This window comes from Lytechinus pictus, chromosome 3, assembly GCF_037042905.1.
Source record: "Lytechinus pictus isolate F3 Inbred chromosome 3, Lp3.0, whole genome shotgun sequence".
Lineage (NCBI taxonomy): Eukaryota > Metazoa > Echinodermata > Echinoidea > Temnopleuroida > Toxopneustidae > Lytechinus > Lytechinus pictus.
The window spans coordinates 42,337,432-42,481,610 of NC_087247.1; the positions used below are offsets into that span (position 1 = coordinate 42,337,432).

At 35.8% G+C, this 144,179-nt stretch overlaps 5 protein-coding genes across 7 annotated transcripts; 3 read left to right on the forward strand and 2 right to left on the reverse strand.

The window, feature by feature from the left end:
* The first annotated feature begins 21,943 nt into the window (after positions 1-21,943).
* Positions 21,944-31,960, forward strand: LOC135153608 (natural resistance-associated macrophage protein 1-like). Its single transcript, XM_064097099.1, has 4 exons — positions 21,944-22,048; positions 25,688-25,925; positions 28,036-28,158; positions 30,394-31,960. The coding sequence occupies exons 2-4, from the start codon at positions 25,710-25,712 to the stop codon at positions 30,520-30,522; spliced, it is 468 nt and encodes a 155-aa protein (XP_063953169.1). The 5' UTR covers positions 21,944-22,048; positions 25,688-25,709; the 3' UTR covers positions 30,523-31,960.
* Positions 31,961-40,977: 9,017 nt separating this feature from the next.
* Positions 40,978-56,797, forward strand: LOC129257203 (natural resistance-associated macrophage protein 2-like). The gene is made up of 13 exons (XM_054895480.2): positions 40,978-41,159; positions 42,142-42,212; positions 42,491-42,558; positions 43,209-43,364; positions 44,156-44,225; positions 44,596-44,693; positions 45,080-45,169; positions 46,715-46,744; positions 47,201-47,421; positions 47,926-47,995; positions 48,643-48,723; positions 49,995-50,027; positions 51,742-56,797. The coding sequence occupies exons 1-13, from the start codon at positions 40,993-40,995 to the stop codon at positions 51,874-51,876; spliced, it is 1,290 nt and encodes a 429-aa protein (XP_054751455.2). The 5' UTR covers positions 40,978-40,992; the 3' UTR covers positions 51,877-56,797.
* A 6,053-nt stretch (positions 56,798-62,850) lies between these two features.
* Positions 62,851-74,220, forward strand: LOC129257202 (zinc finger protein 830-like). The gene is made up of 10 exons (XM_054895479.2): positions 62,851-63,001; positions 64,725-64,824; positions 66,444-66,615; positions 67,275-67,338; positions 67,782-67,909; positions 69,106-69,181; positions 70,069-70,129; positions 70,658-70,735; positions 71,633-71,709; positions 72,265-74,220. The coding sequence occupies exons 1-10, from the start codon at positions 62,895-62,897 to the stop codon at positions 72,440-72,442; spliced, it is 1,041 nt and encodes a 346-aa protein (XP_054751454.2). The 5' UTR covers positions 62,851-62,894; the 3' UTR covers positions 72,443-74,220.
* On the reverse strand, positions 72,745-93,971 carry LOC129257200 (molybdenum cofactor sulfurase-like). 3 transcript variants are annotated; one of them, XM_054895478.2, is made up of 13 exons: positions 93,864-93,971; positions 88,243-88,399; positions 86,363-87,112; positions 85,987-86,063; positions 83,420-83,619; positions 82,537-82,653; positions 81,232-81,831; positions 80,438-80,600; positions 79,811-79,898; positions 78,094-78,218; positions 77,319-77,557; positions 76,503-76,607; positions 72,745-75,204 (listed from the first exon to the last, which is right to left on the reverse strand). In XM_054895478.2, the coding sequence occupies exons 1-13, from the start codon at positions 93,904-93,906 to the stop codon at positions 75,088-75,090; spliced, it is 2,781 nt and encodes a 926-aa protein (XP_054751453.2). In that variant the 5' UTR covers positions 93,907-93,971; the 3' UTR covers positions 72,745-75,087. The 3 variants fall into 3 exon arrangements, with proteins under 3 accessions (XP_054751453.2, XP_063953171.1, XP_063953170.1); XM_064097101.1 differs by having other exon boundaries at positions 86,363-87,056; positions 93,864-93,964; XM_064097100.1 differs by having other exon boundaries at positions 75,183-75,262.
* A 20,015-nt stretch (positions 93,972-113,986) lies between these two features.
* LOC129255598 (endoplasmic reticulum junction formation protein lunapark-B-like) lies at positions 113,987-123,297 on the reverse strand. The gene is made up of 8 exons (XM_054893941.2): positions 123,073-123,297; positions 122,896-122,954; positions 121,520-121,560; positions 121,107-121,242; positions 120,052-120,183; positions 119,383-119,547; positions 116,753-116,857; positions 113,987-116,043 (listed from the first exon to the last, which is right to left on the reverse strand). The coding sequence occupies exons 1-8, from the start codon at positions 123,201-123,203 to the stop codon at positions 115,781-115,783; spliced, it is 1,032 nt and encodes a 343-aa protein (XP_054749916.2). The 5' UTR covers positions 123,204-123,297; the 3' UTR covers positions 113,987-115,780.
* Positions 123,298-144,179: the final 20,882 nt, after the last annotated feature.

Here is a 144,179-nt window from a genome sequence, read left to right on the forward strand (position 1 = left end):
AAAGAAATCGCGCGTCATTTTACGTCCTCTTAGGGGCTTCGTACACGTCAGCATTCTGGGAGCTGTTTTAAATATCAAGAAAACTTCCAAGTTCTAATCTATCCACATCCAATCCTTATGTGTTAAAATATTACCAGAAATCTATCGAAAGAAATCACCGAGATGATTTTATTGTGATGATTATACGCCTGAATAATTGTGCCCGTTAGGACACCCTAAAGTTCATACTTATGTTTTTTCTTCCAACTCTAAAGAAAACACTCCCAGGTTATCAACCGATTTCATAGAATCCGAATGTCCATGTGATTGAGTGCTTGTTTTGTACATCTCAACAGGTTGCGAGCAATCAAGGGGGAATTAACTCCAAGACATTATAGGCATTAGCACTACTAGTCGGTCATCAAACTCATGCAGATAGTTTATTTAATTGCTGCGTAGGTTTGCATTTCCAGAAAGTGGGGACTGACCGTTTGGTTTGAAATGTTTGTTTACTAACATTTGTTTCCATCACTTTCTATGAGAAAAATCTATTTATTCTTGTTCACCTCTGCGTAGGGTATTGGGTGTCAACAACCTGAAAAGTCATTCTTATACCAGCTCGTACCCTTGTGGCAGAAGAATGAGATTCACGAATCCTATATTTCTTTTCGAACAATTAACAAAAAAAAAACGATTTTATTCGATGGACTATTTGTTACTCCGTTTAAGCAGGGGTGGAAGCTACCTGATTGAAGGTTCTGTTTTAATAGTGGTTATATACCTCCTGAGTAGATTGTACAAATAAAATGACAGGTGAATGCCCGTAGGGATAATGGTGAATACCAGGAGAAAGATTGATAGCGATCACAGATAGCATACGTATATAGATCATATTTTAGGAAAAGCATCATGAATAACCAATGGTAACGAAAATACACACGATTTGCTTTTAATAATTGATGGAAGGCTTCGAAGGTAAAGATTTCCACCGCGCACGAACATCAAATAACGTTTTCTATCCCGATCGGTAATGTTGCTTATAGTAAATTCTTCAATCGGCAAAGTTAGGGGTAAAATACAAATCTGGCAGAGAGAAAGAGAGAGAGAGCGCGCGCAAGGGAAGAGTGTATGTGTGAGGGGGTGGGTATGTGTATGTAGACAGGGGGGGGGGGGCAAGAAGAAAGAAACGGGACAAGATAGTGTCGATGTAGGCTTATTCCTACTATAGCATCGGAGCTCGTAAAGGTGGACATTATGTTCGAATCTACAGTAGATTTTCATAGGGGGGGAATAGAAAAGATGAAAAATTCTGGCATTTTGTAAACTTACAGCGAAATCAACCAAAAGTATTTTATGAAACCGCTTTTCAAAATGCTATACTTGAAATCCTCGAGTATGATTTTGTGACGGATAGATGATCTGTAATACGTATATACATACAGTGTATGTCGTTCCTGACTTGATTATAGCGGTAAAATCCCCTTGATTGCTGTCAACAACGATCTTTAACAATTATTGATTTGACTTTATAGAGATATGTTTGTTCATAATGGTTAACGGGCAAAGATGTGAGTTTATGCCGACTTCATGCTAGCTTAAAATAGTTACCTTTTGAGGACTTCTATTATAGTAATTGCCTCCCAGTAAACTTTGCGACATTGAAGGATGGGAAAGTCAATTTTCAGCGTTATTTTCTATCATACACTTTACTTTAGTTTTCTTCCCTAGTCAATCACTCCTTTTTTATATGTTAATTTACAAATAATGAATAAAGAGGTTTTCAAACGGATAACAAGATTACTAACGATTCTCTTCCTTGCGTATGAGAAAGCCAAAACATCCGTTTCTTTGGGTAAAATAAGAAGGATTACAAACACCACTAATGACAGGATGTATCATAAAGTTCGTTAGACATGGAATTAGTCTTGATTGAAAGTATTACGCATCTATCTTTGAGGTAAGCTTCCGGCAGCTTAACGTGCATCTTAAAAAGACAATCTGATTTAATTCTGATTTAATTCAGACCAAAAAGGAAAAGAAATATATCAAATATACCAGGCTTTATGATAATAGCCTGCATCACACAAAATAATGCATACTTGATATAAATTTGTGGTAAAAGCATTTTTTTTTAAATAAGAAATTATTCCGAGCAATCAAGGGAATCTGTTGCTTAAAAATAATTCGAAAAAAGGAGGTTGTAAAGCGACCGAGCTTACGGCAGCCTTTTTTGTATTTTAACCTTGAAAAGAGAAAAATCTGGTGCATTCATTACGAGTATTTTTTAAACAACAAAACAGAAGGCTTTAGACATTTTGGGGGCTGCTTTACTCAAAATGTATTCAACATTTCCATGGTAATGTTACAATGAAAGTAACGTTTTCATTTTGTTGCATTTATGGGCATATTAAAACTTGTGTGTCACTGCTTCTTGACATATTTTTTGTTACAGGAAACGATCAGATACGCCTTGCCGCTCACCTCACCCAAAGAAGGAAATAACACTTAAACCAGATTGTGAAATAAACCAAAAAATACCTTTCAATTGCTATCCAACAGCAAATGTTATCAAACAATGGCGTTTCTACCATTGTCTTCTTCCTACATGCCTTGAAGTGAAAATATGCTTAAAACAATCCCAATGAACAAGTGAGATAAGTGAAATGATTCCTTCGAACAGAATCGGAATTCCTTTGATGCTATGTCTGACAAGGTGATATCTCGTATTTTATACCAGTATAAATGGGTTTAGTTGGAGAGGAGCTTGGTTATTGCATTTGGATTCAAAGAAAATAATGAAATCTGAAGAATTACTATTTTACATAAAATGTCCCCTTTCACTTATCATAAGGACCATATTTATATTCATGATACCAGGAGAAGGTCACCCAAGGTCTCTCTATATCACAAATAGAGACGTTTATGATTGACGAATCCTAAACATGATTTGACCAGTAACCCTTTTCTACAATTATGAATAACGACCGTTATGAATAACAAACAGTTTTCCTATTATGATCAGTGCATGGTCCTACAATGAGTAGCGAATGGACCCCATATCTAGTCATAATGTATACTCTAGTCAGAAATGACTTTGATCTAGTCAAATATATTAAAAAGGTTAATGTAGATAATAAAAGCCATGTTGATGATTTATTAAGGTGCATGTTGATGATGAAAATCCCTTCTCTTAAACGCAAAAAAGGCGTGATTGCCCATTATGACCTTGTCTTAAAAATCCGGATCTTTCAAAAGCAATCGTTTTTAATCACAAGGTTTCGCCAGGAAATATATCTCACAGAAATAAAATCTAATATCCATCCTCAAAATGTTAAAGAGATGGATTAAAAAGCAAAAAAACATCCGGTAAAAATACCCCCTCTGTGAAAAGGAAATTTGTTCAGTCTTGGGGCAACAGAGTCAAAGACGAAATAACCATAATATACAAATACGCTCCTCTAAAAGCCCGTACCAAGGTTTTGTAACGGTTCTTTAATATAAACTGTGCATGCATTATCATCCTTAAAATATTTGAAACAAATTTGTAGTGATCGTTATGATTTTCTTTGATATTTAGATATAGATATAAATATTATATCTTCCAAATGTCGTGTCATCATTGGGCTACAATTGAGTTTGTACCTCGTTTTTTAGTGTGAATTCAAGAAATATATATAGACATGATTCATCATACATGATTGATTATATGCTCTTATATTTTATCTAGCAATTAATTCAAACTTCGGAACCAAATCAGGAATTAAAAAATCAATTCTCCAAAACTTAATACTGTATCAACAAAGTTATCAAAATTCTGCTTCTGCATTTCACCCAACAAAAGACATACCTGCATTTGTGTCACCTGCTTTTGGCATTTGCCTCGTTTTTTATTGCATTATGAATTCAACATTTTATGAATTCAACATTATCTGAATAATAATGCCCCTGTGCATGGACATGCGGTATTCAAATTGGCCTTAATAGATTTATTTACACCGATAAAGCTGTTATGAAATTTACCGGTAGTCATAATTCAGTGAGGGTTTATTTTACATTTTAGCGGTATATTGATATAATGAGATTACACCCCTCTTTACAATTTTCTTACCCCATCTTTTTCCCACTTTCTACCCATATTCTTTACTTGCTCTCTCTTCCTCTTATATTTACTCCGATTTATTCCGGATATACATGATAATTTTAGCAAAACCGCTCACATTCATTACACCCAATACACAATCTTACTACAATTGCTAGCTGCTCCTAAGACGCTTTGGAATTTTAGCCACAAGGTGCCACATTTCTGCAGACTGTTCAAAACAAATTTCAATATAAACTAACCATGTAAAATCCATGTAGATCAGTATGTTACAGTCTTCTTAATTTGCAGAGGCAGTCTGGATTAGGTCTTCATCTGTCTATGTGTCGCCTGCACTTGTATGAATTCTTACAAATACCAGCCCCATTTACTGGTTGTAGCCCTTGAAACTCAGCAAACAAGGATAAAGCCCCCCAAGTCATCGGGAATCACGCATGGTTTTTTTTCTTACTCTTGATATACTGTGGTAGGGGAACGTGCTATAATAATGTGAATTTGTAGATGAATACGTTCGAGATGGTAAAGATGCAAAATAATAATAGTAATTATGATAACAATCGATGCTTGATAATAACATAGTAATAATCATTATCATCATTTCATCATTGCACTGTATTTTACTTAATTAGGTCTAATATATTTTGACATAATTTATGTTACGTATGACGATATGTTTAATTGGTAGAAATTATATAACTAAACGAATTACATTTTTTAATGCTACAGATACACATTTTTTTTTAGTTCATTGTGTCATCGAAGATTCTACCTCGTTAATTTCTCTTATAATTATGTGAGTCTATTTTTATGATCCTTTTGTAAAACAAGGATAGCAGCTGAATAGGAGTTTCACAAATTAAATCAAATTATCATTACCATTATAATGATGAAATGAATGAATCAATATATTAATTGACAAAATATTTAGTAAATTGTATAGTCGATCAACAATACAAACGATGGCTGTATTTAAGACAGGAAAAGAGACAGACAGACAGATTGGCATAAAAAGGAAATAAAATTAAAGTTGCAATGCTGGATAAAGTGGCAATTCTCTTTGCGTTGTTACTAAATGGAACATGAAATAAATGTTGCGAAGACACTTGTAATATTAGTTACTGTTGTTTAAATTTGTTGATCCCACCACCTTCAAAAGAAAGCTTCTTTTGGAACACGGCACTAATCCACTGCTAACCGTCCCGTCTGAGGTTATACACAGAATCCTTTACACGGCGCCACACACCGAATTAACCATACTATGTTTATACGAGCAGATATCATACAAGCAATCATTATTAGCTTTGATTCAGTGAGAGCTCAGTAACAAATTACCATTGAAAATATATGAATATGAAACACTAAGAGGGTTTGTGGAAAAAGATGTTATTTTTACTCCAAAATAATTGTATATAATAATTGCACACATCTATATAGGTAATGCACTTTTATATTTAATATTTTGAGAAATATATACACATGTATGAATATATATATATATATATACATATATACATATATATATATATATATACATATACATATATATATATATATATATATATATATATATATATATACATATATATATATATATATATATACATATACATATATATATATATATATATATATATATATATACATGTATATGTATATATATATATATATATATATATATATATATATATGTATGTATGTATTATATATATATATCTATATTATACATATGTATATGTATATGATATTTATCAATGTTGTCTGAAGAAATTCAACACTCTTATGTTCCACCTTAGATTAAGATTATTAATCATTAGGATTGATTTTAGTTTAATAACGTTTGTAAATTTGTATACATTTTTAGCTTTGCTATAAATGTTTTCATTCTTGCCATTTCTCCTTTTTCTCTCGTCCTCCTTTTTTGTGTATGTGAAGCCCATCTAAACACACTTGGATGGGTGAGTGTGTCTCTGCTAATTCATCCCGGCCTGGTAGACTTGCTTAAGAGTAAGATAATCTGTTGTTACAAATTGCTAACTTGACGCCACGTGTTTGTTCATATTAGCATCTTCAGACCATTACTTCATAGACAATAGTCAGATATTCTTGATAGGTATTAAGTATTTGAAAGGAGACACGTTATCAGATTTCCTTTTCTTTAGAATGTCTGCGGTTAATTGACAAATATACATCACAAGTAATCGTATCCTTTATATAGTCGGTTACATGACAATCATACCATCAAATTTACGTGGTTTCAGTGGCTTTCTGTGTGTAATCTGTTGCAAATAAAGTTAAATTACTTTTGTTCTACTATACCACTTTCCATAATAATTGATATAAAGCAATAACCCCTTGGAAGATAGAGTGTAAAATTATCTGAAGTATTTATAGGCCAATCTCTCCATCGGTTTAATTATCAATGGTAGCTCCATGGTAAGAGTCAACTTGATATGTTGATTAATAGCATCACATCGTTTAATAAATTGAACAAATAATAAGGAATTATGATATATAAGCCTACAGTAGTCTATTGTAGGCCAGTGTTGTAGTCAAGGCATAAACCTCCAAGGCCAAGGCCAAGGTCAAGGCTTTAATTCCCAAGGCCAATGCTTCAATACCCAAGGCTGAGGCCAAGGCATGGAAACCCAAGGCCAAGGCCAAGGCCTGAAAACCTCAAGGCCAAGGCCAAGGCCAAGGCATTTCAAACTTTAATAGGTGAGAGCGAGCGAACTGAGCGAGCAAAAATTTTGACTATTGTACATGAAAAACAAAAATAATTTCATGGTAGATTTAGACATTATTTTAAAATAATAATATAGTTACCTTTGTACATATAATTATTATTATTATGTTATTATTAAATTATTATTATAATTTATTATTTTTTATGTGATTTACATTGCAATAATTATTATTACCACGGTCATCTGATCCTGGCGTGCCCGTTCTCAACGTATGTCATTCTCCACTCCCTGGGACAGGGGCGGCAGAACGTATTTTATTTGGGGGGGGGTCTAAACTAAAAAGGGTACTTATATGTCAAAATTGGCATTTGGTGCAAACAGATGTTTTCAAAATGAGATTATCAACTACGTGAAGTAGTTGTGTATTTTGTGGAAATTAAGTTGACCAAAGCCTTTTTAGTGATTTCTCATTGATAAGACAGATATTTTGATTTAGTGGTTTAAAAAAAATCAATTTTGAAGTTGAAAAACTTGATGTTTGGTCAATTACAGGGCTAATCACTTTTAAAAGGACATCATTGCGAGATGTTGCCAGCGCGAATCATAAGCAAAAACTTTTTGACATTGTGACATAAGAATTAAATATTCCGGGGTGTTTTTGTACTCATGAAAAAGATGTGCATCTAACTAAGAATTAAGCGCGAGCTGAAATTTTTAATATACTGACAGGTCTGCAAAGTAAGCTGTTAAGGACTGCATTTAGCATGTTTAGTGACTCATAAATATGATACATAACTCACTGATCAAATAATGCGAGCGCAGAGCGCGAGCTCAAAAATTTGTGATATTCCAACCTGAAAATTGGACATTCTAAACATTTTTTTGTAAACAGGAACATATTGAGTACCTTACATGTACCTAACAATAATTGATGCAAGTGCAGAACGCGAACCAAATATTTGTGATATTCTAACCTGAAAATTCTAAACATTTTTGTAACCATGAATAGGATTAATACTGTACTAAACAATAAATGATGCAAGCGCGATCCAAAATTTTGCGATTTTCGAACCTAATTTACTATTAAAAAAAATAAAAAAAAGAGGTCGGGGGTTCAAACCCCGGCCGCGTCAGACCAAAAGACGTTTAAAGATGGAAGTTGCTGCTACCCTGTTTGGCGTTCAATAATTAAAGGGATAGAGCCTTGTCGATCTGGCGCTGCACAGCGGCTGCCGGGACCACGATCAATTGGGCAAAACAAATTTTAGGAGTATTTCATTTCTGGTGTCTATTTCGAACAATAAAATATGGATTGAAGGAGTAAATGTGATATTATTTTCTTAACATATTGTCACAATCTATCACAAAAATTAGCTTTTCTTATAGTAAGAGGGTGAAAATTTTTGCTCGCTCACTTCAATTGCTTTCAACTTTTTTTTGCAGAAATTTTGCTCTATATATATGCCATGCTTGGCCCCTCAAAACTTTTGGTTCATCATGCCATTGACATAACCCATTTGGATATGATAAAATTGAAGATTGTGTTCAAGTTTACCAAATCTTTTCAGAATATCATTAATACTTAAAACATTCTTCTTGGCCAAAGGAAATAATACAATGAAAGTCCTTGTTATTATTCTTTATGAAAAATTGTTGTCAAAATTAGCTGTCAGATCTGTCAGAATTATTCCTGTCATCAAATCACTGTAATCTTTATCATAATGATTATTACCATCATTATCATCATTAGTCATGATTACAACACGTTACCAATAAATAATGCTATTTTTCATCATTACTGTTTTCTTTGTCACACACATGAATATGATGATAATTCTTGATGATGGTGATAATCACAATTTATGGCACTGCTAGTACACTTACTACTGCTGACTGGAAGTAGTGCCATTGAATATACAGAACAATTACTAATAACATAGTAACATTTACAATTACTTAATTATTTAAAAACAAATGAAAGTACAAAAAACAAAATGCCTTGAAAAAGCCTTGAAAATGCCTTGAAAATGCCTTGAAATTTCAAGGCTCAAAATCATCAAGGCCAAGGCCAAGGCCCTCTCAAGGCCAAGGCTTGAATGTTCAAGGCCAAGGCTTTGAAAAAGTAGGCCTTAAGGCGCCTTAAGGCCAAGGCCGAGCATCAAGGCACTACAACACTGTTGTAGGCTTATATTTTCTGAAATTAGACTATACTCTAGGCTTATATTCTACCCCCCCCAAAAAAAAAAAATCGCCCCTTTTCATCTAATCAAACATTATACATGTACAAATTCAAAGAAATTCAACCCAAACACCCTCTCTGGTTCTAGTGATGCGATGTGTGATTATTGTGACACATATAAAGAAACTACCTATCATGAACCACCACTCTCCTTGAAATGTCATTGAAAATAGTTATTTTCTACAATTATTTTCTTTTACTATTTTCCGTGAATACAAAATTTGATCTTTAAAGTTTATATAAGCTAGCTGCTTTATCGATCACTTTGTTAAAAAAAAATTGAAGTTCTAAGAATTATTTTCAAATTAATCAAAGTTAATTGTGATATTGGAAACCGACTCCCAGTAAAAAAAAAATTATTCACAAAAGGAAGAAAAGAAATTAAACTTGTTCAACAAACTTCTCATATCATTGATGTATTGCAGAATATAATGAAATCCATGATAAATGAGTGTTTTCCTTGAATATAATCGCTATAGGAATATAATGACAACGGTGACGTGTTATTTAAGATCTTAGCTTCAATCCATGACCTCGGTTTGCCTATTTTACAATACGGGGTCGCATCACTCGCATGTAACGACCTTCTAGTTCATGTTGTGAAAGCATACAGGCTAGCACACAGGTTGAAAGAAACTCTTATTGTAAATATGATAATCCAATTTCATTAAAGGTCAAGTCCACCACAGAAGAATGTTTATTGGAATTATAGAGAAAAATCAAACTAGCATAACACTGAAAATCGGATGTAAACTAAGAAAGTTATGACATTTTAAAGTTTCGCTTATTTTTCACAAAACAGTGATACACACAACTCAGTGACGTGCAAATGAGACAGCCGATGATGTCACTCACTCACTATTTCTTTTTTTATTGTTTGAATTATACAATATTTCGTTTTTTACAGATTTGACTTTAAGGACCAAGTTGACTGAACCATATCAAACGATGCTAATTCCACATGTTCAGGGAGGAATCAATCAATCGTTGTTTCACTTGACGATGAGGAGAAAATTAGACATTTTCACATTTTCATTATAATAAAATTCAAAAGAAATGGTGAGTGGATGATGTCATCAGTCTCCTCATTTGCATACCGACTGGGATGTGCATATAAATATTTTGTGAAATTAAGCGACACTTTAAAGTGTCAGAATGTGGTAAACAAAGAGTGAAATTTAAAAGAAAGTTTTGAAATGAACCAATGACACAATTTACCTTTAATATACATCCGATTTTGATGAAATTTTCAGTGTTATGCTTGTTGGGGTGAACTTGTCCTTTAACGCACCTATAATTATAACAATAAAGAAAATTGTAAACATGATGTACCATGTGGATCGAATTCAAATTTATTTATATGATAACTTTAAAGGTTATGGCAACATTTCGCAAAAACAAACAAACAGAAGATGCACGCCTGCGATATACCCACACAAACAACTTTAAGTCCCAAACGCACCTGTACCAACGTTACCCTCAATAAAGTCTCAAGTGTAACAAAGAAATTCATTGTTTATGAAGATGATAATATATTTATAGTCAGGTTTCTTAGGTGGTGATGCATGCGCCGAAACTGGACTGACGGTGACTCGACTTATGTGTTTCGGCCCCTTTATCGAATGCAGGACTGACGCTGCTCGGACTGAGTCCTGGAGTGAATGCGGTGTTGTAACTTCTGAAGGTTTCCATGGCGAAGAAGAAAGTGTAGTAGGTTTCACGGTACACCATGTATCTTTCTTGGGCAAGTGTTGGTCCTGAAAAGAGCCACCCAATCTCGACGTTTCGACAAGTGTGTTCTTGTCGTCCTCAGGAGAAAATGCGGTGTCACACCGTCTTCAGTCCTGCAATTGTGCTTGATTGTAGGGATTAAGTTTCTTCTTTGTATGAATTTTACGCATTTTATTTTGAATACGAATAATTCTAGCATACTAGCATACAGTTTATATACTCTCTAGATTAGTAAGAGCCAATCTGGTCCCTAATCACTCATCTCTTGGAGTGAGACGAGGGACCAATCCTTTTGGAGCGAATTGTACATCCTGGCAGAATGCATTACAGCCCCTTTTGGGGTAAAAATATCTTCAACGTCTATCAACGATGCACATTTCAGTTCGAAATGCACTCTACTACAATCAATCGTTGTTTCACTTGACGATGAGGAGAAAATTAGACATTTTCACATTTTCATTATAATAAAATTCAAAAGAAATGGTGAGTGGATGATGTCATCAGTCTCCTCATTTGCATACCGACTGGGATGTGCATATAAATATTTTGTGAAATTAAGCGACACTTTAAAGTGTCAGAATGTGGTAAACAAAGAGTGAAATTTAAAAGAAAGTTTTGAAATGAACCAATGACACAATTTACCTTTAATATACATCCGATTTTGATGAAATTTTCAGTGTTATGCTTGTTGGGGTGAACTTGTCCTTGAACGCACCTATAATTATAACAATAAAGAAAATTGTAAACATGATGTACCATGTGGATCGAATTCAAATTTATTTATATGATAACTTTAAAGGTTATGGCAACATTTCGCAAAAACAAACAAACAGAAGATGCACGCCTGCGATATACCCACACAAACAACTTTAAGTCCCAAACGCACCTGTACCAACGTTACCCTCAATAAAGTCTGAAGTGTAACAAAGAAATTCACTGATTGTTTATGAAGATGATAATATATTTATGGTCAGGTTTCTTAGGTGGTGATGCATGCGCCGAAACTGGACTGACGGTGACTCGACTTATGTGTTTCGGCCCCTTTATCGAATGCAGGACTGACGCTGCTCGGACTGAGTCCTGGAGTGAATGCGGTGTTGTAACTTCTGAAGGTTTATATACTCTCTAGATTAGTAAGAGCCAATCTGGTCCCTAATCACTCATCTCTTGGAGTGAGACGAGGGACCAATCCTTTTGGAGCGAATTGTACATCCTGGCAGAATGCATTATAGCCCCTTTTGGGGTAAAAATATCTTCAACGTCTATCAACGATGCACATTTCAGTTCGAAATGCACTCTACTAGAATGTGTAGTTCGTTCCAAAAGGAGTGTTATTGGGGATCAGGGGCCCGTTTCATAAAGAGTTTCAACTGTTGTAACTTTGTCATTATGGTAATTACCATGGTAACCTTGATTTTGATTGGCTGCTGAACCCTGTTATGGTAGGTGCCATAATGGCAAAGTTACAAAAGTTGTAACTCTTTACGAAACGGGCCCAAATTAGCTCTTACGTATATGTGGAGAGTACCGTACTAAAAAATATAATCAATTTGACATTTATCTGTTTATAAATGCCAGCCCATTCGCAAGCCGTCTTTTCATCCTACACAAGTTTATGATTTAATTCAAATAGCCGAACTAAATACTTCAAATTATCCAATCAATAATTGAATAGATCCATGATTATGTGCAATCCTTGAAAAAAGGGTGAGATAATTGGTTTTCATGATTGAAAAACATTCCACAGCGGTCAGATTTCATTCCAGACAACTCGAAATGTTTTTCCCCTCAATGCGGGGCGGTGCCAAGGTGTTTCCATGGTGGCAGTGATTTACAAACCATTTCTATCTTGCTTTCTCCACTTTTTGTAATTTGTTTTCTTTGATTTGTTTTTCTTCTTTTATATAATTATTTTGTTCCGGGATTTGTCTTTTCTCTCCTCACCTCCTCTTTCATTCAACTAAAATTCACAATAATTCTATTCAACTTAACTAAAATATTCCCAGTATAAGAAACCTAAGAAATATGTACTCCTTGAAGGAAAACTGTGATAATTAATTTCATAATTGAAGAACATTCCATTGAGAGGAGGTGGCAATGGGAATCCAACTCTGAAAAATGTTTTCCCCCATATAACTAGGTCGTGGATTTTCCATGGTCATGATCGTGGTGGCAGTGTTTTATTTAATTCTTCACTTGCATTGTCAGGTTTCTGGAATTTGCTTTCCCTCCCTACTCCTGTACCTCCTCCTACTCCTATGATATTCTTCCTTCTCTTCTTCATATCTTATTCTTCTTCTTCTTCTTCTACTTCTACTTCTTAAATGTTACTTCTACTTTCGTGTATTCCAACTTTGCATTCTTCTGCGAGTTTTATATTACACCCCTCCCCTCCGCAGTTGCCTCCTATCTGATTGAATAAAGACTATTTAACTAATAAAACAAAAATAAGAATGTGACTTTAAGTGTTTTTATTACATTCATAACAGGTAACCCTTGCAATTGGCGCATTTTCTTGCTTGTGTATTGACCTTTAAAGCCCGTCCATCCGTTGATTCACAGTGAAAGTTCGAATTTTACTTTAATTTTTAGGACATTAACACCATCTAAACGTAATGTTGTTATTTTTCTTTTTAAAAAGAAGTTGGACGCTATTATCTTTTTTTAAAACAATTTTAAGGAATTCCATAGCAAAAAGCTCCAAAGAAAATATCCTACAATTTTCAGCACTACCCATACCTGTTTTTTTTTAGTCACAGACACACCCTCACACAAATCCAGAATACGCATTTATTTTTATGGGGGGGGGGGGGTCAAGACCAAAGTAAATTTTCAATTCAAATCGAAAATGCATCTACTAGTATTATCGACAACAGTAATGTGGTAATGAACTAGAATAGATATGCTTTCATAAGGCTGTTCGTAAAGTTACGCATTATTTTACGAACAACTGGAATATGTACTTGGGAGACATTGATCAGAATTTCAATCATTTTAATTTCCATTGGTTAAGAGGTCGATAGGCATACAGACAGGCATAGAGTATAGAGACCAATAGGCCTATCACAATTCTGGCTGTTAAGAAGAATCGTTATGCAAAGTTTTATATTTGTAAAAAATCGTATGCCTTTAGGAAACCCAATACTGATTTAATTCTTAAAATCGCAAAGAAAATTTTATCGACGGATTCTGTCACTATCCGCTGCGCTGAAAGTCTTAACAACCAACCTATTTTATACGACTTATGTGACAAGTTGGGTGGCAAGGTTCTTAGTGCCTTTTTATCTTCCAGTTAAAAAAAATAAATTCGAGGTTCGGGCAGTGCACAAATTGATATTAAATGCAAGAATGAATGTAAGGCGGTAAAAATATTCCATTCCTCAGAGATGCGCTTTCAGTCCAGATGAGTGTCATGAGGGTTTGTTATCTCCATGATGAATGCTAATGTTGATAATCATCATGGAGATACCAAAACACTGATGATACAGAATCGTAGACTGCAATCGACAATATAGTTTGTTTTTATATATTTGTGAGCTGATAATGCTCAAATATGTTGATTATTGTGTATAATCATTAATAAAACACACTGTGTTCTAAGTATGCTAACACTGGGTGTATAAGGTGTTCAAGAATACTCGAGAAGAAAAAGGTGATTAGAATAAAAGGTATATAGAGAGTCTCGAACTCTATCCCATCCGACAAAATAAGTTTTTATACAACAATTAATGGAAATTCTGGTAAAACAATGTTCAATTAAGTTTTCTGAAAGAACTCTTACAAGGGCCAAATTAGTATCATCATGGCACTAATGCGATATCCCATCGATAATGACACAGAAAATTAAACAAGAAAGGCGGGAATTCGTTTTGGAATGTGGAGATAAATATTTTCGTAAGGATTCATCCCCCGGAGGCACCTCGCGTGATACCCACGATATTCGTCGAATAAGCTTTTATAGTAATGAGATGGCTCTTTTGTTGCATTTTGGCACAAACGGCGTTGAAAAATATTTGTCCAGTTGAAGGTCTTCGCAATTTAATGTTTAACTATGGTAAAGAAGAGGCGGAGAGGGTCTTTGCATCATTACCCCAGAGGAAGTTTCGACCCACAAAACCCACCCACAAAATTATGGAAGAACATCAACTGTGAATCAGTCGTGACCCATGAGGAAGGTTTTTGAATTTTGTATGAATTCATGTTTACAAAAATTTAGTAATGTGTGAAATGGAAGTAAATAAATGTTCATTTGAATTGAAAAAAATGAAAAATTCTTGATCGAGCCCCCCCCCCAAAAAAAAAAAAAAAAATCACAAAAATTGCCAAACCTGCGAACCTTATACTTAATTTAAAAACAACAAGTGGGATATGTGGATTTGCTCATGTTGTGTTCAGTCTCTGATCAGTTTCGTTAAAATATTCATAAAAATGCCCCTCCACCCTCGAAAGGTGAGCCCTACAAATGCTACCCCCCCCCCCCCCCCCCATCCTGAACCGAAGCTGGCAATTTTTAAGGGGCTTGCACGTGACCTCCCAACTAAAACAAATGTTATCAATCCAAAGTAACTCCACCAATCCTTCTCTCATGACACATAAAAAAATCAATATGGCTTCAAAGTGACAGGGGGAAAAGGCAAAAAGTGTTAATGTTCCATTCACCACTCATTATAAAGAGAGAAAAGTTGGAATTGTTGCCAAAGAAGATTAAAGTGACTAGATCACCAGTGCAGTACATAGTATAATTAGCAGGATTGGAGCTGCAGTGCTTTACGACTCTACAGGGAACTGGATTTTAGATTATACACCCCTGATAGAATAAGTGGTATTTGACCATATTCTCAAGATTTACGTGACATTAACTAATTGTCAAAACCAGTTTATTTCTTTTCATTGGTATAGCGGAATAAAAATTACAAATTATAATAACATATTTTTATATAATTATTTGCCCCTTTCAATTTGAAAAAAAAAGTAACAAATTTATGTGTCTTGAAAATAAGTGTGATGATGAAAAATTGTCAGTAAACCACATAAATGCACGCATCATTTTAATTTACCAGATAATTTCGCGGGAAAAAGTCTACACTATCTGAGTGCGTTATACGAAATAGAGGGCCTTCTACATGTTCTATGTAGACCCGTCTGCAAATCACTGGCGAAGAGATTACCACCCCCCCCCCCCACCGAATAAATATTTCATAAAGAAATAAATAGATAGAATAGCATAGGCGGATCCAGGGGGCCGAGGGGCCCGGGCCCCCCCCCCCCCCCCCCCCTATTGGCGGAGCAAAAAAAAGGGAAAGAAAGAAAAAAAGAGACGAAAAAGGGAAAAGAGAGGAGAAAAAAAGAAAGGGAAACATAAAAGGAGGAAGACGAGTGAATAAGATAAAGGGAAGACTTGGAAAGTAATAATACAAAATCTTTCATGCCGGGATATAAAATGTTTGCTCGCGCTTCGCGCTCGCGTCGCCTTTTAGGTGATTTATATATCTTGCTCAATATGGAGCTTAAATATGAAATCTTGAAGTCAATATACAAAACATATTTCAGCTCGAAAATTACTTTCATTATTTTGTTTGATTTACAAATTGATTTTTAAAAAGTGTTCTGTATTTTTTTTTGTTTTATGGTCTGAATATTAACCTTTTCTGCTTGCGCTGCGCGCTCGCAAAATTTGATTTTGTCAGGTACCTATTATTTTCCTGTATTCCATAAAGTTATCAAAATATCCCTTTTCAGGTCAGATTGTCAAAACGTATAAGCTAGCGCTGCATGCTCGCATTTTGATTGGTGGGTTATGTCTATCTCAATATTAATTCTAAAACAAACTACTTAAAATCCCCATTTGATCACAGTTTATCAAAAATTTCGGCTCGCGATTTCCGCTAGCAATGATTGTTGAAATATATCAACTCATGCATCTTATTCATAATTACAAAAATGCTTTAAATGTCCAGTTTTCAGGCCATAATATTAAGAGATTTCGCGCTCTCATGCTTAGGAAGAGAAATAGGAAGATAGTCATCATTTTCATATGATGACATGCATAATGTCCCGGTCCTATGTCAAAACTCAAAGTAATAATATTGAAACTTATCAGCTTTTTTTAACTGTGATCCATATCCGCCTCACAATTTTCCCACAAAGTGCTTAAAAAACAGAGCTTAAATTGACCCTTTTTAGAGCGGAATATCATATATTTTTAGCTCGCGCTTTGCGCTCGCTTTATTGATTTTCATGATAAGAAATGTATTTAAATTACCCTAAATCTACATGTTCTAGGTCGAAATCTGAAACACGCGTTTATTTAGATACGCAGCTTGTTCTCTATTTAAATCATTATCCAGTTTCAGATCACAATATAAAAAATTGTCTGCTCGCGCTTTGCGCTCGCATTATTAATGTAGGAAAATTTCCAATTACTCATTTTCATGATTTACAAATCATGAATAGAGTGTCCAGAATTTTTCCGCTCGCGCTTCGCGTTCGCATCAATTGTTTAGTTATATACTTATTCTTTTCACGATTACAAAAAGTGCTTAGAATTTCCATTCTTGAGGTAGAAATGTCAAAATTTCCAGCTTCGCGCTCGCATTATTTGGTAGTTGAAATATGTAACGTCATTATGGCTAACAAGCAGCCGTTAACAGATCCTTTTTTGATCAGATCAAAGCGTATATCAAAAATAAATAAAACAATATGTGCTCGCGCTTTGCGCTCACATTATTAATGTAGAAAGCCGATTTCCAATTACTCATCATTTTCATGATTTACAAAATATGAATAGAGTGTCCAATTTTTAGGTTTGAATCTCGAATTTTTCAGCTCGCGCACGCATCAATTATTTAGTTATATACTTATCCTTTTTCATTCTTCAGGTAAAAATGTCAAAATTTTCAGCTCGCGCTTCGCTTTATTTGATAGTTGAAATATGCAACGTCTTCATGGCTAACAAGTTGCCGGTAACAGATCCTTTTTTATCAGATGAAAACGTATATTAAAAATTTCTGCTCGCGCTTCGCGCTCGCAGCAATTATTTAGTTGGATACACATCTCGTTTATGATCATAAACATTGCCTAAAATGTTTGAATTTTAAAACAAAAATACATAAAATAAACAAAAAGCTCGCACTTTTTAAATAAGGCTTATGATATTATATATATATATATACATTGGCGGCGGAGCAGAGGATTATCTTTTGTGTTTGGGGGGGACGTCTATTGTTGCGCCCCCCCCCCCCCCCCCCAAACACAAAAGATAATCCTCTGCTCCCCCGCCAATGTATATATATATATATATATATATATATTCCCCCTTCAAAGAAACAAACAAAAATTAACTTCGAGCGGCCGATCGGGGAAAATGTGGGTGAAAAAAATTCCGGCCCCCCCCCCCCCCTATTGGCGAAGGCTGGATCCGCCCCTGGAATAGTAATGAAATATATAAAACAATAGATAAATAAACAAGTAAATAAATGAATAAATACATTAATACATGAGCACATAAATAAATTAACTCATTATAAATCAATATAACAATAATATTGATTAATTAATTAAAGGAGAAAAGGAAAGGTTCTCATTATACATGTTCAATTTCAAACAAAACATGTTACAAAAAATATAGTAAATGAGTACGTTGTATTTTTGGTACAAAAGCATCATAATAATCATAGCATAAAAAGTGACACCTTTTTACTTGGTGACAGTTCTATGCGCTTTGATTGAATCGAATTTTGTCTTCCACTGAGTATGCTTATGGCTATATATTAGAGTCCATTCGATATGTACCAACGTTTCAGTTAAATACCCTCAGCTCCTCGATCCCAGCTCCTCTCACCACAAATGACTTGTATTCTAGCTGCATTTAGACCTCAATACAAATATAAAGGATTATAGGACTATTCTGTCAATAGCGCAATAAGCATTGTATGTGTGGATTTTTTTTTTTTTTGATCATGAAATATCATATACCCAACCCTTTCCGCATACATTCGTAATTCCGAAGCTTCGTTATTCCGAAGGTTCGGTTATTCCGAAGGTTCGTATTTCCGAAGGTTCGTAATTCCGAAGGCTCGTAATTCCGAAGGTTCGTTAATCCGAAAATGAAATGAGGTTCGTAATTCTGAAGGTTCGTTAGTCCGAAAACGAAATGAGGTTCGTAATTCCGAAGGTTCGTTAATCCGAAAACGAAATGAGGTTCGTAATTCCGAAGGTTCGTTAGTCCGAAAACGTAATGATTAACGAAGCTTAATTCGTTTTCGGACTAACGAACCTTATTTCGTTTTCGAATTAACGAACCTTCGGAACAACGAACCTTATTTCGTTTTCGGATTAACGAACCTTCGGAACATCGAACCTTATTTCGTTTTCGGATTATCGATCCTTCGGAGTAACGAACCTTCGGAATAACGCCACAAATGTTCGGATTAACGAACCCTTTTATGTTTTCGGATTAACGAACATCGAGGTATAGGCAATTTACGTGTTTCGGAATTACGAACCTTCGGAATAAAGAACCTTCGGAATAACGAACCTTCGGAATTACGAAGTGTAACCGCTCTTTCGACAGGATGGGGGATTCTAATGACTGACAGTGAATAGCTCTTCCTGATTGTCTTCGAGCAGTACAGAAATTTGACTTCTTTCAGTAAACCAAAAGGGGGCGTCTATTGGTATGTGAATGTAATTTTTGATTGAGTATCATCATGGATCCGGAGTAGCCCCATGATATCAATGTATTGGCCCCGTTATTTGGATTTCATCACGATGATTTTCATCATTTGCATGTTGTAGGCCTACTCAAATCTGCTGAGAATTAATCATAGGCATAGTCACTAGCGTACCTACGGGGGGGGGGGGGCAGGGGGGGCACTCTGCCCCCCCTGACGAGTCACAACCCATACAAAAACGTATCTTTGCCCCCCCTGACGGGCTTGAAAAACCTTTTTTGCCCCCCCCTAACGAGCTTTAAGACCTCTAATGCCCCCCTGACGAGCTTGAAGACCTTTTTTTTTTTTTTTTGCTTGTCCAATTTTTTCTGGAACGAAATCCTTTATTTGTGATCAAAGACCTTTTTTTTTTTTTTTTGCTTGTCAATTTTTTTGGCGGACGGTTTCCCCCCCCCCCTGTGGAAAATCCTAGGTACGCCACTGGGCATAGTGACTAGTGAGCAAGTGACCAGCTTGTCAAATTTTTTCTGGAACGAAATCCTTTATTTGTGATCGAAGACCTTTTTTTTTTTTTTTTTTGCTTGTCAAATTTTTTCTGGAACGAAATCCTTTATTTGTGATCGAAGACCTTTTTTTTTTTTTTTTTTTTTTTTTTGCTTGTCAATTTTTTTGGCGGACGGTTTTCCCCCCCCTGTGGAAAATCCTAGGTACGCCACTGGGCATAGTGACTAGTGAGCAAGTGACCAGCGGGGGGGGGGGGATCAGTGTCTCTATAAATACTGGATGGAAATTACCTTACCATCATAAGTGCAATGGAACCGGTGGGGTCTATTAAAGGGATGGTCCAGGCTGAAAGTATTTATAGCTTAGAATTCATTGAGCAAAATGCCGAAAATTTAATCAAAATCGGATAACAAATAACTAAGTTCTTGAATTTTAAAATTTAGCAATATTTTGTGAAAATAGTCGTCATGAATATTCATGCATGGGCTGATGATGTCACATCCCCACTTGTTCTTTTGTATTTTATTACATGAAATTAGGTTTATTCAAATTTTTTCCTCCAAGACCTAAAAAATTGGATTGATAACTGATTTAATTAGTGCATTCGATATTTATTGCTGAAACTTATTTCATTATAAGGGAGACATATTATTCACACAAAAATAATAATATAATATATACTGATTTATATAGCGCAGAAACTATGTGCATATATTCTACTGCGCTGTAATTAGGAGCTGGTGAGATGCTTGAGAACAAATTAGAAAAGGGGGTAAAGAAATGTATGGGAATTATTTGAACAGATAGGTTTTTTGTTTAAGTTTGAACTTTCTACTGATGGACGGGATCTTATTACATACGGCAAAGCATTCCATAATTTTGGGGCTGCACAGGCAAAAGCACGATCTCCCAAAGTTATCTTTGTATTATGAGTGATGGGGATATGAAGGAGCAAATTATCATGAGAGCTGCGCAGGTTGTGAGAGTGTCTGTGAACTTTTCTTTGTAAAAGCTCAGAAATATAACTGGGGGCTTGGCCACTTATTGCCTTGTATACGATTAACAAAATCTTGAAAGATATTCGTTGGCGAACTGGAAGCCACAAGTATGAAATGGGGCTGCACAGGCAAAAGCACGATCTCCCAAAGTTATCTTTGTATTATGAGTGGGGATATGAAGGAGCAAATTATCATGAGAGCTGCGCAGGTTGTGAGAGTGTCTGTGAACTTTTCTTTGTAAAAGCTCAGAAATATAACTGGGGGCTTCAGTTGGCCACTTATTGCCTTGTATACGATTAACAAAATCTTGAAAGATATTCGTTGGCGAACTGGAAGCCATAAGTATGAAATAATGATAACATAAAAAAACGGAAAGTGGGGATGTGACATCATCAGCCCATCTAATGAATATTCATGACGACTGTTTTCACAAAAAGATATTGCTAAAGCCTAAAAACTTTCATCTTCAATAACTTTATTATTTGTGATCCGATTTTGATGAAAATTTCGGCAATTTGCTCAGTGAATTCTACTCTACATATTAAGATATAAACATTTTCAGCCCGGACCATCCCTTTAAACTATAAACGACGGTTGAATTGGCAGCTCACCCCACTGTTTCCACCCCGGCCCACCCCCCCCCCCCCTGTATTGCGCAATATTGTTCAGCCGTATCATCATGTGTGTGTCACGGCGTCACGTGAGTCGTGAATTGTTCCGAGAAGAATCAGGGGCCGATTGCACGAGAGGGTCTTTCCAAGGACCGTCTTTCGTGTCGCCCATCTTTTATGATGCGCTATAAGCGGGGTGTTTCTGAAATTTATGATAAACAAATAAAATTCGTAAGCTTGCTTTTAAATCAAATTTTATACAATTTCATGAGATATCACATCATTTTATAAACAAATATTTTGTTTATTTTAACGGACAAATAAAATATATTTGCAGATAATTTATTTGAAATGCGTTCACATGGCGTATCATAAAAGATGGGCGACACGAAAGACGGTCCTTGGAAAGACCCTTTCGTGCAATCGGCCCCAGAGCTAGAGCCGAACAAGCCGTGCGACCAAGTCGGAGAGTTGACTCCCGGAGTTGACTTTTAGTTTTAGAGGATAAGAAGCCCAAGTAATGCACTGGAAGTAAGTAATACCTTTACCAGCTTTATTATTCAATGTTAGAATGCATAATATGATATTTTGTCACCAGTTTACCTCAAATTTGTCTGAATTTTTGTATGAACATGACGGGAGCGAGGACGGACATGACGGAGGGCACGGTACCGTACCTCAACTTCTCAAGCGATGTTCGTGCAGGCTCCACTCCACTTCACTACCGCTAAGTACCGGCTAGCGGCACTTGTTCACTGCAACCACCCTGCCTGTGGGGAATCTACAGGTTGGACTATGGCATGCCAATGCTGTACAGAGCACACACTTAAAAAAATGATTAAAATATCACTTTTGTGACCAAAATTACTAATTTCCGTACAATTGCAATTTATTTTTCATTAGTGATTTGGGAATAATTTTTGAATTCACTAGAGCGCTCAAAAACTTGAATTTTGGGCATATTTTTGTGTACGCCCTCTATTGGTGGAAAATAATATGGCAAGAAAATTTTCATTTTTTATCTCTTTTTTTAATTAAGAAAAAAATAATTTAAAGAATCAAATTTACTTAAGGGCCAAGTTGTATGACGAATAGGTGTAATGAAAACTGTCAGTGTAAAAAAATCAAGCATTTGTCCCAAAGAAAAATAGAAAATAAGCCAAACATTGCCATCCTTATTTTGCCACACATGGAGATATAACTGAGAACAAGGTTATAACCTTGTTCATTGAATGAGTGGCTAGTGGTAGTGAAGTGGAGCCTGCACGAACATCTAATCGCTTGAAGTAGGAGGCCACTTGATTCAGTTTCACTATCAATTCCGTCCCATGGGCATACTCAGTGTTTATGCACACGCAGCACTTATTTCCGATGGGGATATCACACAATTCTGGGATAGGGCCTACAGTACAGATATTCAAATTGCACAGGAACTAAATTCCCAGGTAGACCCTCGCATGCTTGTGTGAGTGACCCTACCGCAGTTTTCACACATATTTGTGTGCAAGGTTAGGTAGGAGAATAATAGTTTAGACCGGGGGGGGGGGGTATTCAAATTATTTTTTGATGGGGGTGTGCCTCATGAAATCCTGAAATGGGGGAACTGACCACAAGGGTAGGGATACGGGGTCTTACTCTTAGGAATTAAATACTGGTAACTGGGCGGTGTGAAAAACATGGTCTACGGAACGGGATTGCGGTACGGTGCACGTACGCTAGCGCTGTGCATGTATTATGGGCACTAGCGGTGCGACGGTGACCTAGCTGCTGGCGAAGGGTGTTCTGAAGCCGTGCATGCATCTCTCGCTTGCAGTGCTCGGGCTGGTCAATTTTGGCAGGGCAAGGGAACTGAGATGTTCCGTAACGAGGGTCTTGCGAGCAGGGCTGGGCAGCTTCTGAACGGAACTTTTGTCATTCAAAGTATCTAGAGAACTGAAAATCAGGTCTGAGAATAGGGGTCATCAAAGCGGCACGTCCCCGTACCACCAATATGTGTGAGTGCCCCCCCCCCTCCCCCAGGAGTTTAGAAAGCTCTTAATTTGTCATATACATCAAAATAATCCTCGGAAAGAGTTCCATATCATTTATGTCATTTATATGCACCCTCCACTATTGCTATTAAAAAAAAATAGCCTTCGGTCGAAAAAAGGGCAATTGTTTTGATGGCCTGGGGTGTAGCAAAAAATGGGGTAAGGTTATTTTAGGGGGTAAAAACTGAAAGATTCATTTTTTGTTGAAAAATTAATAAATGGGCAAGGATTTGTGTAACATGGTATGATTGTCTGGCACATTCATCATTGTGGTGATAACTGATAAAGGTCTGCAAGCGTAGACTATACTATGTTATTACACGTGACCACTTGTACTGAGAAAGCTATATGGCTGTCGTCGATATGACGTAGCAGTGATTGTGTCGTTGCAGCTAGCCTAATAAATGTCTGTTGTGAATACGTTACAAAGAACTGCCTACTGGACTTTGATTTATATTCAACATAAGTTCCAACCAATCATAGGCACCCAAGCTGCAATAGAAACATGACGAATGATCAAGCTTTAAATCTACTATCCCAGGATGCCAACACTTTGTGAGCTCTCGTATTTCTAAGTAAAAAATCACTGAGATATACAAGAGCTCACAAGCTGGACCATCAAATGACTACTGGAAATTTGCATACAAGTTCTAAAGCTAAAAATAAAATAGTGTGATGCCATTTACCTAAAAAGACCATCTGCAAATTTCAATTTCACCATGTTAAAGCAGAAAAACAAGAACTTGCATATGGGCCTATGAATGTACAGTAGGTGTACTCCTTATCCATTCAACACAATGGTCGGAATATACGGGGGCGACGGGCGATTTTGCCCCCATGACAGCCCAAATCGCCCCTAAAAATACTCAAAACCCAATGCTTTGGGGCGACTATTTCAGAATCGCCCCAATAAAATACCATCGACAATGTAAAAAATACTTCACATAATTACGTTCTCCGCGGAGCAAGCGCATCTTTTATATCGCCCTTGCAAGCTTTAAGTTGAACGGTCGATGCAATATCCGAACCTTCCGTAACACCGGAAGCTTTGCGATTGTAAATAAACGCGCAATGCAATATGGGATGCGGAGTACGCATAGTTTTAGCACAGGGTTTTAGAATTGTTGACGCACTTGCCGCATGGCTTATGTACATGTACGCGTGCATGATTAGACTGCACAGCTGGTACTGAGACCACGTGCATCGTACGGTATATTATGTGTACTAGGCATGCACAGAATTGTATGCGATCAGCTGGTGATTGTTACAGCGCTGATTATTGTCGAGTCGTAGTGCGAGATGGATAAGTTTCTAATTCGAGTTCAACCTGGCTCTGCCAAACGGCCAGAGCCAGCGCCAGAAGCCTCTCCAAATCGAGTTACTGTTGAGAAGGATAAGCCAAAAAAGAAATAGAAAAAGAAACAGTTCTGTACAGAGACAATCGACAATAAAGTCTTGGGGCCTCGATTGGCTCAAATCTGAAGTGTGTGAAGCTGAAGGCGACTCTGGTGCACTAGCGTACCTACGTCCTGCGGGGGGGGGGGAGGGGGCGGGGGGGCAGTCTGCCCCCCCTGACGAGTCACAACCCATGCACTTTTTTTTTTTTTTTTGCTTGTCAATTTGTTTTCTAGTACGAAATCCTATATTTGTGGTTGAAGACCTTTTTCTTTTTTGCTTGTCACATTTTGTCAAAATCCTAGGTACGCCACTGCTCTGGTGGGATCACTGTTGTTTATTGCAAGGCCTGTAGCCTACAGTAATTACAGTTAAAAATGTTCTGAGCTTTTAGGCGTCACAGTGAGTCTCGGAATGTCAAAAGGTAATTGCTGATATGCAATAAAAAAGTAGCCCCATGAATTAGAAAATAGCCCCAAGATATTCAGTGGTAGCCCCAATGTAAAAAAAAAAAAGTAGCCCCTAAAAAAAATAATTAATTCCTACCCTGCAATGGTCGCTGATGCCCTATTGATTTGCCTCAATGCCCCCTTTCACTGGCCTTGCAAATTTGATATTTTTGTACCCTGTTTAATTTTTCCCATAATTTGCCCTTTTGAAAAATGGCCTTGCCCTAGAAATCTTAAGAATTTAAGGCTTGAGAGTGTGAGACCTGTGATAACAATTCACACATTCCTCATTCTAGGTTATTGTTGAACCAAATATAAATGACAGTACTTGACAGAGGAGCATCACCCATTGAAGGTAATCAGCTTCAAGACTACCCTGGACCAATGGATGATACTGGAGAGGAGTCATGTGATGCTATCATGAAGGATCCTCGAAATGGATCCTCTGAGAACCATAGTACACCTACAGTAAAGGAAAGTGATCCTGGATTCGAGATGACTCCTGGTGCAGTTCAAATACCTGATAGTGGAGCAGTAAGTCCCAATTTAAATTCTTGATCATTCTTTAATTTAAGTAATTCCTTTATGTAAGGTACTTTAATGAGACACAACATGTGCTGCACTCAACTCAGGTGAGGTGAATGTGTAGATGGCAGGATTTTATTCTTTGAAATGCTTGTGCAGTGTAATGGCTTGTCAGGCTGAAGCCAGGCCAGGTGGGTGTTTCATAAAGCTGTTCGTAAAGTTACGATCGACTTTACGCACGACTGGAACCTGTTCTTGGGTCATATGAGGAGGATATCAGATAGCACAAGAAAGGATCACCAGTCGTGCGTAAAGTCATTCGTATCTTACTAACGGCTTTATGAAACACCCACCTGGGTAGTAATATCCAAGTACTCTACCTTTGAAAGTGCCAAGAGATTTTAAATATATGTAGGTCATGATATGATGTATAAAAGAACCAAGTATTATTTTATTGTCTAAAACTTTTTGGTCAATTCTTGAAATCACCAACATATTTTAACTTGAATTGTCTAAATTCAAGAAATGATAGCTACTACTCATATGAACAGTTTCTTAAAATTGTTGTATCATAATAGTATGGGTAGCATAGAAATGACATAAAACTGTCATATTTATAATTTTTGAACTTCACACAGAAATTTTCTGTATGGTGTATTAATTAACTGATCTTTAATACAGATTTCTGATCTCAAGAATTTTTCCCTCTTTTTAATTAACTAGGGTCCTGTATATTGTAAGCGATATAACAATATACAGTGCGTATCAAAAAAAAGTTTACACTTTGAAAAAGCCCTGGGAATCAAAAAATATACAACATGTGGGTATTTTTTTCACATATAATCTTGGGTTTGGGTCTCATCTATCCAATGAAAGTAAAAGTTTTGACAGAATGTCACACTTGAGTGAGCACTGTTCATTTTTGTAAAGCTCGCAGAAATCTGTTTGCGCAGAAATGCTCTTTTTCACGCTGTGTTAAGGGGAAAGGGCGAAATCAAACTTACCCTGCGAAACATTTCTCATACATTACCCTTGCACTTTTAGTCAATAGAAATAAAACGGATACATTCAAGCATTTTGTAACAATTTTGCCACCCAAATTGAAATTTCAACACTTAGTAAGCACAACCTTTACCTTTTTTGTGCCAGCTGGATCTCAGGACATAACTGAATCTGAACAGAAGTTTATATCAGACATCTCCAGCATTTTTTGACTAAGTTTTTGTCATTTAAAGTAGGTTTACATTTTATTTTTCATTTAATACTTGTTTCTCCACACTTTTCCCAAGCTTGACAATGATTAACAAAATGAAAATCAAGCCTAAGCCACTTTATGTAAATCACAGCTCAGTGTAAAGCAAATATCGTCACGATGGCCTCGGTGTGTGGGGGAGTGTGGTGGGGCGCAATGCACTCTTCGAAGTGTTTTGGGCAAGGAAACAAGTTAAAAAAGGTAAAAGATGTCTTCAAATCAATTTTACTAGCTAAATTCCACGTGTTCTTCATGATTAAGGTTTACTTTTATTTGCATAAATATTTCAAAGCTCTGCGCAAATCATTTTTCACTAACTTTTCAAAAAGTAAGTGGTGCTCACTCAAGCGGGAATATTTTTCGACAGTTATATCGTCATTTGCTTAAATGGATCTGTACCAATGTTAAAGAGTGAAAAAATCTTCAGGATATTACAAATATAAAATTTTACAGGATTTTTTCTAAGTGTAAACTTTTTTTTTGATACGCACTGTATATATAATTGTAATTCTATAGCAACCTACATTTTCAAAGTTAAAATTAATTGTAAATATTTATTCATAGGACCTTATTCTGGGAGTATTTAGTTATCTTAATGAATATTTTGTTGGTGTTTCATGTTGTGCTTCAAAGAGAGACAAAGTAATATTATATTTTTGTGTAAAAAGTAAGTTGTACTAGTAACATAAAGCTTAAGCAATAGCTTAACAATTTCCTAGACTTTTCTTGCCCTAGTATACTGTTGGGCAGTGTTCTTATAATTAAAGTGTAATTATATGTCATTATGCCATCAGAGGAAGCATTTATACTAAAATGAGACAATGTCATTTGTAGAGCCATTATTTTACTTCCTGTTATGTCTTGTAGACCAGCTTTAGTTTGAGGAAATTGTGGGTTTTCACCGGTCCAGGTTTCCTGATGAGCATAGCCTACCTTGATCCAGGAAACATAGAGTCGGATCTTCAGTCAGGTGCTGTAGCTGAATACAAGGTAATTCATTCACTGATCACCTGATAAATGTCATGATGTGATCCCTGGTGCTCATGTGATCACTGTAAAATATTTAGGTACCGGTAATAAGGAAGATAATGCAAACATGAAACTCATATTAAAGCACTGTGCCTTTTTGTATGATCAGTTTATTTTGAAATTGATAAAGACATAGAATGCTCACAATACAGAGACAAATAATCATCATAATTATTGCACATGAACCATAATATTATTATGTTTGATTTGAAATTTCTTTACTGATTTTCAAAAGGGGGTGGAAATGTAAATGGGCATTCACCTTGCCTGAATGGGTTGGTGAATGTACTTGTTAAAATTTAAGTGAAAAGCATGATGTATTTTTTGGTGTCTCTAATAAATATTGCTAAAATCTTTTGTCCACTTTAAAGATTGCTACATTTATTAGAATGACCCAAATGTTTTTGGGATCATCCATATGTCTGTCCATCCCATTATCACTCTCGTATTTACTGAAGAAATATTTGAGGGATCATCTTTCAACTTGTTCCAAGTACGCATATAAGAATGACAATGAATTTGATTTAGGGGTACCAAGGTCAAAAGTTAAATGCCACAGCAGTCAATGTCATTATATTGAAATGTCGTATACTTGTGATCACTGAGGTGTGTGGATATGTATAGATACTAGAGTGGAGATAATATAACGGGGCTCACAAGGTCAAAGGTCACAGATGTTATTGTGTATATAAAAATGGCATGTTATTGCAACTGGAGAACAATTTGACAGGTCATTTTTAGTCAAGGTTTAACATTTTAGAAGTTACAATTCAGACTTGACAATATGGGAGGCATAAATCTGGACTGTACGCAGTCAAGAATTTATCTGGTTTCTAATATAATCTGAATATCGCTTTTGCTTAGATTTTTTTCACTGTTTTGATTTTCCCCAAGTTAAATGTTTCCTTGTTCGTCATTTGTACAAAATTATTTGTATGCCTCATTAACTCTGCTATTTAGCCCAACATCTAAACTCAAATGGATCTCATTTAAAAAAGCAAACAATTTGTGACAGTAAATGGATCTAAATCAACACCATTTAATTAATGCAGTAATTGTTCTGAACAAAGGTCAAGTGAATTGCTGTTTTTTTTCTCTCCTGCACTCTTTTAACTTAACTTATTTCAAGCCATGATAATTTATGATCTATTAGTTGGTTGATATTTCATTCTACTGGATGTTTTAGCATGGTATTGGTAATGACAGACTAGCTAAGAATACCCAGAAATACACAATTCCTTTCCTATGATTCAAACATTTCAAGTAAAGTTGTAGTAAAAATCCCAAATACTATTTTTATAGGACTTAAACCTTAAGTTAATTGTTGTTAAAAGTGATTTTAATTATTCAAAATGGGAGACCTTTAGTGTTGTATTTGCACTATTTCTAGGGATTGTTCAAGAAATATTCATGCATTGATAATTGGAATAAATCTTGGTTCTGTTTTGAGATTACCATGTTACAATCATTGAAAGATAAATTTCCATCATCAAGTCTTGGATAGTAAAATCACATTCACATAACTGCTTCAAAAGCTTCGTTTTCATGTGCCAATTTACAAAGTATAGACCAAAAAATAGCACAGAGAAAAGACATACATGTATGTATATCTAAAGCCTCTCACTTAAAATATGGAATTAGTGGTTAAATCCCCCAGAAGTTAATGTCAGTGTTCCAATTAATAGCTACATTACATAGTTATGAACTGGATTGGACATACACTTTGGCGATAAATCTCTTAAATGTGTTATTGTGTGAATGATAGAAAATATGAATATTTTAGCGGATTTTTTTTATTTTACTTGAAAATCTACTTTTGTTAGGATCCTGACCAAGTTGATAACTATTTTATCATGTAAAACTACTTATGTAGTTTCCTGAAATCTGTAATATAATTGTTCAAAAGGCCCTTTTTACAAAAGAAAAAGAAAACATCAAATTGGCTCCAGAGACAAAATTTTGAAATTTGAAATTCACAAAGAATCCATGGATGAAATAATTGAACAGTTTCTACAATTTTATAAGAACGAAATGTCAGATAATCTCCAGTAATCTGTCATTTTAAACATTTTTTACAATCTTCAGAGCAAACTGCAAGAATTAATCAAGAGCAAAATCAAGCAAAGGAAACAGAAAGCTAAAGCAGTATTCAGACTCTAAGATTATATTATTTTTTCTTCTCCTTTTTCGCCCTAGCTACTATGGGTATTAATGTGGTGTACAGTGATGGGTTTAGTGTTACAGCTACTTGCCGCCAGGTTGGGATCTGTCACAGGTCAGTTAATCCTTTTTCCCATTTATTTGATCAAGGTCAATTGCCTTTGATGTTAAGAGCAGTGAAGTTTATTTAAAGGACATGTACACCCAAACAAAAAGTGGATTTGAATAAAAAGAGAAAAATCCAACAAGCACAACACTGAAAATTTCATCAAAATCAGATGTAAAATAAGAAAGTTATGACATTTTTAAGTTTTGCTTAATTTCACAAAATAGTTAAATTCACATCCTGGTCGGTATGCAAATGAGGGAACTGATGACATCACTCACTCACTATTTCTTTTGTATTTTATTATATGAAATATTCTAATTTTCTCCTCATTGTCATGTGAAACAAAGTTTTATTTCGCCCTGAACATGTGGAATTACTATTGTTTAACATTTTATGTTTCAGTCAAGTTGGTCTCTATTGTCAAATCTGTAAAAATTGAAATATTGTATAATTCAAACAATAAAAAACAAAAGAAATAGTGAGTGAGGGACATCATCGATTCTCTCATTTGCATGTAACTAAATTGTGCATATAACTATTTTGTGAAAAATAAGCGAAACTTTAAAATATAACTTTCTTATTTTACATCCGATTTTGATGAAATTTTCACCATTATGCTTGTCTGATTTTTCTCTATTGATTCAAATCAACATTTTTCTGAGGTGGACTTGACCTTTATGGTGTGTGACTTTGATGATATATACATGTATGTGCTTTGTACTTTATTTTGAAAGTTGAAACAGAAATGGAATGATGATGAAAGTTGGTTTGTTTGTTTGCTTGCATTTATTTCTGCGTTCAAAAACACAATACAAAAATATTTACAATTACAATATACAAAATAATTCACAATATAAACAATGTAGTCATATTACATGATAAATACAAATAAGAGTGTGAGTATAAATTAATCTTTTATAAATGTAAACATATATATATAATGTAATAAATGAACGCAGGAGACCACCATCGTGAGCGGTAAGGCTTGAATTGATGGCGGCCTCATAAAAAGATTCGTGACTTAGATTGATATTTACTGGTCAAGTGGGTGCATTGCAGGTGCAGGTGCTGTATAGCAGTTGAGTAAAATCAGAATGTTAAATAGCGAATGTGGATATTTGAGTGAATGTTTTAATTTGGAGCGAGGGGTTGATAAGATTGAATGATAGTTTTCTTTAGAGTGGCTTTTAATGAGTATATGGTAGAACAAGTTTTAATATTGTTTGGAAGATCATTCCAAATGTCTGGACCATGATGTCGAATTGATTTAGAGGCAATTAACAGTCTGGGGTTAGAGAGATGAAAGTTTCCGGATATGCGCGTTGGGTAAGTATGGACAGAACTATTAAATTTAAACATGTTATCAAAAGACGAAGGGAGCAGATTGTTAATATATTTAAACATAATTATAGCTATTTGAATAGTATATAAGTCGGCAATTTTTAATGTCTTTTGTTTAAAAAATAAAGGATCGGTGTGAGCCAAATAATGCGATCCTGTACAAATGCGAATTGCTCTTTTTTGTAATTTAGAAATAGAAGTAAGTTTTGTGGAACCACAATTAGCCCAAACAACGTTACAATATGTTATATACGGGAGTATTAACGAATTATACAATAGAAGTAAAGTTTTATGAGGTAAAATAAATTTCAACTTGGAAATTATTCCAATATTTCTCGAGATACATATGATGATATGGTGCAGATGTTCATTCCAAGACAAAGCTTGATCTATGATGACGCCTAAAAATCTAGAGTGAGTCTTCCGCTCTAATGGTGTACCGTCAATCTGTAAGTGAATTGGAGTATCGGTAATATGAGAATGTTTAAAATGGATGAAGTGGGTCTTTTTTGAGTTCAAGGATAGTTCGTTTGCTTTAAACCACTGTGAAACTTTAATCAATTCAAGATTTAATATGTTGTTTAGGGAAGTTATATTTTTATGAGAAAAAAAGATATTTGTGTCGTCAGCAAATAATACAAATGATAAAATAGAAGATGTGTTGATAATATCATTGACATATAATAAAAATAAAAGCGGGCCTAGAATGGAGCCTTGAGGGACACCACATTGAACTGAAAGTGAACTAGAATCGTTGCCATTAAATGTGACATATTGTTTTCGATTTATTAAATAATCTTTAAACCAAAGGAGTGATTGACCTCGTATACCATAATAATTAAGTTTTGAAAGTAAAATATTATGATTAAGTGTATCGAACGCCTTACTGAGGTCACAAAATATACCAATGACATGCTCTTTGTTAGCTATGGCGTTTGTTATTTTATCGTAAATTTGAATTAAAGCCAAGTTTGTTGAATAATTTTTTCTGAAGCCATATTGATTAGAAATTAATAAATTGTGTTTGTTGATAAATTCATAAAGTCTATTATATACTATTTTCTCGAGGATTTTGGATATACTAGGGAGTAGAGATATAGGGCGATAATTGCTTATTTCATGAGGATTGTCTTTTTTAAAAATTGGATTGACTTTGGCGATTTTGAATAAGTCAGGAAATATACCTTGTGATAGAGATTTATTAAAAACATGACTAAGAGGGTTTGCAAGCGGGTGAATTATTTCTTTTAAAAGAGACATACTAATCTTATCATGCCCATGAGATTTTGAGCTATTAAGAGACCTTGTAATGTTGAGAATTTCTGTGGGGTTCGTAGGGTTCAAGAAAAATGAATGTGGATTAGGTTCGGGGAGATAATCCGTGAAATGCGCATTTTGGCTATTGATCTTGCTTGCAAGTTCGGGTCCGATATTTGTGAAAAATGAATTGAATGAGTTTGCGTGAAGGGAAGAGTCAACTTTGGTACCATTTAAAGTGATATTATCGGTAGGTGGGGGATCTGCATTTGTTCCCATTACTTCTTTGATGATTTTCCAGGTAGTATAAGTATTTGAACTGGCATCTTTTATTCTATTAGTATAATACATTTTACGTGATAAACGAATTAATTTTGTTAACTTGTTGCGATATACTTTGTATTTTTTTAAATTGGCTTCAGTAGGATTGCGTAAATGTGACTTGTAAAGGCAATTACGTGTCTGTATCGATTTTAATAAACCTTTTGTTATCCAGGGTTGTTTGGGTGTTTTTCGATTATTTTTTACCTTTCCTATGGGAATATTCTTTTCATAATAATGTTGTAATTTATTATTTAGGAGATTATACGATGTGTTTGCGTCAGTTTCATTATAGACATCCTCCCACCCCTCAAGTAATAAGTCTTGCTTCATTAATTCAATATTACGTTTAGATTCTTTTCGATATGAGCGTTGGTTAAATGATTTGGGGCACGGTAATTTCAATTCACAAGTTAAAAATATTGGTAGGTGGTCTGAAACTTCAGAGCATAAAATTCCTCCTATCATTTTGTTATTTATGTTGCTATGTACGTTGGAAAAAATATTGTCAATTTGAGTAGATGAATTTGGGTTGATTCTAGTGGATTTATTGATGAATGAATGGAAGCCGAATGAGTACATTAGTTTCATAAAATTGATTGAGTGATTATTGTCGACTGAGGGTAGGAAATTGATATTAAAATCTCCAAGAATAAAAGTATGTTTATTTTCATTTCCTATTGCATATAAATATTGCTCTAGTTCCTCATAAAACGAATCAAAATTAGAGCCTGGTGGTCTATAAATCAAACCTATGATGATATTTTTAAATCCTGTGTTTTCAATTTCAATGAACAAAGACTCTGCATGTAAGAGTTTCACATCGGAACGGATCTTAAATTTCAGTTTATCAATAATATAGAAGGCCACGCCTCCGCCTCTTTTTCCTTTGCGGTCTGCCCTTATCAACTTATAATTTGGTAAATTAAACAAATCTGGGGAATTATCATGCAACCATGTCTCGCTAATACCTATAACAGAAAATTTGAAATTATTTAATGTGTGTAAGAGATTTTCAAAATATTCGAAGTTTCTATTGAGACTTCTTAAATTTGCATGTAAAAGGGAAATATGATCGGGATTACTATCAGACATGTTATTAAATTCTTGAGGTGTATAGTATTTGCTGTCATGTGAATTTTCTATGTAATTATCAAGAATAAAAGAGAGGGACTCCATCAAAATTGATAAAATGTAAAGTACCTAAGTAAGGGGTCAACTGCAAGGGTGCTTGTGGTGTAGGTGCGTTTGCTAGTGATTGAATGGGTGTTCATGCATATCTGTGGTGCAAATGTGCAGTCAATATCAATGTAAATTACATGTACAAAAATAACAAGACCCATCTTGGTCAGCAAAAACATATCATTGGAAGAGTAGAGCAGAGCTCAACCACCCAAGTACATATAAGATTTGAAATCATTACACAAAAAAAAAATATATATATATATATATAAGCGGTCACATGAAAATGAATTAAGAGTATACCCAGAAATATGCCTTAAGATGATGTGAGGGATATTTAATACAAAAGTTAGGTACAAGTCTAGCGAACGATTGAAAAAAGAAAAAAAAAATATTGTATCAATCAATTTTAAATAGCAGATTCATGCCCAGGGTAGGCCTATCGAATAATCACTTTACTCCTGCTTTGGCGAGCATATATTCGTGATAGTCATGCATGACGGAGTTGCCACGCCTTCTCTGAACAGACACGGGGTTGAACATGTGCTAGTTAATAATACACATGGATATCGGGCTGATTTGGAAATAATTAAATGTATTAAAGCCGGGTGTAAAGCCCACATCAGTCAGTATTCAAATACCTGACCCGTTGGGCGTTTGAGTGAATTAAAAGCAAAAATAGGTGTGCGTTAATCATGCATGAAATAGCCCGCCTTCTCTGATTAGACAACGCATGTACAAGATATCTGGAGATACACTAAATTAACATATTTAACATGGCAATGTTATCGGTAAGGCATATTGAAATTAACCCATGCATATAATAGCGAACATATTAGTTGAATAGATGGACGTTTGTTCATGCATGTATATAGCCACACCTTCTCTGGCAAGGTTGCATGCGTGTTTTCGATCATAAAGCGAATCTGAGACACACGTAGGCATGGTGGGTGTATCTTCATGTTCAATAATGGATAGCCACGCCCCCTATAATCAAACAGCGTTTGTACATAAGGCATGCAAGCAAGCGACTGGTGTAAATGTCATATCATGCATGAACAACGAAATGAACTACAACTATTCGTTGATTCTCATACAATTAGATTACAAATTGTTTGACATAGTTGGTATCATGAACAATAATAGAGATAATAATAACACCTTCATCCATTTCTCAGTTCAAACAAATTGGATTACATCGATTAAAATAGTTGAGAAGGTGATCAATGAAGGTACAATTCATACCACATGAATACATCTGATCTTCATTCAGTATTAAGGTTTAATTGTAAGGAGTCTATAGGTAATCGAATGATAAAAATGCCAAAATTTTAGATAAAGAGCGTGATCAGCCAATGTCACGGACGGACAGTTAAAAAAATGACTAGTAGGCCTATACATAATGTTTGGATAACTCAGCACCTTCAGCGAAAGCATCCCCAACAAATGACAGAACAATTCGTTATATTCCATCACCCTCTCTTCTCCAGGCCCGAAATAATGATAACTTTTTCCAAATGTCCGTCCCCGACACCAACCGATCACACTCTAAAAGTGCATGGTTACCAATTCAGTGATTACATAATGCATATGATTTTTTTTCTAGAGAAGGATACAGAGGGCAATGGATATTACACGTTTCTCCTTGTATCTATTCATGGCATTAAAATATGATATTGATAAGAAACAGGAAGGCGGATTTCAGAATAATGTCATGCACCTCCTTTTGGTTTCCCCCCCCCTTCTTTTTTTTTCCGATCAATAACCGATATTTATAAAATCGTCAACATGCTGTTGGTAAACATGAACATGAAAATTTACAATCCAAACAATATGCCTAGGTTTCTTTGGTCAAGAAAAAGCAACAAATTTTTAAGTTCATCAAATGTACACGAAAACCATTAAGCAATCAAGAATGTATATATATTTTCTGACTTTACTCCTGCTTTGGCGAGCATATATTCATGAGTCATGCATGTCGGAGTTCTCATACCTTCTCTGACCAGATACGGGGCTGAACATGTGGAGTTAATAATACACATGAATATCGTGTTGATTTGGAAATAATGAAATGTATGAAAGCCGAGTATAAAGCCCACATCGATCAGTATTTAAATACCTGACCCGTTGGACGTTTTGGGTGAATTAAAAGCAAAAATAGGTGTGCGTTCATCAAGCATAAAATAGCCCGCCTTCTCTGATCAGACAACGCATGTGCCAGGTGTCTGGAGACACACAAGTTAAAATTAACATATTTAACAAGCCAATGTTATTGGTGAGGCATATTGAAATTAGCCCATGCATGTAATAGTGAACATGTTACTTGAATAGATGGAGGTTTGTTCATGCATGTCTAGCCACACCCTTTCTAGCATTGAAGGTCGCATGCGTTTTTTCGATCATAAAGCGAATCTGAGACACATGTAGGCATGGTAAGTGCATCTTGTTCAATATTGGATAACCACGCCCCTATAACCAAACAGTGTATGTACATAAGGCATGCAGGCACGTGACTGGTGTTGAGCATGGAGCTAAAAGAGAGATGCATGAACAACGGAATTAACCACAAGAATTCAATGATTGTCACACAATTGGACTACTAATCGTTTAACATAGTTGGTATCATGAACAATAATAGAGATAATAATAACACATTCATCCATTGCTTAGTCAAAACAAATTGGATAACATCGATTAAAATAGTTGAGAAGGTGATCAAGGAAGGTTCAATAACCACATGAATACATCTGAGCTTCATTCAGTATTACGTTTTAATTGTAAAGAGTCTATAGGTGATCGAACGATAAAAAATTACAAAATTTTGATAAAGTGGTTACCAATTCAGAGATTACATTAAGCAGGTAATTTTTTTAGAAAAAGATACAGAGAACAATGGATTTTACACGCTTCTCTTTGTATCTAGCCATGGCATTGAAATGATGATATTGTTAAGAAACATGAAGGGGATTCAAATGCCATGCTCCCCCTTGAGATTTCTTTTCCCTTCTCCTTTTTTATCCGATCTAACCGATTTTATAAAACATCAACATGCTGTTGGTAAATATTAAATGAAAATTTACAATCCAAACAACATGCCTGGGTTTCTTTGATAAAGAAAAGCAGCAAATTTGATTTCATTGAATGTATACACACAGCAAAAACCAATAAGCGTTCAAAAATGTGGATCATATATATATTTTTTTTTCTTAAGAAAAATACAGTGTTGAATGCTTTTTTGAGAATTAGAAGTTGAAGTTAAGTTTAACCTGACATATCAGGGGTAAAAAGAAGGGGAAAAAATCAAAAATTTTCATTTTATATAATCATAGACCTCTAAATTTTTTAGGGTAACCAGGCAATGAAGTACCAATAGGATCTCCCCCTTTTACCATCCTAATATATGTGGAGTGATGTTTGTTTCGAATCCTTTAAAATGGTTTGTGGTTTATTAAATACAAAATATATAGGTATAAGTCTAGCGAATGAATAAATATATTTCATATTGTATCAATCGGTTTTAAAATAGTAGATTCATGCCCATGCAGTGTAGGCCTATTAAACAGTCACTTTACTCCTGCTTTGGTGAGTATTTTATGTATATAGTCATGATAGCCATGCATGACGGAGTTGCCACGCCTTCTCTGATCAGACACGGGGCTAAATATGTGCGAGTTAATAATACACATGAATATCGGGCTGATTTGGAAATACATGTAATGAAATGTATTAAAGCCGGGTGTAAAGCCATGACCCGTTGGGCGTTTTAGTGAATTAAAAGCAAGAAATAGGTGTGCATTAATCATGCATGAAATAGCCCGCCTTCTCTGATCAAACAACGCATGTGCAAGGGTGTCGGGAGACACAAGTTAAAATTAACATATTTAACAAGCCAATGTTATTGGCAAGGCAGATTGAAATTAACCATGCATATAAAAGCGAACATATTAGTTGAATAGATGGAGGTTTGTTCAAGCATGTCTAGCCACACCCTTACTAGCAAGGTTGCATGCGTGTTTTCGATCATTAAGCGAATCTGAGACACACGTAGGCATGGTGGGTGTATCTTGTTCAAATATTGGATAGCCACGCCCCTATAATCAAACAGTGTACGTATATAAGGCATGCAGGCACGCGACTGGTGTTAATGTCATACCATGCATGAACAATGGAATTAACCACAAGAATTCATTGATTGTCATACAATTGGATTACAAATCGTTTAACATAGTTGGTATCATGAACAATAGAGATAATAAACACCTTCATCTATTGCTTGTCAAAGAAATTGGATTACATCGATTAAAATAGTTGAGGTGATCAATGGAGGTGCAATTACCACATGAATACATCAGTTTCATTAAGTGTTGGGGTTTAATTGTCAAGAATCTAGAGGTAATCGAAGTATAAAAAGTTTTATATAGATTGGTTACCAATTCGGTGATTACATTATGCATTTGATTTTTTTATTATTATTTTTTTAGAGAAAGATACAGAGAGCAATGGATAGTACACGCTTCTCCTTGTATCTAGTCATGGCATTAAAATATGATATTCTTAAGAAACAGGAAACAGGAAGGGGGATTTAAATGTCATGTTCCTCCTGGGGCTTTTTTTTTCCCTTTTTCTTTCCCCCTCCCCTTCGATCTATAACTGATATTTGTAAAACATCAACCCAAAAATCAACTTGAACGATGCAATATAGTTCCACATACATATGCTACTAGGGTTGAGTTAAGTGCTATGCATAAAATCTGTAGATTTCGAGAATTAAAAAAAAAAAATAATAAATACATTTCCAAAGTGTAGCAGACATTCGGTTTGTATGAAAAGTACTTCATAATATTGATATCTGCTGTACTTGACTTAGTGCTTGGTTATGATTTGAAATATCTAAAATATTGAAAATTAGTACATTAATATATACTTTGGATTATTTTATTTATGTATTTTTTTTTTCTCCCAACATTTGTTTGTTGAAGAAAATATGGCTACTTGCTATTTTAAAAAACTTCAAAAAAGCAGAATTTCATCAATGTCTCTGGCTTTGAAAGGAATACAAATTATCAAATTGAAAGAACAATTTGAAAGTAGTTTGAAGGTTTACAGACACATTAAAAAAATAGTTTTTTCCATATAAATTAGGGTATTAAACGTTCACTATCACGTTCAAAATATGGTATTTATATTCAAAAACAAGGCAGAGAAAATCAGATGACACTCAGTAATAAACAAACGAATTCTGATAAGGGAAATGCGATGTTTCATTTTTTCTAGGGAAAACTGTTAAATCTTCAGTTCTCGTTGCATTAAGAAGGTGAAGGAGTAAGATAGAAAGTTTAAGTCATATCACCTGGTATAACGTTGAATTTGTTCATTCTCTGTAGGGATTCCATGTGGTTGTACCCTTTTCCTTCCACTGGAGAACGATTTTTGCACCTTGTAACTTTATTCTCGTAGATTGGTTTTTTTCCTTTCGCAACTTGTAAGCAATTTCTGCAAGGTGGCCGCGGTGAACCTTCAGGCTGGGAGGGAGATCCGTTCTGACCGTTATGCGAGGGGGAGGTGGTGGTTGCATTTCAGCTGCTAATCCTAGTTGCTGTGATGTTTCCTTCGGGCGTCTTAGGTTCTCATAAGTAGTAAGAATGAGATCTCTGTCAGGCATTTTCTGGAACTTAGCAATTATCGGAGCGGGTCGGGGACGGGCTGGGGCACCGGCGTCTGGGGTCCTGGGTTGGTTGCGAGAGGGTAGTCGGTGGGCGTTGATGAATTGGATCCCTTTGGCATTTTCTTCGTCAATTCCAAGCAGGATGAAAACCTTAACTAGCGTGATATAGATATCCTCATTCGGGTCGCTTTCAACTCCGTAGAATAACAAATTCGGCTTTCGATTGTAAATCTCCATCAGAAGCAGTTTCTCTTTCAGATTAGCGATTTCGTCTTGTAGGGGCGCGATGGTAGTCGGTATTGAATTTTCCACATCCCATATTTTTGCAGAATTATGCTCCACTGTAGATTCCACGTCTGTCAGGCGGCGATTGAATGATTGCAGCTCGGTGTTGATATTATCAAGTTTAGATAATATTTTATCAGAAAAGTCTGCAATATCTCGTTGTAAAACAGCGTTAGAGGGATCCGGGGTGGTAGGCGAACGAACTTTGTCAGTCAAGGGTGCCGACGGGGCCGGCTGCTTACTTGCAGTTTGCCGGGTAACAGGCCTCGGACCATGGGATGCCATAATTTCTATTATGTAACGTGTAATCTCAAAGGGTGGTGGGAGCTCTGCTCAATGCGTCCGTTTAGCTCGAAGTCATGTCACGAAGTCGTGGTTGCTGCTATTGCATACATCCATGATACTAAGATAGAAACCTATATGTTCCTATATAAAATCCAATAAGATCATTTAAAGGGATTTCATCATCTTTGAAATGCTTTGTTTTATCATAGGTTATCATCTGGCTCAGGTGTGTTATAGGGAGTATCCAACTGTTCCTCGTATAGCTCTCTGGATCATGATTGAGATTGCTATCATTGGATCAGATATTCAAGAAGTGGTTGGATCTGCAGTGGCAATCAATCTGCTGTCCAATAACAAGTAAGTCCTTTCCCATTCAGATTGCAATCATTGGATGAGATATTCAAGAAGTTGTTGGATCAGCTGTAGCAATCAATCTGCTGTCCAACAATAAGAAATCATTTTCACTTGATTTGATTACAATCATTGAATCTGCCATCCAAGATATATTTGGATTAGTTATAGGAATCAATATTCTATCCAGTTAAAAGTAAGTCTTTTTCTAGTTCGGTGGATTGATATCATTACATCAAATATTCAAGAAGCGGTTGGATCAGATACGGCAATCAATCTTGTATCCAATAACAAGTCCTTTTCCCATTCAGATTATAATCATTGGATCAGATCAACGACAATCCATCTTCTACCCAATAACAAGTAAGCCCTCCCCTTCCCATTCAATTATATCGCAATTATCAGATTTTCAAGGAGTCAGATCAATTGTGGCAATCAATCTTCTGACCTGTAAAGTAATTTTCACGTTGAATTTGAGTCCAATCATTGAATTACTTGACCTCATAGTTTTATTATCCATTAGCTAGGTAACATATATAAGTAATAATTTCATCCGTAGCAGAAGCCCTTGTTTTTGTATGTGTACTGTACTATGATCAAAACATAATCATAGTCCTATACTGAAGACTGAAGTGTTATTGGGCTTTTATCTTGTCAGGATAATGAAACTAATAGTATTCTCATGAATTTCAGTATTTCATGATTAAAGAATACCGAAGTGATGACGTCACAAAAAACTCTTTAGCATTTCAGTATTTTTGATACCCTATTTTGGTAGAGCATGATGGAAAAAACCCCACTACCAAAATTTGGTGGGAATCGGTCCATGGGGGCCTTAGATATGACCTCATGAATACATAATTAGCCCCATTGAAGTCAATGTATTATTGGCCTGGTTCCTAACATTCAGAACGCTGATATGCAAAAAGTGATAATTGATGAGGTCACCATTTTCGGTACTCTATTGTGTTTCTTTATTCCTCTTCAGGATACCAATTTATGCAGGCTGCCTTATCACTGGTGTAGACACATTTACATTCCTCTTCTTAGAAAGTGCAGGTAATCTCTCTATGTTTGGCTCATTTTGCATTATTTTATGGTTTTTAATTAGAACTAAACTTTTTTTGGGGGGAGGGGGAGGGGGTGGTGAAGAATAATAATTTTCTGAAGATTTAATTTAGTACTTAGTGATTGGATGTCATTGGATTTGTTTGTTTTTTAAATGATCGTAATGTGTTATTCTCTATTCAAAGTGAATAAAAGAAAGATATTCTATTGCTGATCATATATTCACTCAAAATGAATTCATTTTTATGTTTCTTTCTATGATTTTCCAGGTCTGCGCAAATTAGAAGCATTATTTGGAGCCCTGATTACAACTATGGGAGGAGCTTTTCTTTACATGGTAAGAAAGACGTAAAGGAAAGTCCACCCTGACTAAAAGTTTATTATTATGAAATTAGCAGAAAAAATAATAAAAAATTTTGCCGAAGATTTGAGGAAAATTCATCAAAGAATACAAAATTTATTAGAATTATACATTTCCAATTTGTGACATCATATGCGAGCAACTTTCCTACATATCGTTTAGTACAATATCAATGAAATGCCATTTTCTCAGAAAATTGAAAATGGTTTTGACTGTACCATATATCGTTAAACAAATAATTTCACACCTGTTCCCAAAAATAAAACAAAAATAAGTCATCATGAACTGCTAAAAAATTGAAATTTATGCATTTCATATTGCATAACATAAGGGGCAGCTGCTCATTTATGATGTCGCAACTTCGTTACTTAAAATTCTAATAACTTTCTTAATCTTTAATTGATTTTCCTCAAACCTTCACCAATATTTTTTATTATTTCCTTCTACTATTTTCACAACAAACTTTTCTTCAGGGTGAACTTCCCGTTTCATTTTAGAATTGTTTACCTTGATAACCATGAATTATCACAAACTTTCTTTTGAATTTTGTGGTTAAATAAGGACCAGCTGTAAGGTATACATCCCTAGATTTAGACTAACCTTAACCAATGTTGTTTGTTTTACAGTACATTGTTGTAGCTCCAGATCAAGGTGAGATCTTGAAGGGTATGTGGTTTCCATGGTGTGAAGGATGTCATCTACCAGCTATTCAACAAGCTGTAGGCATTGTTGGGGCTGTCATCATGCCCCATAATATCTACCTCCATTCTGCTCTAGTACTGGTAAGTGTGACTGCTTCAGTGCCACTTGCACTCATGATAGTTAACATGTAATCTCACGAAGAATGCAGTTATGCACGTCTCCAGAACATAATGTGACAAATTTAGTAATGCATTATATATTTCTTGCAACTGGAAATGTAAGTGCGGCTCCTTGTACATGTGTAAAATAGCCCAAGGCATGGTTTTAAAATCTTGTTTAGAAAAAAACACAAATGTAAACTTATACTGTGACATAATATGGTATTAATTACAGGCTAAACATATTTTATGACCTTTTGTAATAATTGTCATAAATTTGCTAACAAGTTTTATTACCCCTGACCCTTGTAAGGACTGCACAATATTTCATTTTGGGATAGATGATGTTTTTGACCAATATCAGTCATGGTAGGTATTTTCAAACAATTACCAATATCCCACCATAATCATTCAGCTGATCTATCATGTAATTGAAAAATAAAACAGTTGAGTAATCAATCAAACTTTTGATTTCATTATATTGCAATATTAATGTAATACCAGCAGCCCAAGACCTGTGATGATTTTAGTCCAAGATGACCCCTTACGTTCTCATATTTAAAGGATTTGTTTATAACATTCATTAGATATCACACACTTTGTTCCTTGTTTTATGCAGTATTTAGGATAAGTCTAAAGTTGAATGTGAGATAGATACTCTTTTAAGAAACCTTTGATATCCCACATATACTTATTCTTCCTTTTATGTAATCCTGGAGTATTATCAGATGCAATTGTTTTCTGTATGAATGAACTTTTATCTCCATGTTTAGACTCGCAAGGTGGATCACAAAGATAAGAGCGAGGTTCGAGAAAGCAACATGTATTATTCAATAGAATCAGGTGAGATATATGTATATGATATGAAATTAGTTGCAAATATTTGTCATGGTAATCATCCACAGTTCATGTATTTGTATCTGTTTGAAATTCAAGGACGAAGGCCATTCTGGTCATTAAGTATATACATTTAGTTAGAAATTGAAGTTGAATTTAATTTTGGTTTGGTTTCAAATGTTTCAAAGAATGCTTGTACATTGATTGAGTTACCAATCTATGCCATAGAATGGTAGGATGGCTGCTATACGAACCAAACTCCTTTTAGGAGTTTTGATGGAGAATCTCATATTTGAAAATCCATGTCATGTCTCACTACTTTTAAATTTCTGGAGGATACTTACAGCATGTTTATCTCATCTTATTATGTCTACAGCTATTGCATTGTTTATATCATTTCTTATCAACCTGTTTGTTGTGGCTGTCTTTGCTGCTGCATTTTATCCTTCCCAGGATGCAACACTCCTCAATGCTGTAAGTCATTTTCAACATCAGATTATTTAGTCACCCCCTGAAAAAAATGATTGTCTATTCTGATTTTGTCTTGGTTTTTTTGAGAATAATGATTTGGAATCTAAAGTTTATAACCTTGACTGACATTTAAAGGAGGTACATATGGTTAATACTTCTAAATAATATGTCTCATAAATAGTTAAACTGTACTTATGTTAGGTGACAAGAATCGCTAGACAATATTTGTTCACGTATAAAAATTATTAGAGATCCCAGAATAATGAGACTTAAAACAAATACCCTTCAAGACTACCAGGATAAGTTGTTTCTTCTTATGTATTTATGTTTCATTTCTGTTGAAATAGTGACCCCCAAATCTTGTCTTGATCCCTTTTCTTCTCCTCTAGGGTAAATTGATTCATGATAAATACGGTAATGTGATGAAAATTATATGGGGCATTGGTCTCCTTGCTGCTGGACAGAGCTCAACAATGACGGTATGTTCTCTATATATACTACTTCTAACCTTATTGCCTTAAAGGGGAAGTTCACCCTGATGAAAACATTGCTGAAAAATAGGAGAAAAAAATAATAAAAAATACTGGTGAAGGTTTGAGGAAATCCTCTGAAGATTAAGAAAGTAATTAGAATTTCAAATTATTTATTTGTAACGTCATAAACGAGCAGCTGCCACATATGTTATGTTATGTAAAATGCATAAATTTCATTTTTTAATAGTTTGTGGTGACTTATTTTTTATTTTATTTTTAGTAGCTGGTGTGAAATCATTTTTGTATTGATATACTGAAGGTACAATAAAAATATTTACAATTTTCTGAGAAAATGACATTTCATTGATTTTTTATTGTCTCGCCCACCAGAGGTAAAGGCGAGACTTAGGGATCCAAATGTCGTCCGTCCGTCACAAACCTAATGACACAACTCCACAACCGTAAGTCGCTTTTCAACCAAACTTGGATGGTAGATGGACTTGGGGGACCTGCATGTTATGCTGCAGTCGGAGGTCACATGGTAAGGTCAAAGGTCATTTTCAGGTCAACATTAAAGTTTACTCTCTTATGACACCTAACTCCGCAACCGTAAGTCACTTTTCAACAAAACTTGGATGGTAGATGTACTTAGGCGACCTGCATGTTATGCTGCAGTCGGAGGTCACATGGTAAGGTCATTGTCAGGTCAACATTAAAGTTTACGTGCAAGGCTCTTATGACAAGTGTTATTCCATCCCAGTCATTTCACAATGAAGTTTCGATACAATTCTGTTGCGTGCCCTCGCAAATCACGATATTTCTGGTTATTTTCATAAGTGGGCGAGACACAAAATCGCTTTTTCTTTGTCATACGATATGTAGAAAGCTGCACATGATATCACCAATGAAATAATCACAATTCAAATAACTTATTTTCATTCTTTGATGGATTTTCCTCAAACCTTCGCCAATATTTTTTTCTGCTATTTTGACAGTAAACTTTTTGTCAGGGTGAATTTCCCCTTCATATAGTGGTTTTGTAGGTGTGATATGAAATTTTATGTATGTGGGTGAGTAATTAAATATTGTAAAACAAATCTTATGCATTGCTAGGTACAACAAATATTTGTGATGTTGATGGTTGATTTTTTTGAAAATGTGTTATTGTTGCTGGTTTTGCAATCTACAGAATTATGTTGATTTTTAACTTAAGACTGTATATAATGAAATGTTTTTCAGTATTAAAATATATGTATTTCTACCTTGAACGTCTTGGTTTTGATTCTCTCTTTCAGTAGAATATGAAAGATATTGGCAAAATGTGGATACTGACTCCCCAAAAATATTTAGTATTCGACAAGTCTTAATGCGTGAGAATGAAAGTGAAATATGAACATGTGATTTTGAAATAGATTGTTGTTTTTGTCATCTATTTTTTTTTAATCACTCAAGTCACTAATGAATGTCACACAGGAAATTGAGTTCTATTGTATGTATCAATAATTTACATTGTATTTCTCATATTTTCTTCCTATGTTTTTTTAATTGTAGGGCACTTATGCTGGTCAATTTGCAATGGAGGTAGGCTATCACTTTGAGTGTTGTCAATTTGTTTGGAGCAGACTTGTATTGCACATATTCTGTAAATTGGTGTTATTTTTTTTTATTTCAACATTATTAAGAAACGATTGAGGGTACTTGGGGGAAATAGAATACTTAGGCAAAGAGGTGATGGAAAATGTCAATATTTCTATATAGCAGGAACTTTGAATGTGCTGTTTTGCAATTATGTTCTTCTTTAATGATGTTGTTCTCCAAAAAGACAATTAGTTCAGAATATGTGTCTTTGTAAATTGTCTGGGGTTTTTTTCTTCACTTTTCTGTCACTGCATTTCCAAAACATATCCAAGTTAAGTTTTCTCAGCATTTACAAGTAGATTACTCATTCATATAAGCAGTTCTTATATGAAATATATCAACTGACTTTTTTTTTCACCAGTCTTAACTGAAATATGACATCTGACATTGTTCTTGCAGGGTTTCTTAGGTATCAAATGGGCCAAGTGGAAAAGAGTTTTACTGACTAGATCTATCGCCATGGTACCCACTCTCCTGGTGGCTGTTCTTGCAGGGAATACTCTGGATGAACTCAATTCTATTATCAATGTCATTCAGAGTATACAACTTCCATTTGCTCTTCTACCTATTCTCTACTTTACCAGCCAGGAGAGACTCATGGGAGAGTTTAAAAACTCAAGGTTTGTGTCCATTTTTCTCTCTTTAAACTATATGGGGAGCCATAAAAAGGGTAAAATTATGTGTTTTGCTGGACCTCCTGAAATGTATATAGAATATTTAGAAAGTGATTGTTGTACTTCACCCCACCCCAGACAAAAATGATAATAATCAATTAATCAGTTGATGAAATTACATAAGAATTCAATTAGAAACTTTAACAAGTATGCAGAATAAACAACAATAATAATAAAAAATATATTTGAATGAAAAAAAATTAATATAGATAAGTAAATGAATGAATAAGATGAGATAGTACTTATGATTCAAATGCCTACCAGTACTAGAGGTTTGCATCATGCTTAGTTGCCTGTATGATAAAGCTATAGGATTTGTGTACCTCATATTCAGAACAATTACCCTAATACTTCTTCTCATCTACTATGACACATTCAGTGCATCTACAATCCTCAAACCAACTTTTCTCTGTTCTTATCATTACATTTATTTTGTTCTTCACCCTATAGGTTCATCAAATTTATAGTATGGTGCCTTGCAGTGCTAATCATGGGTGTCAATTTCTACTTGGTTTTCGCAGTAAGTTGTTATGCATCTCATTATGTATATGAACACTTGCAAGAATATTCATTGAATACCCAGTAGTCATTGTAACCCATAATATGATAAATCCTCTTAACTGCAGTTGAAGACAATATTAAATGTGATCATTGAAAACCCTGTATAAAATTATCATGGGAATATAACAGTTGTATTGCAAGATAAGGAACCTTGTATCACATCAAAAATATCATGACATTCAGATATAGAATCATGTTTTAGTTACTTTTGATATTATAGGGTTATTTCTCAGAAACCGAAATCCCTTTCACACTGGCCACAGAGGAGAACTGTAAACATGTTACCTTGCTCAGTGAGATACCTCCTCGCTAGTCAAGATACATTTCAGGAGCTTTTTACAATCAATTGAAACATACCTGAAATTGGTTAATATTCACTACATGAACTACCTACTACCCTCTTGGAGAGATTAGAAGGAATATTAGCATTGTGTTTTTCATTCATCCTTGTTCAGAGAAAGCATGTGATTCTAATATAGGTCATGGTTGGAATGTTGTTTGGGCCTTTGTATGATTTTGAAAAAAAAAAAACATTTCCTGATCTTTAACAGATGTTTCTTCAGTAAAATCATATTACATTGTGTCTATTCTATTTATACATTACAGGAACTTGCTGACAAACCATGGTGGGCGTATTTCCTCATGAGTATATTGGGTGTGATTTATGTTATATTTGTAGGATATTTGGTAAGTCTGGACAGATAATGTTTTACTTTCTTCTTTCAATTTTTTATTTTCATCCTGTTTGGCTTCACCTACTTCCTATTCTTTTTCTTTTTTTATTTGGTATCCTGATGCTTGTTGATATATGGATACTTGTTCTTTGCTGTTTTGTATGTGAATACCAAGCTCAGTAGCCACAATAGCTCACAATGTTTTCTCTATAAATCAAATTCAAAATTTAGAATTTAACCCAGCTGAAAGTGTATCTCATATATTATTGACTTTCAAAACATGAAGTCTTGAAAATTTCAACCATACAAGAGGATTATTCATTTCTAATCATTTATTAATTGTTGAAATTTAAATCCAATTTTGCATTATATGTCCATCTTGTGCAAGAGTGAACTGCAAACTCCACCCCTGTTTTCCCCTTGATTTTTTTTTTATCCCTCCATGAAATTCTACTTTGATCAACTAAAGCTAAAAAATATATGACTCTGTTTTCAAAAGTTATGTATTTTTGTTTAAAGATGGAATTTCCTTTTACAAATTGTATGAAATAAGCAAAATTCTTTGTCTGAATAAGTTTTCATTTTGAGCATAGTAGTGAATTATTCAAAATATAGAGCTTTCTTTTTCTTACTTATTTTACTCCTTACATCTCTATGATTGAGAAGGAACGTACAAGTATGATGAGGATTGAATTAAGCAGAATTTGCTTTTTATTTAATAACAAACAAATTCTTAAGATTATTGTTAGAAATATATCGTGTATGAATGTTTATATGTAATATCACATTGATGATTCGAGAAATTAATTGTGTGTATCATTACTTAAGTATATGTACTATCTCTATTAGTAAAAAAATGATGTGTTCACTGTCCAGGCATTATCCTATAGTTACGTCAGAATTTATAAACGACTAAGATGTGAAGTACCAAAATATGAGCCCAAATTCTTTTTTACCGACAATTAGTGTGACTGTTCTGCAAGTAATTTAACTAAAATTAGGCCCTGAAATAAAAATGTACATTTTAGTACAAGTGTTATCAGTAGAGTCTTTAAGCATCTAAATATTTCAACTTAACTCATGTTAATAAAACAAACTATAGGCCTTGCATTTTCCGGTCATTTTTAAGGTTTTGCTCAACTTTAAAAAACTATGAAACCACCTCCATGTATTGGAAAAGGATTGGGAAAGATAGTATGAATGTATGAAGTTTGAAAGTAACATCCACCCATTGTAAAGTATGTTGCAGTTATTTCTTTATTCCTTTTCCTCCACATTTTACAGGCATTTGGCATTGAACTATCACACAAGATTAAGGTTTGTATTTCAGCCTTATTATTGATAATATGCATTAAACTTTACAAACATTAATATCATTGGTTTCATATAATAATTATGACAATAGTAATGGCATATTTACCCAGGGTAGCCATTTCAGTTCTGAAAACTGTTCTCCCAGCGGGCCCTTCTTTTATTATTACCCCGGCTTTAGCGCTGCTACCTTGATAGGGCGCTTGAGCATTCAAGGAATTTCTTCCTACCGGGTACCCATTTACATTACTTGGGTCGAGTGCAGCACAATGTGGATAAATTTCTTGCCAAAGGAAATTACGCCATGGCTGGGATTCGAACCCACGACTCTGTTTCAAAGTCCGGAGACTAATCCACTGGGCCACAAGGCTCCAAGGTTTATCTTCATGTGAAGATAAGGAATAATTTAATCTGAACTGTTTGTTTGATATATGATCCATGAGTAGGGAGGACAACTGTTCAATCATTATACCAGATAACAAATTATTACAAGGGAAACAGACATAACATATTTTTTGTCTCACCTGCATAGCAGAGTGAGACTATAGGCGCCGCTTTTCCGACGGCGGCGTCAACACCAAATCTTAACCTGAGGTTAAGTTTTTGAAATGACAGCATAACTTAGAAAGTATATGGACCTAGTTCATGAAACTTGGCCATAAGGTTAATCAAGTATTACTGAACATCCTGCCTGAGTTTCATGTCACATGACCAAGGTCAAAGGTCATTTAGGGTCAATGAACTTAGACCATGTTGGGGGAATCAACATCAAAATCTTAACCTAAGGTTAAGTTTTTGAAATGTCATCATAACTTAGAAAATATATGGACCTAGTTCATGAAACTTATACATAAGGTTAATCAAGTATCACTGAACATCCTGCATGAGTTTCACATCACATGACCAAGGTCAAAGGTCATTTAGGGTCAATGAACTTTGGCCGAATTGGGGGTATCTGTTGAATTACCATCATAACTTTGAAAGTTTATGGATCTGATTCATGAAACTTGGACATAATAGTAATCAAGTATTACTGAACATCCTGTGCAAGTTTCAGGTCACATGATCAAGGTCAAAGGTCATTTAGGGTCAATGAACTTTGTCCAAATTGGGGTATTTGTTGAATTACAGCCATAAATTTGAAAGTGTGTTGGTCTAGTTCATAAAACTTGGACATAATAGTAATCAAGTATCACTGAACATCCTGTGCGAGTTTCAGGTCACATGATCAAGGTCAAAGGTCATGTAAGGTCAAAGAACTTTGGCCACGTTGGGGGTATTTGTTGAATTGCCATCATATCTCTATAAGTGTATTGGTCTAGTTCATAAAACGTGGAAATAAGAGTAACCAAGTATCACTGAACATCTTGTGCGAGTTATAGTAGTTTTCAAAATCAGCACTGCTGCTATATTGAATCGCGTGATGCAGGTGAGACGGCCAGAGGCATTCCACTTGTTTATTCATCATAAGTGTTGTACTAAATCATTTTATGACAACAGTGTAAATATCTTTATGCATTGTCTAAATATGAACTTGATACTTTGATGGTTGTAATTGTCTCTATTATCATAAACTGGGTAATCACAAGTTTGGTGTTTATGTTAGTATCGGAATTCCATTCACTGTCTTATCCATGCACAGTCAATACCAACACCAACACCCTATAATTGTTAAGATCACCCATGATAAAAAGGAGTGTTTCCTGTTATTTTTATTCAGTGCTGGACACTTAAAATGGCAGGAAGGATGGAATATACCAGACTAGAAGAGGACTTTGTGACAAGAAGACCCCGCTATCCTCAGACCCCTCCCTTACCCCAGGAGAGAACAGAAGATGGGGAAGGTATTCAGTGATAATGACTACACCAGAAAGGATAGAGAAGAATTTTTAGACACACTTGCTAATTACTTGTATTTTTATACTAATTTGATAAGTTAAAATTGTTTTCATGCGGAAGTGTCACATCGTCGCTGAGGTAACAAGACCTTATATTGTAAAGTTTTTGATAAATTGCTTCTTTATTTAAATGATGAGATAATCTGTAAAGTGATATTCTTTTGTAAATCCAGCTGTCTATTTCAACAAATGAAGTCAAGGGATAGATTGATATGCTGTCCATACCTTTTTTCTCTCTCTTTATCTCTCTCTAAACAGTTGAATCATTTTAGATCCAAGGTTTTGTTGCTCCTGGGTGGTGTTTTATAAAGCTGTTCATAAGTTACACTCAATTTAGGCATGAATAGTGATCCTTTAATGTATTAAATCAGATGCTCAAGAACTTGTATTTATATCAGACAAAGTTAAAACTCAATCTTGTTAGATTACGATCCTTGTTTTTTTACAAGAGTTGATTAGAATTATATAAAGTTCACTCCCATCATGTTAAATGAGGAAAAAAATTGGGGTCTGTTTCATTTAGCAGAAGAAAGGGTCACAAGTCATGTGTAAAGATGTGCATAACTTATGAGTGGCTTTATAAATTCTACCCCCCCCCCTTGTATATTGATATGAATTTGAGATTAGCAAAGAGAATAATATAACAATGATCAATGAGACAAAATCAGTATACTGTGTCAAGATTTAAAGATTATGATTCATCATAATAAAAGAACAGTCATGTGGACAAATTTTGAACCAAAGATCTTTATGTGATTGGAGTTGATATGTTTCTGTAACAATCAGGGTTTTACTTCTATGTTTATTAGTGATATTTATTATGTCTAGAAAATATGTCAGTATTCCGTACTTACCAAGCCCTGCAACTGTTCAAAGTAATTGAGTAATATTAATTTCATCACCAAATATATGTAAACAAAATTGTGGTGAGCTAAATTTATGCAAAATCTTAACATTTTAAATGAATAATATTCAATGTAACTTCTGGGAGAATGTAGAATATATCTAGTTGCTATACCAAAAGTGTGAATGTGTTATATAATTTACAGAGGAGGCACTAGTGCTAGTAATTCATTATGTCCCTGTGGAAAATGTACAGGTACTGTACATACTAGCAATTTTCTTGAAATCCAGTTACCTCACCAAGTCAAATTGTTACATCAAAGTACATGATTCATCTCCTGAGTTGTCTATGGACATGTATTAAAAACACTTCCTCTTGTGTTGAAATTCAATCTTGTTAGATTAAGATTTCTGATTTGATTACTATTATAGAAAGGCCACTCCCATTATGTTTAGTGAGGGAAAATTGGGGTCTGTGACGTCACACTTAGCACAAGAAAGGGTGATTGGTCATGTGTAAAGATGTGCATACATTACAAATGGCTTTATAAAATGTTGTATCATGTATCTTGTGATTTTCTAATCAAATTTTCATAGAACTGATTTTCAGAAGTTGTTTTTTACATTTTCTTCACTGAATGTGTCGTGTAATCTTGTACATTGCTACACAACACAATTTTCTTTCCTTACTTGGAAAGGTGAAAAGATGTGATAAGAAATTACTGTTAGTACTTTGGCATTTTTACTTGTTACGTATGTTATGTATTATGCAATTGTCAAACCAAGGTTTACAATTCGTGCAATATTTCAAGAGTGCAGCTCAAAAACATTCTTAGATATATCTGTGTATGCTGTGTGTACAATTTGACTGCACAAATATGTTTACTCTTTTGTATTTTCAAAACTCTTCCATTTATGTAGTTGTTTTTATAGTGTATTAACTTTATAGTGTTAAAGCCTGTTACTGAATGATGTAATTATTGCTTCTTAATGTCTTTGTGTAATATTGAGTATGATATCCTTTTGTCTGTGAGGTATGATTTTTTTCAGTCCTGATTCCGGGCCCAGTCCTTTGAAAAATGGAAATTGATCCAATCCCTAAGCTATGGAAAGCCAGCAGTCCCATAATAATTTTTCTATGATCTTATGCAATTATTGTATCCCCCAAACAGAGTTCGGAGGATACTATGGATTTGGCCTCGCCGCGTCGCCGCCGCAGAGATTTCCTTTTGAGCGCTCTATCAGCTGCATTTCTTTTCCGATCATCTTCAAATTTGGCATGAAGGTTGAGTGTGGTAAGGCAAAGCCTCCTATTGATTTTGGTGTGGGAGGAGACATCGTTGCCATGGTAACGAGTATTTTGTGGAATAGCAGAGATGTCCTTGTGAGCGCTCTACCAGCTGCATTTCTTCAATCATCTTCAAATGTGGCATGAAGGTCCATTATTGTAAAGCAAAGCCGCCTATTGATTTTAGTGTGGGGGGGTCTTAGGGTTAGGTTTACAAAATATATCCAGATTACTCTATAATTGTATTCCCCAACAGGTGATACTGGACAATACTTTAGGTTCTGCAGAGTCACGCTGCTACGTCATATTATTGTCATCAAATTTGGTACCCACAGGCAAAATGTAGGCAGGGTCATTGTCGCCATGACAATTGTATCTATTTGTCAAATTTCTATGTGAGCTCTATATATCGCAATGACGGATGACGCGGTGGGTTCGGGGGATACATGTGCTCAGCCCGTGACCGGCCGAGCATCTCTAGTTGATTTGACACTGATGGACCAAAACAATAAAAATGCAGATATAAGTTGAATTTATATTTAGAAGATTAGAATGGGTATGAATTCCAGATGACATCACAAGAATCCCTTCCATGTAGGTGAGATTGATTGGATCAATCACACTGCTTTGTAAGGCAGGGTGTGCTGATCTATGGATTAAAGGTCAAGTCCACCCCAGGAAAATGCTGATTTGAATAAATAGAGAAAAATCAAACTAGCATAGTGATGAAAATTTCATCAAAATCGGATGTAAAATAAGAAAGCTATGACATTTTAAAGTTTCGCTTATTTTTCACAAAACAGTGATATGCACAACGAGGTGAGTCAGTCGATGATGTCCATCACTCACTATTTCTTTTGTTTTGTTATTGTTCGAATTATTCAATATTTCATTTTTTACAGATTTGACAATAAGGACCAACTTGACTGAACCATATAGTATTAAACAGTGCTATTTCCATTTGTTCAGGGAGGAATTAATCATTGTATCACTTGACAATGAGGATAAAATTTGAATATTTCATATAATAAAGCAAAAGAAATAGTGAGTGGATGACGTCATAGTCTCCTCATTTGCATACCAGCCAGGATGTGCAAATAACTGTTTTGTGAAATTAAGCAAAACTTTAAAATGTCATAACTTTCTTAATATTTTACATTCGATTTAGATGAAATTTTCAGTGTTATGCTTGTTGGATTTTTCTCTTTTTATTCAAATCAACTTTTTGTTAGGGTGGACTTGTCCTTTAAGTATTTGTGAATGTGAACATCGAGTTTATCTTGTGTAAACCAGGATATAAACATTACATGGTCAGATGAATATAAAAAGAAAATTTGAAGTCAACTAAATACTTGTATTTTGTATCATTCAATTTAAATTTATTACCCAAATGATGACATCTTTTTTTCTGTTATAAAGTTCAATGATGGTTCCTGACAACAAATTATTATGTTAGGCATAAGGCATGTATCCATATGTTATGAGTTGAAATATGTACTGGTAGCAACCATTCTGAGGCAATTGTTTATTTTTTTAGTATTTAAAAAAAGTTGCCATGGGGATTAATGCCTTTAAAGTTTCAATTTCTGAACTTCATATATTTTGTGGTTGTAGTAACATGGTGGTCAATAGTAAAAGACAGGTTATTATAGCCATAGGAGTTGATTCAGATTCTTTATGGGTATTAGCTCACCATCGTTATATTCCTAAATGTAAAACTACTTACGAAACAAAGTTTACAAACTTAGGCCTACTTAAGAGAAACACCATTGTACTTTTTCTGATGATGTTTTTCTTTCTTGATCATCATCCATATCAAGTAAAAATATAGAATGAAAATATTAATCACGATATTTTTTTTCTGTTAGTGCTCTTTGTACCAGGATACACACGTGTACTGATTATATAGTTAGACCATAGAGCTATGGTTAGACATGTATAATTGCATAATATTTTGCCAAGGCAAAAGCAATCAATTTCTACTCAAATCATTACTTATGTTTGAACAGACATCCATATAGAGCTGTGATAAACAGTGAATTTTATTTTTATTGTAGATCTTTAATCATTCTTAATTATCATAGAGGTTTCATGGTATGAGAGCGGGAGTGACTGCACTCTTTCAAGACATTTGGAGGGGGGGGGGGTTCTCTTCTCTTTAAAGGGTGGGTTTAGGGAGGGGATTCAAATTAATGCACCCATTTGTGTGAAAGCCCTCTCCATCCCTGCTCCGAATGCATACTGTCATCACACGCCCATTGACATTCTGGGGCATGTGTGTTTTGTCACGAAAAGGACCACCAAAGCTCTGCATTTTGGCAAGTATGTTCTTGCTGTCCTCAGGAGAGTGAACAGTATTATGGAAAAGCATGCCATTTATGCCTTCGGTGTGCTGTATTCACAGAGTATATGACCCTAATTGGATAAATGCCATGGTAGACTGCACAAATGGGAAATGTATATGTAGTGCATTGTGCACTGTGCACATGAAAGCATTTACCATGACAACCTTCAAAACTTATTTGATTCAATCTTGATTGGATTTCATTTTGATAAAAAAAAGTTATGATTTTATCTGATGAAATGGAGATAAAGTTTGCAGGAGATTTTAAAAATACCTAATTTTATCTTGCAATGTGATATGATTAATTATGCTACCAGATAATTTCTGAAGTGTTTGTTTCTTATATTTGATTTCATATAATTTGACATCAAATGAATAAAAGTACTTTCTTCAAATGCACATATTTGTATTTGTGTATGTGTTTTGAGATATGAAGGTACAGGTTCAGCAGCGATTGTTTTGTATCAAGATGCCACATGAGTGATTAAAGAAAAAATTAAAAGTTATATCAAGAGAGGGCTCTAAATGTAAACTACGTATGAATGCAGAGAATTATTGGATGAAAAAAAATCTAACAGTCACCACATTTTTGTCAAGATGGAATGTTAGATGATAACCCATCCAATTAATTCACTTTATCAAACCTTTACCAAACCGTCAGACCAGTTTTGATATTATGAATGAGTGAATTTTAACTTGAGTAAAGACTTCCATATTTGGTTTATTTGATATATATTTAAGGGTAACCATACAGGGACAGGGGTGAATGCCCCTGTGATTTTCAGGTAGAGGAATGTGGAAGGAAAAGTGTGGACATTATGATAAAGATGGCTGGGTAATGTAATTTTACCAATAAGGCCTACCTATTCGTTTGAACAAAAATCTAATAAGCCCATTATAATAGTTGTCAAAATACCATAAAGGGACCACTTTTGTTGCGTTGATTGATTAGTGCCATCTTACAGTTATAATTCACCAAATGGTCCCAGGCTTGAAAGCCCCTCCCCTCAAAAATGCATGAACTACCCTCTGCAACTTGCTTTCAATCCCAATTTAAAATTGTGAAGGAATGCTGCTTCCAGTAGGCCCCTTCCAGTAGGCCCAGTCAGTCGGCCTACTCTAGAATTAGGCTCTTATTATCTCATGATGGACCTCGTTACCAAAGATTATTAATTTTTTTTAAAGCTTTCATATGGGCAAATGAAATGAAATATAGAAACAATATTTTAGACATAGGCTTAACATTATGTCAAAAACTATCATGATTTTATGATTAAACACATGACATGTATCATGCCAATCCACCCTTTACTTAAAGGAGAATGAAACCAGCTGAATCCATATCAAAGAGAAAAATCAAAGAAACATATTGTTGAAAGTTTGAGGAAGATTGAATGAACAATACGAAAGTTATGAGCATTTGAATATTGAGATCACTAATGCCATGTAGATCCTCCTATTGGCAATGCGACCAAGATCTGTGATGTCATGCACGTAAAACTCCCTCATTACTTTAGTACTTATTTCACTTATATTCTCACTTTTATAGAGTCTATCACAAGGTGAGGTGTTCTCTTTATGAGAGGACAAGTACAGAGGTTTCACAACATTATATCATTGATGAATCGTTTGTCACATGATTAGAATGAGCAAAAAGAGATGTTTTGGGGTATATTTTCAGCGTCCAAAAGGGGAGAGTTGTTCATCTGTGACATCGTAGATCTTGGTCGCATTGCCAATTGGAGGATCTCCATAGCATTAGTGATCTTGACATTCAAATGCTCATAACTCTTCTATTGCTAGTCCTATTTTACTCAAAATTTTGTTGGTCTTATTCTTTGATTTTTCTGCTTTCACAAATGCTAACTAATTGCTCCAAGAGTTTCATTCTCCTTTAATAACTAGTATACCCAGTTGTTTATGAGGCGCCGAATGTACCAATATTATATAGAACAATTATTTGTTATATAATCATTATTTATTAAATAATAACTATTATTTATATATAATTTACATTTTATTTGTAAATAACTACTATTATATAAAATATCATTTCTAATTATTTATATATAATTCCAAGTAATACTTCATTATTTGTAAATAATAATAGTTCGACATTCCATTATTTATAAATAATGATTATTTGTTTTTCATTATTTATAAATAATGATTATTTGTTTTTCATTATTTATAAATAATGATTATTTGTTTTTCATTATTTATAAATAATGATAATTGGTTTTTCATTATTTATAAATAATGATTATTTGTTTTTCATTATTTACAAATAATGATTATTTGTTTTTCATTATTTATAAATAATGATTGTTTTTCATTATTTATAAATAATTTGTTGAGTTTTCTATTATTTATAAATAATGATTATTTGTTAAATAATGAAAACGTCTACTTCATTATTTATAAATAATTTTTTCGAGTGCACCATTATTCTCATTATTTATAAATAATCATTATTTAATGTTCGAGTTTTCCATTATTTATAAATAAAGATTATTTGTTAAATAATGAAATATCTACTTCATTATTTATAAATAATAATTTTGTTTCAATATCCCATTAATCATTATTTATAAACAATTTTTACAGTTTGCCATTATATACAAATAATCATTATTTATATACAAATAACCATTATTTATTAAATAATGCCATTATTTATTAAATAATGCCATTATTTATTAAATAATGCCATTATTTATTAAATAATGGAAAACTCGCTATAACATGCAAATGTGGGACCGCCCATGATATGAATATTCATGATGCGATTTCCTTTTTCGTGATTTTTCTTCACAAATTTTTGTCCATTTCCTCTTCATAATGACATTTCTTGAAGCAATTTTCTAGGGATATGGTCTGATTGTAATATTCTTCATTTTCTATATAACTTCGTCTTCGTAGAAATATCAAAAAGTGTAATTTTATACGATTTTTCCTACAGTTCACAATCCCCATAGGCGCGCGTGTACGGTAGGGACAACCGGTGAATCGACGGAGTGCTCTTCATCGAAATACTACGTTGGTTGGTCCCCGGAAGTGGCGGGCGGAATTTAGCCCGAATCCTCGATGGAAGTCGATCAAGTGCATATGAGCTGAGAGAGTGAAATATCAGTGTACTTGTACAGGCCCTTCTACTTTTTATAAATATTTCTTGTTGCTTTTTTTGTTAAGTTAATTTTTCCTGGTGTAGAGATAAGTTTCAGTTCTAATAATGCACTTCAAATACATTTTGGAGTGTCTGTTTGAGGCGTTTGGGGCGATTTCACCCTGGCCCCAAAATGCTCGCAACGACAATACGGGGGCATGATGACCCCTAAATTTTAAAAAACTTATTTTTCTATTGAAAATTATCACAAAATTCACCAAAAGTGTGCACGAAAGCCTTCGTATTTCACTTTTAAAACTCCAAAAGTGCCCAAATGACAAGCTTGGTCGCTTCGCTGTGTCGCTTTCAACTTGAGAACGTTTACGCGTCTGCTTCGATATCCCCCCCCCCCCTCCTCCGAAAGAAATTCTGTATACGGCCATGCTCTAAAGAGCCTGGCACATTGATTTATGTATACTTTCATTTTCATTATTTTTATCTCATTATCAACATGGCCTTACGCATAATTTTTTCCAGGGGGGCCGGGGCCGGAGCATGACGTACGCGCGTAAACTTTCTCATAAAAATCTTGAAAAAGCGAAGCGACCAAGCTTGTCATTTGAGCTTGGTCGCGTCGCTGTCTCGCTTTCAAGATTTTTTTGAGAAACTTTACGCGTGTCCTAGCTGCTCCCCCCCCCCCCCCCGGTAAAAATTCTGTGTAAGGCCATGATGATAATGTGATAAAAATAATGAAAATGAAAAGTACATATAAATCAATGTGCCATATGCTCTTTTGAGCATGGCCGTTCACAAAATTGTTTTCGGGGGGTGGGGGCAGACGCGCGTAAACGTTCTCAAGTTGAAAGCGAGACAGCGAAGCGACTAAGCTTGTCATTTGGGCTTGGTCCCGTGGCTGTCTCGCTTTCAAGATTTTTTTGAGAAAGTTTACGCGCGTCATGCTCCGGCCCCGGCCCCCCTGGAAAAAATTATGTTATACCGAGGTTGTTTTACCTGACTGCTAAGAAAGCACGAATGCCTGTGAGCAAGCAACCAGTGGACCAACGGCTTAAGGTCCTCTCCGAGGGACCTGGTAATGAGGATAAATGCCTTACCAAAGGGCACTAGCGCACCACTTGGGAATCGAACCCGGGTCACCGGAATCCGAAACCCCCGCTCTACCGACTGAGCTATCGCGCCTCCCTCATGCGTAAGGCCATGTTGATAATGAGATAAAAATAATGAAAATGAAAGTATACATAAATCAATGTGCCAGGCTCTTTAGAGAATGGCCGTATACAGAATTTCTTTCGGAGGAGGGGGGGGGGGATATATCGAAGCAGACGCGTAAACGTTCTCAAGTTGAAAGCGACACAGCGAAGCGACCAAGCTTGTCATTTGGGCACTTTTTGGAGTTTTAAAAGTGAAATACGAAGGCTTTCGTGCACACTTTTGGTGAATTTTGTGATAATTTTCAATAGAAAAATAAGTTTTTTTAAATTTAGGGGTCATCATGCCCCCGTATTGTCGTTGCGAGCATTTTGGGGCCAGGGTGAAATCGCCCCAAACGCCTCAAACAGACACTCCAAAATGTATTTGAAGTGCATTATTAGAACTGAAACTTATCTCTACACCAGGAAAAATTAACTTAACAAAAAAAGCAACAAGAAATATTTATAAAAAGTAGAAGGGCCTGTACAAGTACACTGATATTTCACTCTCTCAGCTCATATGCACTTGATCGACTTCCATCGAGGATTCGGGCTAAATTCCGCCCGCCACTTCCGGGGACCAACCAACGTAGTATTTCGATGAAGAGCACTCCGTCGATTCACCGGTTGTCCCTACCGTACACGCGCGCCTATGGGGATTGTGAACTGTAGGAAAAATCGTATAAAATTACACTTTTTGATATTTCTACGAAGACGAAGTTATATAGAAAATGAAGAATATTACAATCAGACCATATCCCTAGAAAATTGCTTCAAGAAATGTCATTATGAAGAGGAAATGGACAAAAATTTGTGAAGAAAAATCACGAAAAAGGAAATCACATCATGAATATTCATATCATGGGCGGTCCCACATTTGCATGTTATATAGCGAGTTTTCCATTATTTAATAAATAATGGCATTATTTAATAAATAATGGCATTATTTAATAAATAATGGCATTATTTAATAAATAATGGTTATTTGTATATAAATAATGATTATTTGTATATAATGGCAAACTGTAAAAATTGTTTATAAATAATGATTAATGGGATATTGAAACAAAATTATTATTTATAAATAATGAAGTAGATATTTCATTATTTAACAAATAATCTTTATTTATAAATAATGGAAAACTCGAACATTAAATAATGATTATTTATAAATAATGAGAATAATGGTGCACTCGAAAAAATTATTTATAAATAATGAAGTAGACGTTTTCATTATTTAACAAATAATCATTATTTATAAATAATAGAAAACTCAACAAATTATTTATAAATAATGAAAAACAAATAATCATTATTTATAAATAATGAAAAACAAATAATCATTATTTGTAAATAATGAAAAACAAATAATCATTATTTATAAATAATGAAAAACCAATTATCATTATTTATAAATAATGAAAAACAAATAATCATTATTTATAAATAATGAAAAACAAATAATCATTATTTATAAATAATGAAAAACAAATAATCATTATTTATAAATAATGGAATGTCGAACTATTATTATTTACAAATAATGAAGTATTACTTGGAATTATATATAAATAATTAGAAATGATATTTTATATAATAGTAGTTATTTACAAATAAAATGTAAATTATATATAAATAATAGTTATTATTTAATAAATAATGATTATATAACAAATAATTGTTCTATATAATATTGGTACATTCGGCGCCTCATAGTTGTTGTGTGTCCGGACGATCAATTTTAGAAAGTCATTTGGAACAATTTACAAGGGAAGTTTTATCAATTTTTAGTACAAAATGTCAGGAAATATTATAAAGAACCAAATAGAAGATGATTACAACTATTGATTTCGTATTTTTAGTGTAATCCAAAGACAAAAAAGAAGGCTTCAAAAATATAAAGTGTCCGGACACCCGACCCCCCATCCTACTAACGTAAAATAATATGCTTTGATCCAATTGATCCTTATACAAAAAATCCAAAGTTAGCCTTACAGGGGCCGCTGAACGGGGAGTGGGAAAATAGCATTTTACAGTACGAGAGCAGCCATGTACAGAAATGTGAAAATTGAACACCAAATTTTGTGTATTAACCCCCTGCTAGCTCTCTCCGCATATTTTTTCCTCCGTTCTAACTTTGGACTTATGCTGGCGCCCTTGACGTTACCGCACCGTTCGTAGACAAAATGGCAGCCTCCAGTGGGAAAAAGAAGGTAGATCTTCGGGAGTTAATGAGACAGCAAAAGGCTGCAAAGCAAAGCAGTGTCAAGAGAATTGAATCACCATTAGCAAAATATCCTTTAAAATAGTATTTCAGGCAAGAAATTAATAAATTCGGCCATTGTCAGAGCTAAAGCCTCGAGTTATTTTACTGTCTTGAATTATTGTAGTCCCATGTTATTAAGTTTACGTTGGTCATTTGATTGGCGTTTACTCAAAACGGTTTAGGTAGGGACACTCACACGTATTGCGAGGTTAGTATTACTATTAGTATAGGTAGGGAGTTCGGTGATTTTTTTAAAATCTTGAAGAATCCCAACAAATTTGATATCATTGGAAAGCTTGTGAAATAAGAAAAATAATGGTGCTTCATTTAACTCATTGTCTGATATATTGACGGAGATATTCCAATTTACAGGGGAAAATATGCAGATTTTGTTCTGTCAAATTTTTTTTAAAGGCTTGTTTGAGTGGGGGAGACAGTTGCTTTTTGAAATCTTGAAGGAATCCCAACAAATTTGGTACCAATGGAATGCTTGTGAAATAAGAAAAAGAATGGTGCATAAATCGACTCATGATGACAAATATTGACAGAGATATTTCTGTTTAAACGGTAGAATGTGCAGATTTTATTTACAGCAAAAAGTAGATTTTCATAACTTACACAAAATGCAATGAATGGGACTGTGCAATACTTTTTTAAAAAGTGCAATGCGCTGCTTTGCGGGGCAAGGCATTCCCTTGAATTATACATCATTTTATTCATTAAACTTCAAAGTTTCTCATGGTATAGGTTTCTATAGGGTTTTTCCTCCTCCTTTAAATTTAATGGCTTCATATTTGTTTTGTACATGGGTGCACAGACAGATACAAATTCTGAAAGTGGCATTTTCACCGAACTCCCTAGTTTAGGTTTGACTATTAATATTAGTTTAGGGTCTAGTATTAGTCTTAACTTGGTGAATTCGCTGCTATTTTTGTTTTACTCGAGAAAGGCATGCATCGTATTGCCAAATTCCTTGTTGTGTTCAGCTGCCATAAAATTTAAATCGGCCAGTGCAACTCAAGGCTAAGCAAATATTTATTTACTTAGTCTTAGCCCAGCCCGGCCCAGTCTCTTTTTATTATTATTTTACTGTCCGAATAATCTAGAGAAAGTTTCTATCTGATACCTGTCTGGTCAAAACACAAAAATTTAGATCCTCTAAATCTATTTTCTTTTGTATAAATTCACAATTGATCAGCTTTATGAAACCCCTACCCAGGTCTAGTTGATCTTGATGGATGGATAAAATGATAGAGTAGTAAATGTAAATATTGTTGGTCATGTTACTTAGTCTTAGTGCAAAGAAAGTTGCAAAATTTAGTTTTATTTCAAATTAATAATTTAAAAGTTAGGAACAGTTACTCCTGCAAGTTTTCATCACGTTTACTAGGGACCATGATATTGTGATATAATTTGGGGTATTATAAGAGATGATAGTTATGGGATGATCAAAATAATATTATCATTGTCAATGAATATGACAGAAATAGAAGAAAGATCTTGGCAATTACAATTTCGATTTATGGAATTACATCCAGGCATTCACTAAGACACAATTCAGGGGATCCAGTTGTAAAATTATTGTGAAAAATCAATGTTTTGAACAGACTACAGAGTTGCAGTTGTAATGCTATTTTGTGATTGAAATGGTCATAGCTTGCGAGTTTTTGTTTATTTTGTTCTGGATATCTGATAAAGGTCAAACTTAATGTTTTGTTAAGAACTAAATAATTCCTTAACACTGACATACGTATAACAACCTTGGTCAGTTAATCTGTGTAGTTTGTAATCAGCAGGTGAAGAATGAAATACTGTGGACAGCTCATATTCAAGGAAAGAAACATAAAGATGTAAGTAATATATATTCTACATAATTTGTATTTCTCCACCTCCTTTTTCTTCCCCATCTCCTTTCTATTTTGTATCATCACCTTCACTATTTTTTCTTGATTATAATTACAAATAATTTGTTTTTTCACCCCATGACAGGATTATTCATCATTCTCTCTTTTTTTTTTACTTGAGGCTTTTCATGATTCATTAGTCAAGAAACAATTCCTCTTTTATATGCATAAAGTTTCATGAACATAGTTGCAGTCAGTGTGCTCTTTAATATAAGTTCAAACTGATTCCTTTTTGTCTCACCTGCATAGCAGTGTGAGACTATAGGCACCACTTTTTTTATGGCGACGGCGTCAACACCAAAACTTAACCAAAGGTTAAGTTCTTGTTATGACAGCATAACTTAGAAAGTATATGGACCTAGTTCATGGAACTTAGACATAAGGCTGATCAAATATTACTGAACATTTGCCAGAGTTTTAAGTCACATGACCAAGGTCAAACGTCATTTAGGGTCAATGAACTTTAGCCAAGTTGGGGTTATCTGTTGAATTACCATCTTATCTTTTATAGTTTATGGATCTGATTCATGAAACTTGGACATAAGAGTAATCAAGTGTCACTGAATATCATGTGTGAGTTTCAGTTCACATGATCAAGGTCAAAGGTCATTTAAGGTCATTGAACTGTGGCCAAGTTGGGGGGTATTTGCTGAATTACCATCATAACTGAAAGTTTATGGATCTGATTCATGAAACTTGGACATAAGAGTAATCAAGTATCACTGAACATCCTGTGCGGGTTTCAGGTCACATGACTAAGGTCAAAGGTCAATGAACTTTGGCCATGTTGAGGGTATCTGTTGAATTACCATCATAACTTTGAAAGTTTATGGATCTGATTCATGAAACTTGGACATAAAGAGTAATCAATTATCACTGAACATCCTGTGCGAGTTTCAGGTCACATGACCAAGGTCAAAGGTCAATGAACTTTGGCCATGTTGGGGGTACGTGTTGAATTACCATCATAACTCCAAAAGTGTATGGATCTAGTCCATAAAACTTGGACATAGAGTAATCAAATATCACTGAACATCTCATGCGAGTTTCGGGGCACATGACCAAAGCCAAATGTCATTTAAAGTCAATGAACTTTGGCCACTTTGGAGGTAATTATTATATTACTGCCATGACTAAGTCATTTATCGTCAATGAACATAGTATTGTATTATTATATGAATTGTGTTTTTTGTGAATAATTATTTTATAGTAGTTTTCATAGTCAGCACTGCTGCTATATTGAATCGCGTGATGCAGGTGAGACTGCCAGAGGTTCTCCACTTGTTTAAATTGATTTACATTTATTATTAAACTGGATGATGAAGGGGGGAGGATGTATGTCCTTGGAGCAATTGTCACTCTACAAATCCACATTTTGATTTTTTATTATAAGTGGCCAGCTCAATATGGTGCACTCTACAAGTCATTGATACTACTGTTTATTGATCCACCTACATGTGCATTCATATATTATCATAGGTGATCAGAATGACGAGAAATTTCATTGATAAAAATACAGAAAAGTGTAAAAGATGTGTGAAATCCATTATATTTTCTCCTCGCAGAATGTATTATTGCTGAAGACTGGAAAGCAAGTTGGTAGTAAAGTAGTTAGTACACACCCTGTGAGAAGTAATGCACAACCAGTGCCACAGCCTTCAACAACTACTATCAAACGAAAGGCAGAACCGGATACTACTGCACAACCAGTCAAAGGCATACTAAAGAAACCAAGAAGTGAGGACTTATCTTTAGCTTTATTAAAGATTCATGTTATTAGTAGTAGTTTATAATAAAAGTGAATACAAAAATGAGTATGACACTAAATTAGAAATGTTTAAGTTGCCATAGAAAGAAATTGTAAAATCTAACAAGCAGTGGATCCATTTTTTTTCTGAAGGAGGGACTGAAAGTCACTATATTTGAGTTAAGAGGATTAATGATTCTTGTCATGAAGGGGAACCAACCCCTGATTGTATACAGTAAATGAAAATAAAGCTGGAGTGTACCGTAAATGTCCATCTAAAGTAAAATATGTATCAACAATAGGCCTCAGGTTCATCAAAAAGGCAGTGGCAGATTTGCCTGCCCGAACATAGGGTTATAACCAGCCTCACTGGTTATATTTAAATTTCATGATCAGGCATCCAGTAGATTGTAGTAGAATTGTTTATTTGAGCTTCATTAAGATGAGATAATGTTATACATACAGTAGACCCATTGATTTAATACACAGCTGATGGATATTTCTTATTCTTTGTCTATATTTTTCAAAAATGAATTTATTCAAAATGGGAATTGTGCATAAATCCTAAAACCTGACACACCAGTAATATGTACCTAGATAGTACTTTATGATATGTTATTTCATTTTTTTTTTCTGTTTTGATATCTAGTTGGTCTGCCATATGATGACTCTTCATCTGAGGAATCAGACAATGAAGAAACACCACAAGACAAGTAAGTTTCAATACCCAGGAATAGCAATGTAGTGTTTCCACTTTCCAGTTACCTGCATAATAGTAACTCATAGAAAATGCATGAAACTTGAAATATTTATCAATTTTTTTAAAGCTAATCAATGTCCCTTCTTCACTAATATTCAAACAGTTTAATATTTTTTGATACATTTATGATGTATTGTGTATTGTTTGTGTTAAATCCAGCAATTCTAAATGAATCTCTTATTCATTTTCTTTTCATTCATTGTATTTTACTTTGTAATTATAATTCATCAAAATGGGTTTGATGTTTTTCTCTTAGTTCTTCATAATAATAGTAATAGAAGTCCCCCTCTTCATGAACTTAAAAACACTTTACTACATGTGTATGTGTTTGTGAAATTAAATTTATTTAAGTTTTCTCTGTGTTATTTAAATCTGCTATGTTTTCTATCCTTGTAGACTTCCAGCAGACTTCTTTGACAATCCTAAAAGAACATCATCATCCACATCAAAGACGGTTACATCAAGTACATCTTCATCACAGGTCAAGAGGTCAAATGATGTCATACCATCGGGACTTCCAGCAGGTGTGAATCTACTCACATTACAAAAAAATATATATATTGTTTGAAATCTAGGTGTGGTATCAAAAATAAGAATTTTAACAGAATCCTATAAAATGACTACCAAGTTTTAGTGTGTATGAATGAATATCATGTGTCAAATTTATCTGAGAGAAAATGAACAATAGCTCAGTATTAAACAAAATAATAAGCAAGACATTCTGACATAAAAATAGTTCTTTTCTTCAGTGTATAACAAATGCCCATGTGTGCTTATTGATGCTAGCATTTTTCAGGGGTATTTGATTTTTAGCTCATTTTCTTATATGTACATTTGGCTGGCTTATGTCAGAACTTAATACTACAGCTTATTGCCAAAGAATGTCTCTCAGTATTATTGTTCATTGTACAACATCTACTTAGCTTGTTGTACGCGAGCAAATGGGAGGCTGAATGTCAAACATTCGTACCAATGCACAAAAGACGTACCATCCAAAATGTACCATTGCACGGCTTTAGGAGGTGACGTCACAATACGATTTAATTCATTGCGCTCAGTAAAAATTAAGGTGCAATGCGCGTATAAGCCTGCTGGCTAAATGCGCAATGCTGCCCAAGGTCATGTGCGCTTGTGGGATTTTGATTTCCGCTTTCAGTATTTTTGCTCCCTTTTCATAGATTACTATAGGGATAAACTTGTTTTTTTCATATTTTCGTCAAATTCCGAGGCGTTGTACAACACAAATAGCAAATATTCTTATTCGTGCAATGGTGCGAGATTTCGCATTCGGTGAAAGAAAGAAACGCTCTATTCAACGTCTCGTTGAATAGAGCATCTTTCTTTCACCTCATGCGAAATCTCGCACCATCGCACTCATGCCTATTCGCTATTTGTATACTGTTACTACTAAAATTTAGCTTCAGAAGCATGTTATTTGCATACTTGCATTTATAATAAGTAGTAATACATACTGAAGTGAAGTTTAAACTATTATGATGCCATGATGTGCACTAGTACCATTTTTGTTTTGCATTATGACCTTCACCATAAATACATAGCAAGTTATAGGGATAGAAATAAATGTTCTACATCAGTGTATCATGCTTACAATAGTGGATTGGTGATTACGTTTCTTGTAATACATTTGATTGTGTTTTGCTTTTTTTTTTAGCAAGATTCTGAAAGCATTAAATATGATTTTCCAAAATTTTATTTGCAGACTTTTTTGACAGCAGTGCTTCCTCAAATAATGCATCAGAAGAGCCTTCAGGAAAAGAGGAACAGGACCTGACCAAGTAAGTAAATCCTGTCATCAAAAGTGATTTTTCTATAAATATTTAAGCCATATAATGCAAATAGTGTTTACACTGACTTCAAATTGTTTTTAATGAAGTAAAGATTAGAGAAACACTTTGGTTTGATGAAAATCCATCAAAGAAATACAGAGTTATGGGTCTATTAAGTTTTAATGTTGTGACAGCACATGTGAGCAGGTCCCCTGTATGTTAATACCAGGTATATGTGATTTTAAATTCAATAAAATGCAATTTTCTTAAGAAATTAGAAAAGAATTGACCTGTGCACTCTATATATAATCAGACACATTATTTCAAGCTCATTTCTATTTGATAAAAATATATTCAGTAAGTACATGCATGGATAGTAAAATTTATTTTAAGTGGGAAAGCTATCGGTCCTACTTCAAACTCCTGAGAGACACATCCCTTAATTCCCTATCCAAGATAATTTTAGTCCTACCTCCTAGAGCTTGTATTTCTTGTATCTTTGTATTTTAATGGTATGGATGCGCCGTGGTGTAGCAGTCCTGACTCTCGCCTTGTAATCAGAGGGTCATGTGTTCGAATTCCAACATGGCCTAGCGTCCTTTGACAACATGTCAATCCACACTTTGCCACTCTCACCCAGGTGCTACTGTAATTGGGTACCGGTAGGAAACAACCGTCATTGTGGTTAGTTGAGCAAGACAGCGCCTAACAGGCTGAGAAAAAAAAACTATGAATTCAGTGACCAGGTAATACTTGTGAAGCACTTTTGACAGTCGTAGATTGATAAAGCGCTATATAAAAGCCAATTATTATTAGTAGTAGTAGTATTATGATAGCTTCAACATTGAGATCTTCAGATCCAATTCAAGGTTTTCTTATTCTCTTTTTCTGTACAGTAAGCCAATGTCAGAGGTTCTTCCAGAAGGTTTCTTTGATGATCCTGTGCAGGATGCAAAGGTATCATTTTAAATTGACTCTAATTGAATTAACTTTACATACTTTACATCAAATGATTTCCCAAATCTAAGTGAAGATTTCAAGAAATTAATAGTTGATTGCAAGTCATTTTTAGGTCTGAAAATCAACCATACATTTTGCAATTAATGTGAATTTTGAATCAATTGCTGGCCTGCTTCTTGCTACAGAAAGTACTAATTGATTTGCTTAGTTTCAATGTTCACTGAAAAATTATAATCAGTTATGAAATTTCTTGCAACACACCATTGGTTGTTGTTAACTTTAAATATGTTCAACTGTCAACTGTAGTTGGAGTCTTAAGTAATTTTGTAGCCCCTTTAAATTTGATTTTGGCAGGGTTGATTAAAAACCTTTTGATTGATCAAAATGTCATCATCATATTGAATTGAGCTGCTTTCTTTTATTTTTATTTCTATGAAGAGAAAAATATTCTCTTTCATCAACTATCTGACTTACTAGTATTAATGGGAAGTCATGTGATATACAATAATTTTCTTTTTTATCTAGGTACGGAAAGTAGAAGTGAGGAACACAATGGAAGAGGAATGGGAGAAATTTCAGAAAGAGATGGAAACACAGCAACAGGTCAGTGTTATGCTTTCTGAAGAGCACCACCATCATCATCACTGCTATCATCATCTTCATCACCATCATTATCTTAAACATCATCACCACAACCATCATTGTCATCATAAATATCATCAGTTTTATCATCGTCATGATTATATGCGCATTACCACTATCCCCATCATCCTCATAATTATTTACTTCCATCCTCCTCTCTTCATTGTCATCATTATTGTTGGCACTATGGTAACCCCCGTCATTATCATCATCACCTTCACCTCCATCACCAGGGGAAAAAATTACATGGGGGCTCAGGGCGATTTCACCCCCCGAACTGGTCAAAATAGCCTTGGAAATTAAAAATGTAGCCCTTGAAATCCCAATAATTGCCAATCCAATATTTCAGAATTAGGCAATAGGTTGCGAATAGTAAGCCCCCCAAACTCACCATAACTACCATCACCACCATTTTCATCATCATCACATCTAGGCATCACTATTATCATCATCATCAACATCAGTAGCATTACCATCATCACTTTCTTCACTCATCATCATTAACATCAAATATTGGCATGAAGGTAATGACTATCATCATAAACAGCAATACCATCATCATCTTTTACATCTTTACCAGCACAATTTCCACCACTATCATCACTTTCATCACCATCATTATCATTATTAGCAGCTTTACCATCATCAGCTTCACCACCACCTTAAATTTTTATAATGAATGATTTTTACTTTTTTCGATATAAAGACATGGAATTTGGATATTTTTTTTCAGTTTTTAATTGAATATAAATCTGAATATATATGTATGTTATATGTGACAACATTAACCATTATTCATGATAATTACATCAAGATTTTAAGTCAGATATAAAAAATCTGTTTGTTTTTCATTCCCAGGTGTCAGAAACTCTGGCAGAGGAAGATGATGAGGCAGCACAGACAGAACGAAATATTGATGAAATAGATGAACAAATGTAAGCTCTTTTTCATACTTTGTTACATGTGATGACCTAGATTTACTGATTCATTTATTTCAGTCAGTGAATTCTGCTAGGTCTGGTTTATTGGGTACACATCTCTCACCCTCTCTTTTCATTTTACAAATGGCTCTGATTGTAACAAGAATGCTTTATTGAGGTTGATATATCAGTTATAATTATATTTCTTGCAATATAATAAACTTCAGCACTTTAATTACAAGAATATTCATTGCCATTGTGACATTTGTGGAATGGGGCATCCCACTGTCATGATGAAATATTATTTCTACACCTTGTTCCATCAATGTCTATTTATTTTTTTCAAAGTTGCAGAATATACATCATCAGATTTTCAATTCTTGTTCAAATTTACTGTCTCATCATGTCAATACATTAACAATTAATAATTTCCACTCTCCACCAGGGTGTTGTTCCAAATCATTATCCAAGTAGAATTTGGGCCAGAGGAAGGATATCATGATAATTTTCTTGAAAAGCCAAAGTGGAAATGATGAAGTTTTCCTTATGTTCTGTACTCTTATTTTCCAGTCAATGTTTTGCCAAAGTGGAGACACTATGGGACAAGAAAGATGAACTGAAATCAAAGGCTGAAGACAGAATGAAAGATGGAGAGAGGAAACAAGGTGGAAATGAACTTGATGAGAGTGGAGATGAGGCAGAGTTTGAAGAATTCTTGAACTGGAGATCAAAAGGTGCTTGGAAATGACTTTGTGTCTGTCAAATATGACCAATTTATGGTACAATGTTTTGGGCATTGATGGGTCTTACTTGCACCATTACTGATGAATGAAACTCACTACTCTTCTTTCATGAACACTGTATGGATGGTCAAGCATACAAGGACAACTAGTTTCTTCTGTGAGAGCTCGGGACCAAGGAAACACTGATTTTGTACGAGTTCATGTCGGTTTTGACACAATCTGATTTCTGATTGAAGACATTTCTTTATAAAGCGAGACAGGCATTCTTAACACCATGGCTCAAAAAAATAAACATGAGCTAAACAAATTTCATTTCCATACAATGGTGGCAGTCATTCTGAAAAATCTGCTGACAATTTTATTGACTGATTGTTTTCTACAATTAATATTAAATAGAAATATAATGAAAATGCCTTGCGCAAGATAATAGAAAACATGATAAAGAATATGAAAGGTGGGTAAAATGACTAGTATATAAATATGATTCATTAATGCATAATTTCATTTTGGCAAGCTTAATGTCAAGTTTAATTCACATTTATCCATTTGGCTTATGTACGACGTCAATGCTATTTCTGCAGTAAAATAAAGTTTGTTTATCCCAACACCAATTATTACTGAGCTAATCAGTCATTCACAGTTGTCAAATGAATAAGACAAAGACAACTATATTATCAATTACTTGAAAAACAAGCATTATTCTAACATGCTGGAAATTGTGTTCATTCAAATTTATTATAAGCCACAGAATTTACCATTGTCATGAGTGAGAGATCTGTGAAAATATCCCTTGTAAAGTCACAATTTATAAAATATTTTTATAAAATTAAATATGTGTACTGTCTGATAATGTACAAATGGAATAAAGCAGTATATAATGTTAATACACCACATTTCTAACACTTTTTAAAATAAATATATTTCATTCCTGTACAACAATGACTATATATCTAGCAACATGGCATATCAATAGATATGATATTAATGATGAATCTCAAAATATAAAATTATGACATAAGTACTGACTTTATTGCACCCCAATATAAAGTTGTTTTGCATCACTCATTAAATGGATATTAAAAAAGGAACAGTACAAGACAGGTACATTTCATACATTGGGTAAGAAGTAGTAAACAATAGACCAGGGGGGCATTTCATGGAAGGACTTGTCAGACATTACAGTTACCATAGGAACAATGCCTCTCAGCCAATCAAAATCAGGGAAAGATGTCAGATGACAACTTGTCGGGTGAAAATGTTGATGAAACGCTCCCCAGGGCCCCGACTTACAATGAGTTACGATTGATCCGATTAACTACAATGATGGAAAGCCAGCAATGTCAACATCTAAAATACATGTTTGTTCAAAAAGAATTCTAGACATGATGTATATTCATAGTTTTCTTCAAAATTTGTTGTGCTTCTCTTTGTTTACAAATTAGGACATTGTGCAAATTTCCTGTAGAAAAATTATGATGTCAATGGATTTCCATATACTTGAGGTTGATTGGATCAAATACTCTTTGTAAGACAGCCCAAAAAATTGCCATACTACTGGCTCAAGCAGGGCAGGGTAGGTGAACATAAAATATTAAACAGTGACATAAAGAACCAAAAGATTTACCAAGATGAAAATATATTCATAAGCAACTAAAGTAACATATGGAAATGTTGGTTAAACATATCAAAATGCAAATTATTGTGTTGATTTGGAAGTTAGCATATACAGTTGGGCCAGTTTACATACACCCAGGAAATTCAAAGAAAAGTTTACACCAAACATCATAAAATTCACTGTATCTTATAAAATATTTGTGCTATCAAGACGAATTTGATATCAAACAAATGAGAATGTCATACCCCTTCATCACATTGCTTTGTCATCAGGACCTGAAAATATTTAGGTGTCATTTTTCCAAAAAAAAATCTTCATATTTCAGACAAATTATGAATAAAAACTTGACAAAAAAATTCATATTGGTGCTAGTTACTTCTCAACACAAACATTTCAGATTACATTTTTTTATTCAGTGGTGACATATCATGATAGATCCAGCCTTACACTACACTCTAATCTGCACGGATGTAACATAAATCTAGCCCAACTGCAGCTTAGGTCAGATAAAATTGGAGAGGACACAGCTTTGTTCTTGTACTATGCTGCTGTGATCTCCCAATTTTGCTCAACATTCTAAAGGATACATTTGCTTTTCAGACGATTTCTGATGTCATTTTCTGCCCCACCACCACTTGTGACAACACTACCAAGGTACTTGAACTCCTCTGCTGTAGAAACATCTTTCCTATTCACTTGTATTGGTAACGGATTTGTGTTATTCAATGCCATTATCTCTGTTACCCCCCCCCCCCCCCCAGAGCAGACTTAAATTCAAGTCTTTCGAGACTCTTGAATTAATTTCCAGGACCTAAATTAAATCCAGAACCATTGGACCCCCAACCACAGCCAATCCACTCACTCCAAATCCATGCAATTCAGAGTGTACTATTTACACTTTGTACTCGCAACAGGATGCATGCAGAGGGGTCTGGTTTTCCAATAGAGCATTACTTTCTGCATGAGAGCCAAGGGTTTGAACAGGTATAAACCGTATAACACTTTAATTCAACTTCATTTGCATGTTTCTTGACATCATACAGTAGTCTCTGATGAAGCAATTCTATGAAGAACCTTCACTGCATCACCTTTCTTAAGCTTGACTCCTTCCTTTAACATAGCACTATTCATCAGATGGACCCCAAAGAATATCTGGAATGATACAAGACAAAACAGCCCAGATTCACAGAGGTGGTTCTGAAACCAAAGTCTGAGATCATGGTTTATATGCAGAATTATACATGTACTTTAATATTGAGATTTGAGAATGAGTCCAATAACAGATGCACACTTTTGTCACAGGACCCTACATTCATGCTTGTTACTATGGTTTCAGCATCAACGTAGACTCATTAATTCACAATAATGGGCTCATTATTATATAGCAGAAAAAGTAGTAAGAAGTGTGACTTTAATCTGAGTCTTGTGAGAAAAGCACCTTTCAATTACTGGACTCTTAATTTATAAATAAGGTCAGTGGGTGATTTCAAGTACGGTTTTGACCTTGGTGTTGGTGTCGAAATCTGGATTGCTTCCCCTAGCTCCAAAACTTCAGAGTTTAAAAAACTGATCAAGATCACATTATTGACATCTCAACAACTAGTGAGTGACTTTTTGAGACCATCTTCATTTTATGTTTGGTGTTATAATCGTGTAAAAACTGACCTCACACCAACACCAAAATGTCAACACTGAACTTGAAATCACCCAATGAAGCATAACTGACCTATAAAATCTGCATAAAAACAATTATTTCATATCACGGCTGCAGAGAGCCATCTTTATGAATTCAAATTAACGGGTGGTTTTTCTTATATGTTAAATCTAGGCGAAGTCTGTGATAAACAAAAAATTAACTTGCACTGTTATGGAATGCTAGATTTCATCTTCTCCTTCCAATATACACGTAGGTGACAAATATAATATACCAGAGACTTTCTAGGGTGGTGTGTTGTTAAAAAAGGACCAAACCTTGTCTAGGTTATTGATGTCTAACTGATATATACCAAAGAACAGGTAGAGTAGACTGCATTTAAGCGAAATAATTGCCTAACTCAAAGCTTTATGTCGGACCAGAGTATACAAAACATGTCTTAGCTACATCTTCTGAGTCAAACAGATTTCAATGGTCCCAAAAGATTCTACTTGAGCATTGTCACCTGTACAAATATTTTTCAATTCTACTTGTAAATTAAATACCAATAGTTCAATTAGGGAGCTGTTTTACAAACCCTTACAGTCGTGTTTAAGTGCCAACACATACATAACATTTAACATGTAATCTAATTGATGAATATGACGAGATATGCATCCCTTGAGTATGATCTGACTAATGTAATGATGCATTATATACCGTAAACTACTTGGAATCTAAATACCATTTTTAGTCACAAATAACTCTGTGGAATAGCTCCCAGAGATTATTAGTTCATTAGTACATTAGTTCTTACCTTTTTACTTCTGACAGCTGATAGTGTACACAAAGGCTCAGTACCCTTTGCTGCAGTGTCTTGGTTGATACAGATCATTTGGCAACGGTTACAGCATCCTTTGACCTACATAACAAGTACAAAATTGGAAAATATCTGTAATTACTACCTATTTTATTTGATCAATAAAAAAAACAGTGATGGGTAACATTTAATAATTCAACATGAACATGATCATGTTCTTGCAAGGTTAAAACACGGTAGAAGTGCAGGCTTTGAAAAACCTTGAATTTAGTAAACATGTTTTTATCAATTCTGCTTTCTTTTCACTCAGTATATGAAGATTTTGATAATGTAATGGGTATGAAACATGCATGGCAAAGTTTCCCATTTAGCTCATTTCAACATGATGAGCCCAAGAGCTTCACTGATAATTTGCTTGAATGTTTCTTAAAGGAAACTGTTCATGATTCACATCCCCACCTCATTCAATACAATATGTGCTATTATATTGAGGACGGGAAGATTTGCTGAAATGAACCAAATACCATTCCCTGTTCTGATTTGTTTCCATCCATACACAAGACACAATCTTGATAAATCTGTGTGGTTTGTAGGCCTAATGAGCAGGTGAAGAATGAAACGGTATGATTGATTCATAATCAAGGAAAGAAGGAAAGTATTCTTTTCATCTTCCACGTTCTCATCCTCTTTCCTTTGTTTTTCTATTTTCATCTCTTCTTTCTTCTGCTTCCATTCTTCCTCCTCCTTATCCTACCCTCTCCCCTTCTTTGCCCTTTCATTCATGATACATTATCAAAGAGAAGATCTTTCTACCTCAAAATCTTGACCTCCAATGGCTATCTTGCTCCATGATTCCTCTTCAAATGCACTGCACCCCTCAACCACCAGGTTAGATCTAAATCTTGCTATCATGTCATCCAGTGAGAGCTGATGACTCTCTTGATTGGAGGACTGGTTGACTGCCGATAGGAGGGAAGCTGAAGAGGATGCGGTCACTAAGAGGTACTGTGACTGGTTGGCAAGGGATAGGGAGCAGTCTGATCCTCTCTTGGCTGTGTACACAAAATGAGACAAATCATGATATGGTGCCAAATTCAAAAATGGTTAGCATTTTTGCCAGTTTTCATCATCATAGTAGTTCCCATCAACATAAATCTGTGTAGTGTAATGGGGGCATGGCCCTTATGACAATCAAAGTCAAATTTTCTGTGAATTAACAATGCTCTATGTGATAGTGCCAAGTGTTGACAAATGAAGCTGAAGTGTATCTTTTCTGGACGACACATGAATATGATTATTCATAACTTCAACAAATTGTACACAAAATTAGAAACACACTATAATATTTCACTTTTTCTCATTCAGAAAAATATCAGAACTTTGGACAGAATCAGTACAGTCAGCAGCATCTCCCTAAATGAATATATTAATTTCAACATTCCTACACCAGGTATTTAACCTATATATTAGCTTAGGTACTAAAAAGAAAATTAGCCCATCCTTTCTGATAGTACAGATTTTACAAAAAACATGGTTGGTTTCTTTCAAAGAAAAAAAGTTGTTCCACTGAAGTTTTGGCTATACTTGCCTGTATTTTTGTTGAGTTTACTTGATCTGTGGTAATCTGGATCTTGTTGCTGCAGGCGACAACGCTGACCTATGACCTCTGTGAGCCATGCTGCAACCTCATCTCCACAATCAATTGTATTTACTCTGTAGTGGTGGAAAAAGAAATTAACCTTGACTATGAAGACAAACTGTACTGAAAAAAAATCTTTGCAGTAAAATAAATATTAAATTATATTTTCAAAAATATTTATACTTTCAAACAGGTACCATGATGCTTTGGTGTTATTTAATGAAAATGGTCATATTACCGTAAGTAACGGTCTATTAACCGCACCTTTTTCTCGGCGGGATAGAAGCAAAAGTCGGGGGTGCGGTTTATCCATGGTGACGGGTCTGAGCCCGAACATGTAAGACGTCTGCCAGTTCACAACACATCGAGTGGCCGGGCGTAGCCACCCAGGGCAATGTCGTTTAGAGGGGTATGAGCCGCGGGTAATGAGAAGCGATTATTACGATTATTACAAATATTGTCCATAACAAACGCACCCACCTTCATGACACTAATTTCGACTTTACTCTCGGTTCAAAGCAGCGAAGTTCCTTTTCAAAGAGACGCCAAGCATACTCGGTAATATTTTGTCACAGCTGAGCGAGCGCGAAAGTTGAGTGAGCTGAGCTAGCTAGCTAGCGTTGTATTGTGGTTATAGTGCGACTTAAGCTGGCGCTATTCATTTTAACCCTCGATCCCCTCCAAAGTCCCGTTTCGCGCCAGCTTATTTTTTCTTTCCGTTTGCTTTTCATAAGATACCATGTACACCACGCACGAGAGAGACGGCACAAAGCCTTAAAAACAACTGTAAAACATGCCAATTTCTTTGTTTTTTTAACCTTCCTGTAATCCCGTATCCAAAATTCATGCTAAGACATTGAATGCTAGACAAATTCTGAAAGTGATTGTGAGTTTGTGATGCAAGAAATGTAAATGTTTCTGCCTCCTACGCCGGGAAAGACACAGATCATTATTTGATAAGATGTACTGGTAGTGGTACCGTATCGTAGTTTGCAATGTACAAGAACGGCATTGCTGTGTGTGTGTACACTGTGACTGTGAGGTGAGCGAGTGTGTAAGAGGCCAATATTGTCGGGACCTTTCTTTCTTGCTAACATTTGTAGATGAATTGATCAAGAACAGCAGATTTCCGCATACCGGTAATCTCTTTGGATACTTTGAAATCTTTAACTTAGTTTTTGTTTCTTCGTACCTCAATATAATGTGAGAAGGATTTTTTTTTTTTTTTTTTTTTTTTTTTTTTTAGTCCAAAGTTGGGGGTGCGGTTAATCCACGGGTGCGGTTTATAGTCCGTTACTTACGGTATGCAAGCGAAGGTGCATTGAAGGAGTAGCATTTCAAATATAAAAAAAATTCCTAGCACACATAAATCTCAATATCTACATATTTAGTCTCTGCACATAATTCATTATTTATTTGGATGTTTAATCAACAAAAGTACTTCCTGATTTCATGAGTTTACTGATATTAGCATTTGGTTAGTTCAAAAAGTTGTACAGCAATCAACCCGTTAACAAACACCTGTTTTCAGTTATACAGTACATGTAGTATGTACTTTCTCCTTTTTTGTGCGAAAGAATTACATACAATATTAAACATTTTCTTTGGTAAACTGTTCTATAGTAAATGGGGGAAAAAACCAGAAACACCACTCATTTGCTCTTACCTATCACCACAAACTTTGCCTTGACTAAGGGATGTTTCATTGATGTAAGATCTGGGGATGTCCAGAGGCAATGTAAAATGACCCTTGTCTGCAAAACATAGAAAAGAAGAATAAAGGATAAAAAGGGGGACTTTTCACATGACTGAAATGTATGAAATTATATTTGCCTTCAAAAGTAATCATGGATATTTTTATTCTGTTTATATTAATGAAATACCTAATATTTGTATAAAAAAAAATGCAAGGAAGGAATGTCTTCGGTAACTTCTGAAGGTTTCAATGGCAAAGAAGAAAGATGGAGTGTACTGGTTTCATAAAACCATTCTTTTGTGGGCATATGTTGGTTCTGAGAAGGACCATCCTAAACCCGACAAGTGTGTTCTTGTTGTCTTAAGGAGAATTTATTAAATTCAATGGCAATAGCAATCTGCATATTCTTAAAACCGAAACCTGTTGGCAACAAGTCAAATGACAGGGACCTTGTCGCGCTTAGTGCTTTAAATAACTAGAATCAACTCAATTTCTACACTGCAAGAGACCTAAACACAATCAAATATCTTTCCTACAATCATGCTAAAGAACTTAAACAAGAATGTGATGGAAAATGTTTGAAATTTGGGGCATTACCTTTATAGGCTAAAAGCAGTTGATTATTGACAAGGTCTATAGATGGTTTTATGAGGCATAGATGAGGAATTCGTTTCTGAGACATGTAAACGCCACCTTCGTTGACAATCATCCATCGTCTATCATATTTGAGACCTGCTTCACTCAACTCCCATTCTGAAACCTGAAGAATAAATATGACAAACTGACAAACTGACAAACTGAGATTTTTTAATCATATGTTCTTGATTTTATGCATACTTTTTTGAGAGCTGCATATTTTTGGATCTAAGAAAGAGTAATCAATGGTCTCACAATAACAAGGCTGAAGAAAGCAACATTACGACTGTGTGTATGCTAGTTGTCGTCATGTAAAGGTTGAGTTCTACTTTTAAATCTAATACCTCCCAGATCATGTGCAATCTTGCTGTGATTGGCGTATATCTGGGGAAAACTGATAGGCCTGCAGTCAAAACATCCCTCCCTTTTAGCTTAGTCATCACAAGACCAATGATCATCCCGTAACATCTATTACGGACCTTAATATTTCCATTCCATATCAAAGTAATTTAAATATTGCTAAGCATCCCAATATATAAAGTTAACTGATAGACTATGAAAATCTTCTCTTGCAGAAATCTGATCAAAGGTGAACTTATGTGAAAATAATAATAAATAAGAGGAGAACATTAAAAAATCATATTTCCCCCAAAATGTACCTGCAGAATAATAATAATTAAAATAGGCAAATTATCAAAAAATAAAGTTAATGGAAAGATTTTTAAATAGACATGAGCCAGGAAATGATTGCTTACCTCCATGGCACCACATGATTTAACTGGATAAAGAAATATCTTTAAAAGTCTTGGACCATTGGTGGTGGATTGTTCATTGGTGGTTCTTTCTCCTTGAGAAGTTGTCTTTGAGCTCCTAGTTTCACTTTCAGTCTGATTCCGCACTGAAGGTAAGTTCTGTGGCCCTGATGAAACAATTTTTGAGGATGTTGGTGATGATGGTCTAGATGATGAAGATGGTGGTGGTAATGTTGGTAGTGGTTTTGATGCTGTTGATGATGATAACAATGATGGTGTTGGTGGTGGTGGTGGTGACAGTACAGATGATGATTGTAGTGGTGATGATGTTGGTGCTAATGGTGGTGCTGGTGATGATGAAGAAGGTGACATAGACTTGGCTGAAATTGTCAATTGTTCTATTCTTGTGTCTCCCAACATCAAATCTCTCTGTTCCATAGAACACAATATTGTTTGACACTCTTTTTCAACAAAGTAGTTTTTGACAAATGTAAGAAACCTGTCAGAATCTTCTTGGTTTGACATATATCCAAATGAGATTCGAACTGATCCTGTAGGCCTGCCATTAATCAGATCCATGTCATCACCGCACTCATGTCCAGCCTGAAAAAGAGAAAGAAAGATATTAGTATATATATTAAAATACCGTACTCATTTCAAAGGTGTCGTGCCAAAGAGAAAGAACTTGTATCATGTGATGATTGTATAATAACCTACACTACAACTGCACAAATACCATAGCTACCTTATTCTTCTCTCAATTTTTTTCAAATACTTGCAAAAGTATTTTTTTAGCCACAACAGAAAATGAATAATATAACACACATGACATTAGGAAAGCAAATACTTGAGTTTCAAACCTTGAAACTTGAATTTCAAAAGATGATATTAGGCAATGGAAGACCATACATTAAAAAAATATACTGATGACCACAGGTGAAATAGTTTTGGGATGTTCATAAAGCCATATGTAAAGTTATTCAAGACCTTATAAACAACTGGAAATATATGAAGCAACAATACATGAGCCTAAACTGTCCTGACAGCTTTAAGAAGTATAACTGCAAATTCACACCACTTCATTGCAAAAATAACTTAAATTTTCACTGAAATATGTGTTAACAGTGCAAATATTGATCAACATGTGCATATTTCAAATTAAGCTGATAACAGAATTGAAAAAACATTTGGCTTTCCATATGTCAACAATAGTATGTATGCGTTACCATTCACTGAATATTAAAGTAGAAAGTTAAATATTTCCGCTCTATACCACCAGAATAAAATGTTAGCAGTAATCAAACTCACATCTAGATTATCCTTGATGTCTTGATCCGTTATATTAAGGTAGTACTGACAAGCTCCAGTATTACAAAAACAACCAGTCCTTAGGTGAATATCATGTAGAGAAGCCAATCTCTCAAACTGTACATTGGAAGAAAAATAAGTATAGATATCATATTTATGGAATATTCTACAAATCTACATAACAAATTGAAATAATATAATGACAATAATTATTCGACTGGTATTTTATTTCTTCCTGTAAAAATATTGACTCTTTTTCTATTACATGTCCATCATGGATTAAGACCCAACACATGACTGAACTAAGTTACTTGTTATCAGATAGTGAGCAACATGAAAATAGAAAAACCTAGATACTGTGAATTTTTATACTCATCAAGATGAATAATGTAAAGCAAACAAGTGAAAAAAGGTTGATTTATGATGGATATCCATGGATTGTGACCCAATGTACATAAACCAGATATTGTTGCCCTTGCATGCATGGAACAAATTGAAACAAGTGATACAGAAATACACTACAATATTCTGGAACAGTTTAAGTGATCAGATTATCTCAAACAAGTATTTGTTTATCAAATGCAGATAATCTCACACTAGTTGGTTTCAAATCAGCATCCATTAAGCTCTCAACACTGTAAATAGCCTTCAACATCAGAGATCATAGTTCAAAAAAATTAATCAACTTGAATTTTAAACATTTGGATATAACTCTGAGATCATTATTTACAGTCCATTAAATTCATGAAAAAAAGAGTGATTTCTTTTTCCTTCATATCATAAAAAAAATGTACACACGTGACCATTCTGCTACCATGAAAAAGTGGTATCTAATACATTTTAAGGATACTATAAAATCAGAATTAGTAAGATTTCAAGTTACCTCTGCATATCCAGCATGCTCTCCGCTGGACCGAAGCAAGTTAAAGTTAATGATAGGACCTTGGTTATCTGTGCTTTCAAAACCACTGCAGTTATAGATCTCACAAACTGGCTGCCCATTATGGTGCTTCCAACTAGATAGTTGATCATATACAAACTTGGCCAAGAGGAATGTACGTTCAGAAATTGACTTCATGCCACCTAATTTTTAAGAAATGACACAAACCACATATGCATGGGAAATGAAAGATTATTATATCAAATAAGCAATATCTGTTCAGAAATGGATCTAATGATTATAAATAAAACTAGAGGAGGTGGATGCATCATTATACAAATCGATCAATCGCAAATCCAGATGGGGTCCTAAAATCAATCACATATCTTGCAATTGATTGTTGATCTGCTTCATGTAGGAGTGTAATAGGGGGGGGGGGCACTTGCATTGATGAGTGGATACCATGCACGACCAAAAAAACACGTAAAAGGATGTCTTTTTCAAAACAGGGCACGTTACTTACGTAATGTAATAAGGGTGTCAAAAACACTAAAATAATGAAAAAAGTGGAATGCCTCTGGCTGTCTCACCTGCATCACGCAATTCAATAAAGCAGCAGTGCTGACTTTGAAAACTACTAAAAAATAATTATTCACAAAAAACACCATTCACATAATGATACAATACTACGTTCATTGACATTTGACCTTGATCATGTGACCTAAAACTTGTCAGTGATATTTGATTACCCCTATATCCACATTTTATACACTATATCTATAAACTTTGAAGGTTATGACAGCAATCTAAGAATTACCTCTAAAATGGCCAAAGTTCAATGACCTTAAATGACCTTTGACTTTGGTCATGTGACCTGAAACTCGCATGAGATGTTCAGTGATACTTGATGACTCTTATGTCCAAGTTTTATGAACTAGACCAATATACCTTACAGAGTTATGATGGTAATTCAACAAATACCCCCAACATGGCCAAAGTCCACTGACCTTTGACCTTGGTCATGTGACCTGAAACTCGCACAAGATGTTCAGTGATACTTGGTTACCCTTATGTCCACGTTTTATGAACTAGACAAATATACTTTACAGAGTTATGATGGTAATTCAACAAATACCCCCAACATGGCCAAAGTTCATTGAACTTAAATGACCTTTGACCTTGGTCATGTGACCTGAAACTTGGACGGGATGTTCAAAGATACTTGATTACTCTTATGGCCAAGTTTCATGAATCAGATCCATAAACTGTCAAAGTTATGATGGTAATTCAACAGATACCCCATTATGGCCAAAGTTCATTGACCTTTGACGTTGGTCATGTGACCTGAAATCCACACAGGATGTTCCGTGATACTTGTTTACTCTTATGTCCAAGTTTTATGAACTAGACCAATAAACTTTCAAAGTTATGATGGTAATTCAACAGATACCCCCAATTTGGCCAAAGTTCATCGACCCTAAATGACCTTTGACCTTAATCATGTGACGTGAAACTCAAGCAGGATGTTCAGTAATACTTGAATAACCTAATATCTAAGTTTCATGAACTAGGTCCATATATTTTCTAAGTTATGATGACATTTCAAAAACTTAACCTTAGGTTAAGATTTTGATGTTGATTCCCCCAACATGGTCTAAGTTCATTGACCCTAAATGACCTTTGACCTTGGTCATGTGACCTGACCTGAAACTCAGGCAGAATGTTCAGTAATACTTGATTAACCTTATGGCCAAGTTTCAAAAACTAGGTCCATATACTTTCTAAGTTATGCTGTCATTTCAAAAACTTAACCTTAGGTTAAGATTTGGTGTTGACACCGCCGCCGCCGTCGGAAAAGCGGCGCCTTTAGTCTCACTCTGCTATGCAGGTGAGACAAATAGGGTATCTATTTTGCTCGGAAAAATACATGTTTAGGGTCAAATTTGCGAGGGAATAAAAAAGACTAAAATGTTGACCACAACAGTCAACACTACGTGTTTAAAAAAGTTAGAGTCCGATTTGCGCGAGGTGTGGGAGGTGGGGCCATGCCATAAACCCAATGATGTAGGTAAAGGTAAAACCAACAACCGAAGTCCATGACATAACAATTAAAATATCGCTGCATGTTTAGGGGTTCAATTCAGAGAATACTTGCCAAGGGTATCAAACTGCTTCCAATACTTGTTAAGGGTATGGTTTCACACGCCAATACTTGTTAAGAGTTGCACATTCAGAATATGGAAAATACTTGTTTAGAGTGCTTTTCGAGACCCCATGGTCACGCATGGTATCCACTCGTCAATGGAAGTGCCCCCCGGGCGTTATAGCTAAAATTGATCTACCAATTATAAAATTGCAACAGAAATTTGTGATTGCAAATATTTTCTTACTACACCCCTAAGAGTCTGTTGCTGCCTTTTGAGTGAAAGTGGATTCAATGCAGGTAATAACTTTTGCAATTTATTTATGCTTGACAGAAAATTAATCTGCATTTGGAGTGATCAATTCATCACGAAAGAAATTTCCAATTCCTATGAAAATCAATCAATTTACAAGGTACTGATCCTTACCTCCAAGTCTTTCCAGTGCATCAAACCCATGACGTAGGCTAACAATATCAAGAAAGGGTACAGTGCCATCTTCAAGCCTGAAAGAACAATTGCAAATTAAGTTAGTTCCATGTTAGACTATTTCTTTAAGGCACTCTGGAATTTTATTCAGAAAATGATCTGAATAATGATCTTATGGTGTATTAAATATACTTTTTAAGTTGCAAAAGTCATATATTCTGATAGTACGATGAATGCAAATAATTATACTTCAATAACATGCAGCCAATTAAATAACCATTTCTTCGGGCATTTTTGAAGAATCCAAGATTAAATGTTATTTCTACATTTTGTATACAATTACTTTTATCTTGAACTTAATTCTCAAAAGGCCCACCTTTCTGCCAATTCCATTCTTGTTTTGTTGAACCTTTCCTTGGCTAAATACGCCATCACAGTACCACCTCCAAAGTACTCCTTCACCAACACATGGGCAGAATCATTGCGTACAATGAGAGCTCCCAGGCCAGTCGGGAAGCCAAACATCTTGTAGAAGGAAATGGTCACAAAGTCTGCATCACACAAGCTCAGATCTAAAGGAGAGGTACTGACAAATGCTGCAGCATCCAAAACAACATACCAGTTACCATGGTAACCAGTCTGGTGACGGAGGATTCCATCCTGAACTTTCTTTGTCCATTGCAGTGGGTACTTGTATCCACAGAAGTTACTCTGAGCTGGATAAGCAAACAGCCCTTGAGGTCGCACATTGTATTCTGCACCATCAACTTTTTTACCATTGTTTTTATCTTGTGGGCTAATCTTGTTAACGACAGATATGGAAGAAGTGAATAGTTCTTTCATTGTATCTTTAGATAAACACAGACTATCTGCACCTTTAGCATGTGCAATCTCTCTCATTCCAACTACAGATGTATGGTTATCTTGTAAATAGCAGAAGATCCCTCTCCTCTGTCCATGATGAGGATTCTCGTCATGCTTCAGAGACGATGATCTTCCTGTCTGATGGCATCCTTTCAAGCCAGACCAGTCAAACGATTCAGCAAGCAGCTTTAAGGCTCCAGTGCATCCTGATGTAAATATAATAGTATGTTTCTCAAGAGTGGTATTGAAGTGTTTCAGTATCCTGTCAAGATAAATAAAATATATGTAATCTGCAGCTGTAAAGGTAAAAACACACAACTGAAAACAAATGGTCTATCCATTTGTCCCTTCTTTGTTAGTATAATGTATCTGTACAAATAATATGAAGCAAATTCAAAATTAATTGAGGTTTCATCTGCTGAAAATTAATTCATACGTTCTTTTATAAGATCTGTTGTACAAAGTAATAACTAATAAATTATAAAAAAATAATTAAAACTGTGGATATATTTAACCTTATGAACATTGTATTTATAGCTTGTTTTATGTTTGTGTATGTTGAGCAGCTAAATAACGCAGATAGTACTGTCTCCCTTTTCATGCGCTCACTGTGTAAATGACTATTAAATTTATACCAACTCGAGGCCTATTCCCTTCAAAGAAATCCATCCAAAGCTTATTTCACAATTCTAACAAAGTACGCAGATCTTCATTTGTTCTATATCATAAGTACACATATCGCAAATTGTGCATTATACATGTACAGCATTCATAACAATTACGGTGTATTTCAACAAATCCACAGTTTTTATTATTATTATCAATTACGAATTTACAACTATTCATGAGACAAAGATTTTTTTTATTTAATTTTAATAGACCCCCCCCCCCCCCTTAAAAATATTAATTTTTATCCAAAGGCTCAAACATCTTAATTTGGTAACAATTCTGATGTAAAATGCAAAGCTATTTCTAACAATTTTCTTCAGGCAAAAACAAAGTGTCTTACAAGCTTTGAATAATTGATACTCACGTAGATTAATCATAATTATTTTTCTTGATTTGGTACAACATATCTAATGGTTCTGTCAAATGTGTAGGCTATGGTCTTATAGTATTTACAATTTCTTCAAAATGGATTTCATGTAAATAAACTTGATTTGTTTTTTAATTTTACAAATGGAAGGGCTGCAAAAATAGGTTTAGATTTCTAGAGAGGAAAATTATCACCATCTTATTAGCGATAATCATTTTACTTCTATGAAGGAGAATTTATGTTTTAGTGAATGTGAACCAAATCTTAGAAGAGATCCCCCTTTTACTGCCTGCTTGTATTAGATTAATCCAACTCCAAATTAAAATGTTCCATTTCCTTTTTTTGTTACAACTTACCTGAACCTAGTTTGGTCAATTGTCTCAGTACAGAGACTACTGCTAGATGAGTGACTGTGTGGGTTACCATAGAGATTCTCTCTCATGTCTCTGTGAAAGCCCTCTAGTTGACTAGAACATGGCAGTGTGGCCCCTGTGTGATCGAAATACACTGCATCTATGGAGCATAAAGAGGAAAGAGTGATATGAGTAAATCAGGCAGAACTGGTAAAAACTAATAAAAACAAGTCATCTACCATTTCCCTGTGGTAAGCACCTACCTACCAGTTTTGTGGTTGAGTGCTAACCTCCCATCCCCCCCCCCCCACTTCCTCTGGTTTAGCCTCATTTAAAGTGGTACTCCAAACTAAAAATAATATGATTTACATCAGACTAAACAAAACACTGAAAATTTCATCAAAATTGGACAAGGAATAACAAAAAGTTATGAATTTTAAAGATTTGATTTCAATAAAAGAGTTATATGCCATCTTCATGAATATGCAATGAACAAGCTGATGATACCACGTCCCCACTTATTCTTTTGTATATGGAATATTTTTTCAAATTTTTCCACCAAGAATGAAAAAAAAATAGATTGAAAACTGATTTGATGCATAAGATATTCATTGCTGCAACATTTTTTATTCACAAGGGAGACATCATACACATATGTATGAAAATAACTAATTATAATATCATTAAATAACATGTAGCTCTATAACAATTAAGAAGGAAAGTGGGGACATGGCAACATCAGCCTGTTAATGGTTTGCATATCAATGGTTTCAGTTATGCTCTTTAAAATTTAATTACTTTATATCTGTTATCACATTTCAATGAAATTTTCAGCGTTTTGCTCAGTAAATTTTACTTTAATTTACAATTAGTCTAGATCCTACTGACTAAACATAATTCAGCCCACACATTACACTCAACTCGTTAGTTTTATTTTACTCTCCCCAAATCCAAGGTGGAAATATAAAGGTTGAATGAAGCCTCCAAATATCTACCTCATATATCTACTGTGGGCATAAAGTGCTCACACTGGTAGATTAATGGTAACTTAATGGCCTCCTGCAGCTCAGTAGCACCCATGGGTGCATTGCATTCTCAGTTGTACAGGAAATCACACACAAAACGCACTCACATCAATGGTGGTCAATTTAGACCTATCCTAAAGGGGTAAAAATCCCATAAAATTATATGAAGTTTGTTGACACTTAATTTACTGAATAAATAATGACCTTCAATCCAAATTTATTTGATAAAATGCAGTTATATCCCAAGATTTCCACTGCTTGATGACGTTTACTCTTCTTGCTGTTTGACTTTTCGTCTAAAGAGGGCGCAAGATTTATATTCATATCAGAGACATTACAAGGGAAAGACTACATTGTAGGCACTGAAACTATTTTACATGCAAAACCATGCAAAGTGTTACACAAAGTCTGCAAAGTGTCCAGTCTTTTCATTGTATAAACTTTGGCGTACCGTTTGTTGACAAATGAACAAAGCTTGTACTGTTGGTTTCGTTCAAGGCACGTGGAATTTTTCAATTCTTAAAAATTTGTCATCACTTAAAATGATTTTTTTTAAAGTGTTATCATCACCAAAAATCATTCTAACGTACATGTATGTTTTGGATGGTATTGCATTTATTGGTGTCCACATTACGTCAAATAACCATTGCATGTACAATGAATTTAGACACACAGTTATAAATCTACCGATGAGCAGAATTTAGGTTGCGATATTTATTAGCGCCACCATCGGCTTCCTTTTATCTCCGTGGAAGAGACATACAAAACTACTTATCAGGCTAAGGTTAGCAATTGTGCTTTTTTTAAAATAAATTTTAATTTGTAAAAAAATATATTATAACATACATTGTAGATCTAACGTTAGATCCTATCAATATTTATTGCATAGAATTTTCTAGATTAGGTACTCCAACAACAAAAAAACGAAACAACTTTTCTACTAAAAGGCATTACCCTAAAAATATATTCTTTATTAGCATTATCATCAGACATTGCTCAAAACTTACCTCAAAATTTCCTAAATAGTGAAAAATAAGGCTTAATACTCCATAATATGCATACTGGTCCCTATACTGTGTGGGCTGGTGGCTAAAAATAGGCATTTTAAAGTCTCTATGCTGACCTAGGACTGTGTGTGACCTTGTGAGGATCCGTGTAAACATGTCCCATCAAAAGATAATCAACTTGGCTGTCAGAAAATGTAAAGATGTCGCTTCATGGTTCACTCAAAATAAAAGATAACAGTTGGGGCCAACTCATGTATTGACTTTTTGGGCACATGTCTAACGTTACAGCACAGATCTTAGTGCCAGTGCCTAACTTAGCCTACCGGGAAGAGCCATGGTACAATGTAGCTGGAGAAAGTTTCGGCAAACGTTACTTTTGTAATGAAGTGATGTTTGCCGACTTCTCAGAAATACAGACCAAAATATGGTTCTGTGTGCGAAGTTAGTAAAGTCCCCAAACATCGGACGGTTCCAAATATCGGACAAACATGACTTCAACTCCCTCCCCATAACTACAGGGACCTGCACTGGCAGGGGACTTGCTAGACAGGAATAACCGTCGTTTCTGGGGATTTATTCAACAATTTCTGACATTTTACTGTAATCCCCATTTACCGACGGTAGGGTGTACGTGTGGGCTCGCATGTGTTCTCATTCCCTCCCTTTTGTCAATTCACAGTCCAAAGTTTGATGTAATTTTACACATCGAATTTACAATCTAAGGATGTATAAACAACAAACTTTTAAAACTTGATATTTTAACATTTCAATACTTTAAACGATATAGATGAAAAAGGCATGAAAAATATACTTTACCGATGTTTAATTGGGTTGAACACGATAAAAATGGTCAAAATGGCAGCCAAACTATAAAATATTTACAAACGAACGTCAACAATCACGAATGTGATATCGATATTGCTTTCGATATTATACGATCTGCTCCATATGCGAACGAAACCGAAGATAAACGATACTAGTTATACTAGTACTAGTACTAGTTATAATCGCGATATATCGATTCGAGACATTAAGTTAATACGATAATGACGTCATTCAAGATGGCAACTTGCAAGAAAAACCGTCAGGTCAGGTGAAAATGTCTTAGATGACAGATTTCTCAATCATCCAGAGGATTTTTTTCAATAACTCCGGCCCAAGGTATGCAATTACTTAAGTTATTTATATTTCCCTGATAATGGAAACCATGAAACTTTCAATTTTGCTTAAAAAACAGTTTTAAATCGCGATCTATAAAACGCTAGTTCACTATACGTTGGCTGTAGGTACGGGGCCCCATCCCCTTCAGTCTATGTATGGTGAGTGAAGCCAACGTAGTTCAGCGGAACAACCAAAATACAGAGACTGAAGCTTTTGGTCTAGGGACTTGCATGCATAATATACATGAACATACCTGCTACTGAACTGCCCACACAGTAGATCCAAGTTACTGCTAAAAAAAATATTCCCAAGGGTTAAATCCAGGGTAAAATCCATAATTTTGACCTTCAGAGATTCTTATGACCCTTCGCTAATTATGGACTCCAAAAGATCGATGACCAAAAAAAATCTCGTAAGGGGGAAGTGATTTCCGCAGAAATATCGCCGCCGAGATCGCACATGTTCGATCTATCGCAAAAAAGTTTGCAATGGCCGCCGAGGGGGTTCCCCATGGCAGGAAATTCGACACCCTTCTAAATATGGCACTATCCCAAACATCGGACATATCGGCCGATTGAATTGGAAATGCGTGCTGTTGACACACGCGCGCTCATTTTCAGAACGAAGTCGCACGCAGCTGAGCGAAGACGTCCGACGTTCAGAGCCGAAAGAGGTCCGTTTGGTAAGTAAATTATTTACCAATTTTTATATCAAAATTTTTGATAGTAATAATTAAAATCGGCATTTGCGCAGCTAAAATAAATTATTTCATCAATAATTAAGCAATTATTTTGGGGTCTATAGAGCGTGATTTAAATCGCTTAAATTTATTGCGGCGCACAACTCTACGAGTCCGATATTTGGAAACTGCATCCGATTTTTTGCAAAAAACAAGATTCTGGTAGTAAGTAAATAATTTCCGTTTAGACATGTTAGATCATAATTTTTTTAATTCTATTTTTTTTTTACAATAATAATATTCAACATTTCTTTTGTCATGTTTGTACTACAGAAATAAACATGTTTATTTGATTCAATGATTTTTTGGGGGGGTCCAATTTTGCTTAAGTGTCCGATATTTGGGCACTTTACTCTAACTAACCTCGCAGTCGCACTACTAACTTTATACTCCCATAGTGTGACTGAGCTGTGACTGTGGCTCGGCCCGGTAGTAGACAGTCAGACCGCAGGTCCCTATGCTAATGAGCAAAAAGGCCAGATTCATCCAAATCATCTCGTGGCTGAATCCTCCTCCTTGCAAAATCTCGTGATTCGTGAGATTTTCTTTCTCTAAGAATTTACCTGTTTTAACCTCAAGTTAAATGAAATATTATTGCACCATCAGATAGAGTAAAAGTTACTCTTTCATATTGGTCATTTATTTTGTATACAATATTTTGTTAAATAAGTAAATTTCTGGCCTGAAAATGTGCCTCAAAACTGAATTTTCTTCCTCTGTTTTCTTTTGCAAATTGTGCAAAACTTTTTATTTTGAGCCTCAATGATATTTATATCAACATAAAGCTGAACTTCTGTACTTTCTCACAATGCCACTCTTGATATGCAGCACCTTTTAATCGGGTCAAGATCACACTTTTCCCACCAAGGTACAAGACGAGATTTCTGAAATTTTGTACTTGCATGAAATCCAGAGTTCTGATTGGCTGGATAAGATTCACAGAACAACAGGCGCGGGGTATTTGAGGAGATTACCACATGGGAAGTGTGACCTTCCCACGAACCCAGGCACTGGAACCGTTGGAATTTGCCAGTGTGCGGTCTCTTTGACCAATCAGAGTGCAGTATTCTTGTTTTCAAGCTGCTTTATGTACTTGGCAAATGAAAAGTGTGATCTTGACCCGATTAAACCAATTCTTATTTTGAAACCTATATCATTTTAAAGCATACATATTCAGCTTTATCCTGATATAAAAATCATTTGGGCTCAAACAAAAATAAAGTGTGAAAATAGCAGCTTTTGTCAGGTGAAAATATTTATTTTGTAGCATATTTTAGATCAAAATTTTAACCTATATTACAAAATCTTTGAATAAATCCAAACACATGACCTGAAAGAATGATTCTTCTTCTTTACAATGGTACCAAATTCATGAAATTTGATGCACAATTAGAGCAGCAATGACCGAATGAAAAGAGGTGTTTTGGTCCGCATCAAGCTCATTAAATATGCAAAACATCTCAAGTCATGAATATCACTTGGATGAAAGAAGCCACTTTCTTGGGACCTGCAGTCTGACTGTAGAATCTGTTGAAAACTGCACCACACAAAAGTCAATGAATGGGACAATGACATCATACAATCGCTCTCAATAGAAGTAAAACTCCTCCTAAAAAGCGAGCAGAATTAATGACAAACCCAATAATTGAATACAACCAACATTACACGCATTGAAAAACGTCTTCTACTTACTCCTTATTTGAGGAAACTCGTCTTCTCTATGTGATGAAATCATTGTTAATTGACTGCTTTCTCCAGCAGCGGCCAATCTTACTTGTTGCGTAATCAATCGTAAAAACTTAACTTGGGTCGGCGGCTAGTCTGCAGGCACAGACCCTGATTGGAACTTTGATCAATAAGTGTGCCTCCACGCAAAGACTAGCACAGAGCGAGGGAGCCTTTAGTACACAAGGCATGAGTAGGCTGCACATTCAGACCCTTAACTCGAGTGAAGGGTTTGCCCAGCAGACTAGTCGGCGGCCGGGTCCGGTTAGTCTGCAGGCACAGACCCTCATTGGAACTTTGATCAATAAGTGTGCCTCCACGCAAAGACTAGCACATACAAGAGCCTTCGGTACACAAGGCATGAGTAGGCTGCACATTCAGACCCTTAACTTGAGCGAAGGGTTTGCCCAGCAGACTAGGGTCCAGTCGCATAGAGTTGGACACGGTAATACCAACTCTATGGAGAGGAGTGAGAGCATCGCCGGTACGGTCGCCAACAGCTGGGCCGATGACATTAATAGCGGTGGTGGAGGTCTATAACATGGAATTTGGAACGTCCTGAAACTAAAATGACAAGTCAACCCCAACAAAAAGTTGAAGTGAATAAAAAGAGAAAAATTAAAGAACCGTAACACTGAAAATTTCATTAATATGTAAAATAAGAAAGTTATGACATTTAAAAAATTTGCTTATTTCACAAAATACTAATAGTTTATATTCACATCATAAAGAGTCTATGATTCACATCCATATCGGTATTCAAATGAGGAGACTGATATTACATCATCCACTCCCTATTTCTTTTGTTTTTCATGCATTATGAAATATTCTAATTTTCCCCTCATCCTCAGGTGAAACGATGTTTTAATATTCCTTCATAAACACGTGTGTATATTTTTGATTTATTGTCAAATCTGGGCCAGAAATTTGTAAAAGTTGAAATGTATTTTCAAATAGTAAAAAACAAACGAAATAGTGAGTGAAGGACATCATTGACTGCACTCATTTGCATATCACTGAGTAGTGCACAACATTTTTTTAATGAGTGAAAATTGAAAATGTCATAACTGTCTTATTTTACATCTGATTTTGATGAAATTTTCAGTCTTATGCTTGTTTGATTTTTCTATTTTTATTCAAATCAACTTATTTTCTGTGGTGGACTTAATTGACCTTTAAGAACTGAATCATCTATAAGACAACCTTATTATCCGATTGTTCAGCCCATTGTCATCTAGGTGTTTAATCCGGGGGGGGGGGCAGTCAAATATATTGCTGTACACACGCGTGACCAAAAAAAGCGTTTAAAGGGGTGCATGTTTTTTCAGTTTTGGACAATTTTTAAGAAAAAGGGTGGTTTTGAAAGACTGGTCAATGGTCGATCGCGGGGTCAAAAGTATTTAGGGTATGTTTTTTTTCCCCCAAAGCTTTTTCCCCAAGGTCATATTTTGGCGACAACTTGTTTATAGGGGCCAAAATGTGTAAATAAAGCCTGCGAAAAACTTGTTTAGGGGGTAATTTTGCACCACAGAGAAAAACTCGTTTAGGGGGTGTTTGGAATTAAATTACTTGGTCACACGTGTGTACAGCAATATATTTGACTTGCCCCCCCCCCCCCCCGGGTGTTTAATGCCCAAGAAATATGCTTAATAAGCACACTATGTTTATCGTATGTCAAGTATGTCAGATTGAATAAATATCATCCAAATACATTTTCTGCAACTGCATGTAATTTATTGGATTATTGGAGCGATGGGACATGGTATATATATATGGTAGTAAAATATGAGCTGTGTTTGGCTAAATCGGTACCACGTGACCTCCCTTCAAAAAGTTATATTGTACATATGTACAAAATAACTTTCGATTTTTGGAGGGTAAAACCTGTGTTAAATGAATGGGGAGAATAATGGCAATGCGCATTTAGCCAGTAAGCCCTGCGCGTCTGCATTTACTAAACGCGTACAATGCATTGAATCTTAATTTTTATAGTGACGTCACCTTTTCCTGACCAGTGCAACGGTGGTATGTACGTGTGCAACGGTACGACTGTTTTACATTCAGCCTCCCATTTGCTAGCTTACAACAAGCTACGTAGGTGTTGTACAATTTACTATAATAAATAGTGAACGTTCTATCAAACAATATTACTGGACAATATGAACTCCAAATATACAATTATCCCTTGTGAAGGTCTATTTCACCTCGGCCTCGATTAAATAAACCTGCACTGGGGATAATGTTATATTTGTCGTACATATAATCCAGTATATTGTACAATAGATTGTACACTATTTATATAATATATATATATATATATATATATACACACAACAAAAAAAGTAAGTCCCCCCTAAATCAAAATGCTGTAACTTTTGAACGGAATAATTTTGAGATATAATATTTCGTAGGTGGTTTTTTTACACTCATTAAGCAACTCCTGGAAGAAAATGAGATTGATCGATTGGGTCATGCATGAGTAATCAAAGACTGAATTAAAAATGACAAGTTTTCAAAGTCACAAGAGTCGTTTTTCAGATTGTGTAAATACAAAGTTCGGCAAAGGTTGTTTTTTGGTGAATTTTATGGTGTTAACGTTGTTTTACTATGCATCATTTAGCCATTCCACACAAAATTTTGATAACGTATGTTCATGGTTGAGTGAGCACATTTTTTTGTGACGTATCCTCTCATAGGGGTTTATGGTAGTAACCTCTGTAACTTGTTAAAACATGTTAAAATTTGAAAATGTTAGTGCCCCCCCCCCCCCCATTTCTCGGCACCTCCCTTCTTTCAAATTCTGGATCCACCACTGATTTGTCCATAAATTCAACTGATCCTGAAAAATTGTTAGGAAAAGAATACATTTATGCAGTAAAAAGAATATTAATTCCTAAGTATTTGCTCAACCATGACAGTGTAAAAAGTTCGGAAAGTGTGTGGTGACAAAAATGATGGATGATAAAAACAACACCAATTAAGTTACATTTGAAACAGAATTTGCCCCCATTTTTCACTTTATAACCCCTCAAAATGGGTCTGTGACATTAAAAATGCCCCTTTTCCCCTTTTGAGGCGTGCTCACTCATCCATAAACAAACAAATCAATTTCATTTTACATAGAATTCTGCCCATAGGTTGATAAACATTACTGCCAAATGATACTGCTAAAGATAGCTTTGAAAAAATGTTCCACCATATTGAATAGGGGTTACTTATTCTCAAAAATATGCACCCATAGTGTACACAATGTCTATGAAAGAGGAAGTCAAAATTTTAACAAAAGTGAAATAAGGGTTTGTTTCATAGACGGTTTTTGTTACTTCTGCCAATAGTTTTCTCATGAAACTAAGCACATGGCTTCAGAGTGACACTATCCAAAGGGCTCGCACACTCTAATAACCATTTCGATTAGGCACATAGTGGGGCCAAGGCCTTGAACTTTCTTCTCATTTGCATAATTTTCAAATATTGTGTGCTCATTGAAGCATTAACTATCTGGATTTTCATAAAAATCCAATCAGATTAACTATGCAAGAAGGTTTGTGACAGATATCCATAGTTAGCAATTTAATTTTTTCCAATAACGTAAAGAAAGAGCAAATCACATTCCACATGTTTATTCAAGCGTGAATGTTTAATTAAACGCCTTTTAATTGGTCATGAACATAACAAAAAAGGTTGAGAAAAGATCATTTCAGTTACCAAATTGAAGCATTACTTGCCAATATTTGAATATCGTATTTTTTGTTTTCATTAGATGTTCATTGAGCCGTGAAATGATGAATATTGTTGAAGATACTCTTCCCAAAAATAATTGTCATCATATTCGATCATTTCCATCGATAGAATTGTGTAAAATTCCAATAATAGCAAATTTTGACTGTGTTTATTCAACCGTGAAATTTAGCAAAAAAATTTGTATCGTCTTTAAGACAGTACCTTTTACATGCCTTCTGAGTATTTTTCATGATGAGAATGTGGAATTCGTTCCAATAAACTGGAATCAAAGTCATGATATTTTGCTTGTGACTTTCAAAAGTGACAATTTTGCATTCTGCCGGTGCTCACTGAAGCATAACATAAAATACGTCGGTAACATTCACTAAGAGGGTAGCTTATAAAATTACCTACACGCTCATGTAAAAATATATTAAAACTCCCAGTGGTTCGAAAATGATCGATGTTTGTTTAAGGGGGGACTTTCTTTTTTTGTTGTGTATATATATATACATATGCATACATTCTACGAAAAAGCGAAGTCTATGAATGGGTTTATTCCGTCATGATACACATATAGACGTAAAGACGAAGGTTGAAAGACAAAAAAATTCGCCTTAAACACAGATGTAGAGAAATATCTATATATATATATATATATATATATATATATAAACATATATATATATATATATATATACATATATATATTTCTCTAAACCCATTCATATACTTCGCCCTTTCGTAGGATGTATGCATATATATATATATATAAACTATGTAAATACCATGTCCCATCGCTCCAATAAATTACACATATATTATATATAAATTATATTAAATGATTATATATATAAATATATATGATTAATAAATGATAAAAGGATTACAATAAAGCATCACCCAAATCCATTTTGGGGATGTGATATTTCATACATTTTATAAAGAAAAATAAAGCAACTTCATAATATTCTTAAACTATCATTTTAATGAGCAAAAGAAACCTCATAAAAAACTTTCTGTTCATGACAAGACAAAACTGCGCAAAATACATTCACCATTCAAGAAAGTTTTCAAAATTTGAATATCAATGTATGACATATAGACTTTCCATAATTTGATTAGATACATACACCTAATTAATAATTTGTACATTTCAATATCTTTATATACAAGCAACATGAACACTTTTTACACCACAAACAAAGTACAATCATGTTTCAAATCAATGCAAAACAGATATTTGTCCTTATTTCAGATTATACAACTTTATTCTCTTTTATCATAAATAACAAACAGTATATCTGAATTGTACCAAGTTTTTTTAAAAATCTAACAATTTTCCATAAATTCTGATCCAGTATATCAACCTAAGCTATGGACAAAATGCAAAGGACAATTAGAAGGCCGTTCTGGATTTGGACTTAGCTTACAAGACTAAATGGCCCGAATTCACAAAGGTGGTTTTGAAAACCCATAGTTGAGTCCATGGTTTATGCAGATTTCCTGTATAAATTACACTTATTTTACCGCATATATTAAAAAATGTTCAATGCTGATGCGCGCTTTTGTCACAGTGCGCCAAACTGACGCCTGTTGCCGTGGTTATCCACGCTATTTTATTCATGAGTCCACTGTTTTTATTAATGCGTCCACTCTTCAAACAGTGGACTCATGAAAAAAATAGCGTATCTAACCATGGTAACAGGCGTCAATTTGGCGCACTGTGACAAAAGCGCGCATCAGCATTGGACATTTTTTATACACGCGCCTGATACGCGCTAAATTAAGCGTAATTTATACAGGAAATCTGCATAAACCATGGATTCAACCGTGGGTTTTCAAAACCACCTTTGTGAATTCGGGCCAAAAAGTTGGGGTAGCAACTGGCAAAACTATGGCATATCAGGTGGCCATTTCACAAGTGAAAACACTTTTTTGGCTTAGTTTATTTGATTCATAATAATGTAAGATATTAGCATCATAGTGACCACAGTATTCATATACTTTACAGTTAATTCCAAGTAATCAAATGAAACACCCTGCAAGAGCCCAATACAAGTTTTTCAAATTCTGGCCTTTATCTAAAACATGTGGAGTGCCTCTGGCAATCTCGCCTGCATTACACAATTCGATATAGCAGCAGTGCTGACTTTAAAAATGACTATGAAGTAATTATTCACATAAAACACCATTCATACTACAGTATGTTCATTGACCCTAAATGACATTTGACATTGATCATGTGACCTAAGACTCGTTAGTGACACTTGATTACCCCTGTCCACATTTCATAAACTATATCCATAAACTTTCAAAGTTATGATGGCAATTCAACAATTACCCCCAACATGGCCAAAGTGCACTGACCTTAAAATGACATTTGACCTAGGTCATATGACCTGAAACTTGCACGGGATGTTCAGTGAAACTTGATTACTCGCATGTCCCAAGTTTAATGAGCTAGATCCATAAACTTTCAAAGTTATGATGGTAATTCAACAAATACCCCCACCTTGGCCAAAGTTCATTGATCCTATATGACCTTTGACCTTGGTCATGTGACCTGAAACTCAGGGAGGAAATTCATTAATACTTCATTACCCTTATTTCCAACTTTCGTGAACTAGGTTCATATCCTTTATAAGTTATGATGACATTTCAAAAACTTAACCTAGGGTTAAGATTTTGATGATGATTCCCTCAAAATGGTCTAAGTCTATTGACCCTAAATTACCTTTGACCTTGGTCATGTGACCTAAAACTTAGGAAGAAAGTTCAGCAATACTTGATTGACCTTATGTCCAAGTTTCATGAACTAGGTCCACATACTTTTAAGTTATGATGTCCTTTAAAAAACTTCACCTTCGGTTAATAAGATTTGATGTTGACGCCTCCACCATCGGAAAAGCGGCGCCTATAGTCTCGCTCTGCTATGCAGGCGAGACAAAAACAAAAAGAACAAATATGGACTTATGAAAACAAGCACAAGTAAATTACAAATCAACTCTTCTCATTTTTCCCTTTACCAAGGTGTAGAAGCATTGGGTGCAATGTGGTATCACATATACACTTCTCAATTCATTAATATTGGAAAATAAATATACTTGTTATCAAAATACAACTCACATGCATAATGAAAGTTGGCTGTCAGAACATCAAATGCTAATCTTCATGTTAAACATGGTAACATCACAATTAAAGTTGCAATTTCATTTTCAGCAATATTCAAGAGTACACAAATAATTGATTTGGTCAATATAAATAAACAAGTCACAAGAAAAAACATTGGTTACATATACAAATATTGCAATAACAAGACAAAATTCATTGAGGATTTTCTGCTTCTTTTATCCAATCGCAAGAACCCCTGGCAAATTCAGCAAATAATGAGAATATTGCTATTAGAAATACATCATGATTCGATCATATCTTCTTTGACGTATTCAATCCATTGTCAGCAATCACAAGTTCCATTCTTTAAACATTACTTAAAGATAGATACAGGTACATTTAACTCTGCCTAATTTCATTATTTTGGGACTAAAAATATCTGTTCAACTAATAGGTGAAATCTAAGTAAATCAAACAGTGGAACAAACTGACCTCGACTGGGATTGGAAATGAAGACCCTTTTTTATTTATTTTTTTTTGGGGGGGGGGCTTTCAAATTATTCCTGTACAAAATGCCCCCCCCCCAAAAAAAAATATATATATAAATCATGGATCCTGGACCATATGTATACATGACATGTTATTAACCAGCTTTCGATTGAATAAGTGAATTAACTCACAGGAAATACATTATGCATTTCCAGCAAGTAGGAGGAATTGTTAACATGTGTAATGCTATTCAAACAAAGAATCTCAAATTTTCAATGTTTTTACATACCGTAATATATTCAGGCAAGTGTATGTGACATATCCATATATTATAGAATAAGCGGAAAAGTGTGACTTTTTTATGCACTGAAATTAATCTTATGTACATCATGCACATTCTCATGATTAACTTATTTATTTCAGACTAGGAAAAGAAAAGAGCAAGAGAGAGGGAGAGTGAAAGAGAGATAGAGTGTCAGTGTTTAAAAAGGAAAGAGAGAAAGAGAAGAGAGAAAGATGAGAGAAGAAACTAAGGCAACTACTCTGATAATCATCACATACTCAATCAAAGATAAGCACAGTTGGTAACCCCCCCCCCCCTCCACTTCAAGATAAAAAAGGAATATGCAAGATAACTGAACATTAGAAAACATTTTGTCATAATCATGAATTTTTCCTGGTTTTTTGTAAGGGAATATGCAAGGAATTAAAAAAAATATCAAGCATAACCTGATATTTCTAATTTCTAATCAAACACATATCATGGCCAAGGCACTTCAGCATTAAAAAAAATCTGAATACGATCTTATCATTATCATAATAATGCTTGTTGGGATGCACAGAGCACACATACAGCTTGTTAACAAAAATATAAACCACCAACGAATAAGAAATGTTACAGTTGTTATGACCATTACTTCATAAAAATACTTCTCTGAGCATGCTGTTCACAACTGAATAAGTAACAGGTAACTAGATTTTTTAAAACATATAGGCATTCTAAAATAAGGTTTAATGAGGTGTTGATGAAAGCACTGCAGCACACTGAGGAAGTTCTGGCACTCTGCAATGCGAAACAACTCATACTTCTTATCTTATCTGCCCCTCTAAAAGGAACGTCGCAAAAGCCACACATGATATTCTTATAGACTCAAATGATGCATCATAACAAGATGGATTTTAAGATGTGTGCATTCAAAATTATACCTCTACCATTGCAAGATCTAAAATATATTGTGCACTTGTGAACTTTAATTCCCGATACATTCAAGAACAAAGTTTAATTCTGACTTATCAATTGAATCTATAACGTATTGTGACAATAAGCCATACCTACATTACATGGCCTTTTACATTGAAATCCAATATCTAATCAAATCATGATCATTACCAAATGCATACATAGACCAAGTTTGATTCAACTGATTCTTATTGTAAGAACAAATAATGTATAATGATCTCCTTGACCTTTGACCTCATCACCCCCGAATCTAATAAAATTTCAAATATACGCACATGACTCACATATGAAGTTGAATAGCATAACGATTTGTTTTAATAATCAGGACAAAATTCAGGAAAAACAGATGGCCCCAAAACAAAATGTCCCCAGCAACCACCTATGGCTGGTAGAAGCACAATTGGCATGCAATGGCAATTATCATTTCTTACATATTTCTAGAGTGATGTTTATCAAGTAAAACTTATCTTTAAAAAAACATGATGGATGAAACACCCTTGGTGTCACTGGGCAATGCTGTGAGATGAAAATCCATCATTTTATGTGCATTAACGATGACATTTATTTGATATTATTCTCAATACATGAAGGTGACATGACCAATAGATCGTTTTTTTTAAACAAGTGTGCACTGAATAAATCTATCTCTCAACTATGGAAAGCCAACAATAGCATAATTTGCCATACACAAGGCTAACTAGTAAACAAAAAGCACACTGAGTTGGTAAACTGATAGCACAAGTGAGCATACATAATCCTTACAAATATGCTTTGACATATATTCTCATTGAATTATAATGTTACTGGCTTTCTATAGGCTACTAAAGATTGATTTGAATAAATCAAATACTTCATATTGATGAAACCATTATGTATATTATTTCTTATCGGAGATATATAAGGACTAATTATTTAACTTTATTTTAGGCCTCCAAGTAATTATGAATTTTCCCCAATCTATCCGGCGTCTTGCTTGTGAAGGGAAAATTCTATTTCCAGCTTCCCAGTCTGACATTCGTTTCCACGTCTGTTAATTCTGGTGTCTATACAAAGGGGTTGATTCCTAGACTGTTAAACCATTTATTTCAGGTCGCTCGCCTAAAATAATTATTAAGAAAATTTATATCATCGCTATACTTTAATTAATTTGGACCTCTATTGAGGAATTCTAATATTCACTAATACTGGACAACAGAGACTTAATTATATTCATATTGAGGTTTCTAGCGTCTATAGACCTTGGCTATACCTTTCCAAGTTTTCCAACGTCTTCCCAATGTCAAGGCTTCTGCAGTCAGATTCTGTTGTTTTTGCCAGAACCTGGAGACGAAATGTCTTACATAAATGGACAAATTATTATTAGTAGTAGTATTATTACAAATTATTTACAGGGGTTAAGTAATGTTTGATGTGTGGGAAAGGAGATCCCATGGAAGAAAGAAGAGAGCATTGTTACAACAGAGACAATCTGGTGGTCAGTTGGAGAGGATTGTACTTGATATAGTGGGTCCTTACCAACTACCAAAAATGAGAATATGTACATATTAGTGGTGGCAGACTATTACACAAAGTTTGTGGAAGCATACGCAATCCACAATGAATGAGCATATACTGTGGCAAATAAGCTAGTTGAGGAATTAATCTGTCGTTATGAGGTGCCAAAGGAAACACATTCTGATCAAGGTCAGAATTTTGAGTCTAAATTATTTAAGGAAGTCTGCCAAATTCTTGGTGTAAAGAAGACTATTAAAGACCACCACTTATAATCCAAAGTGTGATAGGATGGTGGAAAGATTCAACAGGACTTTGCTAGGGATGATAAGAAAGATGATGGATCCTGACAAGCATCAGAAAGATTGGGACAAATATGTTCCCTTTGCGACAGCCGCTTACAGAAGTGCGGGACATGAAACTACTCCAGAAATGCCAAATACAATATTTGGGCGAGAAGTTACTCACCCAATGGACTTGTATTTTGATAGACATTGAACTTGAAACTGACTATGCAGCCAATCTTCAAGACAGAATGGAGGAAATGTATACTTCTGTGACGAAGGAGACACTAACTTGAAAAGACAGAAAAAGAACTGTGATGTGACTTTGTTTGGTGAAACCTTCAACACTGGGCAATATCTTTGGCTACAGAAAGATGTAAGGAAGAAGGGTTTGAGCCCTAAACTTGCAAACAAATGGGAAGGCCCATTTTGTGTGATGAGAAAGATGTCGGAGGTCACGTTTCACATCCAGAAAAGTCCTAGATGTTGTTCAAAGACTTCGACAGGCTGAAGAAGTACAAGGGAACCGAACTGTGCGACTGGAACCAGGTCGCCGACCAGACCAATGATGATGAACCCAAGACCAGGTTACAGAACGAGACAAGGGAAATGACAAAGAACCAACTGGAAGTGAGGAAGGATACGTTCGCTATCCAAGACAAAGTCACCGCCCTCCTAACTATTTTTATTGATTGCAGAAGTTCTTGCTCAATTCAAGTCACCCATGATATCATTTTTTAAAAACCACAATATGAGAAAACACTGATAATATACATTTTTTCATTCCCTGCATAGATAAACCACCACGTGAGACATCTTGTAAACTCGCAACGCAGGCCATTGTGCTTCCGGTGTCATCACTGTGAGTCCAGAAGTACAACACAGGAGATGGTCAAGTCTCACGAGACGGAAAGACATCAGCAGGACAGGGCTTCATTAATGATGCCTATTCCCCCTCACTACCGTTCTTCTTCATCTTTCAAGAAGTCTGAGCGCAAGTCCCCAGTCAGAAGGAAGCTCACCACTCCCGAGCTCGAGATGCCAGCTATCATCTCGCCTCTAGCCTCACCTTTGAAGATGGATAAAGTAGAGGAGCAGGAACCAATCTCTACGGAAGAACCAGAACCAATCTCAACTGAACAATCAAAATTTCAACTAAAGGAAGAAACCTGGGAGGAAGTATTCTTCAACCACCAATGCACTCAGACCGAGGCGGATGGTCTATTCACCAACGCCCAAGCCACTCAATCGGCCAGTGGAGCCACCACGATAAGCCACACTTGGGATAGTACAGAAGTACAACACAGGAGATGGTCAAGTTTCACGAGAAGGAAAGACATCGGCAGGACAGGGCTTCATTCATGATGCCTATTCTTTTCGTCTTTCAGGAAGTCTGAGCGCAGGTCCCCAGTGAGAAGGAAGCTCATCACTCCTGAACTCGAGATGCCAGCTATAATCTCACCTCTAGCCTCACATTTGAAGATGGATAAATTGACGAGCAAGAACCAATCTCAACTGAAGAAACGGAACGAACCTCAACTGAAGAAATTAAATCAATCTCAACTGAAGAAACGAAACCAATCTAAACTAAAGAACTGGAACCAATCTCAACTGAAGAAACTGAATCAATCTCAAATGAGGAAACGGAACCAATCTCAAATGAAGAAACTGAATCAATGTCAACTGAAGAAACAAAAAAATCTCAACTGAGGAAAAAACCTGGAAGGAAGTATTCTTCAACCACCAATGCACTCAGACCGAGGCGGATGGTCTATTCACCAACGCCCAAGCCACTCAATCGGCCAGTGGAGCCACCACGATAAGCCACACTTGGGATAGTACAGAAGTACAACACAGGAGATGGTCAAGTCTCACGAGAAGGAAAGACATCGGCAGGACAGGGCTTCATTAATGATGCCTATTCTTTTCGTCTTTCAGGAAGTCTGAATGCAGGTCCCCAGTGAGAAGGAAGCTCACCATTCCCGAGCTCGAGATGCCAGCTATCATCTCACCTCTAGCCTCACATTTGAAGATGGATAAAGTAGACGAGCAGGAACCAATCTCTACGGAAGAACCCGAACCAATCTCAACTGAAGATATGGAACCAATCTCAATTGAACAGACAAAATTTCAACTGAGGAAGAAACCTGGGAGGAAGTACAACACAGGAGATCGTCAATTTTCACGAGAGGGAAAGACATCAGCAGGACAGGGCTTCATTAACGATGCCTATTCCCCCTCACAACCATTCTTCTTCGTTTTCAGGAAGTCTGAATGCAAGTCTCCAGCCAGAAGGAAGCTCACCACTCCTCCTGAGCTTGAGATGCCAGCTATCATCTCACCTCTAGCCTCACCTCTGAAGATGGATAAAGCAGACGAGCAGGAACCAATCTTTACGGAAGAACCGGAACCAATCTCAACTGAATAATCAAAATTTCAACTGAGGAAGAAACCTGGGAGGAAGTATTCTTCAACCACCAATGCACTCAGACCGAGGCGGATGGTCTATTCACCAACGCCCAAGCCACTCAATCGGCCAGTGGAGCCACCACGATTAGCTACACTTGGGTGGTACAGAAGTACAACACAGGAGATGGTCAAGTCTAACAAGAAGACATAGGCAGGACAGGGCTTCATTAATGATGCCTATTCTTTTTTTTTTTCAGGAAGTCTGAGCGCAGGTCCCCAGTGAGAAGGAAGCTCATCACTCCCGAGCTCGAGATGCCAGCTCTCATCTCACCTCTAGCCTCACCTTTGAAGATGGATAAACTGACGAGCAAGAACCAATCTCAACTGAAGAAACGGAACGAACCTCAACTGAAGAAATTAAATCAATCTCAACTGAAGAAACGGAACCAATCTCAACTAAAGAACTGGAACCAATTTCAACTGAAGAAACTGAATCAATCTCAAATGAAGAAACTGAATCAATGTCAACTGACGAAACAAAAAAATCTCAACTGAGGAAAAAATCTGTAAGGAAGTATTCTTCAACCACCAATGCACTCAGACCGAGGCGGATGGTCTATTCACCAAAGCCCAAGCCACTCAATCGGCCAGTGGAGCCACCACGATAAGCCACACTTGGGATAGTACAGAAGTACAACACAGGAGATGGTCAAGTCTCACGAGAAGGAAAGACATCGGCAGGACAGGGCTTCATTAATGATGCCTATTCTTTTCGTCTTTCAGGAAGTCTGAGCGCAGGTCCACAGTGAGAAGGAAGCTCATCACTCCTGAACTCGAGATGCCAGCTATAATCTCACCTCTAGCCTCACATTTGAAGATGGATAAATTGACGAGCAAGAACCAATCTCAACTGAAGAAACGGAACGAACCTCAACTGAAGAAATTAAATCAATCTCAACTGAAGAAACGAAACCAATCTAAACTAAAGAACTGGAACCAATCTCAACTGAAGAAACTGAATCAATCTCAAATGAGGAAACGGAACCAATCTCAAATGAAGAAACTGAATCAATGTCAACTGAAGAAACAAAAAAATCTCAACTGAGGAAAAAACCTGGAAGGAAGTATTCTTCAACCACCAATGCACTCAGACCGAGGCGGATGGTCTATTCACCAACGCCCAAGCCACTCAATCGGCCAGTGGAGCCACCACGATAAGCCACACTTGGGATAGTACAGAAGTACAACACAGGAGATGGTCAAGTCTCACGAGAAGGAAAGACATCGGCAGGACAGGGCTTCATTAATGATGCCTATTCTTTTCGTCTTTCAGGAAGTCTGAATGCAGGTCCCCAGTGAGAAGGAAGCTCACCATTCCCGAGCTCCAGATGCCAGCTATCATCTCACCTCTAGCCTCACATTTGAAGATGGATAAAGTAGACGAGCAGGAACCAATCTCTACGGAAGAACCCGAACCAATCTCAACTGAAGATATGGAACCAATCTCAATTGAACAGACAAAATTTCAACTGAGGAAGAAACCTGGGAGGAAGTACAACACAGGAGATCGTCAATTTTCACGAGAGGGAAAGACATCAGCAGGACAGGGCTTCATTAACGATGACTATTCCCCCTCACAACCATTCTTCTTTGTTTTCAGGAAGTCTGAATGCAAGTCTCCAGCCAGAAGGAAGCTCACCACTCCTCCTGAGCTTGAGATGCCAGCTATCATCTCACCTCTAGCCTCACCTCTGAAGATGGATAAAGCAGACGAGCAGGAACCAATCTTTACGGAAGAACCGGAACCAATCTCAACTGAACAATCAAAATTTCAACTGAGGAAGAAACCTGGGAGGAAGTATTCTTCAACCACCAATGCACTCAGACCGAGGCGGATGGTCTATTCACCAACGCCCAAGCCACTCAATCGGCCAGTGGAGCCACCACGATTAGCTACACTTGGGTGGTACAGAAGTACAACACAGGAGATGGTCAAGTCTAACAAGAAGACATAGGCAGGACAGGGCTTCATTAATGATGCCTATTCTTTCTTTTTTTCAGGAAGTCTGAGCGCAGGTCCCCAGTGAGAAGGAAGCTCATCACTCCCGAGCTCGAGATGCCAGCTCTCATCTCACCTCTAGCCTCACCTTTGAAGATGGATAAACTGACGAGCAAGAACCAATCTCAACTGAAGAAACGGAACGAACCTCAACTGAAGAAATTAAATCAATCTCAACTGAAGAAACGGAACCAATCTCAACTAAAGAACTGGAACCAATTTCAACTGAAGAAACTGAATCAATCTCAAATGAAGAAACGGAACCAATCTCAAATGAAGAAACTGAATCAATGTCAACTGAAGAAACAAAAAAATCTCAACTGAGGAAAAAATCTGTAAGGAAGTATTCTTCAACCACCAATGCACTCAGACCGAGGCGGATGGTCTATTCACCAAAGCCCAAGCCACTCAATCGGCCAGTGGAGCCACCACGATAAGCCACACTTGGGATAGTACAGAAGTACAACACAGGAGATGGTCAAGTCTCACGAGAAGGAAAGACATCGGCAGGACAGGGCTTCATTCATGATGCCTATTCTTTTCGTCTTTCAGGAAGTCTGAGCGCAGGTCCCCAGTGAGAAGGAAGCTCATCACTCCTGAACTCGAGATGCCAGCTATAATCTCACCTCTAGCCTCACATTTGAAGATGGATAAATTGACGAGCAAGAACCAATCTCAACTGAAGAAACGGAACGAACCTCAACTGAAGAAATTAAATCAATCTCAACTGAAGAAACGAAACCAATCTAAACTAAAGAACTGGAACCAATCTCAACTGAAGAAACTGAATCAATCTCAAATGAGGAAACGGAACCAATCTCAAATGAAGAAACTGAATCAATGTCAACTGAAGAAACAAAAAAATCTCAACTGAGGAAAAAACCTGGAAGGAAGTATTCTTCAACCACCAATGCACTCAGACCGAGGCGGATGGTCTATTCACCAACGCCCAAGCCACTCAATCGGCCAGTGGAGCCACCACGATAAGCCACACTTGGGATAGTACAGAAGTACAACACAGGAGATGGTCAAGTCTCACGAGAAGGAAAGACATCGGCAGGACAGGGCTTCATTAATGATGCCTATTCTTTTCGTCTTTCAGGAAGTCTGAATGCAGGTCCCCAGTGAGAAGGAAGCTCACCATTCCCGAGCTCGAGATGCCAGCTATCATCTCACCTCTAGCCTCACATTTGAAGATGGATAAAGTAGACGAGCAGGAACCAATCTCTACGGAAGAACCCGAACCAATCTCAACTGAAGATATGGAACCAATCTCAATTGAACAGACAAAATTTCAACTGAGGAAGAAACCTGGGAGGAAGTACAACACAGGAGATCGTCAATTTTCACGAGAGGGAAAGACATCAGCAGGACAGGGCTTCATTAACGATGCCTATTCCCCCTCACAACCATTCTTCTTCGTTTTCAGGAAGTCTGAATGCAAGTCTCCAGCCAGAAGGAAGCTCACCACTCCTCCTGAGCTTGAGATGCCAGCTATCATCTCACCTCTAGCCTCACCTCTGAAGATGGATAAAGCAGACGAGCAGGAACCAATCTTTACGGAAGAACCGGAACCAATCTCAACTGAATAATCAAAATTTCAACTGAGGAAGAAACCTGGGAGGAAGTATTCTTCAACCACCAATGCACTCAGACCGAGGCGGATGGTCTATTCACCAACGCCCAAGCCACTCAATCGGCCAGTGGAGCCACCACGATTAGCTACACTTGGGTGGTACAGAAGTACAACACAGGAGATGGTCAAGTCTAACAAGAAGACATAGGCAGGACAGGGCTTCATTAATGATGCCTATTCTTTTTTTTTTTCAGGAAGTCTGAGCGCAGGTCCCCAGTGAGAAGGAAGCTCATCACTCCCGAGCTCGAGATGCCAGCTCTCATCTCACCTCTAGCCTCACCTTTGAAGATGGATAAACTGACGAGCAAGAACCAATCTCAACTGAAGAAACGGAACGAACCTCAACTGAAGAAATTAAATCAATCTCAACTGAAGAAACGGAACCAATCTCAACTAAAGAACTGGAACCAATTTCAACTGAAGAAACTGAATCAATCTCAAATGAAGAAACTGAATCAATGTCAACTGACGAAACAAAAAAATCTCAACTGAGGAAAAAATCTGTAAGGAAGTATTCTTCAACCACCAATGCACTCAGACCGAGGCGGATGGTCTATTCACCAAAGCCCAAGCCACTCAATCGGCCAGTGGAGCCACCACGATAAGCCACACTTGGGATAGTACAGAAGTACAACACAGGAGATGGTCAAGTCTCACGAGAAGGAAAGACATCGGCAGGACAGGGCTTCATTAATGATGCCTATTCTTTTCGTCTTTCAGGAAGTCTGAGCGCAGGTCCACAGTGAGAAGGAAGCTCATCACTCCTGAACTCGAGATGCCAGCTATAATCTCACCTCTAGCCTCACATTTGAAGATGGATAAATTGACGAGCAAGAACCAATCTCAACTGAAGAAACGGAACGAACCTCAACTGAAGAAATTAAATCAATCTCAACTGAAGAAACGAAACCAATCTAAACTAAAGAACTGGAACCAATCTCAACTGAAGAAACTGAATCAATCTCAAATGAGGAAACGGAACCAATCTCAAATGAAGAAACTGAATCAATGTCAACTGAAGAAACAAAAAAATCTCAACTGAGGAAAAAACCTGGAAGGAAGTATTCTTCAACCACCAATGCACTCAGACCGAGGCGGATGGTCTATTCACCAACGCCCAAGCCACTCAATCGGCCAGTGGAGCCACCACGATAAGCCACACTTGGGATAGTACAGAAGTACAACACAGGAGATGGTCAAGTCTCACGAGAAGGAAAGACATCGGCAGGACAGGGCTTCATTAATGATGCCTATTCTTTTCGTCTTTCAGGAAGTCTGAATGCAGGTCCCCAGTGAGAAGGAAGCTCACCATTCCCGAGCTCCAGATGCCAGCTATCATCTCACCTCTAGCCTCACATTTGAAGATGGATAAAGTAGACGAGCAGGAACCAATCTCTACGGAAGAACCCGAACCAATCTCAACTGAAGATATGGAACCAATCTCAATTGAACAGACAAAATTTCAACTGAGGAAGAAACCTGGGAGGAAGTACAACACAGGAGATCGTCAATTTTCACGAGAGGGAAAGACATCAGCAGGACAGGGCTTCATTAACGATGACTATTCCCCCTCACAACCATTCTTCTTTGTTTTCAGGAAGTCTGAATGCAAGTCTCCAGCCAGAAGGAAGCTCACCACTCCTCCTGAGCTTGAGATGCCAGCTATCATCTCACCTCTAGCCTCACCTCTGAAGATGGATAAAGCAGACGAGCAGGAACCAATCTTTACGGAAGAACCGGAACCAATCTCAACTGAACAATCAAAATTTCAACTGAGGAAGAAACCTGGGAGGAAGTATTCTTCAACCACCAATGCACTCAGACCGAGGCGGATGGTCTATTCACCAACGCCCAAGCCACTCAATCGGCCAGTGGAGCCACCACGATTAGCTACACTTGGGTGGTACAGAAGTACAACACAGGAGATGGTCAAGTCTAACAAGAAGACATAGGCAGGACAGGGCTTCATTAATGATGCCTATTCTTTCTTTTTTTCAGGAAGTCTGAGCGCAGGTCCCCAGTGAGAAGGAAGCTCATCACTCCCGAGCTCGAGATGCCAGCTCTCATCTCACCTCTAGCCTCACCTTTGAAGATGGATAAACTGACGAGCAAGAACCAATCTCAACTGAAGAAACGGAACGAACCTCAACTGAAGAAATTAAATCAATCTCAACTGAAGAAACGGAACCAATCTCAACTAAAGAACTGGAACCAATTTCAACTGAAGAAACTGAATCAATCTCAAATGAAGAAACGGAACCAATCTCAAATGAAGAAACTGAATCAATGTCAACTGAAGAAACAAAAAAATCTCAACTGAGGAAAAAATCTGTAAGGAAGTATTCTTCAACCACCAATGCACTCAGACCGAGGCGGATGGTCTATTCACCAAAGCCCAAGCCACTCAATCGGCCAGTGGAGCCACCACGATAAGCCACACTTGGGATAGTACAGAAGTACAACACAGGAGATGGTCAAGTCTCACGAGAAGGAAAGACATCGGCAGGACAGGGCTTCATTAATGATGCCTATTCTTTTCATCTTTCAGGAAGTCTGAGCGCAGGTCCACAGTGAGAAGGAAGCTCATCACTCCTGAACTCGAGATGCCAGCTATAATCTCACCTCTAGCCTCACATTTGAAGATGGATAAACTGACGAGCAAGAACCAATCTCAACTGAAGAAACGGAACGAACCTCAACTGAAGAAATTAAATCAATCTCAACTGAAGAAACGGAACCAATCTCAACTAAAGAACTGGAACCAATCTCAACTGAAGAAACTGAATCAATCTCAAATGAAGAAACGGAACCAATCTCAAATGAAGAAACTGAATCAATGTCAACTGAAGAAACAAAAAATCTCAACTGAGGAAAAAACCTGGAAGGAAGTATTCTTCGACCACCAATGCACTCAGACCGAGGCGGATGGTCTATTCACCAACGCCCAAGCCACTCAATCGGCCAGTGGAGCCACCACGATAAGCCACACTTTGGATAGTACAGAAGTACAACACAGGACATGGTCAAGTCTCACGAGAAGGAAAGACATCGGCAGGACAGGGCTTCATTAATGATGCCTATTCTTTTCGTCTTTCAGGAAGTCTGAGCGCAGGTCCCCAGTGAGAAGGAAGCTCATCACTCCTGAACTAGAGATGCCAGCTATAATCTTACCTCTAGCCTCACATTTGAAGATGGATAAAGCTGACAAGCAGGAACCACCAGGAAGTACTAAAATCTACTCAGAAAATGCATTCCCCCCTGAAACGAGTGGAGTGAATTGGTTTTCTTTGGCAGAATAACATGCTGCTTCTTGAACTAAGTATAAGTGCTGAAAAATTAAAGTAATGTTTGATTGATCGGATGATGGTGGTGATGCCTATTTTGGTACAAAAGGTTAATGAGAGAAGAGGAGAGCATTCAGAGTATTAAGAGTCAAGAAGTCAAGGCTGACAATCTTCCAAATACCAAATTTTCTTTTGTTTGAATCTTTGTGACTCCTCCTGTTAGAAAATATCGTGATGTAAACAATCAGCCCTGCGCGTAACTATTGTTTAGTAATCAGTCAAGCTGTCGCGAGTATTTATTCAATCGTGAGTATTATGTCTTTCGGTTATTATTAGAACTTACTTAAGATAATTTCATATTCCAAAATGATTACTGAATTAGGCTTGAATATGAGACCTCAATATTTGATTAAGAAATGTTAGAAGATGAGTTGTTTTGCAGTTTTATATGATCGCATTGGCATAGATATAGGTTGAATAATTCATCACTTGCTGTGTTTTATGTACGTACATAGTAATTGGAATTATTTGCATAAGAGCACAGCCGGCGTATTTGCATACGTGCGGATGAGAGTTTGGAATGCACACGGTCGATCGGAGCGCTGACAGGTTTTGATTGATTTTTGACGAATTCATATCTTTTTAAGTGTTAATATGAATTGTATGTATATATTTCATTGCACAAAAATGGAAACTTATTGACTTATTGCTTTGTAGTAATGAGCGAGAAATAGTGAATAAACTGGCTTCGATATAACACAGATCAAATTCTCTGTACAGTATACACTGCACGTAGACGTGTTTGTGCATTCCAAACTTGCTCGGCGCACCGTTTTCAGTTTTCACCTACATCCGCAATTTGTCAACAAGAGAGTAAAGGAATGTTTAGTTGCAGGGGGCTGGCAAAAAAAATGGAGTCTGACTGGAATCTTGACGTGGGGAATTTAGATGTTGGAAAACTTGGAAAGGTAAACAGATGCAGGAAACAATCATATAGCCAAGGTCTATAGATGCTGGAAACCTCGATATGAATTAAATTAAGTCCATATTGTCCTGTACAAATGAATATTAGAATTCCCAAATGTAGGTTCAAATTAATTAAAGTATAGCTATGATACAAATTTTCTTCATAATTATTTTGGTCGAGCGACCTTAAATAAAGGTTTAACAGTCTAGGAATCAACCCCTTTGTATAGACACCAGAATTAATAGACGTGGAAACGAATGTCAGACTGGGAAGCTGGAAATAGAATTTTCCCTTTACAAGCTAGACGCCAGATAGATTGGGTAAATTCTTAATACTTGGAGGCCTAAAATTAAGTTAAATAATTAGTCTTTATATTTCTCTAGTAAAAAAAATATCTTAGGGCTTTTCTGTAAATATTAGACATTGTTCAATATATCTGTAACAGTGACGAGTCCAGTGCTGCACATGTATACCTAATTTGAATAATAAAGTACATCATTATTTTTCTTTTGGCCATTGAAGCTAAAATCTGAGTCATAAACTGCTGTCTTTCTTTGCTGTGTACCCCCCATAGTAATATATTTTGACGTGACGACCCTTAAATGCAAATAATCTATAGCGAGCCGCTCTCGCCTTTTTCTTCCACTCTTTTATTATAATAATTCTCTTGGAAACTGCATGCTCCAAAATATTGAGATTTAATGGAAATAGACAAAAGCTCATGTGATCCATCACAGACTGAGCACCATCCTGACATAGAGGTTGAAATGGAAGAAATAAGCAAGAGTGGCGGCTGCTATAACATTTAAAATGTGCAATTTTGGGGGTAAGGTTACCCCCTGTTGCCCTCCTTTGTTGTTTTCTCAATATGAATTATGGCCAAATAATACTTTCACATGTGCGTTTATATTACACCATCGACCTGTCCATAAAAAATGAAAGTGGAATACATAACAAGGAAATCCAGAAAACAAAATGCTGTGATTGTATCTAAGGTCTCCATAATACCTTGCTGATTCCCAACATAAAAAAAAATGACCAAATCCTACATTCTGTGATGGGAAGATTCATTGTGCTAGAGGATACAGGGAAAAAATACTTGTACATTGAGTACATGTACAGGCATTCTGAAAATTACATTAGCAAATACTAGCAATATGAAGAGAAATATCAAGAAGGAAAGACACACTGTTATCTAAGTTGTTCCACTTGTTCTACTGGAATTTCATTACTTTCAGCTGCTTCATCAGTTGTGCTTTCGGGAAGATCTGAACGTCCTCCCTCATCTTTATTGATAGCCTCTTCTACAGGAGTTTCTTCTGTATTTTGAACTTCAGCTGATGGTTCCATTGTTGATGTAGGTTCTTCCATTTGGTTCTGATGGCTAGATGTGGATTCTGTGTCAGACCCACTCACTTCACTCCCACTAGCATTTGATCCAGAGCCTCTTCTCTCTGCATTGGTCAAAAGCAAAAAAAAAAGAATGGAAAGACATATTGATAACATCACCATAAAGCTCAAAAGCAGTTTGTAGGTTACATCAATGTAGTAAAATATTGAAAATAAGACGAATATGTTAAATATAGATACATGGACAATTCCTATTTAAAAAATTGATAGACATAAAGTAGAAAGAAGATAATACATACACTCTCGTTTTATTATATCTAGCATTTTATATTATAGCATTGTTGCTGAATTGAGTATGGCCATGTGTCTTGAACTCATCCCATGCGTGTTACATCGTCCAAATCTAATGATCACGCACACATCCATATAAAAAATGGTCACAACTTTGAAAATATTCACCCTATCCATAAAAAAGAAGACTTTTTCTGAAAGGAAATTTCATGATTAGAAAAATGGCATTAAAAATGAGGACAGGTGAACTGCTGACATTAACCTCATAAAAATGTTTAACTTTTCAGGACCCCCAATAAACTATATTTCAGACATCCGTATTTTTGTGTGTGTTTGCCCATACCATTATTTATTTACCAGATTTGTATTGCTCATTAAAATCCTTTTCAAATGATATATACCTTAAGGGGATTCAGAAATTTCATTGGGTTAATTTTGATATGCAAATTGGTTAATTCAAAATATCCAAAGCCAACCTTTTTTAACAGATTTTACCTTAAATTTCTGAAACAATGATCTTACCCAGTTTGGCTCCAAATGCAATAGCAGGTGTTTCAGGAAGTTTAGGAGCATTAGGTCTGACTTTTTTAGATGGGTTGAATGTCTTGCAGTAAGCACACCTAAAGGCTGTAAGAAAAAACATACCAAATTCCATTTAAGATTAAAATGTGGATTGTACATATGATGAATTCACAATGATTAATTGATTCAGTTTCTTCTAAGCCTGAGTCATATTGATTACTTTGTACACTGGTGTTTGACAGCTTTTTATTCTAACGAACATCGATGCATCAAATATAGAAGGCGGGAAAATCAAGTAAATTTTTTGCTCTGTCACGTCGATGCGTGGCACATACTGCTAGCGCTGATCGTTAGTACTGTAAGCAGTTGACAGAGCAATGATCATGTGTAGTTTCCATGATAAAAAACAAAAGGGACCCATGCAGAATTCTTCCCAAAATATCTATTAAAAAATGATATTTGCAGATGACATCATATACGTTTGAAATACAATAATATGAAAGACATGAATCACGCAGAGTCAATCCGAACAATTCTCAATTAACTTTCAGACACACACAACAGCCCCCTACATTCAATCTCCCGAATCAACAGGCATACTTGCTGCGCTGGCCAACATGCAAGTGCTAGCTAGCGGACCTTGCTGGAGATGTAGTTGGATCCTAAATGAGCTCCAAATTGATGGAAATAAATATCGTACAGTACGTAATTTTCTCTGGATGTTCATTTGAATTGGTATTCTATGCTGATATAGCAATTGTGAGGAAAGGAAAGTGTTATGATAATGTTTGAGAATTAATCCTGATATGATAATCCATTTTAGATACAATTGCAGAGCACGAATGTCTCAAATTGATTTCTATATTAATATGATGAATGGATATAAATTATTAAATTATTACATTTTAATAAATTTCTATGTCCACAATAAATATAGGCCTATAGGAAATGTTAGCAGAGTTATGTTATGTTGATATGGAAGTATTAATATTGTCATTATTTATCTTTTTTTTTGCATCTTCGACAAAAGAAGAACAATGCGCATGCGGGATTATTTTCCATTCGTACATTCATAGCAGCTAGGTAAACATAGACTAACCTAGAGAGTTGGGCACAAATGAGCTTCAAATTGATGGAAATATATATCTAATCATTTCTAATGTAATTTTCTCTGATTGGTCATGTAAAATGATATTCTATAGTGATATTACAATTGTGAGAAGAGTTGCTACAGTGACGATGTTCGAGAATCAATCCTGACATGATATATTTTCTAGATAAGTGCAGATCATCATTTGATCACAAATTCGCTATGTCCATCATTAAAAATGGAAACGGAATACAAATGCTTTACATCAAGCTCTAACTTCATATTAATGATTATTATGTGCAAATTATTATTAAAATATTACAATTAAATAATGTTCTATGGTTATAGTAAGAAATATTGTTAATGAGAGAAAGGTTTATTTTACGTCCATCGTGTCATAATTTTCCATTTTGATCTGGTTTGATGAAAGCACAGTGCGTATGCATGATCGAAGACAATGAATTCCATTCATGAATCCATCATGCATAAATCATCTCAGCATTAGGACTCAAACTGGGATCAAAATAAACTTCAAATTAATGGCGAATATGCATCATAATTGCACAATAGGTTTCATTTTGGGGGAATGTAATTCAAGTAAGTAGGAGTTTAGTTAGACATCATTGTTCATTTTGACCATTGTGTGTACCATACGAAAAGGCCATATATCTTTCCTTCACACTGTCATTTTTTTTCGATGCACCAATTTTGCAAAAACTGCACTGGCGCTCAATGACATCGATCGAACACCAATTTTAAAATTGATTCGACTTAGGCTTAGTTTCTTAATTTCTAATATCAGAAAAAAAAAAAAAAGCAGTGCATAAAATGATCATCTTCATTTAAAAATTTATCAACAGTTAACTTACATGATGTTTGTACTGAAAACATAGCAATCACAAAATGAAATGAATGTAATTCCCGTTGAAAGCCAGTGATAATAATGTCATTTTCATTGAAAACAACCAAAGGGACATCTTATAGCTATGGACTGGTTCTTTGTAGAGTTGCATTTTGATATTTACTTCCAATGGGTGTTTTATAAACTGCAAATAAGTTACACACAATGAATGAATTATGTTCAAGGAGGTATAACATAAAAAAGTTAACTTAGCATTACCAATTGATTGTAGCTTTTTGTATATGGTATCCCATACACTAACAAATATGATCAATTGTACAGTCAATTGTATCTTTTATCTTACACCCCTCTTGGGTGCTAAATTAAATTCCCAACCATTTTTATTCTTGTCCGCTATTTGAAATCCCATCTTTGTGGAATATAATTATTGCTGTTGAAAACATCTGAATGCAACGTTTATTATTTGTTATAATTTCACTCGAGTTATACGAAATTCTGTCCTACTTAGTTGTAATACCAAACAAAATGTAGTGCATCTCATTTACCCCAAAAGCAAATCATCAGTCAAACATTAAGGTATGTGTAAATTCATTTGAGAAGTTGTTCATATCTTATAACCAGCTTGATGAAGCTTCCCAAAGATCTACTTACTGATGCTATAGATAAGTATGGACTTACCAAGATATTCATATTCTTCCTGCAGTGCCATGCCATTGTGTGAATAGCAATGTTTGCAGATGAGGGCATACCTGCTACTTGGTCCATCTCCAACCAAGTAACCTACAAGCTTGTCAAAGGTTGTCTGTTCTTGAGAAAGGATTGGTCTTACTGTGCCTGGAGATCCTGAAAGAAAAGAAGATACCATGGATGAATCGGTTGATTATTCCATTCACATCATGTTGTTTCTCTAGTGAATTTCCATTTCCATCTTATCTATCCTTCCAAAACAGTTAAGAATGATTTGATAGAAAAATTAGCTGATACATTGGAATTATACTGTTAGAGATTTATGCCACTATTGGCTATCCATAGATAAACCACAACTTTAAACCAGAGTTAAATCAAACCTGACTTCAGAATACGGGCCTTTATCTCTAACTTTCAAATATTCATTTTCTTCCATAGAAAAAGAAATGCATGTCAAAATATATACCAGTTTTCATCCATTCTGTAATATATTTTCCTTTTCAAATGGTAAATTCCATTTGTTTCACTTTTTCCTGGTTCCCTATCTCCCCCTCTCTCCATCTCTCTTTCTCTATCTTACTTCCCCCTTTCTTTTCTTGTCTCTCTCTCTCTCTTTCTCTTTTAACCTCTCTCCCCTCCTCTCTCTCCATCTTAACTTACTGATCATAGCAGCTTGAGGTGTCTGTAACATTGGTTGGTTTCCAAGATGAGGTGAAGGTCGTTGAGGGGTCACAGAAGGAGAACCTCTCCCACGACCTCTACCCCTTGCACTGAATGGTCTCTGGCGCAGAGCTATAAAGTAATAATTGAAATACCTTAAAGATTAATCACACTTTATTCAACAAGAAAACCCATAATAATATATGATGAAAAATAAAAATCTGTTATTGATTAGATTCATAGATGTCTGTAATAACTTTTTTTAGTTTGAAGCATTTGTTCAAAAATATAATGTATAAGACATTTATAACTAATTCTTTGGGGTAAAACTACAAGTGATAACTAAAAAACAAATGGCATTTCACGTTTTCTAACTTTCTTTCTGAAATAATTCAAACTTTATATATTTGATGAAACAACCTTCCCTTCAATAAATTAATGCAATAGGCAGTATATGATAAAAGAGAAGATTGTGGCAGTTGCACAAATTTATCTCTAAACAAAACCCATTTAAATCAAAATTCAATTCAACAATAAATGCTTCAGATCTGTTAGAATAAAAATATGTGCTTGCAATTCCCTCCCAATGATTTTAATTTGAATGCATGTTCAAAAGGTCCAAAACCTAAATACTAACTCAAACTGACCATCTAAAGTCAAATACAATCTTAAATCTGTAACTGTTTTAGGTGTTAGCCAAAGACAAAGTATAAATATTGCCAAGGGCTTTCATCACATGTATGGGGAATATTTATCATACATGTATCTCACATGAATGTTGTAACAAATTATTAAATTGGTCAGTTACATTTTCGCAGATGGCAGATATGAAAAGGATAAATACAAAGAGGGTTACACAACCCTACTACGCAGAATTATAAGATTTTTGTACACACCAGTATTTATACCCGATAACCTGGGCCTAAATTCAAATATAGTAATCCCTAAAGAGAGATTGCACATGATGATTTGTGAAATGACAACTAATTATTACCCAGATATTCCTTACAGGATCTACTGGAAGAATCTTGCAGCCTAGAGTTTACATCACTAACCTGGTGTAGGTGCTTGTCCTCTGCCGACTGCTGGTGTCTGGGGCGAGGTCAAAGGGGGCAAGGTTACACTTGGATCAAACTTCTCAAGTATCTCTTTGGCTTTCTTGTAACTCTCATTCTCCTTCACATCTTCTAACTGTAAGAATATGATGTGCAGGCATTTGAAATTAAGTGTTAAGCTATGAAATTTAATTCATCTCAATAGCAGGATTACTGAGTTTAATGATTCATAGTATACATGTATATTTCATAAACTAATGTTTTGACATACAATTTAAAGATTATCATAAGAAATTCAATCAAATGAACATGCAAAATGACTAACAATTTAGAAAGATTCAATGATAAACTAGCTAATATGAATCCTCTATAATTTGGTTTTACAACTTTGAGATCAAGGAAAGCGCACTTACAACAGACTTTTTCTTGTTCCTCAATTCCTCAAGAGCAAGATCTACACGTGACAGAAAATGGTTAAGGGAAAGTCTCATTAATCTTGATTTGTTTGAATTAAAACAAATCATTGGCACAATCATTTGTACTAGTTACCGTACACACACTGAGAATGTCAGAATGATATATACAGTGCATCCCTCAAAAAAACAAAACTGATATTTATTGATGATTTATAGCTTAATCACAAATACTATAGACAAATGACCTATCATTGTTAAGCTTTGAGTCTCTTCTTTCATCTGAAATAACTTAGATTATTTCTCATTCATGCATAAGTGAGCAAAAACAATTTGAAGAAAGGATACCAAAAAGTTACTTGGCAGGCAGTATCTGAGTTTCAAAAAGAAATTGACATTTTTATTTAAAGTTCATTATCTGCTCTTTAATTTGATACCTTAATTACAGAAAACGGTAAAGAAATTGAAATAAGGCTTGAATTCCAAAAATTTCATAAAATAAAGAGGTTTTACAGAATAGCTTTCAGACTTACTCGACACTCTGTTTTGTTGACGATCAGCCATGCATAGAGTTAAGACTTTTGTCAACCATGTAATAGCATAAGTGGGAAACCGGTTAAAACATGTTTGTTTCATGAAATTATGGAAATACAAGCATTGTTTTGAAGAAACATAACTTTGTTACTTCTTGACCATTTTCTGCGATTTTAGCTATCAAATTAAAGAGCAGATATTGAACTTTTTAGGCATGTAATTTTCTTTACGAAATTCTGACACCCCCACCAAATGACTTTTTGCTATCCTTTCTTCAAATTGTTTTTACCTACTCATGCATGAATGATAAATCGTGTATGTTAAACCAGCTGAATGAGGAGATTCTAAACTTTACATTATAGGTCATTTGTGTATTGTATTTGTGATTGGATTATGATATATTATCGCTAAATCACGGTTTTGTTTTTTGTGGGACATATCAACTTCCCATACAAAATAGTATGGCTTAGTAAAAAAAAGAATTTCAACAAATAACTTGGTAAAAGTATTCAAGCACTAAAGGCCTTTATAAAATAAGTCTGTATGACTACACAGCTGTGCCAATTAGGATTTATAAATGTTCATAGATTTGGGGGTATAACTATAACAAAGAATTATATTCAATGAGAAAAGCCTTAAATAGTACGTGCAATATACATATATCCAACATCTATGAATCAGGAAATTTATATGATGCAAATATAAAAGTGAAACTGAAGGTCATTTCCCAGGACTTTGTCACTTATCTGTACATTCAGAGAAGTAAATTAACACTGTGACACCACCTTACATTATGCTTTTATCTATAATTGTTTCTCACTACAACAACTATATTTTCTTACCATTTTGAGCAATCCTCTTTACAAAGTACCAATGCAATGCCTTCCTTATCAGCCAAATTCTGCAGAGAGAGTTAAATAATGTGTACGGTTTTATATTTACAATAATTTTCATTTAGTAACAAGCTTTTTAATAATGTTTTCTTAAATTATATAAAGAATCAGCAATTCTATACTTACAAGAAAGGAAAAAGAAGGAGAGGGAAAATCTGTATAACTCTCTGTTGCCAAGTTGTAGCATTGTAGAGAAAATAGAAGAATAGTGCCATTATCAGGTAGCCGATGACAGAGTAGAGCAGGAGGCTGCCCATGTAATGTTTCTCTAGTTCAACATTACGTCGCTTAGACCGTAGTAGTTGGTCAATGTCTTTTTCAATCCCTTCCAATATCTCAACAGTAGTCTGCCGTTTCTGTGTAAGGATTATTTGGTAAGAAAGAGATGCAGAAAATAATTTAAAAATTGACATAAATACTTCAAAAGTTTGTATTTCTTTGTCATTCCTTTCAGACTCCAGGGAAGCATTTCGTGGAAGGACTTGTCACCCTCCAAATGCATCCTGGCTAGGTCAACCAATAATGTTTCTGTTATGTTATGAAAAGATTATTCAAAGAATCAGACCAGACCCAAAAGTGAAATTGACAAATCATATACCAATCGAAAGCTTATAAACTACTTAACACAGCAATGCAAGCTTTATGCGTTTTCACCACTTTCCAGCTGAGTATTTTGCTTAAAGGGTCAAGTCCACCTAAGAAAAATATTGATTTGAATCAACAGAGAAAAATCAGACAAGCATAATGCTGAGAATTTCATCAAAATCGAATGAAAAATAAGAAAGTTATGACATTTTAAAATTTTCACAAAATATTTATATGCACAAATTAGTCACATACAAATGAGAGAATTGATGATGTTCCTCACTCACAATTTTTTTGTTATTGTTTGAATTATACAATATTTCAATTTTTACAGATTTTACAATGAGGACAAATTTGACTGAACCACATAATACTTAATGGTAATTCCACATGTTTAGGGAGTAATTAAACTTTGTTTCGCAGGAAAAAGAGGAGAAAATTAGAATATTTCAAATTTCATATGATAAAATACAAAAGAAAAAGTGAGTGATGTCATCAGTTCCCTCATTCGCATACCAACGGGGATGTGCATATAACTATTACGTGAAATTAAGCGAAACTTCAAAATGTCATAACTTTCTTATTTTACATCTGATTTTGATGAAATGTTCAGTGCTCGTTAAATCAACTTTTTGTTAGGGTGGACTTGTCCTTTAAGAATAGCTCCAATTGTCAGGTTTCAAAAATAGGCTTTCTTGTAAGTGTTTTCACAGGCCTCGAAAACTTGATGTCATGTTGTGTTAGAAGCATTGTGATTCCATTGGTCTGTACACAGAAATAAATATCAATTTTTCTCCTTTTTCGATTCTATATTTGACTTTTTTTTCAGTTTGCAGAAAAATGGCACGGAAAACTATTCAGTGCTCTTCGCTAGATTTTTTTGTTTGGCTCTTAGTGGGCCTAATTTGCTATGTCAGGAAAAGTTGTTACACATAATTTGATTACAGATTGAATTGGAAAGCTGCGCCAAATAAGCAGAAATTAAAATATGGTAAAAAGTATTGAAAAGATTTCATTGATTCAAGCTTGCAGGAAGATATCTATGACATCTCTTTGTGATAGAAATGAAGATATTAAAATAAGTAATCTGAAAAGCAAAAAAAAATCACCCAGTTTTTTGTGTACAAACCTTACTGTATGGAATCATGCTTCTAACACAACATGACATTGTGGTCTTGAGGATGGTTAAAGCATGTACAAGAAACCTATTTTTGAAGCACGATATTAAATTGGAGCTATTCTTAGGCAAAATACTCAGCTAGTAAGCAGCAAAAATGCATAAAGCTTGCATTTTTTGTATTAAGTAGTATATAAGTTTTTTACTGGTATATGATATGTCACTTTCACTTTTGTGTCTAGTCTGGGTCTGAGTGATTTTGACTAAATCAAAGAATCTTCTGTCATAACATGCCAGTTGTGCGAGGTGAGTAGGCCTATACCAATCTTTCATGAGTAGTTACGTGAGTAGTTACAATACAGCATGTTGCCCAGTGTCTATGCAGTACCTCTTCTCTGGGCACACACATCTAAACAAAGAAGGCACACAACAACCAGTAGGCTATTGTCTTTAATGAAATAAATATCATAAAAGTGAAGTCTCCCTCATTAATACACCCAAATTGTGTGCAAAATGAATAGGTGTGCAGACATGGGACGTGATTTTTTTTCAGCCAAATTACAGTATGCTGCCCAGCTACCAACAAATCCGCCTTGAGGAGCAAGCAAATACTTAGTCGAGTTTCTTGGTTTTTATTGTCGAAATTCATAACTGTTAGGCCCAAATTCAATGGAATATGCACTATTGTTTTATAACTGAAAAAACAACACGAGGTGAGCGGGATTTGACCCAGCATTGTTTTATCTGTAACACATGGAGCTTTGACCTGACACTTATACCACTAGACCATGAGCAAATAACAGCAGCAGAGTGTTCTAAAGGTTTTATACTTCTTCCCTAAAAAAAATATATTCCTCTGCTTTACTACATATATTTCTCTGATATCCTTGGTAGGATTCATGCTAACTGGATAACTTAATGGGCATATATGCTAACATCATAGGCCCTAAATACACATGGCCATAGTCAATTGTTTTTTCACATGCCTACATGTTAGCACTGTATAGCGATGGCGCTACTGTTATGCCTATGGCAGGGTGGATGAATATTTCCTCTCTGTGACTGGACTCCTCTATGCTGGCATTGAATCCAGCTATGGCAGACAATCATAGTTGGATGATTGCTTCGGTTCAAATGACAAGTAACTGTGCAGTCCACCAGTGGGAGTATTCCTCCACGGTATTGACGTTGAAAATCACCATTTCATACCTGCCAACATTTAGAAATTGAAATCCTACTCTGATCGCGCGATTCCCAATTTTTTCCAGGATGGTCAACACTGTGCTGGGAAAGGACCACAATTCATAATCTGCTGCGAGCGAGCAGAATGAGCAAGCAAAATTTTGTCCTTTTCAAGACAAAGTCTAATTTTGTGATAGGTTTAGACTTTATGACACAAAGTCTTATTTCACCTTTTTACTTTCACTTTCTACTTGTTATCACTAGAAAGCAGTATAAAAGCAGTTTGTGCAATTGTAATTTTTCATTTTCACAATTATCCATTTATTATATATGTACACAAATAATTTAGAAAATAGAAACAAATGAATATTGACAAAAATATAATGAATCACAACAATAGGGAGTAAACATCAATTGATTTAATGGTTTGAATGGCTTGCTGCCGATCGCTAATCGAATAGCAAAATTTGCACTCTTCGGCAGATCCCGATTATGACACTTGGGATAACTCGAATACTCAAGTATTAGTAACAAAATGACAAGATAATATAATAATGATAACAATTGTTTTTAAATACTTGATAAAGATTTAAAAATGATTTCATCGAGGTAATTTGTCAAAAATGAACAATGATTGTATCACATTCACAGATAAACACCAACTGAAAATTTTAATCCCACCAGCCTTACCTCAATAAACAATATATCGAATGGTAAAAATGACATTCGAAACACTAAAGATTTTGAAACACATTATGAAACTTACTGATTTTGGCTCATAGCAGCACATTCAGTGTTATAGCATTAACTGTGATTTTCTTTTTTTCTACCTGCACACTCAAAATTAGTTTGGGCATATTTCTTGTGAGGCCCTCTATTGGTGGTCAAGATTTGGATTCAACATTTTTTTTTCTTAATTAAAAATATTTTTAAACATAAATTCTGTGCTGGGAGAAGAAAAATAATTGTGTTACAAAATCTAGCGATGCCACTCCAGATCAAGATTAACAAGTGGAGCACCTCTGGCAGTCTCACCTGCATCACGCGATTCAATATAGCAGCAGTGCTGACTTTGAAAACTACTATAACATAATTATTCACAAAAAACACAATTCATATAATGATAAAATACTATGTTCATTGACAATAAATGACATTTGACCTTGATCATGCGACCTAAGACTTGTCAGTGATACTTGATTACCCCTATATCCACATTTTATAAACTATATAAACTCTGAAAGTTATAACAGCAATCTAATGATTACCTCCGAAATGGCTAAAGTTCATTGACCTTACATGACCTTTGACTTTGGTCATGTGACCTGAAACTTGCATGAGCTGTTCAGAGATACTTGATTACTCCTATGACTAAGTTTGATGAACTAGATCCATACACATTTGGAGTTATGATGGTTAATCAACAATTCCCCCCAACATGACCAAAGTTCATTGACCTTTGACCTTGGTCATCTGACCTGAAACTTGCACATGATGTTCAGTGATACTTGATTACTCTTATGTCCAAGTCTCATGAATCAGATCCATAAACTTTCAAAGTAATGATGGTAATTTAACAAATGCCCCCAACTTGGCCAAAGTTCGTTGACCTTAAATGACCTTTGACCTTGATCATGGGACCTGAAACCCGCACAGGATGTTCAGTGATACTTGATTACTCTTATGTCCAAGTTTCATTAATCAGATCCATATACTTTCTAAGTTATGCTGTCATTTCAAAAACTTAACCTTTGGTTAAGATTTGATGTTGACGCCGCCGCCGTCGAAAAAGCGGTGCCTATAGTCTCACTCTGCTATGCAGGTGAGACAAAAATGAAAAAGTGCCACATCTTTTGATCTAGACCTAGTAACAAAGTTGTAGGTTAAAAATTAAAAATACAAAGAACAGTCAGAGCCAGCATCCATATTTACTGAAATGGAGAAGAAAAAAAACATAAAAAAATATATATACCAAAATAAAGCATTCGTCAATGACCACTGCTTGATGATGAAGCTGAAATTTAGTTTTAATTACGATTCGGCTGCGCTGTTAGACTTGAAGTCCAGTCGTCGTTTACATATTATTTTTAAGTCAGAATATCAGAAAATCATAATTTTGTGACATAAAATTGTAAGGTGTAATTTAAAACAAAAAATCGTAATAATTTTTTAGATCTACAGTGCGAGTCAGAAAAAATGTTACACTTTTTAAATTAAGTATTTTTTAAAGAAAATGTGGGATTTAGAGAGAATTTCTAGCATGTACATGTATGGATAGACTAAATATTCCTTTGTCACTTGGTAAAATTTGTGTCAATGTTGTTGTTATGGTTGAATGCACAACAGCCATTGTTTGAAAAAGTGTCAAAACCCATTTGTGCCAAGTCTGGTAATTACCTGCTGAAACAGACAAAAGCATTCACACAAACAATGAGCGTAAAGTTTATGCATATGTTTATTAATCAAGAAAAATAAACAAGATTACCAGTAAATCAATAAATTATCTTCATTGAAAAGTTCCTTTTCATTGTCATTTTGGCCAAAACTTCCCGCCTTCAACCTTCCACATGTTGTCCATTTCTCTCGATGCACTTCTGAGCTCGATGGAGCATTGCTGCCATGGCCCTGCGAAGTATCTGCCTGTCTTCATCTGGGTGTACCTGAAGTCAAAAGTTTACAGCACCCCACCTGCAGATCTAGATGACTTGCAGAAGCGCATCATGAGGTGCAACCTGTTGAGTTTTTGTACAATTTCCTATTATACGCCGACAACTTGAATAAAAACTGTTATTCACATTTCGATTGTTGTTTGCGTGATTTCGACCGCAGCATGAAAGGATCTTCGGAGCAGCTTGGCTGAGATTTGGAGGTAAGCATTAATAATTTTATTTTTAAAACAATTTAGATATAGATATAGACAGGGCTCGACATAAGCAGTGGCCCGGTGGCCCGAGGCATACAAAAATGAGAGTAGGGCCACCAAAATTCTGCAAAAGCCCACACTTGGTGGTCCAGTTGGGCTACCAAAGTTCTGATAAAATGTTTTCTATTGTTTTAGGGCCACCAAATTTGCCTTGCAGGCCACCAAGAATATGAAATTGATAATTTTGGTGGACCATTTGGGCCACCAATAAAAAAAAGGTTCAGTGTGGAGCCTTGATATAGGTCTAGACAAGGTAGACTCTAGATCAAGTTGATACGAACAGTTATGCACTGAACTTTGGGGGGAAATTTTGGTGTGTTTTATCAACCCAAATTCGTGTGACGAAGGACAAATTAAATGTCCATCGTAAAAACACATACGTTATGCGAGGTTAGTATAGCATATAGTCGTCCAAAACTAGTTTTTCATTTGTTCACACCATACAGAGCAGATTTTTTTTAATGGTTTTGATGCAAAGTAGATTGGCAACACTACCATTGTATCATACACCAACTAAGTTCAATGTATGGTGGTGTGACCTTAATTCGCTCGTTACCTAATATTGACACGGTTGAGTATCTCGATATCTACTTAAAATCTTGAAAAACTGATATCATCAACAGAAAAAGGGACCCAAAATTACTCAGTATGGTATTTTTCTTGAAGGTAAGGTATCAATTTGTGAAAATATTGACAAAATATTGGCAAATTTTGTTACCTTTTGCGTCCGCTCTAAGAAAATCTGAACTTCTCGACAAGCATTGAGAAATTGCCAGTTTACAAGCTGAGGTCTCTAAATAAGTAAGTAAAATGTGATACTAACCAAATTTATGGCATTTCAACCTCCATCTGATACAATTATCTTACCTTTGTCTGCTTGACTTCACTTCACAAAATGATCGTGCGCAAAGTAAGGTCACACTTTTTTATGACACTTTTTCAGCAGAGCGTGCACAAGTTGATCGCCATGGAATTTTGAGATCGTGATACCAGCGAAACCCTTGACCTACTTTATAATTCTGTCAAGCAAATTTCGCTTTGGAATCTTGCCTTTTGTTTGGTATTCATGATTTTGATTAACTTTGTGTGAACTGTAAGAAATTTTTGATTGAAAATCAACTTCATGATAATTTTTGAAATATGCGCAAATTATAGTCACCCCATCATAATGAATATATCGGTTGAATTGCGCAGCCGTAGGAAATGCTCGGATGTACATTAGGCCTATATGATCTATAGTAAATCGTATTAGCATCATATTACTGAAAAATAACAAATCTTAGTGCTTTTCATCAAAACTTTCAAAAATCCCCTAAAATGCAAGAAAAAATCCCTAAATTTAGTTTTAGTCTAATCCCCAAAATGCCACTCGCTACACGTACCATTCGCCTTACAACGAATGGCACGGGGTGGGACTGTTCTGAGACCAGTGCCGCTTCCAGTCTCATTTCTAAGTAAGAACGCACAAAGTAAAAGAGTCTGACTTAGCAATTTTTGTGTTGACCCAAACGTAGATTTTGGTTTTACTTAAACAGGATTCCAATGTCCAATGAGTGAAATATCGTCCTTGATTTTAAGATCGTTTTCAAAATCGTGTAAAATCATCAGGAAATTTGTCATTATTCATGTCTGGCCCAGTCTCCTACGTAGGTACCGCAACACGCCCTCTTGTGCTGAATAAAAGAAAGCTACTGGTAGCACGACCACCACTGATCAGTGCCGACCACAGAGCTGGATAAAATAAGCTTCTACCTGTTTCCAGTGAAGCATAATATTAGGAAGCTCCGTGATCCAGTGACGGTAGTCTTTTTCTCACCCGACACTGAATATTTTGTTCACTATTTAAAACTTTTTTTTACACTAGAATTTATTGTTGTCACAGGCGGCGGAAGCTGAGGAGGGGGTACACGTAGCCCTTAAATTTCAGGAGGGGAGAGTTTCTCCTAAAGAAATGAAGAATAAAATGAATAAAGAACAGAGACTGAGAAAAAGAAAGAAATAAATAAATTAAAAAGAAACTCAATTAAGCAAGAAAGAAAAAAAAAGGTAAGGGAAAAGGAAAGCAGATTAATGATGCTCTGAATATACTCATACATGTACTAGAAATATTAAAACATAATATAGATTAGCAAAAAAAATTAGCCGTTTGGACTTTTTCATTCTATTTTTATACACGTTTTTCTAGACGAAACAAAATTGCCAATCTGTCTTCATAGAGGCTATCGAGACTTATTTACCAGAATGCATCACAAGTAGAGTTTCGTCCAAACAGGTGGATGAACCTCTATGGTTTCATGATATTTTTTTCTTTTTCGATTTGTCACTATCGAACACCATTGAATGAATCAAGAGGAGTGACTGTCATCCTCTCTCTCTTGTATCCTTCCTCCGTTAAGGTCGGAGATCGCTAGTATCAGTAGAAGAATGTAGACACTTCCTAAGGGTTGCTAGAGCTAGGAAAGTTGCTGAGGAGGTTTTAGTGGGTTGTGTGAAGGTTGCGGATGAAGTATAAAATAAGTGTGTGGAGCTGGGTTTTACTGGCATTGCTGAGGTGCACAGGGGGAAGAAAGAGAATACACTCTAGAAAATGCTGAGGGTCTGTCTCAAAGAAACCTACAAATTGTCTGGTATTGTCATTATCCTTTATGCGGTTGATGAGGTCACGGCGCACAGATGCAGTGGCTGAACATGATGAAACAAAGTGTTCTACATCTTCTCGATTAGCAGAACACAGTTGACAGATGTCATCAGCAGCTTTTCCAATTCTGACAAGTCTGGCCTGAGTTAGGTAAACTTTGCAAGAGATCTTGGCTCTGATGGTGATAGCTGGTCTCAGGGATGGATTAGCTATATGTCCAGGATACAAGTCGGTAGCCTTGGTCTTTGGTCTTCTGGTCCATAACGAGAGTGAAACTTTCTTGGATAGAGCCTCACTTTGCCTGGACTCTGAATCTCCAGTCACTACTAACACCACCATGCGTTTCCAGAGGCTATAGGTTGGAGGTCTAGCCAACAGCTTGTTCAGCGAAGGAAGATTTCGCATCCTGAGAACAGAGCGCCATTGTTGAACAGAAGGGGGTGTTGGCACAGATGCTATGAAGAAATAGCCTGCGTTCTGTTCTATCAGGGGCAACGTTCAGGATCTGTCCTAAAAGCAAAAGCTTCTCCTTCATAACCAGAAGACTTATGGGCAGTATGTCTGTCAGGATTGTTCAGGATTGTGATTTTTTGCATGGTCAGCCCCCCCCCCCCCACTTTTGGCTCAGCCCCCCCACTTTGAAAACCGTTCCTCGGCTATACTATAATGGCACTCTTAGAGGGGTTTATCTTGTATCTCCAATCCTGGGTGTATTGTAGAGTAACATTAAGCATCTCCTGGAGCTCTGTTGCTGAGAAGCGCTGTCGTCAGCAAATGCTATGACACCAACATAGAGATTCTTGATTTTACAGCCCAGATGGTGGTCTCTGAGGATTTTAATGAGATCGTCGATGTAGAGAGTGTAGAGCATTGGAGACAACACACCACCCTGCCTTACTCCTTGGAGAACCTTGAATGATGGGCCCACTGAGTGGTCCCATAGTACCTTACTCGAACAGTTATTGTAGAATTCTGCAATGGTATCCAACAGAAATTCAGACGGATGTGTGGAGGAGATTTTTGAGAGCAAACCTTCTTGCCATACCTTGTCGAATGCTTTTTGGGCGTCAAGCATTGCAATGAACAGTGGCTGCTTAAAGGACTTGCTCAGTTCAGTGACTAGGTCAAGAGCTTTACCAGCTAATAAGCAAGACCTTTCCTGTTGAAAGCCAAATTTTAGCTGGTCCGGGATGTCATGCTCCAGTAAGTGATTGATGAGTTTGGGCTTAATCAACAGTTCTAGCAGCTTGCCCAAGACAGGAGTTAGGATGATGCCTCTGTAGTTTCTTGGAACTGCTGGATCTTTACCACCACCTTTATATAAAGGAGTCACAAGGCCATCCTTGAGGCTTGGTGGGATGTGTTTCAAGCTAACCATCCAGTTCATACGGATGAGGATAAGAGTCCTTGCATTATATCCCGTGTACAGAAGATGCTCAGGAGATATGTTGTCAGGACCACAGGCCTTGCCAGTCTTTAAAAAAGGAGATAGCTGTCTGAAGTTCTTTTGAAGAAAACACAAACTTGGATCCGCAGAGGGCTTGATCATCAAGATACTGTGAATTACTCTGGATCCCACTTTCTGACCTGTAGTAACTCTTGGAAGTAATGTGTCCGGCCCTGGATGATTTCTATCCCTGAGTAGTAATGCTCTCCCAGATTCAGATGCTGCAGTCCTGTGTTGCAGTGTCGACTGTTTCCTTTTACAAGCGTGTAAAACAGCCTGTCATTATGCTTGTGAGCCTCCTCGATTTCTGTGAGAAGCCCATTTCTGCAAGCAGCTCTCAACTGTCTTAGCTTGGAGCGGAAGTGCTTCTTTAGTTTGGCAGCTAACATGCCCAGGGAACTACTCTTGTCTTCACCGGAGCCTCTCCAGTCCTTCCATAGATTGATATAGCTCTTGTAACTTTCCTCGACTTCAGGATTCCACTCCATCTTGCCATTGCCTCTACCTTTACCTTTAGAGTGCGGTAAGCTCATTGCAGTTTGAACTAACACTGACTACAGATTAGACATGATGCTGTTCAGGAGGGTCACATTAGGAGTTGCACCAGCAATAGATGTAAAAATAAATTAAAAATAAATTGATTCAGAGGCTCTTTCCAGCGGTTCTGTGTACAAATCAATGATCACTTGTTTTGACACCTTCTTCCAATTGATTTTTTGGACGACATAAACGTTGGACACCCAACAGCTTTTCACTCCTAACAGGGATGTCGTTGCGTATTGGAACCTTCCATGTCACGCTGATGGGGAAGTGATCAGATCCATTCAGTGGTTCCTTGTAGTGGATAACAAAGTTGGAGAAGTCATTAACCATCCTTTGATGAGTGAGAAAGGTGTCAATGAATGACCGCTTTATAGTTCCATCATCACTCTGGAATGACCTTTCAGTAGAGCCGAAAAACAGACGAGTTCGTTGGTATTCATGAAGTCACCAAGGATACTGTGAACTTTTTTCTTTCGCTCACTGCTGTGAAGGTCCACATTGAGGTCACCACCTAGTAGAAAGGTACAGGAACCATTTGTTTGAATGATGTGTAGCATTTCCTCTAGTTCCGCCTGGTATTCTGCAAGAGCATCTGGAGAGGTATCACATGGCATATAACAGTTGAACAGGATGATATCACACAATGAAATTGTAAAAGAGTGCAGATGAGCCTTTGAGATAGGGTGGGAACAGGCTTTGATGAACATGGGAGTTCCTTGCTGATTAAAGTGGCTACGCCACCTCTCCCTCTTCTGCTTGGAAGCGAATGAATTGGATCATGAGCCTTACTGAATGAGATGAAATCCTGATGAGCTGAATTGAGATAGTAAAGTTCACCTTCATGGATCCAATGTTCTTGTATAAAAAGAATATGTAGGCCTACTTGCGATAGCAAACAGTGAATCAAACTTTCATTTGACTTTTGGATGTAAAAAAAAATATGTCGTTCGTACAAAGTTATGTCCCCCCCCCCCTCCTTATGAGAATCACAGCAATATTTGTAATGGGGATATTTTGTTCATATTCTTTGCTCTTTTTTGTCCTTTTCTTTTTTGCTTCTCAAATTTATTTTACTTTGAACAACATGACTTTCTATATTTAATGACAAACTTTTTTAGGGGGGGTGGGGGCTTGCCAAATATAACGCGCGGCAAGATGACCTTCTTTTTTTAGTGACAACTTTTTTTTTAATTTGTCAAATTTTACGAGAGACAAAATGACCTTCAATCATTATTAGTTAAACCTTTTTTTTTGGGGGGGGTAGGGGGCTCGCCAAATAGTGACACACTTTTTTTGTAAAATTTTACGCAAGAAAAAAATGATCTTCAATCATTATCAGTTACCTTTCTTTTCTTTTTTTAGGGGGGGGCTTGTCAAATTTTACGTGGGACAAATGACCTTCATTTTTTAGTGATTTTTTTTTATACTTGACAAATTTTAAGAGGAACAAAATGGCCTTCAATCATTTTTAGTTAAAACCTTTTTTTTTTTTGGGGGGGGGGGCTTGCCAAATATTTCACAAACAAAATGAACTTCAATTTTAGTGACCATCTTTTTATTACTTTTAAAATTTCACGCAGGACAAAATGACCTTCACTTTTTTTTAATGTTATGTTATATCGAGATTTTTTACCTGACTGCTAAACAAGCACGAATGCCTGTGAGCAAGCAATCAGGGGACCGACGGCTTAAGGTCCTCTCCGAGGGACCTGGTAATGAGGATAAATGCCTTACCAAAGGGCACTAGCGCACCACTTGGTAATCGAACCTGGGTCACCGGAATCCGAAACCCCCGCTCTACCGACTGAGCTATCGCGCCTCCGATATGTTAACCTTGGGGGGGGGGGGGAGGCTTGCCAAATATTACACGGACACAATGACAGTCTTTTATTTTTAGTAACCATCTTTTTTGTTTTACTTGTCAAATCTTACGCGAGACAAAATTACAATTTTTCTGTGATAACCTTTTTTTGGGGGGTTGTCAAATTTTACTTGAGAAAATGCACCCCCCCTACTTTGGAAAATCGAAGATTAAGATCATGAGTATAGCCTACATCTCAGAGGCGTAAACAGATGGGGGCATGGCTGGCCATCCCCCGAGTGGATTTCACCTGAAAAAAAAACATGATAAGAGCAAAGGAAGGAAGAAAGAAAGAAAGAAAAAATGAAAGAACGAAAGGAAATGTAAAATGGAAGGAAAGTCATGTGAGAACAAATAATCCGGGGGGGGGGATCTACTCAGATAATAAAAAAATCTGCCATCTGTAATTAAATTGGATTAGTTAATATCCAGAGGTCCCAGTGCTACCAACATGCATGTAGTGCGGGCAGTGGCGTACCTAGGATTTTCCACAGGGGGGCAAAATCGGCCGCCAAAAAATTTGACAAGCAAAAAAAAAAAAAAAAAAAAAAAAGGTCTTCAAGCTCGTCAGGGGGGGGGGGGGGCAGAGATACGTAATTTGCATGGGTTTGTGACTCATCGGGGGGGGGGGGGGGGCAGACTGCCCCCCTAGGTACGCTAGTGCTCGGGACTTACATTACGTAACTATTATCTTCCACACGCGACATGTGCTATGCCCCCTCTTATATACCCCTGTTATGCCCCTGCACAGACTCGTTTACATTGATTTCGATATTTAAGCGTCATTATAAAATTATAGCAAAAAGAACGCCTTGATTAAAGGCCATTACCCCTAGAGACTCGCGAGCGTCATGTGACAACTCGCCCTGGATTTGCATGTACAGGATCCTATGGCGACAACAGCCGTCGCAAGAGTTGGCCAGAAGAGGCGATGAAAACACAAAATTTGGAAAGAAAAGAACCTGTGAGTACCCATTTTACATTATAATTAAGAAATTAGTATATAATGAATAAGTTAGACCTAAATTTAGGCCGTAATTTATATGAATTTGCTGGAAATTCAAGGCCAAAACGTACCCGTCTGGCGTCGACTTTTCCAACACGCGTTGGAATAGCGGTGTAGCCCCAGAGTGGTTACTTAGACCTTCATCCATATAATCGTGGTAATTGTATACTTTCTGTTTTCACAATTCATTTGGAGAAACATTTAGACCATAAATCACCCTAGTCCGGTGACAATGGTAAAATACACGGTAAGCTTCTGGGCTCCCGCCCGCTGCGCGGGCGGGAGCTCTCTGGGTTAGGTGTCGCCTAGAGTGGTTGTGTGAGTGACCCAAATCATGCAAATAATGTTTTCCATCCCCAAACTGGCCAATGGCAAAGGCTTCTCAAAATCCCAAAATTTGGGAATGGAAATCCCCAAATGACAACACTGGTTATGATATATGTTCTACGTTAGAGCTAGATATATCATTTTGAACATTCTCCTTTTTTTCGATTTTGAGTGGTTGTCGCAAAAAGAACTATTACCGGTACATATTTCACTGACATATAATTCAATGTATGGGATCGAATAAAAGTTAAAACAAGATATTTCATACCGTTTATAGATCCAACATTTACCCAGCTTAATAATTAGCCTTACTTATCTACAGACTACAATAACTCACCCGGAACCTAGCCAGGATGGCCCCCATTTTCATCCAAAATCCTCCTGGAAAATGCCTGTCGGAGAAAACAGAGAACGTGAGTCCTGACTCTTTAATAATCGTTTGACGGATCGGAAAATTGAATCTTCAGTAAAGTAATTTTACGGTAGGCACTTATGATCCAAGTTTGAAAGGAGACTCGTAAAATGACGTCAGTCTCGCCGATGAATATTCATTAGATCGTGGTCGTGCGTGTTCAATACACACTGCGTGCAGGCATGCAGATAGTTATACTGTATGCGAGGAACTTTGGCTCCAGAGACAAGTTGTCAAATAACGTGTGTGTGTGTGCGTGTGTGTACCATCGGCTGGTAGTATGCCATGCTGTCTAAGACTTCAAACGCGTCGGAGAGAGTGCATGCATGGCAATTCGGTAAAACGAAGTTTCCGATATAAAGAGATAATAAAATAACACTATGTACAGTACGCCCGGGGGGGCCACTTACATTGACGAGTGGATACCATGCGCGACCAAAAAAACACGTAAAAGGGATGTCTTTTTCAAGAGAGGGCACGTTACGTACGTAACGTGATAAGGGTGTCAAAAACACAAAAATATTGAAAAAAGGGTATCTATTTCCAGTACGTTGAGAGGCAAATGTCAGATCAGGGGAGGCAGGAGTACAATCAGGTTTTTTTAAAGGGAAGAATAGTGTATATAGAATAAAAGGTATTATATATAGCCAAATGATCTAGGTGAGGGAAGTGAACAATGATATGTTTTTTTAAAAAAAGAATGCATAATATACCTTATACCTGAATATTATGGTGAAGCCAATTTAAAAGGAGGTGAGGCAAGTTTTAATGGAGGTTTTTAAAAAGAATAAACTGTACTACAAATTATGGTGAAGCCAATTTAAATAGAAGTGAGGCAAGTTTCAATGGAGGATTTTAAAAAGAATAAACTGTATTATGGTGAAGCCAGTTTAAAAGGAGGTGAGGCAAGTTTCAATGGAGGTTTTTAAAAAAAAATAAACTGTACTACAAATTTAAAAGGAGGCGACGCAAGTTTCAATAGAGGTTTTTAAAAAGAATAAACTGTACTACAAATTATGGTGAAGCCAATTTAAAAGGAGGTGAGGCAAGTTTTAATGGAGGTTTTTAAAAAGAATAAACTGTACTAAGAATTATGGTGAAGCCAATTTAAAAGGAGGTGAGGCAAGTTTCAATGGAGGTTTTTAAAAAGAATAAACTGTATTATGGTGAAGCCAATTTAAAAGGAGGTGAGGCAAGTTTCAATGGAGGTTTTTAAAAAGAATAAACTGTATATGGTGAAGCCAATTTAAAAGGAGGTGAGGCAAGTTTCAATGGAGGTTTTTAAAAAGAATAAACTGTATTATGGTGAAGCCAATTTAAAAGGAGGTGATGCAAGTTTTAATGGAGGTTTTTAAAAAGAATAAACTGTACGTATTATGGTGAAGCCAGTTTAAAAGGAAGTGAGGCAAGTTTCAATGGAGGTTTTAAAAAAAGAATAAACTGTACTACAAATTTAAAAGGAGGCGACGCAAGTTTCAATAGAGGTTTTTAAAAAGAATAAACTACAAATTATGAAGCCAATTTAAAAGGAGGTGAGACAAGTTTCAATGGAGGTTTTTAAAAAGAATAAACTGTATTATGGTGAAGCCAGTTTAAAAGGAGGTGAGGCAAGTTTTAATGGAGGTTTTTAAAAAGAATAAACTGTACTACAAATTTAAAAGGAGGTGAGGCAAGTTTCAATGGAGGTTTTTAAAAAGAATAAACTGTACTACAAATTATGGTGAAGCCAATTTAAAAGGAGGTGAGGCAAGTTTCAATGGAGGTTTTTAAAAAGAATAAACTGTATATGGTGAAGCCAATTTAAAAGGAGGTGAGGCAAGTTTCAATGGAGGTTTTTAAAAAGAATAAACTGTATTATGGTGAAGCCAGTTTAAAAGGAGGTGAGGCAAGTTTCAATGGAGGTTTTTAAAAAAGAATAAACTGTACTACAAATTTAAAAGGAGGCGACGCAAGTTTCAATACAGGTTTTTAAAAATAATAAACTGTATTACAAATTATGGTGAAGCCAATTTAAAAGGAGGTGAGGTAATTAGTTAATGGAGGTTTTTAAAAAGAATAAACTGTATTACAAGTTATGGTGAAGGCAATTTGAGAGGAGGTGAGGCATGTCTACAATGATTTTTTTTAAAGAATGATAAGTGTAGAATATAATTCAAATGATGAAGCCATCTTGAGAGGTGCATGAGGCAAGTCTTCAATGAGGTTTCTAAAAACAATGAATAGTGAAGAGAAAGATCGCAATTGCTTTTAATAATCCACAAAATTGTGTAGTTATTTATTTCATGCAAATTGCTATTAATTGATTATGCTCATTTGTGCATAATTAGTATACTATACCTATTCCTCTAACTCCCTAAATAAAGCTCCAAATGTTCTAATTTTTGGTTTAGAAACTCTTTGTGGTGTTCTTCGATAATGTATTTCTTGTGTTTTTACCTTTGTATTGCATTGTTTTTTTTCAACGATGCTCGGACTCTCGTAACAGCATAAAATAAATCAGTTTAGTTCAACAAAACTAAAAACAATTAGGCATTCATGAATTTTGGTTGAAAACGCATATTCCATTGACGTGGTACACAAATATCACAATTTTGAGCCATTTTTGTCTGATATGCACTTACAAATTGTTTGGTAATTTTCAGAACCCAGTACCCGGGCTTCGCAAAACTGGTCTCAAAACATGCAAAAGACTTTTTTTTTTAATCGCAGAGCTCAGAGCCCCCCCCCCCTGCGTAAATAGGTTAAGTTTGCATTAATTTTGAACTTTTCCATTCCCAAATACGTAATATCCCCTCCCCAAAAATGCAATTGTCACTGAAATGGAATATACATAATATATTTTTTAATAAGCCATATTTGCAAAATAATCATCATGTCATCCTTTGTCAACAAGAAATCTGTACATGTCCTCTGGAAGAAAATAATACCTCGGCCGCCTATTAAATTCTAAGTTTTTATTTTGTAAGTATTTTACTTAGCAATTTGGCTGGCTTATCAAAATGCTTAAACTTGTATGCAGATCAGATCTCAGAATTTACCTTATCCAAATTGAACTAAATACTAATACCCATTGTGATGTTATAAATTTTGAGCCAAATAGTGCCAAATGTGTGAATGTATTTCTGTGCGTATCATTTTTGTATATGTAGACTTAAGTCTAGTAGATGGCTGACTTACATTTAAGCAAAATATTTAGCCAAAAAAAAATGCAATTGAATACCAAAGATGGATAAGTATTTTACTTTTGCAAAATACTGAGTAAAATATACTTGAAATTGTGGCTTTAAGAGTAGCATTGAATACCGGCCCTGTTCCTCATCATCATTATCATCCCACTACCACACCAGTTTCTGCAGCACAAACTTTAACTTTCATAGGTTGAGTCCATTTCAAAGCCAACACTCTCACTTTAACTTTTTTCTCTTATAACATGACGTCCACACACTGCCAATCACATCCTTACAACACCAACTATCAGAGGACAACAGAACTGCAGTTACCATAGCATTACCCCCAAAACACCACTCAATTTTGAATTGATCCAAGTGAAATATGACTGTGTTGCACAAAAAAAAGCTATGTAGTCATAGTAGATTTTATTGACTTGTACATTCATAAGGCTATGCATATATTTTGAGTAATTGTTGTGTTGTCTTCAGTGATAGTTGGTACCCACTGTGCTTATGGCCAACTTTGGTAAAGGCATACATTGAATAAACTTTTATGTACTGAAAATGATGACAGAATATATTCTAAAAAAATAACATTACAAATGCATGACAGGTAATACAACATATTTCAACATGAACTATTTCACAATTTGCCAACATGACAATAAAAACTAACCTTAAAAAATAGTAGAAGCTGATGTTGGATGGAAAAGAATATTTTTGTCATACAGCTTGAAAGACATTACATATGTATGCCTCACCTCCTTTTAAATTGGCTTCACCATAATTTGTAGTACAGTTAATTCTTTTTTTAAAACCTCCATTGAAACTTGCCTCACCTCCTTTTAAATTGCCTTCACCATAATACAGTTTATTCTTTTTAAATACCTCCATTGAGGCTTGCCTCACCTCCTTTTAAATTGGCTTCACCATAATTTGTAGTACAGTTTATTCTTTTTTAAAAACCTCAATTGAAACTTGCCTCACCTCCTTTTAAATTGGCTTCACCATAATTTGTAGTACAGTTTATTCTTTTTAAAAACCTCCATTGAAACTTGCCTCACCTCCTTTTAAATTGGCTTCACCATAATACAGTTTATTCTTTTTAAAAACCTCCATTGAAACTTGCCTCACCTCCTTAAATTGGCTTCACCATAATACAGTTTATTCTTTTTAAAAACCTCCATTGAAACTTGCCTCACCTCCTTAAATTGGCTTCACCATAATACAGTTTATTCTTTTTAAAAACCTCCATTGAAACTTGTCTCACCTCCTTTTAAATTGGCTTCATCATGATATTCAGGTAAGGTATATTCATTCTTTTTTTTTAAAACATATCATTGTTCACTTCCCTCACCTAGATCATTTGGCTATATATAATACCTTTTATTCTACACTATTCTTCCCTTTAAAAAAACCTGATTGTACTCCTGCCTCCCCTGATCTGACATTTGCCTCTCAACGTACTGGAAATAGATACCCTTTTTTCAATATTTTTGTGTTTTTGACACCCTTATCACGTTACGTACGTAACGTGCCCTCTCTTGAAAAAGACATCCTTTTTACGTGTTTTTTTGGTCGCGCATGGTATCCACTCGTCAATGTAAGTGGCCCCCCCGGGCGTACTGTACATAGTGTTATTTTATTATCTCTCTATATCGGAAACTTCGTTTTACCGAATTGCCATGCATGCACTCTCTCCGACGCGTTTGAAGTCTTAGACAGCATGGCATACTACCAGCCGATGGTACACACACGCACACACACACACGTTATTTGACAACTTGTCTCTGGAGCCAAAGTTCCTCGCATATAACTATCTGCATGCCTGCACGCAGTGTGTATTGAACACGCACGACCACGATCTAATGAATATTCATCGGCGAGACTGACGTCATTTTACGAGTCTCCTTTCAAACTTGGATCATAAGTGCCTACCTAATTTTACCATGGAGAAGTGTCTGTTTCTTGTCGAAAGATGGCGCTAGAGCACAATGGAACACAAGACAATACCATTATTAGAGGTGGATATAATTTTTTACCACCTCTGAGTACCCGTCACTAATATTACTGGAATTTCTGCAGTTTTCATTATTGGCAGGTCTTCTCGCAAAATATTATAAAGGGGAGGTTTGGGGATTATATTGGGGGTGGGGGGTTACGATTCTTCTATTTCTGTAGCGTTGAATGAATCTTCTCGCAAATTGTTTATAACGTCATATTCGGTGAGCTTTCACTTCCAAATGGACTGCATGGACACCCCAGGGGACACCCGCAGTCATGGCATTAGTCCTTCACTCAGCAGAAGAGTGATTTGAACAGCTTACCTAAAGGCATGGTCGTCTTGCCAAAAACAGAATCATTCAAAAGGCATGAGATAAACATAATACATTGGTGGGACCATCCCTTTGATCCACCATGACTACCAGACAGTCCCGCAGACAGTACCAGTCCACTCAGACTAAACAACGTTACACTCTCAACAAATCAGTCAAATTGATTAGACCAGCTAGTAGTCAGCTGGGTGCAACTGATATCGCAATCACTGATAGTCACATTTCTGACATATAGGCCTATTCTTGTCAGACATAACTCTGTTCTAGTAAAATACAACTAGAAAATAGTCAAATCCCGGAGTCAAACATGACTAAAATAACAGCTGCACCCAGCTGACCCTATATTAACTCGTCATTTTTGACCAATTTGTTTTTAGAGTGTAAATGTAGTGACCGGGAAGCCCGGGGGGCCACTTACATTGACGAGTGGATACCATGCGCGACCAAAAAAACACGTAAAAAGGATGTCTTTTTCAAGATAGGGCACGTTGCGTACGTAACGTGATAAGGGTGTCAAAAACACAAAAATATTGAAAAAAGGGTATCTATTTTGCCCGGAAAAATATACGTGTTTAGGGTCAAATGTGCGGGGATGATAAAACAAAATCAAAATGTTTTATAAAGGATGTCCTTTTTGCCCCAACACTATGTGTTTAGAGTCCGATTTGCGCGAGGTGTGGAAGATGGGGCCGTACTTAACCAAAATAATGGTGTCTAAAGGTAAAACCGACGACCGACGGACGCGTGACATAAAAATAAAATATATCTGTACCTGTTTAGGGGTTCATTTCAGGGAATACTTGCTAAGAGTATCTTTTTGTTTCCAATACTTGTTAAGGGGTGCATTTTCAGAATATAGAAAATACATCGCTGTACTTGTTTAGGGGCTCAGTTCTGGGAATACTTGCCAATAGTATTTGTTTCCAATACTTGTTAAGGGTAGGGTTTCACACGCCAATACTTGTTAAGGGGTGCATTTTCAGAATATGGAAAATACGTGTTTAGGGTGCTTCTCAAGACCCCGTGCATGGTCGCGCATGGTATCCACTCGGCAATGGAAGTGGCCCCCCAGGCCGGGAAGTAGGCCTACAGGTCACCACCTTCTCCCCAGTTCCCAGAGATGATGATGATGATAATGATGATGATGATGGATTATGGATGATGATGATGCTGATGATGGGTGATGGTGGTGCTGGTGGTGATGATGATGATGATGATGATGATGATGATGACGATGATGTCAACGGCAGGGACAGGGGCGTAACAGGGGTCGGTTGCCAGGGGGGGGCAAGAGCCAAAAATTTCCCGGTCATATCATGGTATGAACAAGGTTTTTTTTAATTGTGCCCCGAGCATTAGGGCGCAGCTCAATGCGTGATAAGTACAAAAAAGAGGGGACACAGCATGGCGTGCGCAGCGAAGCAAGCGAGAAAAAATCACCTTTTAATAAGAATCTAACTTTGAGATTGATTTTGACATAGTATTCAGAAAATAACATCATATCTTACATCTTCCTTTCCTTTCTTTCATCTTTTCTTTTTTGTTCTCGGTTGTAGAACTGTTCAGGACTAGCTGTTTGCATTGGGTCATTAAGATGATATCTCACCAAATAAATAATGCGAGCGCGAAGTGCGAGCTGGAAATTTTTAATATCCTGAGATGATCACTAGACGTTCTAATAGCACT

Excerpts from the sequence above, each read along its gene's own strand:
- LOC129257202 (XM_054895479.2), top strand. The coding sequence starts at position 62,895 with ATGGCAGCCTCCAGTGGGAAAAAGAAGGTAGATCTTCGGGAGTTAATG. Across the intron at positions 64,825-66,443 it reads AAGGAAAGAAACATAAAGAT|AATGTATTATTGCTGAAGAC; the intron begins GTAAGTAATATA and ends TTCTCCTCGCAG. Across the intron at positions 71,710-72,264 it reads GATGAAATAGATGAACAAAT|TCAATGTTTTGCCAAAGTGG; the intron begins GTAAGCTCTTTT and ends CTTATTTTCCAG.
- LOC129257200 (XM_054895478.2), bottom strand. The coding sequence starts at position 93,906 with ATGATTTCATCACATAGAGAAGACGAGTTTCCTCAAATAAGGA. Across the intron at positions 88,400-93,863 it reads CGAGTTTCCTCAAATAAGGA|ATGCAGTGTATTTCGATCAC; the intron begins GTAAGTAGAAGA and ends TATGCTCCATAG. Across the intron at positions 82,654-83,419 it reads AGCATGCTGGATATGCAGAG|TTTGAGAGATTGGCTTCTCT; the intron begins GTAACTTGAAAT and ends TCCAATGTACAG.
- LOC129255598 (XM_054893941.2), bottom strand. The coding sequence starts at position 123,203 with ATGGGCAGCCTCCTGCTCTACTCTGTCATCGGCTACCTGATAATGGCA. Across the intron at positions 121,243-121,519 it reads GGAACAAGAAAAAGTCTGTT|TTAGAAGATGTGAAGGAGAA; the intron begins GTAAGTGCGCTT and ends ATATTCTTACAG. Across the intron at positions 116,858-119,382 it reads GGAAGAATATGAATATCTTG|CCTTTAGGTGTGCTTACTGC; the intron begins GTAAGTCCATAC and ends TTTTTCTTACAG.
- LOC129257203 (XM_054895480.2), top strand. The coding sequence starts at position 40,993 with ATGCTTTGTTTTATCATAGGTTATCATCTGGCTCAGGTGTGTTATAGG. Across the intron at positions 42,559-43,208 it reads GAGGAGCTTTTCTTTACATG|TACATTGTTGTAGCTCCAGA; the intron begins GTAAGAAAGACG and ends TTTGTTTTACAG. Across the intron at positions 50,028-51,741 it reads AACTATCACACAAGATTAAG|TGCTGGACACTTAAAATGGC; the intron begins GTTTGTATTTCA and ends ATTTTTATTCAG.
- LOC135153608 (XM_064097099.1), top strand. The coding sequence starts at position 25,710 with ATGACAGTACTTGACAGAGGAGCATCACCCATTGAAGGTAATCAGCTT. Across the intron at positions 25,926-28,035 it reads AAATACCTGATAGTGGAGCA|ACCAGCTTTAGTTTGAGGAA; the intron begins GTAAGTCCCAAT and ends TATGTCTTGTAG. Across the intron at positions 28,159-30,393 it reads GTGCTGTAGCTGAATACAAG|CTACTATGGGTATTAATGTG; the intron begins GTAATTCATTCA and ends TTTTCGCCCTAG.